We start from the raw sequence: 142,962 nt of genomic DNA, 5'->3' as shown, positions 1-142,962 counted from the left end.
TTTTTCAATAGCTTCCAGGTCTTTGGACCGATTGACTCGAAATCGCTCCCAAATCTGGTCCTATACTGGCTGAACGAGACACAGCAGTTCCCATTGGATTCCAGTGGAATTTGTATTTTTGGTGAATATTTTAGTGAAAAGTCTTCATTTTTCATGAAAACGTTGGCCGATTTTTTCAATAGCTTCCAGCTCTTTGGACCGATTGACTCGAAATCGCTCCCAAATGTGGTCCTATACTGGCTGAACGAGACACAGCAGTTCCCATTGGATTCCGGTGGAATTTGTATTTTTGGTGAATATTTTAGTGAAAAGTTGCCATTTTTCATGAAAACCTCGGCCGATTTTTTCAATAGCTTCCAGGTCTTTGGACCGATTGACTCGAAACCGCTCCCAAATGTGGTCCTATACTGTCTGAAAGAGACACAGCAGTTCCCATTGGATTCCGGTGGAATTTGTATTTTTGGTGAATATTTTAGTGAAAAGTCTTCATTTTTCATGAAAACGTTGGCAGATTTTTTCAATAGCTTCCAGGTCTTTGGACCGATTGACTCGAAATCGCTCCCAAATGTGGTCCTATACTGGCTGAACGAGACACAGCAGTTCCCATTGGATTCCGGTGGAATTTGTATTTTTGGTGAATATTTTAGTGAAAAGTTGCCATTTTTCATGAAAACCTCGGCCGATTTTTTCAATAGCTTCCAGGTCTTTGGACCGATTGACTCGAAACCGCTACCAAATGTGGTCCTATACTGGCTGAACAAGACACAGCAGTTCCCATTGGATTCCGGTGGAATTTGTATTTTTGGTGAATATTTTAGTGAAAAGTCGCCATTTTTCATGAGAATGTTGGACGATTTTTTCAATAGCTTCCAGGTCTTTGGACCGATTGACTCGAAATCGCTCCCAAATCTGGTCCTATACTGGCTGAACGAGACACAGCAGTTCCCATTGGATTCCGGTGGAATTTGTATTTTTGGTGAATATTTGAAAGAAAAGTCTGCATTTTTCATGAAAACGTTGGACGATTTTTTCAATAGCTTCCAGGTCTTTGGACCAATTGACTTGAAATCGTTCCCAAATGTGGTCCTATACTGGCTGAACGAGACACAGCAGTTCCCATTGGATTCCGGTGGAATTTGTATTTTTGGTGAATATTTTAGTGAAAAGTCGCCATTTTTCATGAGAACGTTGGACGATTTTTTCAATAGCTTCCAGGTCTTTGGACCGATTGACTCGAAATCGCTCCCAAATCTGGTCCTATACTGGCTGAACGAGACACACCAGGTCCCATTGGATTCCGGTGGAATTTGTATTTTTGGTGAATATTTGAAAGAAAAGTCTGCATTTTTCATGAAAACGTTGGACGATTTTTTCAATAGCTTCCAGGTCTTTGGACCGATTGACTCGAAATCGCTCCCAAATGTGGTCCTATACTGGCTGAACGAGACACAGCAGTTCCCATTGGATTCCGGTGGAATTTGTATTTTTGGTGAATATTTTAGTGAAAAGTCGCCATTTTTCAGGAGAACGTTGGACGATTTTTTCAATAGCTTCCAGGTCTTTGGACCGATTGACTCGAAATCGCTCCCAAATCTGGTCCTATACTGGCTGAACGAGACACAGCAGTTCCCATTGGATTCCAGTGGAATTTGTATTTTTGGTGAATATTTGAAAGAAAAGTCGGCATTTTTCATGAAAACGTTGGACGATTTTTTCAATAGCTTCCAGGTCTTTGGACCAATTGACTTGAAATCGCTTCCAAATGTGGTCCTATACTGTCTGAACGAGACACAGCAGTTCACATTGGATTCCGGTGGAATTTGTATTTTTGGTGAATATTTTAGTGAAAAGTCTTCATTTTTCATGAAAACGTTGGCCGATTTTTTCAATAGCTTCCAGCTCTTTGGACCGATTGACTCGAAATCGCTCCCAAATGTGGTCCTATACTGGCTGAACGAGACACAGCAGTTCCCATTGGATTCCGGTGGAATTTGTATTTTTGGTGAATATTTTAGTGAAAAGTTGCCATTTTTCATGAAAACCTCGGCCGATTTTTTCAATAGCTTCCAGGTCTTTGGACCGATTGACTCGAAACCGCTCCCAAATGTGGTCCTATACTGGCTGAACGAGACACAGCAGTTCCCATTGGATTCCGGTGGAATTTGTATTTTTGGTGAATATTTTAGTGAAAAGTCGCCATTTTTCAGGAGAACGTTGGACGATTTTTTCAATAGCTTCCAGGTCTTTGGACCGATTGACTCGAAATCGCTCCCAAATCTGGTCCTATACTGGCTGAACGAGACACAGCAGTTCCCATTGGATTCCAGTGGAATTTGTATTTTTGGTGAATATTTGAAAGAAAAGTCGGCATTTTTCATGAAAACGTTGGACGATTTTTTCAATAGCTTCCAGGTCTTTGGACCAATTGACTTGAAATCGCTTCCAAATGTGGTCCTATACTGTCTGAACGAGACACAGCAGTTCACATTGGATTCCGGTGGAATTTCTATTTTTGGTGAATATTTTAGTGAAAAGTCTTCATTTTTCATGAAAACGTTGGCCGATTTTTTCAATAGCTTCCAGCTCTTTGGACCGATTGACTCGAAATCGCTCCCAAATGTGGTCCTATACTGGCTGAACGAGACACAGCAGTTCCCATTGGATTCCGGTGGAATTTGTATTTTTGGTGAATATTTTAGTGAAAAGTTGCCATTTTTCATGAAAACCTCGGCCGATTTTTTCAATAGCTTCCAGGTCTTTGGACCGATTGACTCGAAACCGCTCCCAAATGTGGTCCTATACTGGCTGAACGAGACACAGCAGTTCCCATTGGATTCCGGTGGAATTTGTATTTTTGGTGAATATTTTAGTGAAAGGTCTTCATTTTTCATGAAAACGTCAGCCGATTTTTTCAATAGCTTCCAGGTCTTTGGACCAATTGACTTGAAATCGCTCCCAAATGTGGTCCTATACTGTCTGAAAGAGACACAGCAGTTCCCATTGGATTCCGGTGGAATTTGTATTTTTGGTGAATATTTTAGTGAAAGGTCTTCATTTTTCATGAAAACGTCAGCCGATTTTTTCAATAGCTTCCAGGTCTTTGGACCGATTGACTCGAAATCGCTCCCAAATCTGGTCCTATACTGGCTGAACGAGACACAGCAGTTCCCATTGGATTCCAGTGGAATTTGTATTTTTGGTGAATATTTGAAAGAAAAGTCGGCATTTTTCATGAAAACGTTGGACGATTTTTTCAATAGCTTCCAGGTCTTTGGACCAATTGACTTGAAATCGCTTCCAAATGTGGTCCTATACTGTCTGAACGAGACACAGCAGTTCACATTGGATTCCGGTGGAATTTCTATTTTTGGTGAATATTTTAGTGAAAAGTCTTCATTTTTCATGAAAACGTTGGCCGATTTTTTCAATAGCTTCCAGCTCTTTGGACCGATTGACTCGAAATCGCTCCCAAATGTGGTCCTATACTGGCTGAACGAGACACAGCAGTTCCCATTGGATTCCGGTGGAATTTGTATTTTTGGTGAATATTTTAGTGAAAAGTTGCCATTTTTCATGAAAACCTCGGCCGATTTTTTCAATAGCTTCCAGGTCTTTGGACCGATTGACTCGAAACCGCTCCCAAATGTGGTCCTATACTGGCTGAACGAGACACAGCAGTTCCCATTGGATTCCGGTGGAATTTGTATTTTTGGTGAATATTTTAGTGAAAGGTCTTCATTTTTCATGAAAACGTCAGCCGATTTTTTCAATAGCTTCCAGGTCTTTGGACCAATTGACTTGAAATCGCTCCCAAATGTGGTCCTATACTGTCTGAAAGAGACACAGCAGTTCCCATTGGATTCCGGTGGAATTTGTATTTTTGGTGAATATTTTAGTGAAAAGTTGCCATTTTTCATGAAAACCTCAGCCGATTTTTTCAATAGCTTCCAGGTCTTTGGACCGATTGACTCGAAATCGCTCCCAAATGTGGTCCTATACTGGCTGAACGAGACACAGCAGTTCCCATTGGATTCCGGTGGAATTTGTATTTTTGGTGAATATTTTAGTGAAAAGTTGCCATTTTTCATGAAAACCTCGGCCGAATTTTTCAATAGCTTCCAGGTCTTTGGACCGATTGACTCGAAACCGCTCCCAAATGTGGTCCTATACTGGCTGAACAAGACACAGCAGTTCCCATTGGATTCCGGTGGAATTTGTATTTTTGGTGAATATTTTAGTGAAAAGTCGCCATTTTTCATGAGAACGTTGGACGATTTTTTCAATAGCTTCCAGGTCTTTGGACCGATTGACTCGAAATCGCTCCCAAATCTGGTCCTATACTGGCTGAACGAGACACAGCAGTTCCCATTGGATTCCGGTGGAATTTGTATTTTTGGTGAATATTTGAAAGAAAAGTCTGCATTTTTCATGAAAACGTTGGACGATTTTTTCAATAGCTTCCAGGTCTTTGGACCGATTGACTCGAAATCGCTCCCAAATGTGGTCCTATACTGACTGAACGAGACACAGCAGTTCCCATTGGATTCCGGTGGAATTTGTATTTTTGGTGAATATTTTAGTGAAAAGTTGCCATTTTTCATGAAAACCTCGGCCGATTTTTTCAATAGCTTCCAGGTCTTTGGACCGATTGACTCGAAACCGCTCCCAAATGTGGTCCTATACTGGCTGAACGAGACACAGCAGTTCCCATTGGATTCCGGTGGAATTTGTATTTTTGGTGAATATTTTAGTGAAAGGTCTTCATTTTTCATGAAAACGTCAGCCGATTTTTTCAATAGCTTCCAGGTCTTTGGACCAATTGACTTGAAATCGCTCCCAAATGTGGTCCTATACTGTCTGAAAGAGACACAGCAGTTCACATTGGATTCCGGTGGAATTTGTATTTTTGGTGAATATTTTAGTGAAAAGTCTTCATTTTTCATGAAAACGTTGGCAGATTTTTTCAATAGCTTCCAGGTCTTTGGACCGATTGACTCGAAATCGCTCCCAAATGTGGTCCTATACTGGCTGAACGAGACACAGCAGTTCCCATTGGATTCCGGTGGAATTTGTATTTTTGGTGAATATTTTAGTGAAAAGTTGCCATTTTTCATGAAAACCTCGGCCGATTTTTTCAATAGCTTCCAGGTCTTTGGACCGATTGACTCGAAACCGCTACCAAATGTGGTCCTATACTGGCTGAACAAGACACAGCAGTTCCCATTGGATTCCGGTGGAATTTGTATTTTTGGTGAATATTTTAGTGAAAAGTCGCCATTTTTCATGAGAACGTTGGACGATTTTTTCAATAGCTTCCAGGTCTTTGGACCGATTGACTCGAAATCGCTCCCAAATCTGGTCCTATACTGGCTGAACGAGACACAGCAGTTCCCATTGGATTCCGGTGGAATTTGTATTTTTGGTGAATATTTGAAAGAAAAGTCTGCATTTTTCATGAAAACGTTGGACGATTTTTTCAATAGCTTCCAGGTCTTTGGACCGATTGACTCGAAATCGCTCCCAAATGTGGTCCTATACTGACTGAACGAGACACAGCAGTTCCCATTGGATTCCGGTGGAATTTGTATTTTTGGTGAATATTTTAGTGAAAAGTTGCCATTTTTCATGAAAACCTCGGCCGATTTTTTCCATAGCTTCCAGGTCTTTGGACCGATTGACTCGAAACCGCTCCCAAATGTGGTCCTATACTGGCTGAACGAGACACAGCAGTTCCCATTGGATTCCGGTGGAATTTGTATTTTTGGTGAATATTTTAGTGAAAAGTCTTCATTTTTCATGAAAACCTCAGCCGATTTTTTCAATAGCTTCCAGGTCTTTGGACCGATTGACTCGAAATCGCTCCCAAATGTGGTCCTATACTGGCTGAACGAGACACAGCAGTTCCCATTGGATTCCGGTGGAATTTGTATTTTTGGTGAATATTTTAGTGAAAAGTTGCCATTTTTCATGAAAACCTCGGCCGATTTTTTCAATAGCTTCCAGGTCTTTCGATCGATTGACTCGAAACCGCTACCAAATGTGGTCCTATACTGGCTGAACAAGACACAGCAGTTCCCATTGGATTCCGGTGGAATTTGTATTTTTGGTGAATATTTTAGTGAAAAATCGCCATTTTTCATGAGAACGTTGGACGATTTTTTCAATAGCTTCCAGGTCTTTGGACCGATTGACTCGAAATCGCTCCCAAATCTGGTCCTATACTGGCTGAACGAGACACACGAGGTTCCATTGGATTCCGGTGGAATTTGTATTTTTGGTGAATATTTGAAAGAAAAGTCTGCATTTTTCATGAAAACGTTGGACGATTTTTTCAATAGCTTCCAGGTCTTTGGACCGATTGACTCGAAATCGCTCCCAAATGTGGTCCTATACTGACTGAACGAGACACAGCAGTTCCCATTGGATTCCGGTGGAATTTGTATTTTTGGTGAATATTTTAGTGAAAAGTTGCCATTTTTCATGAAAACCTCGGCCGATTTTTTCAATAGCTTCCAGGTCTTTGGACCGATTGACTCGAAACCGCTCCCAAATGTGGTCCTATACTGGCTGAACGAGACACAGCAGTTCCCATTGGATTCCGGTGGAATTTGTATTTTTGGTGAATATTTTAGTGAAAGGTCTTCATTTTTCATGAAAACGTCAGCCGATTTTTTCAATAGCTTCCAGGTCTTTGGACCAATTGACTTGAAATCGCTCCCAAATGTGGTCCTATACTGTCTGAAAGAGACACAGCAGTTCACATTGGATTCCGGTGGAATTTGTATTTTTGGTGAATATTTTAGTGAAAAGTCTTCATTTTTCATGAAAACGTTGGCAGATTTTTTCAATAGCTTCCAGGTCTTTGGACCGATTGACTCGAAATCGCTCCCAAATGTGGTCCTATACTGGCTGAACGAGACACAGCAGTTCCCATTGGATTCCGGTGGAATTTGTATTTTTGGTGAACATTTTAGTGAAAAGTTGCCATTTTTCATGAAAACCTCGGCCGATTTTTTCAATAGCTTCCAGGTCTTTGGACCGATTGACTCGAAACCGCTACCAAATGTGGTCCTATACTGGCTGAACAAGACACAGCAGTTCCCATTGGATTCCGGTGGAATTTGTATTTTTGGTGAATATTTTAGTGAAAAGTCGCCATTTTTCATGAGAACGTTGGACGATTTTTTCAATAGCTTCCAGGTCTTTGGACCGATTGACTCGAAATCGCTCCCAAATCTGGTCCTATACTGGCTGAACGAGACACACGAGGTTCCATTGGATTCCGGTGGAATTTGTATTTTTGGTGAATATTTGAAAGAAAAGTCTGCATTTTTCATGAAAACGTTGGACGATTTTTTCAATAGCTTCCAGGTCTTTGGACCAATTGACTTGAAATCGCTCCCAAATGTGGTCCTATACTGGCTGAACGAGACACAGCAGTTCCCATTGGATTCCGGTGGAATTTGTATTTTTGGTGAATATTTTAGTGAAAAGTCTTCATTTTTCATGAAAACCTCAGCCGATTTTTTCAATAGCTTCCAGGTCTTTGGACCGATTGACTCGTAATCGCTCCCAAATGTGGTCCTGTACTGGCTGAACGAGACACAGCAGTTCCCATTGGATTCCAGTGGAATTTGTATTTTTGGTGAATATTTTAGTGAAAAGTCTTCATTTTTCATGAAAACGTTGGCCGATTTTTTCAATAGCTTCCAGGTCTTTGGACCGATTGACTCGAAATCGCTCCCAAATGTGGTCCTATACTGTCTGAACGAGACACAGCAGTTCCCATTGGATTCCAGTGGAATTTGTATTTTTGGTGAATATTTTAGTGAAAAGTCTTCATTTTTCATGAAAACGTTGGCCGATTTTTTCAATAGCTTCCAGGTCTTTCGACCGATTGACTCGAAATCGCTCCCAAATGTGGTCCTATACTGGCTGAACGAGACACAGCAGTTCCCATTGGATTCCGGTGGAATTTGTATTTTTGGTGAATATTTTAGTGAAAAGTCTTCATTTTTCATGAAAACCTCAGCCGATTTTTTCAATAGCTTCCAGGTCTTTGGACCGATTGACTCGAAATCGCTCCCAAATGTGGTCCTATACTGTCTGAACGAGACACAGCAGTTCCCATTGGATTCCGGTGGAATTTGTATTTTTGGTGAATATTTTAGTGAAAAGTTGCCATTTTTCATGAAAACCTCGGCCGATTTTTTCAATAGCTTCCAGGTCTTAGGACCGATTGACTCGAAACCGCTCCCAAATGTGGTCCTATACTGGCTGAACGAGACACAGCAGTTCCCATTGGATTCCGGTGGAATTTGTATTTTTGGTGAATATTTTAGTGAAAGGTCTTCATTTTTCATGAAAACGTCAGCCGATTTTTTCAATAGCTTCCAGGTCTTTGGACCGATTGACTTGAAATCGCTCCCAAATGTGGTCCTATACTGTCTGAAAGAGACACAGCAGTTCCCATTGGATTCCGGTGGAATTTGTATTTTTGGTGAATATTTTAGTGAAAAGTCTTCATTTTTCATGAAAACGTTGGCCGATTTTTTCAATAGCTTCCAGGTCTTTGGACCGATTGACTCGAAATCGCTCCCAAATCTGGTCCTATACTGGCTGAACGAGACACAGCAGTTCCCATTGGATTCCGGTGGAATTTGTATTTTTGGTGAATATTTGAAAGAAAAGTCTGCATTTTTCATGAAAACGTTGGACGATTTTTTCAATAGCTTCCAGGTCTTTGGACCGATTGACTCGAAATCGCTCCCAAATCTGGTCCTATACTGGCTGAACGAGACACAGCAGTTCCCATTGGATTCCAGTGGAATTTGTATTTTTGGTGAATATTTGAAAGAAAAGTCGGCATTTTTCATTTTTTTCAATAGCTTCCAGGTCTTTGGACCGATTGACTCGAAATCGCTCCCAAATGTGGTCCTATACTGTCTGAACGAGACACAGCAGTTCCCATTGGATTCCGGTGGAATTTGTATTTTTGGTGAATATTTTAGTGAAAAGTTGCCATTTTTCATGAAAACCTCGGCCGATTTTTTCAATAGCTTCCAGGTCTTTGGACCGATTGAGTCGAAATCACTCCCAAATGTGGTCCTATACTGGCTGAACGAGACACAGCAGTTCCCATTGGATTCTGGTGAAATTTGTATTTTTGGTGAATATTTTAGTGAAAGGTCTTCATTTTTCATGAAAACCTCAGCCGATTTTTTCAATAGCTTCCAGGTCTTTGGACCAATTGACTTGACATCGCTCCCAAATGTGGTCCTATACTGGCTGAACGAGACACAGCAGTTCCCATTGGATTCCGGTGGAATTTGTATTTTTGGTGAATATTTTAGTGAAAAGTCTTCATTTTTCATGAAAACCTCAGCCGATTTTTTCAATAGCTTCCAGGTCTTTTGACCGATTGACTCGAAACCGCTCCTAAATGTGGTCCTATACTGGCTGAACGAGACACAGCAGTTCCCATTGGATTCCGGTGGAATTTGTATTTTTGGTGAATATTTTAGTGAAAAGTCGCCATTTTTCATGAGAACGTTGGACGATTTTTTCAATAGCTTCCAGGTCTTTGGACCGATTGACTCGAAACCGCTCCTAAATGTGGTCCTATACTGGCTGAACGAGACACAGCAGTTCCCATTGGATTCCGGTGGAATTTGTATTTTTGGTGAATATTTTAGTGAAAAGTCGCCATTTTTCATGAGAACGTTGGACGATTTTTTCAATAGCTTCCAGGTCTTTGGACCGATTGACTCGAAATCGCTCCCAAATCTGGTCCTATACTGGCTGAACGAGACACAGCAGTTCCCATTGGATTCCAGTGGAATTTGTATTTTTGGTGAATATTTGAAAGAAAAGTCGGCATTTTTCATTTTTTTCAATAGCTTCCAGGTCTTTGGACCAATTGACTTGAAATCGTTCCCAAATGTGGTCCTATACTGGCTGAACGAGACACAGCAGTTCCCATTGGATTCCGGTGGAATTTGTATTTTTGGTGAATATTTTAGTGAAAAGTCCCCATTTTTCATGAGAACATCGGCCGATTTTTTCAATAGCTTCCAGGTCTTTGGACCGATTGACTCGAAATCGCTCCCAAATGTGGTCCTATACTGGCTGAACGAGACACAGCAGTTCCCATTGGATTCCGGTGGAATTTGTATTTTTGGTGAATATTTTAGTGAAAAGTCTTCATTTTTCATGAAAACCTCAGCCGATTTTTTCAATAGCTTCCAGGTCTTTGGACCGATTGACTCGAAATCGCTCCCAAATGTGGTCCTATACTGTCTGAACGAGACACAGCAGTTCCCATTGGATTCCGGTGGAATTTGTATTTTTGGTGAATATTTTAGTGAAAAGTTGCCATTTTTCATGAAAACCTCGGCCGATTTTTTCAATAGCTTCCAGGTCTTAGGACCGATTGACTCGAAACCGCTCCCAAATGTGGTCCTATACTGGCTGAACGAGACACAGCAGTTCCCATTGGATTCCGGTGGAATTTGTATTTTTGGTGAATATTTTAGTGAAAGGTCTTCATTTTTCATGAAAACGTCAGCCGATTTTTTCAATAGCTTCCAGGTCTATGGACCAATTGACTTGAAATCGCTCCCAAATGTGGTCCTATACTGTCTGAAAGAGAAACAGCAGTTCCCATTGGATTCCGGTGGAATTTGTATTTTTGGTGAATATTTTAGTGAAAAGTCTTCATTTTTCATGAAAACGTTGGCCGATTTTTTCAATAGCTTCCAGGTCTTTGGACCGATTGACTCGAAATCGCTCCCAAATGTGGTCCTATACTGGCTGAACGAGACACAGCAGTTCCCATTGGATTCCGGTGGAATTTGTATTTTTGGTGAATATTTTAGTGAAAAGTCGCCATTTTTCATGAGAACGTTGGACGATTTTTTCAATAGCTTCCAGGTCTTTGGACCGATTGACTCGAAACCGCTCCTAAATGTGGTCCTATACTGGCTGAACGAGACACAGCAGTTCCCATTGGATTCCGGTGGAATTTGTATTTTTGGTGAATATTTTAGTGAAAAGTCGCCATTTTTCATGAGAACGTTGGACGATTTTTTCAATAGCTTCCAGGTCTTTGGACCGATTGACTCGAAATCGCTCCCAAATCTGGTCCTATACTGGCTGAACGAGACACAGCAGTTCCCATTGGATTCCAGTGGAATTTGTATTTTTGGTGAATATTTGAAAGAAAAGTCGGCATTTTTCATTTTTTTCAATAGCTTCCAGGTCTTTGGACCAATTGACTTGAAATCGTTCCCAAATGTGGTCCTATACTGGCTGAACGAGACACAGCAGTTCCCATTGGATTCCGGTGGAATTTGTATTTTTGGTGAATATTTTAGTGAAAAGTCCCCATTTTTCATGAGAACATCGGCCGATTTTTTCAATAGCTTCCAGGTCTTTGGACCGATTGACTCGAAATCGCTCCCAAATGTGGTCCTATACTGGCTGAACGAGACACAGCAGTTCCCATTGGATTCCGGTGGAATTTGTATTTTTGGTGAATATTTTAGTGAAAAGTCTTCATTTTTCATGAAAACCTCAGCCGATTTTTTCAATAGCTTCCAGGTCTTTGGACCGATTGACTCGAAATCGCTCCCAAATGTGGTCCTATACTGTCTGAACGAGACACAGCAGTTCCCATTGGATTCCGGTGGAATTTGTATTTTTGGTGAATATTTTAGTGAAAAGTTGCCATTTTTCATGAAAACCTCGGCCGATTTTTTCAATAGCTTCCAGGTCTTAGGACCGATTGACTCGAAACCGCTCCCAAATGTGGTCCTATACTGGCTGAACGAGACACAGCAGTTCCCATTGGATTCCGGTGGAATTTGTATTTTTGGTGAATATTTGAAAGAAAAGTCTTCATTTTTCATGAAAACCTCAGCCGATTTTTTCAATAGCTTCCAGGTCTTTGGACCGATTGACTCGAAATCGCTCCCAAATGTGGTCCTATACTGTCTGAACGAGACACAGCAGTTCCCATTGGATTCCGGTGGAATTTGTATTTTTGGTGAATATTTTAGTGAAAAGTTGCCATTTTTCATGAAAACCTCGGCCGATTTTTTCAATAGCTTCCAGGTCTTAGGACCGATTGACTCGAAACCGCTCCCAAATGTGGTCCTATACTGGCTGAACGAGACACAGCAGTTCCCATTGGATTCCGGTGGAATTTGTATTTTTGGTGAATATTTTAGTGAAAGGTCTTCATTTTTCATGAAAACGTCAGCCGATTTTTTCAATAGCTTCCAGGTCTATGGACCAATTGACTTGAAATCGCTCCCAAATGTGGTCCTATACTGTCTGAAAGAGAAACAGCAGTTCCCATTGGATTCCGGTGGAATTTGTATTTTTGGTGAATATTTTAGTGAAAAGTCTTCATTTTTCATGAAAACGTTGGCCGATTTTTTCAATAGCTTCCAGGTCTTTGGACCGATTGACTCGAAATCGCTCCCAAATGTGGTCCTATACTGGCTGAACGAGACACAGCAGTTCCCATTGGATTCCGGTGGAATTTGTATTTTTGGTGAATATTTTAGTGAAAAGTCTTCATTTTTCATGAAAACCTCAGCCGATTTTTTCAATAGCTTCCAGGTCTTTGGACCGATTGACTCGAAATCGCTCCCAAATGTGGTCCTATACTGGCTGAACAAGACACAGCAGTTCCGATTGGATTCCGGTGGAATTTGTATTTTTGGTGAATATTTTAGTGAAAAGTCGCCATTTTTCATGAGAACGTTGGACGATTTTTTCAATAGCTTCCAGGTCTTTGGACCGATTGACTCGAAATCGCTCCCAAATCTGGTCCTATACTGGCTGAACGAGACACAGCAGTTCCCATTGGATTCCGGTGGAATTTGTATTTTTGGTGAATATTTGAAAGAAAAGTCTGCATTTTTCATGAAAACGTTGGACGATTTTTTCAATAGCTTCCAGGTCTTTGGACCGATTGACTCGAAATCGCTCCCAAATCTGGTCCTATACTGGCTGAACGAGACACAGCAGTTCCCATTGGATTCCAGTGGAATTTGTATTTTTGGTGAATATTTGAAAGAAAAGTCGGCATTTTTCATTTTTTTCAATAGCTTCCAGGTCTTTGGACCAATTGACTTGAAATCGTTCCCAAATGTGGTCCTATACTGGCTGAACGAGACACAGCAGTTCCCATTGGATTCCGGTGGAATTTGTATTTTTGGTGAATATTTTAGTGAAAAGTCCCCATTTTTCATGAGAACGTCGGCCGATTTTTTCAATAGCTTCCAGGTCTTTGGACCGATTGACTCGAAATCGCTCCCAAATGTGGTCCTATACTGGCTGAACGAGACACAGCAGTTCCCATTGGATTCCGGTGGAATTTGTATTTTTGGTGAATATTTTAGTGAAAAGTCTTCATTTTTCATGAAAACCTCAGCCGATTTTTTCAATAGCTTCCAGGTCTTTGGACCGATTGACTCGAAATCGCTCCCAAATGTGGTCCTATACTGTCTGAACGAGACACAGCAGTTCCCATTGGATTCCGGTGGAATTTGTATTTTTGGTGAATATTTTAGTGAAAAGTCGCCATTTTTCATGAGAACGTTGGACGATTTTTTCAATAGCTTCCAGGTCTTTGGACCGATTGACTCGAAATCGCTCCCAAATCTGGTCCTATACTGGCTGAACGAGACACAGCAGTTCCCATTGGATTCCGGTGGAATTTGTATTTTTGGTGAATATTTTAGTGAAAAGTCGCCATTTTTCATGAGAACGTTGGACGATTTTTTCAATAGCTTCCAGGTCTTTGGACCGATTGACTCGAAATCGCTCCCAAATCTGGTCCTATACTGGCTGAACGAGACACAGCAGTTCCCATTGGATTCCAGTGGAATTTGTATTTTTGGTGAATATTTGAAAGAAAAGTCGGCATTTTTCATTTTTTTCAATAGCTTCCAGGTCTTTGGACCAATTGACTTGAAATCGTTCCCAAATGTGGTCCTATACTGGCTGAACGAGACACAGCAGTTCCCATTGGATTCCGGTGGAATTTGTATTTTTGGTGAATATTTTAGTGAAAAGTCCCCATTTTTCATGAGAACATCGGCCGATTTTTTCAATAGCTTCCAGGTCTTTGGACCGATTGACTCGAAATCGCTCCCAAATGTGGTCCTATACTGGCTGAACGAGACACAGCAGTTCCCATTGGATTCCGGTGGAATTTGTATTTTTGGTGAATATTTTAGTGAAAAGTCTTCATTTTTCATGAAAACCTCAGCCGATTTTTTCAATAGCTTCCAGGTCTTTGGACCGATTGACTCGAAATCGCTCCCAAATGTGGTCCTATACTGTCTGAACGAGACACAGCAGTTCCCATTGGATTCCGGTGGAATTTGTATTTTTGGTGAATATTTTAGTGAAAAGTTGCCATTTTTCATGAAAACCTCGGCCGATTTTTTCAATAGCTTCCAGGTCTTAGGACCGATTGACTCGAAACCGCTCCCAAATGTGGTCCTATACTGGCTGAACGAGACACAGCAGTTCCCATTGGATTCCGGTGGAATTTGTATTTTTGGTGAATATTTTAGTGAAAGGTCTTCATTTTTCATGAAAACGTCAGCCGATTTTTTCAATAGCTTCCAGGTCTATGGACCAATTGACTTGAAATCGCTCCCAAATGTGGTCCTATACTGTCTGAAAGAGAAACAGCAGTTCCCATTGGATTCCGGTGGAATTTGTATTTTTGGTGAATATTTTAGTGAAAAGTCTTCATTTTTCATGAAAACGTTGGCCGATTTTTTCAATAGCTTCCAGGTCTTTGGACCGATTGACTCGAAATCGCTCCCAAATGTGGTCCTATACTGGCTGAACGAGACACAGCAGTTCCCATTGGATTCCGGTGGAATTTGTATTTTTGGTGAATATTTTAGTGAAAAGTCTTCATTTTTCATGAAAACCTCAGCCGATTTTTTCAATAGCTTCCAGGTCTTTGGACCGATTGACTCGAAATCGCTCCCAAATGTGGTCCTATACTGGCTGAACAAGACACAGCAGTTCCCATTGGATTCCGGTGGAATTTGTATTTTTGGTGAATATTTTAGTGAAAAGTCGCCATTTTTCATGAGAACGTTGGACGATTTTTTCAATAGCTTCCAGGTCTTTGGACCGATTGACTCGAAATCGCTCCCAAATCTGGTCCTATACTGGCTGAACGAGACACAGCAGTTCCCATTGGATTCCGGTGGAATTTGTATTTTTGGTGAATATTTGAAAGAAAAGTCTGCATTTTTCATGAAAACGTTGGACGATTTTTTCAATAGCTTCCAGGTCTTTGGACCGATTGACTCGAAATCGCTCCCAAATCTGGTCCTATACTGGCTGAACGAGACACAGCAGTTCCCATTGGATTCCAGTGGAATTTGTATTTTTGGTGAATATTTGAAAGAAAAGTCGGCATTTTTCATTTTTTTCAATAGCTTCCAGGTCTTTGGACCAATTGACTTGAAATCGTTCCCAAATGTGGTCCTATACTGGCTGAACGAGACACAGCAGTTCCCATTGGATTCCGGTGGAATTTGTATTTTTGGTGAATATTTTAGTGAAAAGTCCCCATTTTTCATGAGAACGTCGGCCGATTTTTTCAATAGCTTCCAGGTCTTTGGACCGATTGACTCGAAATCGCTCCCAAATGTGGTCCTATACTGGCTGAACGAGACACAGCAGTTCCCATTGGATTCCGGTGGAATTTGTATTTTTGGTGAATATTTTAGTGAAAAGTCTTCATTTTTCATGAAAACCTCAGCCGATTTTTTCAATAGCTTCCAGGTCTTTGGACCGATTGACTCGAAATCGCTCCCAAATGTGGTCCTATACTGTCTGAACGAGACACAGCAGTTCCCATTGGATTCCGGTGGAATTTGTATTTTTGGTGAATATTTTAGTGAAAAGTCGCCATTTTTCATGAGAACGTTGGACGATTTTTTCAATAGCTTCCAGGTCTTTGGACCGATTGACTCGAAATCGCTCCCAAATCTGGTCCTATACTGGCTGAACGAGACACAGCAGTTCCCATTGGATTCCGGTGGAATTTGTATTTTTGGTGAATATTTGAAAGAAAAGTCTGCATTTTTCATGAAAACGTTGGACGATTTTTTCAATAGCTTCCAGGTCTTTGGACCGATTGACTCGAAATCGCTCCCAAATCTGGTCCTATACTGGCTGAACGAGACACAGCAGTTCCCATTGGATTCCAGTGGAATTTGTATTTTTGGTGAATATTTGAAAGAAAAGTCGGCATTTTTCATTTTTTTCAATAGCTTCCAGGTCTTTGGACCAATTGACTTGAAATCGTTCCCAAATGTGGTCCTATACTGGCTGAACGAGACACAGCAGTTCCCATTGGATTCCGGTGGAATTTGTATTTTTGGTGAATATTTTAGTGAAAAGTCCCCATTTTTCATGAGAACGTCGGCCGATTTTTTCAATAGCTTCCAGGTCTTTGGACCGATTGACTCGAAATCGCTCCCAAATGTGGTCCTATACTGGCTGAACGAGACACAGCAGTTCCCATTGGATTCCGGTGGAATTTGTATTTTTGGTGAATATTTTAGTGAAAAGTCTTCATTTTTCATGAAAACCTCAGCCGATTTTTTCAGTAGCTTCCAGGTCTTTGGACCGATTGACTCGAAATCGCTCCCAAATGTGGTCCTATACTGTCTGAACGAGACACAGCAGTTCCCATTGGATTCCGGTGGAATTTGTATTTTTGGTGAATATTTTAGTGAAAAGTTGCCATTTTTCATGAAAACCTCGGCCGATTTTTTCAATAGCTTCCAGGTCTTAGGACCGATTGACTCGAAACCGCTCCCAAATGTGGTCCTATACTGGCTGAACGAGACACAGCAGTTCCCATTGGATTCCGGTGGAATTTGTATTTTTGGTGAATATTTTAGTGAAAGGTCTTCATTTTTCATGAAAACGTCAGCCGATTTTTTCAGTAGCTTCCAGGTCTTTGGACCGATTGACTCGAAATCGCTCCCAAATGTGGTCCTATACTGTCTGAAAGAGACACAGCAGTTCCCATTGGATTCCGGTGGAATTTGTATTTTTGGTGAATATTTTAGTGAAAAGTCTTCATTTTTCATGAAAACGTTGGCCGATTTTTTCAATAGCTTCCAGGTCTTTGGACCGATTGACTCGAAATCGCTCCCAAATCTGGTCCTATACTGGCTGAACGAGACACAGCAGTTCCCATTGGATTCCGGTGGAATTTGTATTTTTGGTGAATATTTGAAAGAAAAGTCTGCATTTTTCATGAAAACGTTGGACGATTTTTTCAATAGCTTCCAGGTCTTTGGACCGATTGACTCGAAATCGCTCCCAAATCTGGTCCTATACTGGCAGAACGAGACACAGCAGTTCCCATTGGATTCCAGTGGAATTTGTATTTTTGGTGAATATTTGAAAGAAAAGTCGGCATTTTTCATTTTTTTCAATAGCTTCCAGGTCTTTGGACCAATTGACTTGAAATCGTTCCCAAATGTGGTCCTATACTGGCTGAACGAGACACAGCAGTTCCCATTGGATTCCGGTGGAATTTGTATTTTTGGTGAATATTTTAGTGAAAAGTCCCCATTTTTCATGAGAACGTCGGCCGATTTTTTCAATAGCTTCCAGGTCTTTGGACCGATTGACTCGAAATCGCTCCCAAATGTGGTCCTATACTGTCTGAACGAGACACAGCAGTTCCCATTGGATTCCGGTGGAATTTGTATTTTTGGTGAATATTTTAGTGAAAAGTTGCCATTTTTCATGAAAACCTCGGCCGATTTTTTCAATAGCTTCCAGGTCTTAGGACCGATTGACTCGAAACCGCTCCCAAATGTGGTCCTATACTGGCTGAACGAGACACAGCAGTTCCCATTGGATTCCGGTGGAATTTGTATTTTTGGTGAATATTTTAGTGAAAGGTCTTCATTTTTCATGAAAACGTCAGCCGATTTTTTCAATAGCTTCCAGGTCTTTGGACCGATTGACTTGAAATCGCTCCCAAATGTGGTCCTATACTGTCTGAAAGAGACACAGCAGTTCCCATTGTATTCCGGTGGAATTTTTTTACTTGGTGAATATTTTAGTGAAAAGTCTTCATTTTTCATGAAAACCTCAGCCGATTTTTTCAATAGCTTCCAAGTCTTTGGACCGATTGACTCGAAATCGCTCCCAAATGTGGTCCTATACTGGCTGAACGAGACACAGCAGTTCCCATTGGATTCCGGTGGAATTTGTATTTTTGGTGAATATTTTAGTGAAAAGTCTTCATTTTTCATGAAAACCTCAGCCGATTTTTTCAATAGCTTCCAGGTCTTTGGACCGATTGACTCGAAATCGCTCCCAAATGTGGTCCTATACTGGCTGAACAAGACACAGCAGTTCCCATTGGATTCCGGTGGAATTTGTATTTTTGGTGAATATTTTAGTGAAAAGTCGCCATTTTTCATGAGAACGTTGGACGATTTTTTCAATAGCTTCCAGGTCTTTGGACCGATTGACTCGAAATCGCTCCCAAATGTGGTCCTATACTGGCTAAACGAGACACAGCAGTTCCCATTGGATTCCGGTGGAATTTGTATTTTTGGTGAATATTTTAGTGAAAAGTTGCCATTTTTCATGAAAACCTCGGCCGATTTTTTCAATAGCTTCCAGGTCTTAGGACCGATTGACTCGAAACCGCTCCCAAATGTGGTCCTATACTGGCTGAACGAGACACAGCAGTTCCCATTGGATTCCGGTGGAATTTGTATTTTTGGTGAATATTTTAGTGAAAGGTCTTCATTTTTCATGAAAACGTCAGCCGATTTTTTCAGTAGCTTCCAGGTCTTTGGACCGATTGACTCGAAATCGCTCCCAAATGTGGTCCTATACTGTCTGAAAGAGACACAGCAGTTCCCATTGGATTCCGGTGGAATTTGTATTTTTGGTGAATATTTTAGTGAAAAGTCTTCATTTTTCATGAAAACGTTGGCCGATTTTTTCAATAGCTTCCAGGTCTTTGGACCGATTGACTCGAAATCGCTCCCAAATCTGGTCCTATACTGGCTGAACGAGACACAGCAGTTCCCATTGGATTCCGGTGGAATTTGTATTTTTGGTGAATATTTGAAAGAAAAGTCTGCATTTTTCATGAAAACGTTGGACGATTTTTTCAATAGCTTCCAGGTCTTTGGACCGATTGACTCGAAATCGCTCCCAAATCTGGTCCTATACTGGCAGAACGAGACACAGCAGTTCCCATTGGATTCCAGTGGAATTTGTATTTTTGGTGAATATTTGAAAGAAAAGTCGGCATTTTTCATTTTTTTCAATAGCTTCCAGGTCTTTGGACCAATTGACTTGAAATCGTTCCCAAATGTGGTCCTATACTGGCTGAACGAGACACAGCAGTTCCCATTGGATTCCGGTGGAATTTGTATTTTTGGTGAATATTTTAGTGAAAAGTCCCCATTTTTCATGAGAACGTCGGCCGATTTTTTCAATAGCTTCCAGGTCTTTGGACCGATTGACTCGAAATCGCTCCCAAATGTGGTCCTATACTGTCTGAACGAGACACAGCAGTTCCCATTGGATTCCGGTGGAATTTGTATTTTTGGTGAATATTTTAGTGAAAAGTTGCCATTTTTCATGAAAACCTCGGCCGATTTTTTCAATAGCTTCCAGGTCTTAGGACCGATTGACTCGAAACCGCTCCCAAATGTGGTCCTATACTGGCTGAACGAGACACAGCAGTTCCCATTGGATTCCGGTGGAATTTGTATTTTTGGTGAATATTTTAGTGAAAGGTCTTCATTTTTCATGAAAACGTCAGCCGATTTTTTCAATAGCTTCCAGGTCTTTGGACCGATTGACTTGAAATCGCTCCCAAATGTGGTCCTATACTGTCTGAAAGAGACACAGCAGTTCCCATTGTATTCCGGTGGAATTTTTTTACTTGGTGAATATTTTAGTGAAAAGTCTTCATTTTTCATGAAAACCTCAGCCGATTTTTTCAATAGCTTCCAAGTCTTTGGACCGATTGACTCGAAATCGCTCCCAAATGTGGTCCTATACTGGCTGAACGAGACACAGCAGTTCCCATTGGATTCCGGTGGAATTTGTATTTTTGGTGAATATTTTAGTGAAAACTCTTCATTTTTCATGAAAACGTTTGCCGATTTTTTCAATAGCTTCCAGGTCTTTGGACCGATTGACTCGAAATCGCTCCCAAATGTGGTCCTATACTGGCTAAACGAGACACAGCAGTTCCCATTGGATTCCGGTGGAATTTGTATTTTTGGTGAATATTTTAGTGAAAAGTCTTCATTTTTCATGAAAACCTCAGCCGATTTTTTCAATAGCTTCCAGGTCTTTGGACCGATTGACTCGAAATCGCTCCCAAATGTGGTCCTATACTGGCTGAACAAGACACAGCAGTTCCCATTGGATTCCGGTGGAATTTGTATTTTTGGTGAATATTTTAGTGAAAAGTCGCCATTTTTCATGAGAACGTTGGACGATTTTTTCAATAGCTTCCAGGTCTTTGGACCGATTGACTCGAAATCGCTCCCAAATCTGGTCCTATACTGGCTGAACGAGACACAGCAGTTCCCATTGGATTCCGGTGGAATTTGTATTTTTGGTGAATATTTGAAAGAAAAGTCTGCATTTTTCATGAAAACGTTGGACGATTTTTTCAATAGCTTCCAGGTCTTTGGACCAATTGACTTGAAATCGTTCCCAAATGTGGTCCTATACTGGCTGAACGAGACACAGCAGTTCCCATTGGATTCCGGTGGAATTTGTATTTTTGGTGAATATTTGAAAGAAAAGTCGGCATTTTTCATGAAAACGTTGGACGATTTTTTCAAAAGCTTCCAGGTCTTTGGACCAATTGACTTGAAATCGTTCCAAATGTGGTCCTATACTGGCTGAACGAGACACAGCAGTTCCCATTGGATTCTGGTGGAATTTGTATTTTTGGTGAATATTTTAGTGAAAAGTCTTCATTTTTCATGAAAACGTTGGCCGATTTTTTCAATAGCTTCCAGGTCTTTGGACCGATTGACTCGAAATCGCTCCCAAATGTGGTCCTATACTGGCTGAACGAGACACAGCAGTTCCCATTGGATTCCGGTGGAATTTGTATTTTTGGTGAATATTTTAGTGAAAAGTTGCCATTTTTCATGAAAACCTCGGCCGATTTTTTCAATAGCTTCCAGGTCTTTGGACCGATTGACTCGAAACCGCTCCCAAATGTGGTCCTATACTGGCTGAACGAGACACAGCAGTTCCCATTGGATTCCGGTGGAATTTGTATTTTTGGTGAATATTTTAGTGAAAGGTCTTCAGTTTTTCATGAAAACCTCAGCCGATTTTTTCAATAGCTTCCAGGTCTTTCGACCGATTGACTTGAAATCGCTCCCAAATGTGGTCCTATACTGGCTGAACGAGACACAGCAGTTCCCATTGGATTCCGGTGGAATTTGTATTTTTGGTGAATATTTTAGTGAAAAGTCTTCATTTTTCATGAAAACGTTGGCCGATGTTTTCAATAGCTTCCAGGTCTTTGGACCGATTGACTCGAAATCGCTCCCAAATGTGGTCCTATACTGGCTGAACGAGACACAGCAGTTCCCATTGGATTCCGGTGGAATTTGTATTTTTGGTGAATATTTTAGTGAAAAGTTGCCATTTTTCATGAAAACCTCGGCCGATTTTTTCAATAGCTTCCAGGTCTTTGGACCGATTGACTCGAAACCGCTCCCAAATGTGGTCCTATACTGGCTGAACGAGACACAGCAGTTCCCATTGGATTCCGGTGGAATTTGTATTTTTGGTGAATATTTTAGTGAAAAGTCGCCATTTTTCATGAGAACGTTCGCCGATTTTTTCAATAGCTTCCAGGTCTTTGTACCGATTGAGTCGAAATCACTCCCAAATGTGGTCCTATACTGGCTGAACGAGACACAGCAGTTTCCATTGAATTCTGGTGAAATTTGTATTTTTGGTGAATATTTTAGTGAAAGGTCTTCATTTTTCATGAAAACCTCAGCCGATTTTTTCAATAGCTTCCAGGTCTTTGGACCAATTGACTTGAAATCGCTCCCAAATGTGGTCCTATACTGGCTGAACGAGACACAGCAGTTCCCATTGGATTCCGGTGGAATTTGTATTTTTGGTGAATATTTGAAAGAAAAGTCGGCGTTTTTCATGAAAACGTTGGACGATTTTTTCAATAGCTTCCAGGTCTTTGGACCAATTGACTTGAAATCGCTCCCAAATGTGGTCCTATACTGTCTGAACGAGACACAGCAGTTCCCATTGGATTCCGGTGGAATTTGTATTTTTGGTGAATATTTTAGTGAAAAGTCGCCATTTTTCATGAAAACGTTGGCCGATTTTTTCAATAGCTTCCAGGTCTTTGGACCGATTGACTCGAAATCGCTCCCAAATGTGGTCCTATACTGGCTGAACGAGACACAGCAGTTCCCATTGGATTCCGGTGGAATTTGTATTTTTGGTGAATATTTTAGTGAAAAGTTGCCATTTTTCATGAAAACCTCGGCCGATTTTTTCTATAGCTTCCAGGTCTTTGGACCGATTGACTCGAAATCGCTCCCAAATCTGGTCCTATACTGGCTGAACGAGACACAGCAGTTCCCATTGGATTCCGGTGGAATTTGTATTTTTGGTGAATATTTTAGTGAAAAGTCTTCATTTTTCATGAAAACCTCAGCCGATTTTTTCAATAGCTTCCAGGTCTTTAGACCGATTGACTCGAAATCGCTCCCAAATGTGGTCCTATACTGGCTGAACGAGACACAGCAGGTCCCATTGGATTCCGGTGGAATTTGTATTTTTGGTGAATATTTTAGTGAAAGGTCTTCATTTTTCATGAAAACCTCAGCCGATTTTTTCAATAGCTTCCAGGTCTTTGGACCGATTGACTCGAAATCGCTCCCAAATGTGGTCCTATACTGGCTGAACGAGACACAGCAGTTCCCATTGGATTCCGGTGGAATTTGTATTTTTGGTGAATATTTTAGTGAAAAGTCTTCATTTTTCATGAAAACGTTGACCGATTTTTTCAATAGCTTCCAGGTCTTTGGACCAATTGACTCGAAATCACTCCCAAATGTGGTCCTATACTGGCTGAACGAGACACAGCAGTTCCCATTGGATTCCGGTGGAATTTGTATTTTTGGTGAATATTTTAGTGAAAGGTCTTCATTTTTCATGAAAACCTCAGCCGATTTTCCCATTGGATTCCGGTGGAATTTGTATTTTTGGTGAATATTTTAGTGAAAAGTCTTCATTTTTCATGAAAACCTCAGCCGATTTTTTCAATAGCTTCCAGGTCTTTGGACCGATTCACTCGAAACTGTTCCCAAATGTGGTCATGTACTGGCTGAACGAGACACAGCAGTTCCCATTGGATTCGGGTGGAATTTGTATTTTTGGTGAATATTTTAGTGAAAAGTCGCCATTTTTCATGAAAACGTTGGCCTATTTTTTCAATAGCTTCCAGGTCTTTGGACCGATTGACTCGAAATCGCTCCCAAATGTGGTCCTATACTGGCTGAACGAGACACAGCAGTTCCCTTTGGATTCCGGTGGAATTTGTATTTTTGGTGAATATTCTAGTGAAAAGTCTTCATTTTTCATGAAAACGTTCGCCGATTTTTTCAATAGCTTCCAGGTCTTTGTACCGATTGACTCGAAATCGCTCCCAAATGTGGTCCTATACTGGTTGAACGAGACACAGCAGTTCCCATTGGATTCCGGTGGAATTTGTATTTTTGGTGAATATTCTAGTGAAAAGCCTTCATTTTTCATGAAAACGTTCGCCGATTTTTTCAATAGCTTCCAGGTCTTTGTACCGATTGACTCGAAATCGCTCCCAAATGTGGTCCTATACTGGCTGAACGAGACACAGCAGTTCCCATTGGATTCCGGTGGAATTTGTATTTTTGGTGAATATTTTAGTGAAAACTCTTCATTTTTCATGAAAACGTTGGCCGATTTTTTCAATAGCTTCCAGGTCTTTCGACCGATTGACTTGAAATCGCTCCCAAATGTGGTCATGTACTGGCTGAAAGAGACACAGTAGTTCCCATTTGATTCGGGTGGAATTTGTATTTTTGGTGAATATTTTAGTCAAAAGTCTTCATTTTTCATGAAAATGTTGGCCGATTTTTTCAATGGCTTCCAGGTCTTTGGACCGATTGACTCGAAATCGCTCCCAAATGTGGTCCTATTCTGGCGGAACGAGACACAGCAGTTCCCATTGGATTCCGGTGGAATTTGTATTTTTGGTGAATATTTTAGTGAAAGGTCTTCATTTTTCATGAAAACCTCAGCCGATTTTCCCATTGGATTCCGGTGGAATTTGTATTTTTGGTGAATATTTTAGTGAAAAGTCTTCATTTTTCATGAAAACCTCAGCCGATTTTTTCAATAGCTTCCAGGTCTTTGGACCGATTCACTCGAAACTGTTCCCAAATGTGGTCATGTACTGGCTGAACGAGACACAGCAGTTCCCATTGGATTCCGGTGGAATTTGTGTTTTTGGTGAATATTTTAGTGAAAACTCTTCATTTTTCATGAAAACGTTGGCCGATTTTTTCAATAGCTTCCAGGTCTTTGGACCGATTGACTCGAAATCGCTCCCAAATGTGGTCCTATACTGGCTGAACGAGACACAGCAGTTCCCATTGGATTCGGGTGGAATTTGTATTTTTGGTGAATATTTTAGTGAAAAGTCGCCATTTTTCATGAAAACGTTGGCCGATTTTTTCAATAGCTTCCAGGTCTTTGGACCGATTGACTCGAAATCGCTCCCAAATGTGGTCCTATACTGGCTGAACGAGACACAGCAGTTCCCTTTGGATTCCGGTGGAATTTGTATTTTTGGTGAATATTCTAGTGAAAAGTCTTCATTTTTCATGAAAACGTTCGCCGATTTTTTCAATAGCTTCCAGGTCTTTGTACCGATTGACTCGAAATCGCTCCCAAATGTGGTCCTATACTGGCTGAACGAGACACAGCAGTTCCCATTGGATTCCGGTGGAATTTGTATTTTTGGTGAATATTCTAGTGAAAAGCCTTCATTTTTCATGAAAACGTTCGCCGATTTTTTCAATAGCTTCCAGGTCTTTGTACCGATTGACTCGAAATCGCTCCCAAATGTGGTCCTATACTGGCTGAACGAGACACAGCAGTTCCCATTGGATTCCGGTGGAATTTGTATTTTTGGTGAATATTTTAGTGAAAAGTCTTCATTTTTCATGAAAACGTTGGCCGATTTTTTCAATAGCTTCCAGGTCTTTCGACCGATTGACTTGAAATCGCTCCCAAATGTGGTCATGTACTGGCTGAACGAGACACAGTAGTTCCCATTTGATTCGGGTGGAATTTGTATTTTTGGTGAATATTTTAGTCAAAAGTCTTCATTTTTCATGAAAATGTTGGCCGATTTTTTCAATGGCTTCCAGGTCTTTGGACCGATTGACTCGAAATCGCTCCCAAATGTGGTCCTATACTGGCTGAATGAGACACAGCAGTTCCCATTGGATTCCGGTGGAATTTGTATTTTTGGTGAATATTTTAGTGAAAGGTCTTCATATTTCATGAAAACCTCAGCCGATTTTTTCAATAGCTTCCAGGTCTTTCGACCGATTGACTCGAAATCGCTCCCAAATGTGGTCATGTACTGGCTGAACAAGACACAGCAGTTCCCATTGGATTCGGGTGGAATTTCTATTTTTGGTGAATATTTTAGTGAAAAGTTGCCATTTTTCATGAAAACCTCGGCCGATTTTTTCAATAGCTTCCAGGTCTTTGGACTGATTGACTCGAAACCGCTCCCAAATGTGGTCCTATACTGGCTGAACGAGACACAGCAGTTCCCATTGGATTCCGGTGGAATTTGTATTTTTGGTGAATATTTTAGTGAAAAGTCTTCATTTTTCATGAGAACGTTCGCCGATTTTTTCAATAGCTTCCAGGTCTTTGGACCGATTGAGTCGAAATCGCTCCCAAATGTGGTCCTATACTGGCTGAACGAGACACAGCAGTTCCCATTGGATTCCGGTGGAATTTGTATTTTTGGTGAATATTTTAGTGAAAGGTCTTCATTTTTCATGAAAACCTCAGCCGATTTTCCCATTGGATTCCGGTGGAATTTGTATTTTTGGTGAATATTTTAGTGAAAAGTCTTCATTTTTCATGAAAACCTCAGCCGATTTTTTCAATAGCTTCCAGGTCTTTGGACCGATTCACTCGAAACTGTTCCCAAATGTGGTCATGTACTGGCTGAACGAGACACAGCAGTTCCCATTGGATTCCGGTGGAATTTGTGTTTTTGGTGAATATTTTAGTGAAAACTCTTCATTTTTCATGAAAACGTTGGCCGATTTTTTCAATAGCTTCCAGGTCTTTGGACCGATTGACTCGAAATCGCTCCCAAATGTGGTCCTATACTGGCTGAACGAGACACAGCAGTTCCCATTGGATTCGGGTGGAATTTGTATTTTTGGTGAATATTTTAGTGAAAAGTCGCCATTTTTCATGAAAACGTTGGCCGATTTTTTCAATAGCTTCCAGGTCTTTGGACCGATTGACTCGAAATCGCTCCCAAATGTGGTCCTATACTGGCTGAACGAGACACAGCAGTTCCCTTTGGATTCCGGTGGAATTTGTATTTTTGGTGAATATTCTAGTGAAAAGTCTTCATTTTTCATGAAAACGTTCGCCGATTTTTTCAATAGCTTCCAGGTCTTTGTACCGATTGACTCGAAATCGCTCCCAAATGTGGTCCTATACTGGCTGAACGAGACACAGCAGTTCCCATTGGATTCCGGTGGAATTTGTATTTTTGGTGAATATTCTAGTGAAAAGCCTTCATTTTTCATGAAAACGTTCGCCGATTTTTTCAATAGCTTCCAGGTCTTTGTACCGATTGACTCGAAATCGCTCCCAAATGTGGTCCTATACTGGCTGAACGAGACACAGCAGTTCCCATTGGATTCCGGTGGAATTTGTATTTTTGGTGAATATTTTAGTGAAAAGTCTTCATTTTTCATGAAAACGTTGGCCGATTTTTTCAATAGCTTCCAGGTCTTTCGACCGATTGACTTGAAATCGCTCCCAAATGTGGTCATGTACTGGCTGAACGAGACACAGTAGTTCCCATTTGATTCGGGTGGAATTTGTATTTTTGGTGAATATTTTAGTCAAAAGTCTTCATTTTTCATGAAAATGTTGGCCGATTTTTTCAATGGCTTCCAGGTCTTTGGACCGATTGACTCGAAATCGCTCCCAAATGTGGTCCTATACTGGCTGAATGAGACACAGCAGTTCCCATTGGATTCCGGTGGAATTTGTATTTTTGGTGAATATTTTAGTGAAAGGTCTTCATATTTCATGAAAACCTCAGCCGATTTTTTCAATAGCTTCCAGGTCTTTCGACCGATTGACTCGAAATCGCTCCCAAATGTGGTCATGTACTGGCTGAACAAGACACAGCAGTTCCCATTGGATTCGGGTGGAATTTCTATTTTTGGTGAATATTTTAGTGAAAAGTTGCCATTTTTCATGAAAACCTCGGCCGATTTTTTCAATAGCTTCCAGGTCTTTGGACCGATTGACTCGAAACCGCTCCCAAATGTGGTCCTATACTGGCTGAACGAGACACAGCAGTTCCCATTGGATTCCGGTGGAATTTGTATTTTTGGTGAATATTTTAGTGAAAAGTCTTCATTTTTCATGAGAACGTTCGCCGATTTTTTCAATAGCTTCCAGGTCTTTGGACCGATTGAGTCGAAATCGCTCCCAAATGTGGTCCTATACTGGCTGAACGAGACACAGCAGTTCCCATTGGATTCCGGTGGAATTTGTATTTTTGGTGAATATTTTAGTGAAAAGTCACCATTTTTCATGAAAACCTCAGTCGATTTTTTCAATAGCTTCCAGGTCTTTGGACCGATTGACTCGAAATTGCTCCCAAATGTGGTCATGTACTGTGTGAGCGAGACACAGCAGTTCCCATTGGATTCGGGTGGAATTTGTATTTTTGGTGAATATTTTAGTGAAAAGTTGCCATTTTTCATGAAAACGTTGGCCGATTTTTTCAATAGCTTCCAGGTCTTTGGACCGATTGACTCGAAATCGCTCCCAAATGTGGTCCTATACTGGCTGAACGAGACACAGCAGTTCCCATTGGATTCCGGTGGAATTTGTATTTTTGGTGAATATTTTAGTGAAAAGTCTTCATTTTTCATGAGAACGTTGGCCGATTTTTTCAATAGCTTTCAGGTCTTTGGACCGATTGACTCGAAATTGCTGCCAAATGTGGTCATGTACTGTCTGAACGAGACACAGCAGTTCCCATTGGATTCCGGTGGAATTTGTATTTTTGGTGAATATTTTAGTGAAAAGTCTTCATTTTTCATGAAAACCTCAGTCGATTTTTTCAATAGCTTCCAGGTCTTTGGACCGATTGACTCGAAATTGCTCCCAAATGTGGTCATGTACTGTCTGAGCGAGACACAGCAGTTCCCATTGGATTCCGGTGGAATTTGTATTTTTGGTGAATATTTTAGTGAAAAGTCTTCATTTTTCATGAGAATGTTGGCCGATTTTTTCAATAGCTTCCAGGTCTTTGGACCGATTGACTCGAAATTGCTGCCAAATGTGGTCATGTACTGTCTGAGCGAGACACAGCAGTTCCCATTGGATTCCGGTGGAATTTGTATTTTTGGTGAATATTTTAGTGAAAAGTTGCCATTTTTCATGAAAACCTTGGCCGTTTTTTTCAATAGCTTCCAGGTGTTTGGACCGATTGACTCGAAATCGCTCCCAAATGTGGTCCTATACTGGCTGAACGAGACACAGCAGTTCCCATTGGATTCGGGTGGAATTTGTATTTTTGGTGAATATTTTAGTGAAAAGTTGCCATTTTTCATGAAAACGTTGGCCGATTTTTTCAATAGCTTCCAGGTCTTTGGACCGATTGACTCGAAATTGCTGCCAAATGTGGTCCTATACTGGCTGAATGAGACACAGCAGTTCCCATTGGATTCTGGTGGAATTTGTATTTTTGGTGAATATTTTAGTGAAAAGTCTTCATTTTTCATGAACACGTTGGCCGATTTTTTCAATAGCTTCCAGGTCTTTGGACCGATTGACTCGAAACTGCTCCCAAATGTGGTCCTATACTGGCTAAACGAGACACAGCAGTTCCCATTGGATTCCGGTGGAATTTGTATTTTTGGTGAATATTTTAGTGAAAACTCTTCATTTTTCATGAAAACGTTGGCCGATTTTTTCAATAGCTTCCAGGTCTTTGGACCGATTGACTCGAAATTGCTGCCAAATGTGGTCATGTACTGTCTGAGCGAGACACAGCAGTTCCCATTGGATTCCGGTGGAATTTGTATTTTTGGTGAATATTTTAGTGAAAAGTCTTCATTTTTCATGAGAATGTTGGCCGATTTTTTCAATAGCTTCCAGGTCTTTGGACCGATTGACTCGAAATTGCTGCCAAATGTGGTCATGTACTGTCTGAGCGAGACACAGCAGTTCCCATTGGATTCCGGTGGAATTTGTATTTTTGGTGAATATTTTAGTGAAAAGTTGCCATTTTTCATGAAAACCTTGGCCGTTTTTTTCAATAGCTTCCAGGTGTTTGGACCGATTGACTCGAAATCGCTCCCAAATGTGGTCCTATACTGGCTGAACGAGACACAGCAGTTCCCATTGGATTCGGGTGGAATTTGTATTTTTGGTGAATATTTTAGTGAAAAGTTGCCATTTTTCATGAAAACGTTGGCCGATTTTTTCAATAGCTTCCAGGTCTTTGGACCGATTGACTCGAAATTGCTGCCAAATGTGGTCCTATACTGGCTGAATGAGACACAGCAGTTCCCATTGGATTCTGGTGGAATTTGTATTTTTGGTGAATATTTTAGTGAAAAGTCTTCATTTTTCATGAACACGTTGGCCGATTTTTTCAATAGCTTCCAGTTCTTTGGACCGATTGACTCGAAACTGCTCCCAAATGTGGTCCTATACTGGCTGAACGAGACACAGCAGTTCCCATTGGATTCCGGTGGAATTTGTATTTTTGGTGAATATTTTAGTGAAAACTCTTCATTTTTCATGAAAACGTTGGCCGATTTTTTCAATAGCTTCCAGGTCTTTGGACCGATTGACTCGAAATTGCTGCCAAATGTGGTCATGTACTGTCTGAGCGAGACACAGCAGTTCCCATTGGATTCCGGTGGAATTTGTATTTTTGGTGAATATTTTAGTGAAAAGTTGCCATTTTTCATGAAAACCTTGGCCGATTTTTTCAATAGCTTCCAGGTCTTTGGACCGATTGACTCGAAATCGCTCCCAAATGTGGTCCTATACTGGCTGAACGAGACACAGCAGTTCACATTGGATTCGGGTGGAATTTGTATTTTTGGTGAATATTTTAGTGAAAAGTTGCCATTTTTCATGAAAACCTCGGCCGATTTTTTCAATAGCTTCCAGGTCTTTGGACCGATTGACTCGAAATCGCTTCCAAATGTGGTCCTATACTGGCTGAACGAGACACAGCAGTTCCCATTGGATTCCGGTGGAATTTGTATTTTTGGTGAATATTTTAGTGAAAAGTTGCCATTTTTCATGAAAACGTTGGCCGATTTTTTCAATAGCTTCCAGGTCTTTGGACCGATTGACTCGAAATTGCTGCCAAATGTGGTCATGTACTGGCTGAACGAGACACAGCAGTTCCCATTGGATTCCGGTGGAATTTGTATTTTTGGTGAATATTTTAGTGAAAAGTCTTCATTTTTCATGAAAACCTCGGCCGATTTTTTCAATAGCTTCCAGGTCTTTGGACCGATTGACTCGAAACTGCTCCCAAATGTGGTCCTATACTGGCTGAACGAGACACAGCAGTTCCCATTGGATTCCGGTGGAATTTGTATTTTTGGTGAATATTTTAGTGAAAAGTTGCCATTTTTCATGAAAACCTTGGCCGATTTTTTCAATAGCTTCCAGGTCTTTGGACCGATTGACTCGAAATCGCTCCCAAATGTGGTCCTATACTGGCTGAACGAGACACAGCAGTTCACATTGGATTCGGGTGGAATTTGTATTTTTGGTGAATATTTTAGTGAAAAGTTGCCATTTTTCATGAAAACCTCGGCCGATTTTTTCAATAGCTTCCAGGTCTTTGGACCGATTGACTCGAAATCGCTCCCAAATGTGGTCCTATACTGGCTGAACGAGACACAGCAGTTCCCATTGGATTCCGGTGGAATTTGTATTTTTGGTGAATATTTTAGTGAAAAGTCTTCATTTTTCATGAAAACCTCAGTCGATTTTTTCAATAGCTTCCAGGTCTTTGGACCGATTGACTCGAAATTGCTCCCAAATGTGGTCATGTACTGTCTGAGCGAGACACAGCAGTTCCCATTGGATTCCGGTGGAATTTGTATTTTTGGTGAATATTTTAGTGAAAAGTCTTCATTTTTCATGAGAATGTTGGCCGATTTTTTCAATAGCTTCCAGGTCTTTGGACCGATTGACTCGAAATTGCTGCCAAATGTGGTCATGTACTGTCTGAGCGAGACACAGCAGTCCCCATCGGATTCCGGTGGAATTTGTATTTTTGGTGAATATTTTAGTGAAAAGTTGCCATTTTTCATGAAAACCTTGGCCGTTTTTTTCAATAGCTTCCAGGTGTTTGGACCGATTGACTCGAAATCGCTCCCAAATGTGGTCCTATACTGGCTGAACGAGACACAGCAGTTCCCATTGGATTCCGGTGGAATTTGTATTTTTGGTGAATATTTTAGTGAAAAGTTGCCATTTTTCATGAAAACGTTGGCCGATTTTTTCAATAGCTTCCAGGTCTTTGGACCGATTGACTCGAAATTGCTGCCAAATGTGGTCCTATACTGGCTGAATGAGACACAGCAGTTCCCATTGGATTCTGGTGGAATTTGTATTTTTGGTGAATATTTTAGTGAAAAGTCTTCATTTTTCATGAAAACGTTGGCCGATTTTTTCAATAGCTTCCAGGTCTTTGGACCGATTGACTCGAAACTGCTCCCAAATGTGGTCCTATACTGGCTGAACGAGACACAGCAGTTCCCATTGGATTCCGGTGGAATTTGTATTTTTGGTGAATATTTTAGTGAAAACTCTTCATTTTTCATGAAAACGTTGGCCGATTTTTTCAATAGCTTCCAGGTCTTTGGACCGATTGACTCGAAATTGCTGCCAAATGTGGTCATGTACTGTCTGAGCGAGACACAGCAGTTCCCATTGGATTCCGGTGGAATTTGTATTTTTGGTGAATATTTTAGTGAAAAGTTGCCATTTTTCATGAAAACCTTGGCCGTTTTTTTCAATAGCTTCCAGGTGTTTAGACCGATTGACTCGAAATCGCTCCCAAATGTGGTCCTATACTGGCTGAACGAGACACAGCAGTTCCCATTGGATTCCGGTGGAATTTGTATTTTTGGTGAATATTTTAGTGAAAAGTTGCCATTTTTCATGAAAACTTTGGCCGATTTTTTCAATAGCTTCCAGGTCTTTGGACCGATTGACTCGAAATTGCTGCCAAATGTGGTCATGTACTGGCTGAACGAGACACAGCAGTTCCCATTGGATTCCGGTGGAATTTGTATTTTTGGTGAATATTTTAGTGAAAAGTCTTCATTTTTCATGAAAACCTCGGCCGATTTTTTCAATAGCTTCCAGGTCTTTGGACCGATTGACTCGAAACTGCTCCCAAATGTGGTCCTATACTGGCTGAACGAGACACAGCAGTTCCCATTGGATTCCGGTGGAATTTGTATTTTTGGTGAATATTTTAGTGAAAACTCTTCATTTTTCATGAAAACGTTTGCCGATTTTTTCAATAGCTTCCAGGTCTTTGGACCGATTGACTCGAAATCGCTCCCAAATGTGGTCCTATACTGGCTAAACGAGACACAGCAGTTCCCATTGGATTCCGGTGGAATTTGTATTTTTGGTGAATATTTTAGTGAAAAGTTGCCATTTTTCATGAAAACGTTGGCCGATTTTTTCAATAGCTTCCAGGTCTTTGGACCGATTGACTCGAAATCGCTCCCAAATGTGGTCCTATACTGGCTGAACGAGACACAGCAGTTCCCATTGGATTCCGGTGGAATTTGTATTTTTGGTGAATATTTTAATGGAAAGTCGCTATTTTTAATGAAAACCTCCGCCGATTTTTTCAGTAGTTAACACTTCATTTGAGCCATCGACTCAAAATCACTGGCCAAATGTCTTGTTATACTGGTAGAATGAGACACAGCAGTTTTCATTGGATTTTAGTGGAATTTCTATTTTTCATGAATATTTTAATCAAAAATCACCATTTTTGGCGAATACACCATCCGATTTTTTCAATAGCTCCCAGGTCATTTGAGCCATCGACTCAAAATCAATGCGGACATGTCTTGTTATACTGGTAGAATGAGACACAGCAGTTTTTATTGTTTTTTAGTGGAATTTCTATTTTTCATGAATATTTTAATGAAAAATCACCATTTTTGGTGAATACACTGCCCAAGTTTTTTCAATAGCTCCCAGGTCATTTGAGCCATTGACTCTAAATCAATGGCCAAATGTCTTGTTATACTGGAAACATAAGACACAGCAGTTTTTATTTGATTTCAGTGGAATTTCTATTTTTCATGAATATTTTAATGAAAAATCACCATTTTTGGCGAATACACCATCCGATTTTTTCAATAGCTCCCAGGTCATTTGATTCATCGACTCGAAATCACTGGCCAAATGTCTTGTTATACTGGTATAATGAGACACAGCAGTTTTTATTTGATTTTAGTGGAATTTCTATTTTTCATGAATATTTTAATGAAAAATCACCATTTTTGCCGAATACACCGCCCGATTTATTCAATAGCTCCCAGGTCATTTGAGCCATGGACTCGAAATCAATGCCGACATGTCTTGTTAAACTGGTAGAATGAGACACAGCAGTTTTTATTGGATTTTAGTGGAATTTCTATTTTTCATGAATATTTTAATGAAACATCACCTTTTTTGGCGAATACACCGCCCGATTTTTTCAATAGTTCCCAGGTCATTTGAGCCATCGACTCAAAATCAATGGCCAAATGTCTTGTTATACTGGTAGAATGAAACACAGCAGTTTTTATTGGCTTTTAGTTGAATTTCTTTTTTTTTCATGAATATTTTTTTTTAAAAGTCCTTATTTTTCACGAAAACATCGTCCGTTTTTTTGTTTCAATAGCTTCCAGGTCGTTTGACCCATTGACTCAAAATCAATGCCAAAATGTCTCCCTATAATAGTTGATTGAGACACACTTGTTTTTATTTTGTAGTTTGTTGAATCACTCATTTACGCACAATTGCTGATTGAAGAGTGTGAAGATGCGAAATGGAAGAGAGTGAAGTGTTGTCTCTAATACAGCGACACAGATATGTGATGTTTGCAATGAGCAAACCTTATTCTTTATTGTGAGGAAGTGGCTCTCACATGAGTCCATTAGCTTGCTTACCACCATGTTTTGCTCACACATTTGGCTTGAGTGCTTTTTAATTTGAGAATGATCAGTCTGGCCTATTTTTTCTGTTGGTTACAAAAGGTCTTCTGAGGATTAGATGAATGGTAGATGGGTGGATGCGTCTCCTGTAAATCACTTTGATAAGATGGATGTGTTAAAAATATGTTCACCGATGCTTGGGTTATGATGAAAGCCTGAACAGTTTTAGAGCACACCATGTTCGTGGCTGCGAGGTGGAATGCAGGACAGACACAAGTGATCAGAGCAGTTCCTGCTTTGCCATGTTTGACCCAGTTCCTGTGATTTGAACAGGAAGTTGAACAGCCTTGTTCTGGGATTCGTAAATCTGATTTTCACCCTTTGAGAGAAACAACATTTAAGCCTGTGAGTTGCTAAAAACCTCAGGAAGCTGTCAAACCAACAGATCAAATGCAAGGTAAAACAGAGCTGTTTATCCCAACACAGAACCCATTCTCAATTCTATAACCTAATTAAAAGGAGGAAATATAACCCCTGTTCATTCCTCCATCTCATTTACTCAATTTCACCCTGATTCTTTACATGAATTATTTTTTTCTATCAATACCCTGCCAAAGTTGAGACACAGAGACAAAAGGTTAATTAATGCTTTATTTATACGGACATATGTAGGACTATGATGACAAATGAGGACAGGTTGTACGGTACATTTCTTTATAATTACACAGGTAAGAATCTGAATGAATTGGCTGACACAAGGGTTTTACAAGAAAATAGACTAAATATGTTCAATAAAAGAGTCTGACATATTGATGAATCTCTGAGAAACTCACTACAACTTTACATATTTGAGAAGGAACATTCGATATTGACCTTAAAAAAAGTAGTTTGATAAAAATCATTTTAAGTTCCAAACAACCAAAATTACTTTTTATCAACTTACACTTTGTATTTAATTAAATTTCAACCATCTTACCACCAGTTAAGCTCCATAATAAGGTCATGTAATAACAGCTGAATGAACTCACTGAGACTCTGGGATGTGGTGGAAAGCTTCCAAAACAATCATGAGTTAAATTTGTATATACATAGATTCACCTGCTGAACAGTTTAATAATTAAGTTTGTAATGAAATGAAGGATTAAGTGATACATACCATAGCCACATTCTGAGTAATGAGCTGAAGAATACATGAAGCTTTAAAAGAAATGAGATCAGCATGTTTCTGCTCTCAGTATTTTAAGAATCACCATCTAATGAAGCTGAAATTGGAGACGGTAGATTCTTAAGTTTCCTCCATGATCTTCAAAGTTGTGGCGGTCCCTCTGAAAGGTGACAAAACATGTCAAAATAACAGGAAATTGTGAGTGTAATCTGTTTACTATACATTGGTTGAGGGGGACACAGGTTTTGACGTATAAAACATGTATTTGGCAAACCTGGTGCCTCTGTGTTCCCCAGCAGACGCTGAATGATCTCCTGCAGTGCTACACCATACTCCTCATAGTCCTCTTCTGTCATGGTGACGCCAATTTCAAAGGGGGCGCTTATCTGCTTAGAGGAGAGGAAGACCATGAAGTAAGAGGGATGGTTATTAAGGGTGGTGGTTGTGTGCTGTAGCCGTAAGTGTGATTTCCACTCACTGTGATGTGTTTGTCCTCAGTGGGTTGATGAGGCTCCTGCATGACTTGGCGGCCAACCCTGGAAGACTTTCCCCTGTTCTACAGAGAAATGTCATGATTGTAACCAGTTCAGCTTTACATTAGAAGTTCAGAGTCAGTGATTAACATACTTCTTAGATCTTGAATTAGGTATAGTAAACAATGCTATCACTGTATTTGAATTTCTTACTATGATTGCATTCATCTGATGTGGTATGTAAACAAATGTCCCTCTTTTTACTGCTCCAAAGACTGACAAAAAAAAGACTGACAAAAAAAAAGACTGACAAAAAAAAAAGCAAAGACTGACAAGGCCAAGACTGACAAAAAAAAAAGCATAAAGAGGCCACTCAGATGCAATAAAGGATGTAATTATTATATATGCAAAAGAAGTCTAAAATGTGACAAAAAATGCCAGGAATTGAAAATCAGGCTCATTGGGACGGCAGGAGCTTAAATAATCTGGTGATTCTCTAACGAGGACGAAGAAACATGAGGCATTAGATAACAAACACACAACCAACTCCTTGTTAACTTAACAAAACTCAGTCTTCCTTGTGTTGAAAGTGATGATATGGCTTCATATTCAGAACACCAGGATATAAAGGGAACTGCTTTATTAGTGAGTGATCAAACAGACTGAAATATCACCATTCAATTCTTATATTTTATATTCAAGAGTTAAAGCATTAATTCACATGTGTTAAAAGACAGGGAAGCTCCTTACCTGAGGTTTTTGTGAGGGGCTGAGGAAGCTCGAGCCTGCACTGGTTGACTTGCACCACAAAGTCAGAGAACAGAATAAAAACACCAGCAAACATGTGTTTCTTTTCAAAAACATGGTGGAATAAAAATGTAAAATGCGCGATCCACTGCCAACAATATGACACCAACCTATGTTCAGCTTCCAACTTCATACCTTTATATAGCTTCCATTCTCTTTTATTTTGGTTTAAAAATACATTCATTATAATAGTAACAGGTGCTTGTGCTGTCATATCTTGTTTGCGTCAGACTGTTCAAATGTTTAAATTGATAACAGAGTAGGCATTTCTCTGTTACAACCTGCTGATCATCTTATCTGTTCAGTGTGGTAATGAAAGTAATGTAGGTAATAATATTGCTGTCATAGAGACGCTGATAATGGGAACTAATTCAGCCTATTATGCATGTATGTCTCCAGCAGCATACCAATGTTGAGTTAATATACCCAGGAATAGTGCAATGTCAAATATTGAGGTTGATATTTGACAATCACAATGCTGAACACAATAGAGCTCCTTTTAAAATGAGTCTTATCTGGAGAATTTGACAAACTCCACACCAATAAATGTTTTTTTATGTGGTAAAAATTTTCAACAGATCTTGAAGTTTTCCTTTTTTTTTGTTTTAGCTAGGCAAAATCAGAGGACAAACGTATTTAAACTAAGCTGAACTAAATCAGAGCAATCTGACTGATCCAGAGTCAGAGATCAGCTGGTCTCCACTCAGTCCTCCTTATACAGTGACCATAAACCGCCTCTTATTGAGATGAGAATGTGTGCAATAAGTAGGTAATTGCTTTGTTTATTTTATTTTTAAGGGTTAGAATACATCTAAATCCATACACCGTCCATATGAAACACTTTTAATGTTCAGAGCTTCTATTCACACAGAGTTTACTCTAACAAAAGCTCATTGCACAGCCAACAGAGAAACCTTGTTTGACAGACACTGTGTTTACATAACAAACGCCACTAGTTGGCGGTAAAGCGACAGTTTTTCTCGCGAGAGCTGCACCACCAACGAAGAAGTCGAGGACCGCAGCAGCACAGAGATTATGTCGTAGAAAGATAACTATTAAACATGGAAAAAAAGAAGAAACCCTTCGATGTGACTGCTTCATCGGTGAGTTACATAAAAAAACAGCCTACAAACACTTTATTGATATTCTGTGTGGCTCTGGGACGTTTAATTAAATGATTATAACAGCTAACGTTAGCTAACCTGCTGTCAGGCTATATTGCTAGCAAACGCAGTTAAAGTTGTTTTAGTGGCTAAAGAATAAACATAAACAGTTTACTGCTGATTTATGTTTCGATGATACCGTCTTTGTTACAGCTAGTGGACCTTAAAGCTGAACTTTACAGAAAGCAGGAACAGTTCAAACAGGATAAACTTGGGCGAGAAAACTCTGGTGCTGGATTCACATCACAATCCAAAGTCAAGGTACAGTATGTGTTATTTAGAAAGATATTTTTATCTGCTTGTATGACAACAGATTGAGATATCTAATCGTGTCCTGTCTTCATGCTCTTGTGTAGAAACCTAATGTTTGGAGCAAACAAAATGCTGGTGTTTCAGCAAGAGCTGAGAAAGATGCAGAGCAGCTGGCTGAGGAGCAGAACAGCCTTGATACAGCAAAGTCAGTTCAACACATCATACAGCAGACTTATTGTCATAATAAAATAGTGACCACAACCTCTGACTCCTCATTTATCTGCCTATAACAGACGCAGGTTGGAGGAGAAGGCCAAACTCTATGAGCAGATGACAAAAGGAGACTTTCCAGGTTGGTGAAGCGTAAATTACATCTTTCTGATATTTTGTTGTATGACAATGTGTGTTTAGTTTGTAATAAATTTGTCTTGTAATTTGTCAGATGAAGAGACAGAAGGACTGTTCCTGGTTGACTTCACCCAGAAGATTATTGACAAAAGGAGAGAAACACTTGCACACAAAGAAAGGGATGATGAAGAAAGAGACATCTCATCTCCTGTCCCTCCTCCTCAAAACCCAGATGAGGAATGGTAATGTCTGATTCGTTCATTATCAACGGTTTAGAAATATGTAGCTTAGTTAGTATGGTGTTAAATAGTATATATATTATCTATACAAATTAACAAATCCCTAGGACTACCCCCACCACCACTTCTAATCTCAAGTATGCAAGTTAAAATGAAAACAGTACAAATGAAAAAGGAATTCATAATGTATATGTGATGATATTCGACAGTTTGAAACCTGTAATTGTTAACTGTTCTCCTTCACATTGTTTCTCTGTAGGGTGGATTATGTTGACGCTTTGGGCCGATCTCGAAGATGCATGAAGAAAGACCTGCCAGGTTTTAAGAAACTGGATGAAGACCTTAAAGGAAAAGGGTAAATATTCTACAAGTGATGGGTTCATAAAGTTGGAGACTGGATATTGGTGTCATCTTGGGAACTTAAACATTTTTTGATATGACTTTTCTATGTAGAAAAGCCTCAGCTGACAAGACCTTACTCTCAGAGGACATGCGGCGAGAGCTGCAGAGGCAGGAGTGGGAGAGGGAGGAAGAGGAGGCTATGAAGAGGCCTGTTGGGCCGATCCACTACGAGGATATCAGGGGACAAGGTTACTGTTAAAGCATTTCTAAAACGTTTCTGGAAAAAAGTTTCTGTACACATGTGAAATGAAGTAAGTCGTGCAGTAAAAAGCATTTTGTTTGTTTGTTCATCTCAGAGGCTCGGGAGCTCGGTGTCGGTTACTTTTCGTTCTCTCAGGATGCAGAGCACCGCAGGAAGCAGAGAGAAACTCTGGATATGCTCAGAGACCAGGTGAGCTGCTGATCTCTGGATGGATATGAACACAGACATATTTATTTAAAATGTGTGCATTCAAATTATCTCACACTACAAGCAAACTCCACTAGGCCTGTGACAGTAATTATCTTATCGACATATTGTAAACATTTTATCAACTTATCGATGTATGTTCATGGCCTCAATCAGTTTTACTGACCTCGATATTGCCGATGTGTTTCATTGCAGCTTTTGTTAAGTTAATTTTGTTGGTATGAAAGAGGGTAAAAAATTACAATAGTATTATTTATTGCAATTATTTCTAGGACAGTACAGCGTCCAGTAAAAGTAGTTATCGTGACAGGCTTTACTCTCACATGTAGGTACATTAAACACGTATTTAAAGAATAAAAGCGATTTTGAGTCTAAACTGATGACAAAAGCATCGCTTTTTTCTCTTTTTCAATTTTCTTGTCCTTCAGACAACAGAGCAGCGCACCAAAAGGGAACACCTAAAGGAGAAGAGGCAGGCCATTCTGCAGGCCCGACTGGCCAAGGTGAGGCAGAGGAAGATGAAGAAGGCCAAGCTGGATGGCACTGAGGACGAGCAGAAAGAGGAAGAGAATGAAGGTTAGAATCCACACACACTTTTTGTCAAATGCAGCTGTGACTCTATTGCTGATATTAGCGAATTTTGATCACATGAATGTTAATGAGGGATTGTGTTGAATCTTTCCTCCTAGGAGAGGAAGGGGAAGGTGAAGTAACAGGACCCTCGCCTCCACCGGAAGACTTCCCAGAGATCAGCACAGTGAAGAAGGTGGAAGTAGAGATTCAGGAAAGGAGGGACACTAAACCAGGAGTTCCTCATGTGAGAGAATGGGACAGAGGCAAAGGTAAGCCTCCTCATGTAAAGTTCCATGTTAAAAATGAATCTCCTTATATCATAACTTCAGTTAAGACATGAGGCTGTAAGGTGTCATGTATGCATAATTTATTTTCTTTGTTATGGAGCTGTGCTTAGATAACTATGATAGAATTTTTCATGAGTGAGACAAGAATTCAAACTGAATTATGAATTAAGTTACTGCCATCATATCATTTACTTTTTTAACATTGACTCTTTACTTCTTCTTCCAGAGTTTATGTTTAGTGAGTGGAAAAGTCGATGTCGTGACGAGCGAGATTCAGAATTTGCACCTCCCACTGCGTACTTTACTGAGGACAAGAGACAAAAACCAGTGAAGGGTAAATCTCAGGAGAATAAATTTAAGACGTCCTTCAAGTGGACCAAAGGCCCAGGAGTAGTCTCTGACAGCAAAGAGGAATCACAATCTAAAACTGCTCCCTCACCTCCTCAACCTCAACAAAGTCCTCCACCTCCTCCACAACCACAGACCTCGTCACAGTCAACACCTTCCGATCACCCAGCAGCTTCAGCTCCAGCTCCAGCTCCAGTGTCTGCTCTGCCATGTAATTCCCAGTATCCTCCTGCTGCATTTTGTCCTACATTTCCTCCTCCCACTCCCCAGTTTGCTGGACCGCCTCACCTGGTCCCTCCGTTTACCCCACAGTACCCAAACCAGTACCCACCCCAGTACCCACCCCAGTACCCACCCCAGTACCCACCCCAGTATCCCCCTCAGTATCCCCCTCAGTTTCCCCCTCAGCAGCCCCCTCAGTATCCCCCTCAGCCTGCAGGCAGTAGCAAGGCTCAGCAGCCTGCACAGAGTCTAGACGACATGCTGTCCTTCTACAGGAATCTCTAAAATGTCATGTTTCACACTGTGAGTGTAAATACTGATGTTTCCTTTTTTGAAGAATCCACAGAAAACAACAGAACGTAATGCCTAAGCTCTGTGGAATTTTAGCATTTAATAAATATCAGGAATTTAACTTTACACTATTCTGACTTTTTTGTTGTTGTTTTTTTTGTTGGGGGGGCATTGGGGAATAACACTTTTAGTTTTAGTAAAGCTCTTTCAGCCTATGAGTCATTTTTGTCATGACAAGGGGGCATGAAATAATCTGGTTACGAGTTGCTGTATAGAAACTTCCACCAGATGGTACTGTACACCTTCATATCGAGAGAGTCTGCAAGTGATCAGACTGATTGTTGACCACTGTGATTTTTCTGAACTGGTAAAGGAAATCATTCTGGAGCTGCTGTTATTTTCATTATCGATTCATCTGTTGATTACTTTCCCCCTTTAAATTATTAATTATGTCTGTAAAATGTTGAAAAAAATCCATCCCTGTTTTCAAGAATCCAAAGATAACGTCTTTAGATGTCTTGAGTCGTAGAACTGTCCCAAGTTCCCCGTTTATTATCAATAACAGAAAGAAAAGCAGAAAATCCTCACAACTGAGTAAGTGGAACTAGGGAATGTTTTCCCCAAAGACCTGACTTTAAACCAAATAGATGACGATTATTATGTCAATTGACTAAATATTTAAAGCTCTAGTGTTTGAATCACAATGCAGATGCTTTTGTCATTTTTTTATCTCATAAAATATACTGCCTCTCATTTCTAAAAACTTAGTTAAGTCCTGACAGCTGGAGAAAGACGGCAGTTGAAGTTGTGAGAGCACTTATTTTAATATTTATGGTTGGAGACTTTTGAAATGTAAAGCAGTTAGTAACCTGAAGTAAACCTCTTTGTTGCTGCTCTCTGGAGCTCAACTGAACACATCCTGGTGGTCTGCATCTGTGCCAGTCCCACACCTGGTTCAGTTTGTTACACAGATTATTTTAATGTTCCCTTTGTCAGAAGTTGTGGATCGTACCTACTGAAAAACACTTCTCTGACCATTTTTTCGGCACAAACAGCACAATTGTGGCAAGTAGGGGGGAACTCTACAGTGTCATTTGTGCAGAGTTGAGAGAGTTGAATTTCTTGGTCATTTATCATGGGTTTTTGTTCAAACCGCTATTTTTTAGTTTAGATTTAGTCACTTTTCCTTATGGAAGTGTTTGTAGTACACATTTCTGTTTTTACAGTTTCTGGCTATGATAAATGGTGTCATTTTGGTGGTTTGAATGAATCATTTTTAGTTCTTTCTCACATGCTCCTCACAGTGTAATCAGAGTAATATCCAAATGATGTTAGGTAGATAATCGATGCTTGAGAGAAACACTGGTGATAATATTGTCATGCTGTTGGTGAAAGTTATTAAATGGGTATTGTGTAATCTAACAGTAGGAGATGATTTAGGAACTTCTCTGACTACCCACAGCAGTGAGTGAGACTGACTGTAAAAGTGGATTAAACTATGTGATCTTATTCAGAAGGTTGAATGTCACTGGTTTTATAGCACTACTACTACTGTCAGGCAGAGCATCTTGAGTCCTGTATCTCATAGAAGGATCAATTGAACCAATACAGTAAACTCAAACATGTAGTCTTAAAAAACAAAGGACAAGATTTCTACCGCATGTTGAAATGTGACATAGACACAGTCAATTGTCTGACTCTGACCTCCGCCTCTGCCCTGGTCCGCAGAAAGCGTGTGAGACTTGAATAAAGGTCAGGAAACTCTTTCATAGGAGTTGATCATCGCCAGTAGTTTGATTTATGAGAGCTGGAATTAAAACTTGATCACAGATCAAAGAGCAGATCAGCCCATTAACCTCTTAATTAGATATTTGGCTTGATTTCTGGCTCCCTTGTTTCCTCTCTCAGGCAGGAGAATAGGTAGTTTGGCACTTGGTGTGTTTTGCTGATCTCCTGTATGAAGAGGTGGTTCTCTTCCTGGTGTGGTGGATTGTTAACCCCACTGTGACCTCAAACACTGTTTCTTCCCCTATTTGTTCCTGCAGCCGCAGTCTAAGCAGAGTGGGAAATACACGCTCAGACAGCTTAAGCATTGTCCGCATAGTCCATGTGGGTGTATATACGTGTGTGTTCATATACAGTATGTGTTAAGGGTTAACTTATGTGCTTTTGTTTGAATTGTTGAAGCCAATTTGCTGCCTGAGTAAATCTGCTGCCTAGGAGGTGAGATGATGGTCATACAGTAACAAGACCTCACAGAGTGATCGTCCTACAGGGATTTAAATACGCTCTTATACGCATACATTATGCTGTACAGACTGCAATATTCATATCAATAAAGAAAAGCTCTTTTAATGAGGTTTCCAGCAGAATCATCAAGTAATAATAAGAGTACACAGAGGCAGCTGCATTTAGTTTGTGCCTTTCTTTTTAGCCATGGCAATGTCAGTCTGTTGGTCCATTGCTTTGGCCCAGACTGAAATATCTCAACATCTACTGGATGGATTGTCCAGTCCATGGTCGCCTTGTTGAAAATTGTGGTTTTGATTAAAATGTCTCATCAATTATTCGATGGATTTGGGTTTCTGACCAAAAACCAGCATAGCTAATGTTTTTCCCAGCATCAACCTCAGCTGTGTGTTTCTGCTAATCTGCTAATTACCAAATGTTAACCAAGCTAAGATGGGGACTATAGTAAAAATCATACCAACTAAACATCAACATGTTAGCATTGTTATTGTGAGCATGTTAGCATGCTGATGTTAGTATTTAGCACATAGCACTGCTGTGCATGAGTACATTACAGCCCTTACAGAAGTGCTAGCATGGCTGCAGACTCGTCTTGCTAAAACAAATGTGATGTGTTACTCATCCATTCAACCATACAGTCAACCAAAATGAATAAAATACGAGAAATTTACACTGACCCACTGAAAGATAACCAGCTACAGATGTGCAAAAACAGAAGGAATCCAAATGCTATGGCAAATGCTAATGCTAAAGTAATGCTGCTTTCAAGTCGGTGTCGCAGCTCAGAATTTTCTTCTGAAATTTCAAACTTCCGACCTCCCAGCGTTCCAGGTGCATGATGCCAAAAGTGATCAAAAAACTTGTCTGAGCGTAATAAAATTATGTCTCTTCAGAAAGTGTACACAGTGAACCCTCAACATTGTGGCCTCTTTGCATATATAAATCAAATAAAGGAGGAAAAACGACACATGAAGTAACAGACGCCACGATACATTTTATTTTTACAGCACTTTCATACTCCACTAGGAAATCTAAATATTCCATTCACTAGCTAGCCAAACACAAATACAATAGATTTGCCCAGAGTTCACAGAATGATTGGCGTTCCATCGTAGCTACTTTTTCTAAGGACATCTGAAACGTTCAATTTCCTAGTTGTCTGGATCGCAGCATTGGATGGTGAACATGGTAAGCAGTAGGCTACACAGCTTGAGCATTCTACAATTATCATGATAGCATCTGGGTTAAAGCACTGCAGAACTGCTGGCACGGCCGTAGACTCTGTATGTATTTGCCCTCAGAGCAGCTTCTTTTGTTATTTGTTAACCGTCCCTCCCACACTGAGCAGAGCAGGAAGGCATCCTGACACCTCTTCTAGAATTACAGCAGCACAATTAAAATGAATAATAAGAAAAATGTGCATCTTCTCAGCTTAATTTTACTTGCTGACTCGCCGCTTTGATGGGTCTAATCACTTATAAGGGACATGCGGGTGTGTCTCATTGACAGATCCGCCCTCCTCTCAGCGACCGGCTGCTCTGAGAAATGATCTCTGCATTAAGTTGTGGCAGTTTAATCCTGCTGTGGCTGAGGAAAACGGCAACCTGCTGTTTTCATAACAGGAAATAAATTACTTTCAGCACAGGGAAACAGCTTCAGATCTAATGTAGTATAGCAGCTTATAGTTTTATTGATATTTTTTGCAAAGCATTATCTGTTTAACCAGCAGTCACTTATGCACAGTTCAGACACACGGTCACACTCACAATGTAGGAGTCAGTTTACTGAGTGCAGCTGTAAAGCTACTGTAGCACGGGAGCTAATGGCCTCTTTATGAGGAAGGATATGAGGTGAAGGTGGTGTCTGACACTTGTTCCTCAGTAATCCTGTCTTAGACTGAAGCCAGCAATCAATGTTGTCTTTATGACACTGCAGGTCCCTGATCCAGAGAGGGAAGGAGGGAGGGGCAGGTCTGGCCCCTTGTTAATGCAGTTTGACTGGGATAAAAGGAAACCAAGGCATGGCCTGGACAATACGCTGCAATGTTAACCCCTTCTACTAGCAAAGACATGGTGAGATCAAATGCACCCCTTTACAGACTTGAGAGGTGTTAAGATGTATTTAGGTACACTAGTGTCATGCAGAGGTTTTGTGTTATTAGTGTGGATCTGCCCTCGATTGTGTCTTTATTGATCCTCATCTGTAAAATTTCAGTCTAACACAAAAGGATTGGTAAAGGAGACTAAACTTATCATGAATAGAACTTCATTACTTTGTCTATCAAGATAGATAGATAGATAGATAGATCTGTACAGAAAATAACGTATAAAAACAGCAATTTGCCATTTTTCCTGACTATTTTTCAGCTTTTTGCTTTTCAGCTTCACCCTTTTCTGGAGTCTCTTTGCTTTGCTCGTACTGTAACATCACATAGGTCTTCCCCAGAAGCTGCACACAGTTTATTATTGGCGTAACTCCAATGAGACCCAGATGCGGTACAAGCTCGGATAAGGCACTCGTCTAGAAGAGGTTTTTAATTCTTCGGGCTCAGAGTTTCAATGAGCCAACTGGGGACTGAAGTCACAAACTGGAAGAGGGAATCAAACTCATAAATTGTCGATCCCAAGGTAGATGCTGTAACTACAAGTTCACTGAGCTGGATGAATCTTTGATATTGGAAGGATTACTCAACAAAAGAGCACTGCAATTTTGCGGACTCAAAATAGCCCAAAAGAGACAAGATTTTGAGCTTTTAGGATCAGTTCAGGATCCTTCTTTAAATTGCCTACATTAACATAAAAACAAGTGAAGGGAATACTACTGGCTCCATTAGGTATAATAGGCCATTAAGACTCGATCAGTAAAATCAAGCATATTGAGCCAACAAACAAATTTAGAAAACTACTACAGGATAATGAGACGTTTATAAAAATGTTAAAACAACACTCTTAAGAGAGACTTCAGTTTTCTTACCTATATTTTCTCCTTAAACTTTATTTAAATTTCAATGTCAGTAACACTGAACATCAAACAGTGTTAAATAGTCCATGACAGAGGTTTTTCATTCTCTTTTTTTCTTTCTAAGAGCATCCGTTTACATTTTAACATTTAGACATTTTAGTGCAGCAAAACTGGAGTAGAAAAATGCATTTTCATTTGTAGTTTTGCTGTCATGTATTACATTATATAGACTTCTTTCAGTCTTGAGTCCATTGAATCTGCATCAGCAAAAGCGCTTTCCTCCAATTTTTATTATGATTTTTCTTGCAGTATACAAAGTGTCTTTTCCTGTTACATTTTAGGGTGGTACAAGTAAAAACAACACAGGATCCACTGGGATGACATTTTTTTCATTATTTTTCCAATCTCCTCTTTTATATATTACCATTATCCCTGCAATACTGGACAGTCCCAGAAAATATGTGAATAATCTCCCATCATCCATCTAATCCTCCAACACAGAGGTGAACCTATATTAAACATTGAAATTACCATTGGAGTCCTTCCATTCAAATTCCTTCCATTGATGACTGTTGTGTGGTGGCCCTGCTGTGCAAATCAGCAAAGCCAAAACATAACTGTAAACCACAGAACACAACGCATTACTTCTACTGGGGGGTTAATATCATTGAGCTTACTGCTTTTGCGGTTGTGTTTTTTCGTATTTGCTGTTGTGATTTGCACTTCAGGGCCACCGTACTGTTGATACCTTTGTGGCTATTACACACTATAAATTGCTCCAAAACGATTTATGAGCCCTGAACACCAATGCAAAAGTGTTATTTTTGTATTAACTCCAGAACTCAGACAGATTTTTCAAAAGCAAGACAAGATGTTGAAACACTTTATACCAGTGGACATTTAAACTCACATAATGAGAGAGTTGTTCAGGATAGAAGGTGAACATTTTGTGAGTAATAGTACTTATGTTTTGGTAGCATTTTTGACAGGAGATTTTGTGTCATAAATCATGTAGAACATGAAGAATACTGGTAAAATAAAGACACACACTGGTTTAAGAGCACATTGATAGAAAACTGCCAGACAAGTAGTAAAGTAACTTTGAGATGAGTGTTTTTTAGTGGGGTCATAAAACAATAGGGGGGCTTTTCGTGAGGTCCAGGAAGACTGAAAGAGAGACAACGTGGAAACGTAGCATTCATTAGAGCTTATTACATTTCATTTCTGATACGTAAGCAGGTTTATCCATCTAAATTAATTTCACCTTCTGTACTGTACCACCTGAGATGGACAGCTGGTTGATTTAATTTCCTTCTCGCTTTGGGATGTAAGTTGTTCTTCTGTGTGCTTATCTCAGCTGTGGAGCGCTGCAGGAGTTTAACTTGTTATCTGTTGTCAGAGTGCTCCTAGAAATGCCACACGTTATGAACTAAATGAAAGCTGAAATATAGATACAAAGAGAAGAAGCGAAGAAGAGCCTGTTTCACACTTATGACAAACTCATCACAGGAAAGTACATTTTTCACAATTTTGAGGACAAGATCTGCAAAGAAAAGTAGAATATTAAGACAAATCAGACTTATTTGACCAAATGCTTCCAAATCCAATCAGTGTCCACAGGCCAGACAATTAAAACCCATTAATGCCTCAACATCCCACACTGCTCAGCGAGAGCACTGTTTTGCTGCTGTAGGCTTCTTTAATGGTCCATCAGTGAATAGCATCTTCCACCGCCGTGCATCGCCACCTCCACACTGTGAGACGATGTGCTTCAGATGGAGGCCTGGGTCCCTCTGTCAGCATCACCCCACGGTGAGCTGTAATGAGTTGGTGTGTGCTGTAATGAGAGCTAATGCTGCCACAGCTATTGAGCCGCTCTTGCCACCAGGCCATAATGCCACTCCTGCTGTGTTGTGTCAAACAGCCACATGCAAAACAGACTGGTGCCAGTGAGCTTGATGGCAGGCCTGCTGCAGCGTCTCTCCCAGCAGCAGATGGATCACAGAGAGAGGGACAAAGGCCCCGTGGAGTCTCAAATAACAGCGTTTGGCTGCAGTTCAGCTCACAACGTGTGGCGGCTGAACTGATGTTGTAAATAACACCTTTGCTCTCTGTTGACCATGTTTACATCAGGGCTGGGTATCATTTGAATATTTTCATCTCTGGTGGCGATACAATGCCTGAGATTTGGTCTCGATACTGATGCTTAAATACAAACATGCTTTCTATAAAAACCCTGCAAAACTAACAAAAGTAGCCAGCACTCTAAGATATTGAAAGATTGGCGGTGTGCTACAGTGTAAATGTTAGTAAATCCCGTGAGATGACCTAAAGCAACAGATGATCCTTCTACAGTAAGTGCCTTTGTACCTCTATACGTCTATTCAGGGTCAAGACCCATCCTCCAACCAAGTTTCATGGAAATCTGTCCAGTAGTTTTTGTGAAATCCTGCTGACAAACCAACCAACCAGCAAGCAAACAGGTGAAAACACAACCTCCTTGGTGGGGGTAATTAAAAGTAAAGAAGTATCAAAAGTAAAAGTGCTCATTACATAGAAAAATAGCCTCGATGACATTATATGTATATGAAATTATTAGACAGTTAATACTGATGCTGCAATGCAGTTAGGAGGTTTGACCCAGTGGTTCCCAACCTGGGGCTCAGGCACACTCTGAAGGGTCACAAGATAAATCTGAGGGCTCATGAGATGATTAACATGGTTAATGAAGTTCTTATGAACAAATTTGTATGATTTTTTTGTACTTTTTTTTCATGAAATTTACATCTGAAACATGAAAAGGGGCCACAACTAGGCACTGCTTTTATATAAAGAACCACAAGTGAAAAAGGCTGAAAAACACTGCTCTGTGTATACATCCACAGCTGAAAATAGTCCCATAAAAACACTGTTTACTCCTGTAAAACTATATCCATGTGACATACCAAGATATGTCATCAGAGAAAGCGATGGGCTTGAGACTGAAAGCCACAGACAGGGTTAGGGAGGTCAGAAAGGATTAGTGACAGACTAATGCACTGTTCTTTTTGATACTCTCATGAAATTTGTTGACAATAAGAAGTTTTAAAAAACAACAGATTTGTCCTTTTAACAAACAGCTGTACAAGAACTTTACCTGAATAAAACAGGTTAACAGGTAAAAATGTGATTAAAATCGGGAAACAAAATTTTAAATCTATCCAGAAATTCGATGCCAGGGTTTAGTACTACCAGCTAATTTGTTTAAAAAGCTGAGGCATGTTAAATGTCTGAAGTGTTTACGTGTGTGTTGAGCTGAACCGTGAGCTGGGGGGGCAGTTTGTCTCCTGGGCGGTGTATGTGTTGTCTGACAGGTCCCCAGCTCCTCACGCTGCTGAATAAAGATATTAGCTGGCCACTGTTGACACTGCATGCACACCCGTAATGGCCTCATAAATTCTGCTTGTGTGAAAGAGAAAAAGGGAGTGAAAAAGGCAGAGAAGGGACTGTGGTCTCATTGGCAGTCCACTCTCACTCTCTGGCTGCTCCAAACCACCCAGCATGCTCCCTACCTGCAGTTAACTCTGGGGATGCTTCATATTATGGTTATATACAGTAAACACTGATTAATGATGAGATTTTACTCAGCCAGTGATTGCAATCCTTTGAATATAACTGGTAGTGTCACAGTGATTAAAAAAGTGTCATATTATGGAGATTTTATGGACAAAGTGACATGTTCCCCCGAGTACCTTCATATAAATCTATCATGTGCCAACCACCACCTCCTCGACTGTATGAAGGTGCAATCTTTCAGAACAAGGTGTTTGGTGTCGTACTACATGTTGTCATTTCAGCTGAAAATGCCAAATTGTACATTTCTTTGAAGCATCTACCTCTACAAGTGGAGCTACAAACTGGTTGTTATTTTCTGCTAAAGTTAGAACTTTTTTGGTTATTTCATTTTAGCACTCATTTGAAGTTTTTACGTGGGCGTGGCTGGAAAAAATGTGACGTCACACAATTTCAACAGCAATTGTGTGGCTGTCTGCTTCTCGACAGCCACAGTCCTGACGTGAACTCATAAATATGTATTTCCATAACTGAATAAACAAGCCATCCTTGTCCTTGGGTCCAGCAAATATAACAAAATAATTATCAGTTGTATTAATTAAAATCAATCAATGAAAATGAAAATGAAAATCTTCTGATTCCCAAATGTTTCCAACAATTTTCAAACCCAGAAAAATCTGTAATTTTATTCCAGGTAACAGTAAATACCAATTGCCCTGACACCATTCGCGTAAAGATTGGTTCCCTTTAAACGTCGCTTTCACCATGCTATTCATTCTGCCACCAGGCTGGAGTTTTTGTGCAAAAAGAAAAAGGTGTCAATATGGCACAAAGGAAGTGTGTCTGCCATTAGGCAACCAAAACAGGAAGCAGCATTGTTTTCCCAGGCCGCTATCCCCAGGTAATGGTAGAACAACTGGAATAATGTGGAAACTCTACACTACAAAAGAGAAAGAAGATCACCGATAGAGGAGGCAGAGAAGGTGAAGATGGACAGTGAACGGAGGTAAAACAAGAGTGAACAGACGGGCCTTCACTTTTCACTTTAACAATGAAGATAACAACTCCCATCATGCCAGTTACTCATGGAGACCCCTCGTAGCAGAAATTACATAGTATGTGTTTAATAGTTGGATGTTGCTTGGACATTATACATCTAACGAAACATTTGCAGATACAAACCTGAGTTCAACAGTGGTCGAGAAGCTTATAAGGAGCTGAAGTTGTTTAGATCATGTTGAGACCTTTAGTTAGTGTGGATGTATATGTGTTGTTGATATGTGACATTATCAGCCTGAATGATGTGATTTTTTTCACTGTTTATTGTTCTTTCCTGACACCAAACTTCTCCTGGTGATCGTTCTTTTTCAAGTAAAACTGAATTCTTGAGACTGGAGCAAAGCCTCCGTCGCTTTTTGGAAAATAACCCTACCCTTACATGTGTTAAATATCCATGGATCTCCTGTTTTTATCTCTATTTCAAGTTACAACTTGCTCTATATAAAGGGTACAACACTGAGTTCTGTGTTTACAACATCTTCATCAATTAAACTTTATTTGGGGTAGATTTGTGAGTCTTGAAACCAGCACATGAGGAAAAGCCAGGAGCTGAAGGATAAATAAGAGTTTAAACTGTGCTCAGTGTTGTCAGATCAGGTCACTGATGGTAAAATGTGACTGTCAGTGACTTTGCTTGGATTAGACACTTTAAAAGAGAGCAGGAGAAGGCAATGTTTCTTGGCAGCACCGATGTCACTCTCGCTCGCTCCAGTGTCACATGGTCAGTATTGATTGTTAGATGCAGGGGCTGTTAAGAGGCTACTTGCATCTCAATGCAGTAGAAGATTAATGTCGCCTCTAAAAAACACAGACTCTCTCCCTCCTGCATTTCTCTTCATTAATAATTAAACTTAAACGGCAGTTTGCCAAACTAAAGTAAACATCTGATTTTAAACACACAGTAGAACAAGCACAACAAACTAATAGAAGGATAGACAGTATCATTGTGTAAACAACAACTATATAGAAATATATATCTGTAAAACAAACAATTAAAGGAATAGTCTGACATTTTGTAAATTGGCATTCTTGTATTAAATCCGTCTTGTCCACTGCATACAAACACACACTGACAGTTATTGAAGACACACACGACACTCATGACAGAGGGTCAGTCCAGGTTAATCCAGTGTGGTTTTATGGAGATGTGCGATCTGTGCTCACATTAATATGGACATTAGACTTATTGCTTCCTGTGACAACAACCTGATGGATGCTCAGTTTCAGTTAATAGCTGCCACTTAAATCAACAGTGATTAATCTGCTGAAAGTCAAAGCCAATGAATAAATCTCAGCAAGTGCACATTATAAAACTGAATTCCTTCAGCATAGAAAATGTTAAAACCAGTGTGCTTAGAAGTAGATCTGTTATTGGTCAAAGGAGCCTGGAAAAAGATTAGTATGCCGAGTGTAGTAGGTAAATAGACTTCTGTATTATCTACGACTCTGATGCTAAAAAAATACATACTATCAAGGGTAAACAGTCACTCTTTCATAACATCTGTAAAGGGCAGAATTAGCCGCTGTGATGACAGTACAATAAAGGCAATTTAAGGGTGTACTAATACTGAATGTACATGTAGCCTTTGTTTGTGTTAAACATTGCTAATCAGGATTAAACTATGATACAGACACTACTGGCTTACTCATGTTGTCTTTGATTATTTTAGTGAGTCAAAGTTGCAGCGAATCTCCTCAGAAGTTTCAAGAAAAGCACGTTTAGTCACTTTCCTTTTCTGATATCTGTTTGATAATGTTCTCAGACCACATGGCTTATTATTGGTTTATCAAGCTAGCCTTCCCTGCAGTGATTCTGTGTGTGGTGAAAAAAAGTTCCCTGGTTCTGCTTCATGAATTTTTATCTTTTGTTTAAAACCTGTTTAAACACTGTTACAGGAGCGCAACGTCAGTAAAATGAAATAAAATAAATAAATCTCTGTCATTAGTTCCTATGACAGTAAATATTTGTCATACACAAGTTTGTACTTTGAAGCACATCCAGGTAAAGGAAATGTCTACAAACACATGATATTACAAAAGACAGTTACAGTTGATACATTTAAAAAAAAAAAAAAAAAAAGATTAAATGATTTTGTTTCTATAGCTGTGTGATAGATGTGATAAATCTTATTTTTCCAGCTCTCCTTTGTCAGAACTTTTCCCTTTGTTCACTTGTCAGAAAGTTCTCATAGAAGAACAAAAACAACCCTCCAGCTGTGTTTTCTTCCTTGTTGTCATGATGTGAAGGGAGACTAAAATTAGACAGCCGTGACACTAGAGTTTGTTCCTGCGTCCTATTGGTCTAATAAACCTGACAGCTTACAGGATTCAGTGTCAACAATACTTTCCAAGGATACACAAATGTCAATTTGTGTTTCTTCTTCTTCTTTATGTTTGCGTTTGTGTTTTATGAAAGTAAGTTGGACTTAAATGAATAGTGACAAGTCCTTTCTTATTGCAAAATAAACCAAAACAGATTAAAAAAAAATAGAGTTTTATTTTATTTAGTATATTCTAATCTTCTGGCATAAACCAAGTAAAAATAAAGTGAGACCAACAATGAGTTAGAAAATGAGATTTTGATGCTTCCTGTGAACTGTAGACACATGAAGTGAAGTGAGCGCTGATTTTTTACAACCTTATAAACCCATGATGATGTCAAAACAGTAGGACAATGAGGCCCAGGTTGAAAATAACTGGAATTATCCTTTAAGTTATGTGACTACGCCCTCCGTGCTCTAGTTTTGCTGAAAGACTTGAAAACAGTCACAGGAAGGAGTATATCAAGATGGAGTTCCTTTTTTAAGCCCCAGTCTTATTGTTCCACCTCAGAGCAGGAGAGAGGAGGAGACACACTCTTTCCTCGCCTGACGCAAACAGGAGACACACAGACAGAGATGGACCTCAGGGTTCACACTGCACATGGCTCGAATTGTTTTTCTAATTTATCACGGAAAACATACTGACACTGTACAATACTGTACACATCCAATACATCATGGCTGTATATGTGTCTGACCTGGATCTCCTTCATCCCAACCCTTATGAGAGAGATCATCATAGATAAAGGACAACTTATTGATTAGGTGTTGAACGCCCAATCGATAAATACACACATTCATTTTGATTCGAAGAGAGGCACAATCCATTGTGGTGTAGAGCAGAAGGTTGAAAGAATCAGTACACACTTGTGACATGAAAACAGTGGAGGTTAAGAGGAAATACTCAAAACATTAAAGGCTATATTTTTTCCTATTGTGAATAAATCCCATTAATAAGACAAAAAGCCAACAATTAATTGATTCTAACAAATATATTTTGTGTAGAAAAAGCCTTTCAGCTTATTCTTATTCTCTGTCCCATTGAGCACCATTTTTGTCCACAAACACATTCGTGAGACATAGTTTCATAGGCGACTTTATTTTAAGTCAGTCCCGGTTGCTCTGTTGGTCATTCTGATGTCTAATGTTCACTCTGTCAGTCATTGAGTCATTTGCTCTGTCAATCGCTCTGTTGGCCGCTCTGTCGGTTGCTCTGTCGGTTGCTCTGTCGGTGGCTCTGTCTGTCGCTCTGTTGGTCATTCTGATGTCTGATGGTCACTCTATCTGTCGCTCACTCTGTCGGTTGCTCGTACGCTCACTCTTACACACTCACGCTTTCACGCTCGCTCCTACGACGCTGTTAAGGTTGCTCTGACTGACGCTCTGAAGGTTGGTCGGACAGTCAGTCCACACAAATTTCCCCATCCATTGGCAGCCACAGTTTTTGCCCTGAGAGGCGGACATTTGGAGGTCAAGTGCGTCATACACACTCACACACCATTTTGCCATATTTATAATTAATCTAATCATATGTCTGCATGTGTCATCGCAGCTTCTCACTTGTTTGAAAATGAAAATATATATTTGATATATATTTATATATCATTTTTGAAGATTTACTACTTCAGCCTGAGAGCCACACACAGGCTGCGGGGAGTCAAAGTATTGATAGAGACCACAGTATTTGCTCTGGACTTAACATCGGATCTGTTGACAATATCAAGATGTTGCCATGTAACCATTTAATTGTGTTTGTGTGGAGACACCCCTCATCCCTAAACATGTATTCGTATTGGCCATGTTTGCCAGAAGATCGGTCATTATTCTCTGGTGCTGCGGACTGCACCTTCCTCCCCTTTATTGACTCATATGAAAACACAATTATTGCACCAACAAAAAGGTGGTCAAAGGTGCAGCCACATAATGTTTTCCAATGAGCCGAACACTCTGCTCATGACTATAGTGTGTTTGGTCTCAAGAGCAGCACACTGAAAGAAATATCAAGGTACCTTTCTGGTTTGGTTTGGGTTTCGAACTGACTCCCTTTTTTTCTTCCTCCTGCTGTACAGACCCCTCAGAGTCACTCAGTGTTTCTACGCTACTGATTGTTGCTACTGGATCTGTGATACACAGCACAGATATTTTTTGGTGTAATAAATCTTCACCAGCTGACCACAATACAGGAGATTAAAATAGCTTGCCTGACTTCATCGCCAGAAGTGAGTCACAGTTAATTCAACCAGGGGTTAAATTTGAGCACAAGGATGTGAAGTTGGGCTGTGCAGGAAACAGGGAGAGCAGTTTCCTGTTATGTAGAAAGAGCCCGTTGTACACCAATCAGACCTTCGGATGGTGTGCAGGGAAACAAAGCTGGTTTATCAATAAAAGATCACAGATACTTTTTTAATGTGGCATGATCAGTAATACTGAGAAAAATGACTTTATGATTATATCATCCAGACACAAGTGGGATCTGAGGATGTAGCGTTTTCACCTCATCATGACTGGATCTCAACACTAAAACAAATTACGTTGTGGGAAACATGAAGGGAAGCTTTGATTTAATGGAAGTTTGGTGTTTTTGAAGGTTTAATATTATTTTGGTACCACCTTCTAATAAGACAACAATTACAGGGGGTTTATAAGTTGTAATAAATGGTTTTGGCAATTGTTATGCCGATAATATGAAGCCATTTTGCTTTCATTGACTTAACAAGAGCAACATTGAAAGCTGGTTTATGGTCCATCAATAAACACAGACAAGGAGAAGAAGAAGAAGAAGAAGAAGAAGAAGAAGAAGAAGAAGAAGAAGAAGAAGAAGAAGAGCCAAACATACTGTCGTCTGTCTGTTTTCAGGGGAGAGGAGGGAAAAGTCTATGAGTTTTAACACAACAAATCTTATTAGAGCTGTGAAATATTAAATCACTCATCTTTGCTACATATAAGCCTGTCTAAGGCTCAGGTGTGTATCGACAACACGTTATAAACTTATTTTTAAAATACAAAACCGGTGAAATTATCGGTTATCTTGTCGGTATCGCCTGACAATATCCCTTACCATAGTCAAACACTCTTCACAACACTTTTCATAACCTGGCAACCCAAAAAGTCTTATTAAAGCCTTATGATTTATAAAGCATAAGTACATGGTTTATCTACCAGTAGGCTAATTAAACAACAAGACCAGGCAAATCCTTTTTTAAAGTGCCTTATTATCAAGTGGTAGCATTTTTTCTATTATTTTCTGTCACCAAAAGTTATTTTCACGTGTCGTTTGGTTTATAATCAAGAAAGGTTCATATTTAAAGATGTACTATAGATCTTCAACTCACTTTAACTTCACATCGCATCCTACGCAGCCTTAACATTTTGCTCTTATGACTAGTGACGTGTATTAAAACTACTAATCAGCCTTTTAAATTCAGTTTTAGGCTGATATCATCATTGCCAACGCTTGACTTGGATCTGCTGCTGCTCACTAAAGGGGATCCTGCTGTCGTGGTTCAGGCTTTTCTCTCCATTTGGTTTCCAGTCGCGTCCTGCGCGCCGGAGGACGCACAAACGATCAGCTGAGCAGCGTCTCCCTCCCAGAGGAAGATAGAGACAGAGCTGTGTTCAGTCGCACTCACTCTCTCTCTCTCTCTATTTGGACACTTCAACTGAGTTTGGCTCCGTTTTTTTTTTTCCTTTCATGTTTTATTTGAAATAGTGAGAATCCAAGCTGCTTCCGTGGAGGAGATGTTGGAGATGGTCGCTTCGCCAAAATGAACACAGGTGAGGGGATTTGTTTTAAAGGACATGGGTGGTTTTGAACGGTGGTTTTATATTTCTTATATTAAAGCGCGTATTTCGGTTTGTGGTGGATATTTAGTTTGTTTTTAGAAAGTAGCATGAAGCCTGAAGCAAAACAAGTAATATTTGACTTTGTACATTTCTGTGAATTAATGGTGAGTCCAGCGGTAGCAACAGGATGTGAAGCAAACCAAAGTGTGTTTAATGCAGTGTTTCTTGATATCAGAGCAGAGGGCAGTGTAACGTTGGTAAATAATTCATGTTTTACCTTTCTGATCGAAAAAAAAGTGATTTAAACGTGATTTAGCAGCAATGGAGCTTTTTGAATCCAGAGCCAGCCTTGTAGTCACCCACAGGTTTAACACCCATTATTTTTAAAAAACATAAGGATTTTCTGATCTAGTTTATGAGTAGATATTAACACATGATGCTAAAATCTTGAGTGGATTGTTATTTTCAAGGAAAGTGGAATAATGAGCTGATTTTATCAAACCTCTGAAAATGACCATGTGTTTTGCATGCGTTAATAAATATTCATGAATTACATGTGTTGCCTTTTTGTCGCTGTCCTTTGCTGCATTAAAAATTTTTATTCTCAAAGCGGTGAAGGCAGCCTGAGAGGGGTTTCTCTTGAATCACAGGAAGTGATTCAGGGAAATCCCTTACATTATTTTGTACTCTTTCTCAAAGGATGTAAAGGCAAACATTAGTTGTCCTTTTAGAGCCATTTTTTAGTTTGAAAAGTATGAGGAAAGTTGATTTTTTAGGTTGCTAAATTATTTCTTTAGCAAATATTGTACACATTTTGTGACCACATGACAACATCTCGAATCTATGAGCAGTTTTAGGTCACACGGACACAATACAAATGACCTGTAAGCTATTTTAAAGCACATAATCTTACAGTTTCCTTTTCCTGTTGTTCTTTCAGACTGCACCAAGCCTTCTGTTGCTCCAAAGCCAAGATTTGTTTGTCACGCCAGTCTGAAGCTGCCCTCCCCTCTCATGTCTGCAGCCAGGGGTCCCAAACCCTCAATAGCCCCGAAACCTCAAGTCAAACCAGAGCTTAATGGGATCCAGGGAGGAGGCATTAATGGCGGCTTAGTGCCTTCAGATGGAGAGGTTGATGAAGAGCATGAGGCAGAGAACGGCCTAAACAAAGTGGTTGCAGTCAGGTTGCCTGTAGAGAAACAATTTAACGCCTACATCCTCAAATCACCACAAAAAAATGTTCAGAATGTGGAGGACGAACAGGAAGAGGAAGAAGACGTGATTCAGAAGATAGACGATGACTGGAGGTTAACTGACAGTGCTCGAACAGAGGAGGTGGACTCCCTGGAGAAACTGTGGGTCAGCGATGGTGGACTCACAGCAGACTCAGAGGAGGTGGTGGAGATGGTGGACTCGGACATGACGGAGGAGATGGATGCTGAAGGTTGTGATGCGGGCGAGGCACTGGCTGACACGGATGGCCTCTCAATGGGAGACATTTCTGTCAATAGCATTGATGAGGATGCAGGCTGCTGTTCTGCTGAAGTGAAGAAGGAGCAGGAAAAGCTCCAAATGAAGGACGATGAAACAGGAGATGATTTAACTGAGTCTCTCACAGATGAACCCAGTCTCCCCATCAACGACACCAATACAGTTTCTCAAACAGATAGAGGGGAGAAAGATGAGGAATCTGCTCCTGATTATGGCATCACATGTAACATCCTGAAGTTTAGGTGTGGCCTCAAAGAGAAGGAAAAGGAAGAAAACCTACAGAACATTACTTTTTATGACTTTGACCAGAAACAGGTCAACGATACAAGTAAGAGACATGTTGCCAAAGTGGTTGATCCAACTCATGAGCCTTATTACGTCTCTTCGGAGGACATTATTAACAGAGAGATGATGCCAAGGAGTCCAGTCACACCACACAAACTTTTGTCTGTCAACAGTGGACTATCAGTTGGGAAATATGCGGAAACCACAGAAAATGGACAATCCTCTGAGGATTACGTGGAGGTTGTTAACAATGGGAACAGCTGCCACAACATTGATGAAAACAAGGTAAGATCGTATCAGAAATGGGCGAATGTCAAAGCTCAGGCAGCGGAGGCCTTTCTGAATCATCTGGACTGCCAGCCAAGGTTCAGGCTGGTGTCCATCTCAGTGCCAACGGACACGGACACATCGCTGACATCTTCCCTCTCAGACAGCCAGCTGCTCTCCCCGAATGACTCCGATGTCTCCAGAGATGATCTGGAGGACCTGGATGGTCACATAGTGCCGTTTCTGGATGACACCACGGACACGGAGCAGGACATCAGTGATGAGCACGTTTACGAAGAGCCAGGCCACAGTTCAGAGGGTGAAAATGTTTTTCCTTTTGATAAGAGGTCAGCAGAGAAGCGGTCACGCTCCCTGTCGCAACACAATAATAATAATGTGGCTGAGATGGGAGTGCAGTTCGTTCAGAGGCCTTACATGAGTGGATTCGGACAACCTGCAATGAGCAGCAGCCCCATGTTAAGCTCAATGCTGCACAAGAGCTACACCAAGCCCCACTATTTGTCCCTGTACCCCCGCTCCCTCTCCATGGAGGGACAGGACACGTCTCCGGGTGCCTACAGCTACCGGGAAGGATCCCCAAGACAGGGAGGTGCCATTTGTTCATCTGGAAGCTTCTCCCGCTGCTCACCTCTGTCATCCAGTGGCCTGTCCACTCCGACATCTGTAGTGGATATCCCTCCTCCGTTTGAGCTGGCCTACATCACCAAGAGGCCCATCACAAAGAGTTCCCCCTCGCTTTTCATCGAAGGAGACTCATCTGAGAAAAACAGGAAGAAGAAATCCTCCATTAAGCGCTTCCTGATGCTTAAATTTAGACGGAAAACAGACAGCAAGCCTGTGGTGGATGTCAACCCATCTTCCTTTAAGGCCTCAGCAGAGTCCAGCCACCACATACCCAGCAGACTGCTGAATCCGGATAGACACAGCATAAGTAGCTCTCCACGACTCAACTCACGATCTGTTGGTACACCTCATGTCTCACCTGAGCCGGCTTCCAAATTCTTGTTCTACACAGACAGCAAAACAAAAGGGAGCTCTGTGGCCTTTCTCAATCGCAGCGTCGTCCGGGTGGAGTCCTTTGAGGATCGCTCTCGTGTGCCTTTCACACCTCTTCCCCTTACCAAGCCACGCTCCATCTCCTTCCCCAACACGGATACCTCGGACTACGAGAATGTTCCTGCCATCAGCTCGGATTACGAGAATGTTCAGGTGCCACAGCGGAGGCCTGTTCGACAGCCGCCGTTCGCAGACTTCTTTGGCCGTCCGTGTCGAGTGCTGTCCTCTGCCAATGACACTGACGGTTATGTGGACATGAGCAGCCTCCCTGGGTTCAAGAGTAAAACTCAGTCGCCTGAAGAGGAAACAGAAAGGTATGTAAACAAGACAACAAGAATCTACAGCCATGCTAGCAGCTCTATGATGTTGTACAAAAAAGTTGTGAAACTGTGTAAAACATAAAAACAGAACACAATCTTTTGCAAACAACCGACAACAGTTTTACGAGTATTCCTGAGCCCATGTGTCCTTTATACAATCATGTTTTCACAAAGTGGTTGGAAAGAACGACATATAAAAGTGCACTGGAACGGTCATCCAAGTTGAGATTGTTGAGAAAGGTGGTGTAGCAACTGTCGTGGCTATCTTTAGGCTTCGCTACTTTCATCTTTGTCTTAAGTTTCTTCTTATTATAATGTGGACGACATGAGACTGCTTTTTTAAATGACGAGGAACAACCGCGTTGCTCCGCCGTCCACTAGTTTATTCACACACACACAAATTACACTTCATGTTAATCTTAACAATACATATATCTGTTTGCTGCAAGCATCCATGTTTTCCTGAGCAAATGCACTGGGACATGAAGTTGGTAAACCAGACAGACCAGAAATTATTGACTTCTGACTTGCAGTTGATTGCAGCGTAAGGCGAGTGGGGATGTCATTACTTTTGCAGGTGTTTATGTCATGAAACAAAGTATGGGACAAATTCATATTTGATATTTGATGGTGATGCTCGAGAAAATGTCCAGGTGTCACCAAAGTCTGGAGGATCCCTCTTCTGGAACACCTGTTCAAAATGTCACAGCTATCAATGGAATAGTTGTTGAACTATGTCAGTTTGAACCAACATGATGGACCGACATTGCCGTAGAGCCATGCTTCTAGTCATTGTGTGACTGTGTGTTCATGTAGATTGATGCTGCTGGACATAATATTAGTGATCTTTGCCATCTTTTACGCTGAGCACAAGTCTTTTTTATTACTGCTCGGCCACTGTGAGGGTTTAACAATGCCACTGGGGAGGAAGATTTATAACTATTTATTATGTTGAGTCCCCTGATGCTGTGGTCACAGCAGACATGGTTGTGGTGATGAGAGTTACAGTAGAGAGGACAGCGGAGTAGCTTCCCTTTTGCTATGCAGTGAGATGTAGTGAGCTGTGATGTGTCTGTGTGCTGTTGAGGCATGTTGGGTGGTAGAGAAGGAAATGCTGGAGGTGGAGGTAGAGGTGGTCTCTTCAGATCTAAGTGAAAACAGGCTGGTTTCATTCATAAATCATCTCTTGAGGGGTAAAAACAGGTTCCTGTGTTGATGCTGAAGGTAGAGCCTCTGGTGTCCCTGCTGTGGTGATATTTGTTGCTATGATCAGCCATGCTGTGCTAACATTAACCCATCCCCCCAGCATTCCTGTTGGCTGTGCCCATATCATACCGGCCGCTCAGGATGATTAATAGTCAGAGCATTGTAGAGTCATTGCTCTTCTCTATCCAGTCAGGAACAACGGGCTGAGATAAAATCTCAGGATGTTCTGTAGTCAGCAGTTGTACACTGCAGTGGTTCCTCCTCATCACTGGGGTTGTTGTGTGTGCATGAAAAACTGTACAACTGAGGCTCTGAAATATCTAGATTTGTGAAATGGTGGGCAAAGATTTGGCTTGACATTAAAACTTAATGTTTTGTATTTCCTAAAATACACATGATACACCCACTTTTCATTGTATCCCCTACTTCACTCTGCTGGTGCCTCCATCCTGTGGCTTCAGTCACAACAACATGATGACTAATTCCCCCATCAGTCTTTTTCTCAAATGAGTGAGTTTAAACGTTTGTTTATTGTTTGCACGCATCAAGTGATCCAGAATATAAATATCAGCCTGTGTAGACTCTCAGGGTTCACAATGAGCGTAATTGTACTGGTAGTTTCAGATTTCCGCATTTGGTCACATAGTTGTTTGTAATTTTTAGAAGGTTTTGTCTGTGTGTGTTTTTCTGCAAAATGCCAAACATTTAACTCAATCACCACAACAAATGTTAGCTAAGTACATTTCTGCAAAACCACAGATAAGTTCAAACTGAACGTTTCTTTATGTTATGCTATTATGTTATTATGTTACTTCACTCTTGTAACAATGCTGTGCTATTGCTCCGGTTAGGTATTACACACAAAAAAACACTTGGTTAGGGTTAGAAATGAAAAATTGTTATGTGAATGTGATATGCCATGTTTGGTACAAATGTCAACCTTTGAGGTATCTGTGGCGACTGGGCTGAAACATTTGTTTTTCCATCTTCACAATTGTGAGGATTCTTCCACATTTCTGTGTTTTGTCTCACAGCACACAATGAGAGCATGCAATTCTGGAAAAAAGGAAATTGCAATTGGCTTTTTCCACAATTTTCAGGCATTATGGACCAAATGATGAATTAATTAATCAGAAAATAATGGGAAGACTTGTCCCCAGGTCCCTGTTTCTGAATAATTAATGTCTGATAAAAATAATTTTGTTATTCCAGTCAGGTAAGACAAAAGTTATATGTAAACAGCTGCCCTCTTGAACAATGATAAAGGAGACCTATTATGCTTTTTCATTTTTTTTATTTCCTACAGTATAATTTTTTCTTGTGCATGTAAAAGATCTTGAAAGGCAAAAAGGTCAAAGTCCGCACCAACAGAAGCTCCTCTCTCTTACAGAAAACACTGCTCCTTAAACGTCTCGTCAGTAGTCCCGCCTTTAATTCAGTGACTTTGTGACATCACACTACGTCACTATGTCATACATTTGCATAATTATGCCTAGCAGCTAGTTTGCTAGTAAGAATTAATTAAGCACAGCTGCTCTGTGGTTGTTAATGGTGCTGGCTCAGGCGAGTGTGAGCTGACCAATCAGAGCAGTCTGGGTATTCAGAAGGGATGCCCTAAAGAGACGAGAGCTGAAACAGAGTGTTTCAGACAGAGTGTTTGTTGAGCATTAAAGCATGTAAACCTATTCTAGTAGTAACCAAAAAATAAAATTATTAAGATGAACATGATCATAATATGTCTCCATTAAATTAACTTTAACAGGTTCCATGTTATGTCATTATTCTTTTATTACATATCTTATTTGTACCCCTTCCCATACAGCCATGGCCTTGACTCAACACATTTTTAAAATAAACCTGAAAAACACATGTCTCTGAACAATGACAAGTCAGACTTCACAGTTTAGTAAAAACATTGGATGCTTCATTTAGCACTAGGTTTTATCTCTTTCTCTCTTTCTCTTTTTCATATCATTGCTTCGCCACTGTGAAATACACAATTTTAATAACAACTGTTTAAAAACAGCAGTGTGATTGTCATTTTCCACACACTTTGAGCTTCCAGTGAAAACAGTAATCACAGCAAAGCAATATCTGGATGGACAGTGGAGTCAGTGGTTGAGGCTGTTAGTTTTACAGTACCCTGAAGGGACAATATTGGCACATCATAGTTTGGAGATCATTGGCGTCTTTGCCCCATCACTGCTATCACCGGAACAAATAGGCTCACCAATGAACCTGAGGCGAAAAGAAAATTACTATTTCTTATCTGCTCCTGTAATTCATCTCCATAGATTTTGCCTTGAGCCTTCGTACAACAGAGCAGGACTGTGAGAAGAGGCAGAGGCAGTTTATGTGGAGTGATATAAAAGCCTAATATAGAAACTGTTCATGTAGTTTGAGGTTCAAACACCCCCCTCCCTGGTATCTCATCCAAAGTTTGATCCCCTGAGCAGTAATGGGCCATGCAGCTCTAATGTGTGTGGTGCAGAGATCTGAACTGCTCACATATGTTGTTCATAATTTGCATCTCAGTGGGGTTAAATCCACTGGTGCTTGGAGTAAAACATGGCAGGAACATTGGCAAGGCAATTGGTCACATAGAGGACTAATGCATCACTACTGTAACTTAAGGATGTGTTTGTATTTGCATATCTTACACTCCCCGCTGAGCTGCAGCCATTAGCATATTCATTTGTGCTCCCTGCAGAAGAGAATCTCGTAGCATAAAACACTGACATGCGTCCCTGGTCGGGTACAGTTGTCACCGCAGGCACCTCAGGATCACTTTATTGGTTCTCCAGACCTGCAATGTTTTATCTATTCACATTTGCTTCTAACGCTGAATATGTTTATTATAGCGATATTTCAATGCAGACCACCATAAAGGACCATAAAGATGGTTTGGATGGTTAAATGAAATTCATCTGATTTATTCTCAAATGATGGAGGTTTGAGGACTGAACACAGTTCACATTATGTAACCACTGCGTCAAAGTTGTGGTAAAAACCCTGTAGTGAATGGTAAAAAGTGCTACTTTAAAGACTTGGCCATTTGTTTCCCACCTTGGCGTCAGGACCCCATCAAGGCGTCAAAGATGATTAAGGTATAAGAATGAAGAACATTTATTCCTCTCTCCAAAATGTTGCTGATTATAGGTTTGTCTTGAGAAATACTGAAAACCTTCACATAGGTGCCTCAAATAGTAAGTAAATAGTAGTAAATAAGTAGTAGGGATTTGGGGAAATACACTTATATAAGTTTTTGGCATACGCTGGTTAGCTTAGCTTAGCAAGACTGGAAACGGGGCACAGCTATCATGGCTCTGCCCAAAGCTAACAAAATCTGTCTACCAGCGTTAAGCTTAAAACCATATCTTGCGAATGATTTCTTAGCCTGTGACAGTTGCCTCGCTATCACCAGTGACTCCAGGAAGTGATTGCTCCCAGCCAAACAATATATAAAAAGTTAATCAGTCAGAAATCAATCAAGCAGCTTTAGAGGTGCTGGTAGGCAGATTATGTACTGATTTTTATATACTTTTTGTTTAGCTTAGCTAACTGCTCCCAGCTACATGTTTATTGTAAGACACGAGAAAGAGAAAAAAGATAAGAGGGTGAACAAAGTATTCCCAAAATGTTTAAAATTAAACAATCGTAGCAGGAATTAATTACTATGTTGAGGAACTGCTCAGTAATCATATCTTCAACAAGGCGATAATCGCGATTGGGGGGCTAAATTAGACTTTTCTTCATTTTAGGGGGCACAAGCTAAAAAAGATTGGAAACCACTTGAGTAGAACAGATATTGTTATTGTTATGTTTACGGAGTGACTAGTTACATGTTACGTAATTAATTTACAAAATAGATGTGAAAATGTTGAAAAAATGCCCTACATCGCAATGTCAAAGAGAGTGAGAAAGAAATTCCTGGATCTCTCCCTTTATCAGGATCTGCAACAAAGTTAATGGGGTCTATTCTGGGCCAAGACCCATCCTCCATCCAAGTTTCATGAAAATCTACTCAGTCGTATATGTGACACGGGTGAAAACATAACCTCCTTGGTGGAGGTAATTGTTGGTTAAAAGCTTATATGTAGAATATAATATTCAGTCAGTTGCTTTGAATCATTCGCTGTACAAGAACGCCTACGTTTGGCTCATTTCCCGACCACGCGTGTCAGCCGAAGCTAAAGACTTGTCAGCTTTATTGCCCAGTTTTTCATTTGTTCAAAAGAAATCCAAAAGTTAAAAAAAAATAAAAAGTTACATTACTTTGACAAAGTAATTAGAATAGTTAAATCACTTAATACATTTTTAACATTGTAACTAGTAATCTGTGATCTATTACATTTCAAAAGTAACCTTCCTCACACTTGTAATGCAGCTATTTGAAGTTTAAGATGGCAGTTTGATTTTGTTTGTCAGGAATCAGTTATCCGTTTATTGAGCCCCTTCTTTCTCACCAGTGCCTACACAGAAGCCTACAATGTGTGTTCAGTGGCAGTCGCTCCACAGACTGTTTTAGTGGGTGATGTCAGGGGAGAGATGGCGGGTGAGGAAGACCAAGGACGTACCTCAGAGGAGGAGGAAGGAGGCATAGACAGCAACTATGACAGACAGGTAAGTTCTGATAAATGTCTGTTGCATTTGTGTAAAGATGGAAAAAAGCAATTTATTTCTATACCAATGTGGGAATTTTAGATTCCTATTGTGAATTTTTAGATGTTCTTTATAGATTTTATGAAAATTAAACTTGTTTTGTTTTGTGCCACCATGGTCGGCAGATATAATGACATATTTGAAGAACAGAACAAAATAAAACAAAGTGAAATGTTTTTCTCTTTGGGCAATGCAAAATTGCCCTCACAAGCCACGATTTTAATGCGGGTTAATGGAGGTTAATGGGCTACTACACGGCTGTCCTCATTATTTAGAATTTGATTGTCGCTTGGAGACGATGTGGAGAGAGGAGCCAGCGATATTTGTTGAACTGCTGCCAAAATGCTTTAGCTCTTCCCAACCCTGGGCTTATTACAAGTAAATACTATGATTGTTTACAGCCTGACGGACGATCCAGGGCCTTTTACATCGCCAAAGAGCTGGTGGATACGGAGAGATTGTAAGTTGCTAATTTCCCTTATCGGTCATCTCTGCATATCGGTCCAAATTAATCAGGTTCCTGTTTAATCGTGTATTTATATGTCTGTCCACAGACATGTGAAAGCCCTCAAGCTCCTGCAGGAGGTAAGTTATCAATATGCTCCTTCAATTTACTATAGCAATATAACTCTCATGTATGTAACTAGATATTATCTATGTGAGGGAATTACAGTAGCTTCTAAAATAGGCCGATCTGCTGGCCCCTGAGCAGAACCACTGGGTCAGTTAGGGCTTTATGCTTTGCTCAAGGGCACCTCAGCAGTGATAATGAGGGAGGAACAAGTGCTTCCCTTTCACTTCCCTTCCCAGATGTTATCCCTCTGGTGTTGGGATTAAATTAGTGAACCAGACCTCCACTGCTCCGGCGTTCTTATCAATGATGATGTCTCTTGATATAATAGCTCATGTACTCCCTGCTGTCAGATATGATCTTTTTATACTATTACAGAAGAATGGAAGGAAAAGCATCTGAGAAAAGCAGACTGTGGTGAAATGTTAAGTTTAGTTAGATTTTAATGTAAACTATGAAATATAATCGTCTCTCCACACTCGCCTGTGCACCAGGACTTTCGGGAAGCAGTGGGGGCAGCAGTCGGAGACGAGGGGGAAGCTGTGTTGGATGAAGAGAGGCTTCGAGAGATTCTCAATGAGCTGCCTGATGTTTACACGCTGCATCGCAGAATCCTCAACGAGCTGGAGAATCGAATCCGAAACTGGTGAGACTTCTTCTTCCCTTTTCTTCCACAGAATTCAACATTAAAGCAGCTCGGAAAGCATTTTACATGTAAAGACTGTTGCATGCTGCTTCCCTTCCATCTCACCTCTGTTTTTCCATCCAGGGAGGAAAGCCAGAGGATTGCAGACATCTTCTTATCCAGAAAAGCAGAGTTCTTGGTTTTCACCACTTATATCGGCCACTACGACCGAAGCATGAACCTGCTGGAGGACAGCTGCAGAACTTCACCTGCCTTTGCAGCCATTGTTCACCAGTTTGAGGTCAGTGCTACCGTCCTTCTCTGTTACAGTTTTACACAAACATTTGCATGTATATGCGGGTTGTTTAAATGTAGGTAGACCCGCTAAATGCCAATAGACGAGTTTGCCTTTCTGTTTTTTTCTGGTGTGTCACATTCGATGTTACAATGTCAGCAGCTTGGAGGCCGGTGACAATATTATGGTGGTTAATTTTTTCTATCTTTCACTTCATTCTCTTTCAAACTCAACACTGACTGAACGATGTTCAGTGGAAACATATTTAAGTGCCAACATCCGGAACTTCGAAAATGGGGTGAATGAAACAAGACACCTGGGCTTGTTCACCCAGGTGTCTTGTTTCATTCACAGTTGATTGAAGCTGGAGCCAATCATTACACGTAACTACTGCGGATTCATTTGACGCGTTGATGAAGCCAGATGTTAGTGGGTGTTGATTTTATGTTCAGTGTAAAAGGGGTTTAACTCTAAACTCAAAACATGTAACGCGACATATAATACAGTCTATAAAAATTAGTGTTAAACCCTGTCAAAATTGTGATTTAGATTAAGATTTTAGTCACACATAACACGATATGAATAGATCTCTCTAAAAGGTCAAATCAGAGGGCCTCTGTGCTTTCATGAGCGGTTTCATGAGAAAGCACAGAGCTATGACAAATATCTTTACTTACCATCAGGCCAAGCTCGTACTTCTGTATTTGTATTCTGGTATGCAAATTAAAAAACAAAACACAGTTGGGTACATCAAGTGTATTTTATATATATGACGTTTAATACTCTCACTGGCTCTTCAGCGAGAGAAATCTATGTGCTCTTTGTCCTCCTCTTCCCTAACTGATGTGTCATACGAAGGTTTTGCCGTTTGGAATAACTGAAAACTTCAATATAACTTCACACATTTGATTGTTATCAAGAGTCTCCCTTATCTTCACATCATCTCTTATCAGCAGAGTTCAGTATGAGAGAGTCCCTTGTGACTAAAAGTAAAAGATGCAAACCTTTAACAGGTTCAAGCAAAAGGCCAACAGCTAAGTGAATAAAAGCAGTAATTTAATTTAAAGCATCACCTACACAATGTTCTTGGCTGTTAATAGACACTGTCATGACACCCGGAGGAAAAACAGACTGTATGTTAAGATGTTAAGAATAGATGATGGTATGAGCCACTCAGAACAACAATTAAACACTGAATGTGTCTTTGAAAACAGGGGAATCTTAAATTTTACGTAGGATGTGTTTCCCAGCAGCTTTTCTGAGCTCCACAACACATCCAGACGATGCACTTTAGTGAGGAGTTTTAATTAAATCAATTAAATGACCAGACACAAGACAGCATTTTTCAAACAATCCAGCTATTAAGTTGATAAGTTTGGAAGATGAAACTGTTGAACAACACTGTTGAATAGAAAATGATACGATAGTATGCTTGGAAGTTCAAGAGGGAGATTGCAGCATGTGTTCACTATCCACTAATTTACAATCAGGTATTATCCAGCCATGGACAGTTTTCATTATTTTTCCCTTCGGTTTATAGAGCACGGAGGAGAAGTCTTTGCAGAGGTGGACAGTTTTCTCTGTCTGATTTAAGAGCATTCATTTTTAAAAGTCCTGAGATTCTCTTAAGCCTGTTGTGTTTTAATATCAGTGCAGTAAGCTCTTTCACATTATTTTCTTTAATTAGTTTTATTGATTATTAGTTTTCACAGGAAACAGCTGACAGAATAGTTTCCTACACTTTTGAATTCAACCAAGGACCAAAAAACTAAAGCTCTCAGTTTAATATTACTAAAGACGCACAACCAGTTAATTGAGGACAGCTGGTGCAAATTGTTCCCCAATTGGAAAATAGCTGATTTTTAGGTCACTTGTAAAGGCTATGGTAAGGGTTCGCTAGTGGTGGTTATGGATAGGATAAGTCTTCTGGATATTAATGTAAGTCAACATCCACTTTTATACAGAGATTCCGCAATAGCGCCGCAACAAGGGCTCACTTCTACACCTTTCGTTTGAGTTTTTTTATTTATTACAAATGAGAATTATTCTACATTCACAATAGTTTGCAACATAGACATTCACATACTACCAAACAAAACAAAGCAAACAAATGACAGAAAAGCAAACAAACTATAATATTAACTGCAACTAGAGTAACACATGAGCAAAAGTGGTCCTTCAAAGAGAAGGGTATGCCCTTTAAAGCAGGCCTATTCAACTACTTTTTTAGAAGGGCAGGATTTGAAAAACGTAAAGTGCCAAGGGGCCGGACTTATCTGACCTATAAGACAACATGTAAAACAACCAATGTTTTTAATTTTTCTTTACTTTATTACTTTTCACAACTGAAATATGATCATTATATAAAAGAGCAGGACAAAAATTCCCTCTGCTTAAACTGATCACTAGATCAGTAAGTAACAAAACCTGCCTACTAACAAATAATGTTGATTTTGAACTGTCTAAAGTCTCGGTGGTAAGAGGAAACACCATAGAGTGAATGCCCATCTGTCCACAGTTATTCCAGTTGTTCCACTGTTACCTGGGAATAGCAACCTGGGAAAACAATTCTTACTGTTTTGGTTGCCCAATGGCAGATGCACTTTTTTGTGCCGTAATGCTGCCTTCATTTTTTTGTGGGAAAAATACTCAGATGGTGCCATTTTTCTAGAGCTATTACACCGTGCAATCAATTTTTACTTCAGAATGATCAGTAAAAGCCAAATTGCCAATTTAAAGTATGTAGAGGTGTGAGCATGGCTGTCTTTGCAGATTCACACATACAAACAAGCGTACACACACTTGTTTTCTTGTAAGGTGCTGTGCTGACCAGCAGTCTGTGTTATTGGCCCTTGTTCACACTTAAAATATGAGTATTGCTGCTACTCAAGGGTCCAGTGATGTTTTATAATTTGCTTCTCAGCACAACTTTCACTTTCCTTGCCAAAGTTTTTCTTTTTTTACACATTCAGATATCTGTCAATTGTTTTAATCAATATTACATTGGCCAGAGTTCATGTGGGTTATTTCAGTAAATCTGTTTCTTAATGAGTAGCAGTGATACAGTGAAAATGCTGAATTTGGTTGATTTGTCTCAGCAGCAGAGCCCAGCCGGGGAGAACGTGTCTCTAAAACATCAGCTCCTGCAGGTCATTGTTCGTGTGGCTCAATACCGCATGCTCCTCACCGGTGAGTCATGTGTAAAGGATGAATCAAGGAAAAACATATTTTACTCATAGTGGTTGCATTCATTCTCTTACTCCTTTCACAGATTATCTGAACAACCTCTCCCCTGATTCCAAGGAATATGAAGACACCCAAGGTACCATAAACAAACAGCAGAGCCAGTGTGGACAGAGCGGCTCACAGGAGAGCCTCTGTGTTTGTAGCTCTGTTCACAGCAAATGTATTTGTTCACATTTGGCATGGAGAGATGGCCGTGAGAGAGCCAATGTAGCTCTTTTTGTTTTGGTAACCCTCCAGACAGTCATTTCATGTGTAATTCATGAGAAGACCCGTGTCAGAGACAATATCTTTTATCTCCGATAAGGGAGCCAACCCAGTCCAGGCTTGTTGACACGGCCGGGCTCCTCACTCATTTTGAGTTTTAAATTTGGTGACTTTCTACACAGAGACAAAGAACAAAGAAACATCTCAGAAATTATGAATATTTAAGGTGAATATTTACACTTCTTCTCATTAAGTGTCTTTCCTGATTCCTTCTCTCTGTGTTTGACTCATACAGCTGCTGTGGCAGTAGTGTCTGACATTGCAGATCAAGCAAACGACAGCTTAAAGCATGGGGTGAGTATCATGTGTAGGCGCATGTAAACAAACATTTGCATCCAGAACAACATATCTTATTTTCAACCTAAACCTCTGTACAGAGCACACAGACATTAAGACACACATCAGTGGCATCCCTCACATTAGTAATTCTAACAATATGGGCTGTGTCTGTGTGACAAAAGTCTCTGGTTTGAAAAAGAGTCCAAATCTCTTCATTTATAAACAGCTCGACCCCTTACAACTATAAGTTCTTCCCTGTCCAGTCATCCACCTAAAGTTTGGCTCCCAAACAGATTACTCGTTACGGAAAGTTAACTGCTCTCTGAGTAAATGTAGCGTCACTTTTCACAGTACAGATTTGACTAAGTGTAAACAGAAGAAGAAATATGAGCAAATTATCAAAATGATATCACTAAAACCAGTCTCCTATCTCTAATGTTACCATATAGATATAAATCACAGGTTTTACGCACAAAAATGTGAAGACGTCCATAAAATTTGACCTTTTTTTGACACTAATTCGATCTTTAATGTTAAAACTGGATGACAATTTACTTAATAAGGGATATTTTGACATTTGACATTAATCTTCAAGGTAACAGGGAACTAAAGACTCATATAAATGCTGAAAAAAGTAATAGTTTCCTCTGAATTTTGTGGAGTAGAAGTGTAAAATAGCAGAATATATCTACAAAATGCCTAAAAATTGTACTTAAATCAGTACTTGACTAATTGTACTTAGTAACTTTTCACCACTCACAGTCACTTTACCAGCTAAACACCAGCAAGTTAGCATTGTCATTTTTGAGCATGTTAGCATGTTGAGGTGGCATTTAGCTCAAAGCATAACTGTTCCTAAATCTCAACGAGCCACTTTGCATGGCTCTCATTTGTGGTGGCTAGTAACACAGCAGTTATAGAGTCTCATGTCAAATTATGACATTTTTGAGCCGTCTGGCTCGTTCTGAAGAGAACAATATCTGACATGCCAGCCTGATCCAGGTGATAACAAACAAAAGGAGTCGTGAAAATAGTCAAGCAGAAGAAAATTGTTTGGGGTTTCTGGTACTGCTTATTCACTATTTCTTTTATTTCAACGTCTCTCTGTTCTTTACTCTCTTCGTGTCTCAGGAGAACTTGTTGCGTCTGGTCAACATAGAGTACAGCGTCCGTGGCCAGCGGGACCTGCTGCAGCCTGGCAGGGTATGACTCTGATAACAGCATTGTTTCTGTCTGTTGATTGCCAGCCCGCCCTGTCTGCCCTGCACCACCCCTGTGTTGCCCTTTACACAATCATTCAGCTGGGAATCCCCAGCCGGCCTGGGTTTAACAACAACATTAATTACTGCAGATGCCCTCCATGTGTCATGGCTCGTGAAGTTTATGTGTACTTTTTTATATCAGGTCTTTGTGAAGGAGGGCACCCTGATGAAGGTCAGCAGGAAGAATCGACAGCCCCGCCATCTGTTTCTGGTAAACGCTGCTCCCTGTTTGTTGTACATAAGCTACTAGACACATGTGGTTAAACTTTGCCATATTTTTTATTATCATCATGTAACCACGGTGAGTTTTTAAGTCATCTCTGTCTAAACTTTTGGCATTTTCTGTCTGGTCTGTTTCTGCGTCCAGACTGAGCTATTAAGAGCAGGGTTTCCTGGCAGGATGTTTCTGAATGCTGACTTCCTGAGCCAGTTCTTTACTGACAGCACAGGGAAGGTCAACACCAGCTCCTTATGAACTGAAGGATCCATGTACACCTGTGACCTTTTATAATCCTGTCTGCTAAATATTAGTCTGATGTATCTGCAGCACCTATAATGTGGGCAGTGTTTTCAGATGAGTTAGATAAAAGTAACTAAAGTAAACCGCAAGAGGGATGTGATTAATGAAGTTTTATGTTTAAACTAATAACTTTTATATTTCATACCAAGAAAGAGAAAGTTGAAAAAGAGTGAATAAAACAGACTGAGGACACACTCAACTCAACATGCAGTTTGTAACATCATAATGAGAGATGGGATAGCCCTGAAATGTTTTAATCAAGAGAGATTAGAAAATTACACGCCTTCGCAAATTATCCATAGAGCATCATCAAACAAGCTGCTTTTCCCTCCTGTGGCTTTTTCAAAATTTGTGGTCTGGGCTCGACACTAAAAAAGCTCGTAAAACGTCTCTTCTGGAGGAATGTTGCTAATCCTCGCTGCATAACTTTTATCCTGCCTGTTTAACCACCCAGAAGGTGATCACGAGTTATCAGCTATTATTAATGTTGGAGACAACACAATAAAACAAGTCTGCAGGAGCTGACAGCCTCAAACGAAAGTACTAAAACACACAGGGGCAGTGAGTAAAATGAGTCACTGGAAAAATAATACAAAGGTTAATGATCCAGTTTGATATCATCTTTGATATCTGTTCCCACTCGTGTATGATCATAAAAATTCACAGTATTGGGTTTTAAATTTATAGATCCCCTCCAAGACATGTTTTAAGACATGAACAAATACTCATAGTGTTAAAATTCTGCCAATTTATCCATTACTTCTCCCTCATTGAAAAAAAATCTAGAATTGATGAACATGCAAATGTCTGTTCAGCATGGACAGCACAATGTGTGCAAGCGAAATAGTCACATCAGGGGACACGTAATGTCAAATAAGACAAATTAACTCTAGCTCTTTCACATGTTAGATGTGTTTTAGTGTTTTTGGTGCATTCAAACTGAACGTTAAAGTTGTAGCATTTGATAAATCTTAAAAATGTTGCTACTCATAGTCTCTCTCCACTCAGTGGTTGTAAATGATATTGACATTAATGTGACATCACATGCAAAGCCTCTATTGAACTATTTTAATTATCTGGTGAAATTTCCTCTCTTTTTCACAACACAATATATACAGCAGAAAACCAAAATATTGCCAGCTTTTGCCCAAATCCTGCATATATTTTTCTTTCATTACTGGACACAAGATGTCGCTGAAAAGTAAATTCTCAGTGTACGAGCACTGCAGGTTTTCACATCACACTTAAAGTCTTATGTTGGACCATAAGGCCTCCAAACTAGTTGTGATGTCACAAAGTCATGCTTGTCCATACCTGTCTTAAACTCAGATTTAAGTGATAACAGCCTTCTAGAGTCAAATTCTGCACATACTTTTTGTCCTTCTGTGGAGTGAAACATCCAAGTGAAGCAACAATAAGCACATTGCATATGGAAGTTGAGTTTGTGTTTAATATTTGAGGTCTAAGTTAAGCAGTAGAGATCTGTACTGTGTGGAGTGGACGATGGTGGAGGTGATGATGAGGTTGGTTCCCTTCAGGGGGAGATTGAGTGTGCATGTGTGTGTTTGTGCATGTGTGTGTGTGTGTGTGTGTTGAGCTGGTAGACTTGCAGCATGTTGTGATTATGTCAACACTGTGCCAAAAATGAGAGGAAAACTACATTGAGTTTGGTGTGAGGTGTGACCCATCACTGAATCAACTGTGTGAAATCACATAGTAGAGGTTGAGTTTTATATAAGCTTGTAGTGCCACCTACTGGAGAATTCCTGCACCTGCATGAATAATGACGTCTGGGCAGCTGAGTGTTCAGACTGTTTTACTTTTTTATGGTATCTTTTCATGTATTTGTGTGTTCTGCAGATTTACTGTGAGTAACAAGTGTTATTTCTTTCTGTTACTAGATGAATGATGTGCTGCTGTACACCTACCCTCAGCAGGACGGGAAATACAGGCTGAAGAATACTCTGCCACTCACTGGGTTGAAGGTCAGGGCCTTTTTGTTCTCTCTTTAATTGTTTAACCATGTTTTCACTTCAATCCCACATAAGTTGATGTACAATTAAAACAAGAAATAAAAACAGTCATGAAAGCATTAAAAGAAATGGATTTTTAACTAAGTGATTTACTCGTTTGCAGTAAAGAGAGAATGTGAGAATAGAAAAATATGTTTTTCTCAAACTGTCAGACTGTAAATGTTTGCCCTTTAGTTCTCTCTCTGTCTTTCTGTTCTGATTTATGATTTTTACTGATTCCCAGGTCAGTAAACCCATCATAGAAAATGTCCAAAATGCACTGAGGATTGAAGGAATGGACATATCCATCACTTTGTCTGCAAGGTGGGTCAAACTTTACTGGGTCCTGTTTGAATAATGGATAATATCTGTATTTAAAATATGTAAATTGTGTAAAATGTTTACTACAGCAGACGATGTTGTCCATATTTGGTGTTAATAACTTTTATATGGCTTCACCTACTGAATTATTTCAGTAATAACAGTGTTGTGTGTTTCTGTGTATTTTTTGCAGTTCCTTCATTGAAAGAGAGGACTGGTTTTACACTCTGAGCCGCACTGTGACCGAACACACTCGGGGATCTGTAGCATTCAACAGCTGCTCAGGAGAAGTGAGCAAACTCTTCTTCTCTGTATTGATCTGTTGAGTCATTGTAACATTTTCTTGTTATAAGTTATCATTGTCAATATCTATGTGATACAGCAGGTTTTTTCTCTGTGTTTGTTCCAGGGCAGGGATCGTCTGCGTCTGTCTCTGGGAGAGAAAGCTCCCACACTTGTTCCAGTCTCACAAGTGATGATGTGCATGAACTGCACATCAGATTTCAGCCTCACTCTTCGGAGACACCATTGCCACGGCTGCGGAAGAGTGAGTCACACACACAAATCAAACACAGTGCTCCTTTAACACTTCAATATCTGTGAGACAGGATGCAATAAATATTGTCCCTTTAACCAGTGTTTATTGTGCTGCATGCACTCACAGTTTCCTGAGCGTTTTAATGTGTATTTGATATAATCTGTGGTGAATTTATGTTGTTTAATGCAGATTGTTTGTCGGAGCTGCTCCAGGAACAGATACCCACTGAAATACATGAAAGACCGCATGGCCAAAGTGTGTGATCACTGTTACAACGAGCTGAAGAAAAGAGGTGGGAATACATTTTTGGAATTCATCATCAATTTGATTTGTCAGTCTGCTCGTCAGCCCACAACTTTTAGTATCGCTGTTCTTCCTGCAACCATGAGAAGCAATTTGGTTATCCCTAACATCACTAATTGTAATCAGTGGGGGACCCACTATCATACTTGCCAACCTTGACACCTCAGAAATAGGATTTCAAAACCAAAGTGCAAGTCTGTGGTCATCCCCCCTGTTTTTCTGCATTCTGGTGACTTTTAAAGAATGAAAACAACAACATAATAAGTACAACAGCATTTTTATATAATTTTAATTTTACTTTTAATTCCCAGTAAACTTTAAGTAATACATTTTCAATCATTTTTTTGCCCCTGACCCTTAGAGAGTCTGTGTAGGTCTGTTTCTCCAGGACTTCTAGAATTTGCTTGAGTATTTCTTTCTCTTGTCCATTTGTCTGTGCGTCTCTCGCTCAATGAGGAGGACGAGGCGTATATTAGGCTAGACCACAGACAGTGCCAGAAACAGGTTATGATAACTAAAAGGGGGAAATGGTGTGAAAATCAGGAGAAATACAGGAGAATTGTGACTCCAGGAGGAAACTGAGAAGGAGAAGTTGATCTGAAATCAGACAGAGTTGGCAGATGTTTTACAGGAAGCATGTTCATAAAACAGAGAGGGTGGTACATTTGGAGGCTAGTGGAAATAGAGGAAAAATTACATTAGATACATCAGTACCAGTTGCACCAGTATATAATAAGCTGTTATAGGTTCAAAGGACACTGGGTATTGTATGAAGATCATGTAAAATGTATAAACAAATGATGATTAGTGTGTTTCATACTTCGGTAGTGAGCTCACACTCAAGTTTATTTAATCTGTGTGTAAGTTTCAATGAATTTTCATCAGTAAAGGAAAACCTCTTCTCTTTTTTCCTTTCCTTCTTTCCAAAATCATATTTCACATTTGTGGAAAACAAGTTACCATATTGGAAGAGTAACCGTGGTCACTTATCCATACCCTCACTATGACTCAACACAGAAGGATATAGCCTCTGCTGCGGTATAGTTCAGACACAGAGGTTGTGCAACGACCGTCTATGTTTCTTAGTTGGTCAGTGTGGTGTTATAGTCTGGTCCCTGTCCTCTGTTGTAAAAGGCATGTGTATATTTCTGCAGGTGGAGACGTGTCTGCAGGTAAGAACAGCCCTCGTCCAAACCGCTCCAGTCGTCCTCTCTCTGCTGTGTTCCAAAACATGCATCCTCCCAACATCTGGAGACATCGGAAAGGCACCGTCTCCTTCAACCAGGTACACCTGCAACATGTCCGTTTCTCTCTCTGCAGAGAGGTTCACTGCACAGTGCTTATGTGGATGTCAGCAATGCCATGTTTTTTAAGTAACATTGCCAATTATCAATCCTTTCCTGCTCCTACGTTGTGCAGGCGACCGTGTCCGAGGAGGGCTCCATTAGTGGCAATCTGCAGCGCAGCAAGAAGAGCAAGAGGAGCTGGAAAAGACTGTGGTTCCTCCTAAAAGACAAGGTGCTTTACACCTATCGAGGTCAAGAGGTGAGGGGAAACATGCACTCCCCTTTAACCTGAACAGCATATATTCACACTTAAATAGATAGTGAAAGCCGTCAGATGTCTGAAAATAACTAAAAGTGTTAAAATGCCCTCAGTTACATTACTGTACTTTAATCCATTCATGTTCTGCTAATGAATTTTGTGTCTGCAGGAGAAAGTAGCATCGGAGAGTTTACCTCTGCTGGGCTTCACAGTGAAGCTACCGGACAAGCAGGAGGGAGAGGAGGAGGAGGCCAACATCTTCCAGCTTTACCACAAAAACACTTTGTACTACACCTTTAAGGCTGTGGACAACCACACAGCCCAGAGGTGAGCAGCCATTGACAGCTGTTTGAAAATTTTCTTATATCAACAATTACAAGATTTAGTCTGACTTCACTGTGCAAATATAACTTACTGTAGTATGAAAGTCCTGTCTTGCTGACTTAAGCTAAAACAGACTCACCATAAGCTGATGTGTTTGCTAGTGTGAATGACTCACAGGGCTGCTTTTGATAAGTTGTTGCTATCTGGGAGAAAACTTAGAAAAACAGTCAAATGTATAACTCTCAGTTGCTCAGTGGGTTCCAACAGATTTATATTTTGTTCTTCTTGACCAAATAACGGCCATGTCATCCTTGACCAGTGTTGGTGAAGCTACTTTGCAAGCTACCAATTATTTCTTACTGGAAGAAGCTGAACCACAGAAAAGCTGCCAGAAAGAAAGTTTGGTTAACTACTTTATTTTTTTTTAAAAATTGTACATTGGATATGAAAATAAAGAGGTGGAAAGTACTGAAGTAAAAATACTTTTTTTGCTGTACTTAAGTAGATTTTTCAGGTGTCTGTTCTTTACTTGAGTATTTATTTTTCTGACAACCTTTACCTTTAGTCCCTACAATGTCTGTTCCTCAGGTTCAGTTAGCTTTACACAGAAATGACCAGTAGGAAAAGGGACACTTTTTACTTTTATACTTAGCCTGTACTTTCTTACTTAAACTTGAGTAAATACGTTGAATCAGTACTTCTACTTTTACCAGTCTTTGTTTTACTTTTGCCACCTCTGTGAAATTATAATAAAATATAATACAAAAAAGTCACATGCCAGCAAAAAATGCTACTTAATTGAGTTTACTGCAAAATTGCCCACTTTTTTACAGGTCATAAATAAATAAATAAAATACCCCACTTTTCATGGGAAAGTGCAAGAAATGTCAGCTTTGGTTTTATACCTGACTTCCACAAACTAGTGTTCAGGTGCAGGAGGTATTGCACCAGGAAGGATTACTCAGTTAGCCAGGTAACTTTTAAAATAGCATGTAACAACTTCTCTGAACATTTGTTAGATAAATCAATAAAATAACTGATACCTAATATATTCATGTTTTCTGTTCCATTTATGGCCCAAAATTGTTTGTTTTTTCAGTAGTAAAACTTGAATGAATGTAGGTGAACTACCAGCAAGCTACTGCACAATGTAGTTAAACATATAGTTTGATTACATGTAGTTAACTACTCCCCAACACTGCTGATTACATGGTCTGAAGTGGAAATATGAGCTTCACTAAGTGTTTGTTTGAGTGTTTTCTCTGAGCAGCAACAATGTGTGCAATGAGTTGTGTGCACGGAAACAGCAAAGTTAATAAAACTCACTCCTCAAGGCAAAATACTATACATTTTCAAATTCAGAAGCGAGCTATAAAATTAGCTCAATTAATAATGTAGCTGTCTGTCATGCCGCCAAGCACATAGCTGAAAGTTTGAAGTAGACGGAAATTACTCTTTCAGCACAACTGCAGCTCATGTTGTTCTTCCCTAATGTGGAATCCTCTTCTCATACAGGTGGGTTAATGCCATGGAGGAAGCCACAGTTTTATAGGGCCGGCCACATCTGGACGGCCTCGTCCTCTGCTCGGAAACAGACTGTGACACCAAGAAGGGAACACAGAATAAAACACAATATTTGATTATGTCTGCAAGTTTTAACTTGCCTGGCTGGACTGAATAAAAGAAGACATGGTGTTCTTTGAGAGGGGACACGATTACCTACTTTGTCAACCTCCAGTGTCCCCTGCCTGCTGCTACAGCAGGTGTGATGCTGAGAGCAGCGAGAGGCGTTGGCCCAGATACCTGCCTGTGTGGAACATTACATTGATGTGTCCTGTATTTCCCTCAGCAGCTGGTCAGCCGCATTCTTCCAAATCATTGGGAGGATCGTAGATCGTAGAGACGAAAGATATTCTAGGATTTTTCCAATGCATCTATTATTTCAGAACATGAGCAAATCATTTGAATAACTGAACACACACTTTAACCACAGTAATTTTACTGTCTTTCCATAGAGGCTGAATGCAACCTCATTCAAAAATGCAAATGCTGAATGGCCTTCAACTAAAAATGATTTAGTTTGCTTTCATTTCAACATGTGTTCTTCCACTGGATTCAAAGCATCTCTATGACTAATACCTTGAAGCACAGGCTGTATCAGAGAATGAGTAATTTTATATGTAAAGATGTGTCTGTAGCTTTGCCATGTACTGTATTGTTGGAGATGGTCCTGCCAGTGGATAAATATGCTTTTTTGCACTGATATAAAAAGGAATGAAACTTAAAGAGGAATATGAGTGTACCTTCATCATAGAGGCCAACTGTACTTCACGTAATGGACATGCTTTTTGAGAAAAACGGTGGCAATTCCATCCAAGACAAGCATAATGTAAATTCTTATCTGTATAAAAACTCCAGATCCAGATGTGTGCAGATTGTTTTGCCCTGAATCAATGATTTCACTGATCTACATCAGTGTCATGGACTTTGTACTGTACTTTGATGATGATTATTTAGTTTAAATTTCTAACAATGTTATTTTAAAATCAAGTAAAAGAGGCTATAATGATGGAAACAGCCTGTGTCTGTGTTTTCTCTTTATTCACTTCCTGTCCTCTAGATGGCAAGTGGGTTAAACATTAAAGCACAACCGGCTGTCATTGACTTCCTGTCACTGTGTCCTCACTGATGGAGCTCTGTAAATATGTCAAAAATGGAAACATTGCACTTGCAGCACCCCCTATATGAGCGTATCCTGTGTGCGCTGACATGTAGTGGATGTGTGGCCTTTTCTGACGAAGCTGGCGACTGCATCAGATCACACTTGGGAAGACACCGGGGATTGAGTGACACACAGACCAGTGTGCTATGCGGCCAAAGAAAGGCCAGGCCTGCTCTGCTTCTCGTCTCCCCCTGAGGCTTCCTGACCCAGAATAATATCAGGCACAAAGTTTGCTTTCTGGGGCTCCTGAAAAGTTGCAGACACCTCGTCCTATATAGAGGACAGATCATTCATCACTCTGCTCTCCCTCTCTAGCCCCAATTCTGTTTTCTCCCTCCTCTGTTGCCTCACTTTTCTCAAATCTTTGTAGTGTTTCCTCTCTTTTTGTTAACGTTGGTTAAGACACAAAACACAATTTCCTTACAAGTGACAGATTTTACAAGAATTACCACCCCACACCTACACCTGTTCCTTCTCACTGAATCCTTCAATAAGTACTCTTAATTTGCTGTGATGAAAAGTGTGCTTGATTTCATCTTTACGCAACAGAGCACAAATCAGTCGAAATATCTTTTTTTTTACCTGAATACAGAAGTGTTATATGTCAGGTTCCGTACGTTAAACACAGCTTTCCTGTTTGTATTTTAACCATCCTTTTGCTTATGATTTTCCTGTCAGAGCAAAGCAGCAAGAAACAGGAAATCGTTGACTTGAGCTGGTTGAAAGGTAGACGAGACAAAAATTGGAGTAGACAGTTGATTCTGAATGTGCTGATTCATTTAATAAAGTGATGAAAGTTTTCTGTGGGACTGATGGTGGAAAAGATAGGCTTTTTCTTTACAGCAGGGCAGCAACAGTGTCATAATCCAAGCTTACTTCCATATTGCTGCAGGCAGGAGCAATGCAGAGAGAAGCAAATAATCAATCATACACACACAGCCTACTCAATAAGGTCGGATGCATTCAGCTCAGTTATATGTGCTCAGCCTCGGAAATCATTAACAACTGATGCCAAAAAAGCTGAAATATTCATCTGAGCTAATCATTTTATTAACAACTGAGTTGTGTGAACTCTACAAACTTTCCGGTCTTTTTCAGCCTCAGTCTGAGAAGGCAATGCAGTGTTTGTGTTGATGTCGTGAGTTACAACAGCATGCTTTCTCATCGCTCATAATGTTGTGTGGGCAGCAAAGCCTCAGGGGAAAAGAAAAGATTTTATTACATAATAGACGCAGAATTAAATAAAAAAGACCAAGAAATAGGACACAGGGGGACAAAAGCTGCATCCACTTGACATTGGCTTGACATTTCTAGGTTTGCACCTTGTCTTGTGTCTCTCGGCACCCTTTCGGAGACGGGGAGAGGGAGAGAGAAAAATATTATGTTGGAGATGCTGGAAGAATAGAGGGACGCACTCTTATGTCCCACTTTGCAAACTCTTTGCAGCCTACACTGCCAAGTCAATGTTACACCTATTCCACCTCCCCTAAAGCTTTAAATAGCCCACTCTCCCTGTGCAGGACAAACAGAGAGAAAAACACACAGCCTTCAGCACACTCTGCACCTCTGACTGAACATTTATTATCCCTGTTGCCTAAACATAGAGTCGACATCATGCTCTCCATTCTCTCGTGACCATTCTGTCCTCAGCAACTATCTGCAGAGAGAGCAGTATAAACACATATCAGCGGGGCCGGCAGCTGTCACTAAGAAATGTCAAATCTCTCCGGAGCCTTTCAGCCAACACAAAGATAGTCAGATTGTACATTTTTTCTTTAATATTGAAATTAATAGTTTGACATCTTGGGTTATAGCTTTTAGCTTTTAAGCTGAGAATTGGATGAGAAGATTGATACCACACTCTGTCCGTTCAATATGAAGCAAGCGTCAGCAGCTGGTTAACGTAGTTTAGCAAAAAGTCTGGAGACAGTAAGAGAAAGTTGCTAACAAAACACACCCTAGAACTGAAGCTCAGGGACAGTTGCTAGCAGAGACTCCAGGAGGTCAGTGCTCCGGTCTAAGAAATACTCCATCAGAAAACGCGTGCAAAACGAATTGTGTTTTTCACATATTCAATTTCATTTGGATTAAACAATCCAGATATGACTTGCTAGGTGGATTTTGGACATTTGGACAGAGCCTGGCTGGCTGTTTCCCCTTGATGCTAAGCTACGCTAGCTTCACATATAACAAACAAATGACGTTGATCATGTCAGCCAACTCTCTGCTGGAAAGAAACTCAGTCTCTTCAATCTGCGTACAAAAAGCCCAACTTTGCAAACGCCAAAATCCAATTTTCCGTGAAGGTGATTCATCAATCCTTCCCTATAAACGTCTGTGGGGAGCAGATGTGACGAGTGGTTAACGTTGAGAAACAGTGGCAGTTTGGCTCGGTTTAGGCACCAAAACTACTTGGTTACAGTAAAATTAGAAAAGATCATGGTTTCGGTTAAAATAATATGTGACGTTGCCAGGAGACAGGTTTAGTTTTGCTTTAGCTTATTATTAAGAAGTATATTTTGTTTTATTGTACAGTTTATGGGCTATAGAATAATTAATGACACAACTGGTTCCTATAAACATTGCTTTTATTCTGCAATTTTGTTGCCACTGAACACAAAACCTCCCAGAAAAATGAAAGCTGACCAGCTGGGATCCAGTCAGGCTGGCAGCCTGGCACCATTTCCTTTCACATCTCCATTACAGACTTAATGCTGCTGTCAGCATTATTGTTGTTTTGGCTAACCTCCTGTCTGTTTTGCAGTTCGCAATCCACTCCCTTCTGTTTACATCATCACACTTACATGACTTGTTTCTTTTTTTCGGGGCGGCTCTCTTTGGCTCTTTCTTTTCTTCAAGCTTTTTTAAGCACTCGGCCTGTGTGGTATAAGCCGTTACCCCGAGCACTGAATTCGGTAGCTTTCCACTTTTCCCTAACACAAGTTAGAAGAAGTCACCATTGACTTTTGTTCTCATACAGGACTCAAAAACTAGTCTCCTAGATAAAAGTCTTGTGTTTGTTTGACCCATCTATCTATCCCAGCCTCCACCTTATGTGGACTTTCTCTTTATAATATGTCACCTGGCATCTTGTTTCTCTATGACCTTTGCACATAAAATGCCACACAAAACGCTCAATGTGGATGCCATTAAATGACACGTGAAAAGCAAAACAAGTGTTGTGATAAGACACAAAATGACTTAACAATTGCTGTGCTAATCATACGCCATTTGATGATACCAGTCTGAATTAAGTGTGATTCCCAAAATGCCAAATTGTTTCTTTAAGTCTTATCATTAAAAACAACACAGTATAATTTAAAGAAACTGTGGACTCATTATGCTGTAATAGCGTTATTGCCAAAGAGATTAACCTACTGACATGGCTACATGCCTACTTAAATTAGAGTATTATTAGAGTATTGGCTCTGCAATTACCTCTGAAACACTGGAGCTTTTTCTAATTTTTTACCATCAAAATCACTTTTGGTTTACTACCCTTAAAACATATAAGGAGATGCTTTTGCTAACCTTGCCAGAGTTGATGTATTATTCTTTCTTGAGCCTGTCCATTGATCAACTGATTAATTCTGATCAACTTTTAAATCAGTGGTTACCAGGGTGGATGAGGTATAAACAGTTTTACATTTTTTATTTGTGTAATAATTGCTCTCAATGTATATAACCTTGAATAAGAAATATCTGAAATCAGTGGTTCTCAACCTTTTTGACTTTTGATGTGTACTCTTGTGATCCTGAATTATGGGTTGTGATCTTTGTGTTGACATAACTGGTAAGCAGTTTAATCGCATGGTTTGATTTAAATGACTTTTAGGTTGCTGATGGTGAAAAGTATCCAGTATTCATAAAAACAATCATCCTATGAGATTTATCTTGGGTACTGGCTGGGATACATATAAATGATGCAATTTTCTCCTGACTTTACATATAGCTATATGTGTCAACTCCATATAGGGGGTTTCTATGTGGCTCTTCATCTGGCTCTCTTTAAGCTCTGTATGATAAATTTAACAACCGCCTGTTCTACAGCCTATATACATCCCACGGGTGGATCATGACTGTGACTATACGGATGTGTGTGTGTGTGTTTGCGAGAGGAAGAACAGAAGGAGAGGGTTCCTCAAGCTTTGAACGTGCATCTGTCAGAGCCAGAGAAGAGCAGCTGAGCAGTGTCTCTCGTCTTAAGTGCACACACCTAGTCTCCACTGTAGACTTCCTGTGTCTACCGTGAGTCACAATCTGTCTGTTATGTAAGTTCTGAGAGGAGAGAAGGGAACACTGACACACCTGTGCCCTGTCAGCCTGAACCGAGCAGGTTTCACTATACAGTCACTTTGCACTACAGCAGTTTATTCAGTCTCATAAACTGCACCTGAACATTTAATTATTACTCACTGTGCAGGAATTTATCTACTGCATTTCCTCATTTATGTCCTCACTTCAGCTAGTTTTTCATTAGTGTCATCAGATGAGAATAGCTGCCCCTGCTCATTTGTGCACACATATATTTAGATGTGTGTGCGTGTGTGTGTGAGGGGGTGAAGGCAGGCGTGAGATAAATGCAGGATACAGATAATTTGGAGTGTTTGTGTGAGTTTAGGACAAGAAAAGATGCTTTGGCTGCGAGAGCCAAATCTGCCACCTCCTCCTCACCACCAAAAAACCTTGCTCAAACCTCAAAACTACCCCCGCAGCCTACAGCACCACGTGACCCCATCCCCTGCCACACAAGCACCTTAAATGAACACAAAAACATCTCTTCCCCCTCATTCTAGGCTATGCTACAGTAATCTAGGGCACACTCACCAGCAATGCAAATCTTTATCTTTAGTGATACTTGCCTGGGCAAGTTTTTGCTTTCCAGCTCAGATGATCAACAAGTCTGCACCATCATGTTATAATCAACCCAGGGGGGCTTTAATGGATAATTACATGGGAACTGGTGATATTTAGATGTGTGTAAATAATCCAAATCATGTGGAAAGCGCATTATAGTAGGTAAAATAAAAGGACTTGTATTCAAAATAGGGCAACTGGCTGTGTGTGTGTGTGTGAGAGAGAGAGAGAGAGAGAGAGAGAGAGAGAGAGAGAGAGAGTGTGTGTGTGTGGTGTGTGTGTGTGTGCGTGCGCGCATAGCAGGCAAACGTCACAGCTTGCCGAGAAAGCCTCTGCGAGCGCGCGCAACACTTCCTCAATCGACGGAATCACGGAGCGAAAAAACCGAGAGGAAGAGAAAGATCAACTTTCGTCGCGCTGCGGTGAAGAAGAAACAGCACCGAGTTCGCAGGGCGAGGTGAGAGTGCTCTTTCAATTGTTTTTAGTCGAGTTTTTCCCCGAAGAGTCCGGGTTTGTAGCGTCTGGAGTTTGCAGAAAGTTGCTCAAAGAACAAGATAAACGTCGCCCTCGCTTCTTCTTCTTCTTCTTTTATGCTTTTATCTGTGGGGAAACTAACTCGTTCAACCGTGACCGATGGCGCTAACGATAGCTAACTAATTCTTTACAGTTTGACAGCTTTAACTCTCATGTCTACGCCTCGTCTGTGGCCACTAAAAAAAAAAAAAAAACACCACTTAGCGAGCTGTTCTGATTGAAATAACTTTTTCGAGGAGTTTTGCCTCGTTTTTAAACACATTTTAACTTAAATGCTGCGACGGAATCTGTGGCCTGTCAGATTTTTACGGCGTTACGGAGCCAACTACGGGAAGAAAAAAAAAAAGACTGATTGGTTGATCAAACATTGACAGGTGAGGTGCTGGGCGAAGGCTCAAAGTGACCTTGCCACCATCACTTCGTGCTGTGACAGCTACCAACACTCAGCCGGGTCGCTGATAAGGCGGTGGTAGCCATAGCAACATTTGGAATTCGAGTTCAGGTCACAGATTCTCACGGGTCACAAAATATGTTGTAACGCTCGGAGGACTGCGGGCAGGTCCGGACAGCAAAGATAGAGATATCTTATTTTGAAATAAAACCGCGGCATGTGTTTGTCGTAAAGACACTGTGGTTGCAAACTGAGTCAGATGCAAGGTTATGTCTGCTTTCAGCCAACTGACAATCAACCACATCCTTCAGAGACAATTGCAAAAATAAATTGAAATGCACTGACTGATTCTCGTTTGATGCCTTTTCTCACCAGATTGCATGCTCACAGTTTCATTGTAAACTACTGAAACAGATACCTTGGTTTTAGGTTTGGGATTTCATATGCAGGATTCAGAACCAGATGTTCATGGCTGTCAGCACGTGTGTGTTGGAATGTGTGTGTGTGTGTGTGTGTGTGTGTGTGTGTGTGTGTGTGTGTGTGTGTGTGTGTGTGTCTGTGAGGCACAGAGAGGTACATGCAACAACTTGTTAGGTTTGGTTTAGTGCTGCAGCCTGCTGATTTGATTATGAGGTGCTCCAAAATAGTTTCAAGTTGTAACTACATCCATATAACAGATTACTGTACAAACTCACTGTCTTTTTATGTAGTTCACTTAACTCATTTGTCCTGTCAGAGTGTAGGGATGTTAATGATTAATTGATTAATCGCTCTTAAGAATTTAACCGATTTAAAAAAGGAATTAACTGACAATCAAGATGGGCACAAATACATCAAATGTATCTTGTTACAGTTTACAAAATGCAAAAAGACATTTAGTACTAACTGATATAATTACATTTTAGTCAATTGGTAGCTTCAATATGTGTTGGATTTTGTTGGGCCAGTTGTTGAATAGTGCCAGACAGGAGCTCCATAATTAAAATTAGGTCATTATTTTGTGTTATTTAATCACTCAAGTAACTTAGTTTTGACTTACATCTGTTGATTTTGCATCGGACATATCAATAATCGATTGTTAAGGCAGCCAACTATCAATTAATGAAACTGCTTAAAGGTGCTATCTGTAAAAAAAAAAGTTGCTTTCTGAGTCTCATTCCCAACTCGTCAGAAACGGAGGCTTTGGGGCTTAATGTAATGTTTGTATCAGGTTCAGTCTCCAGCACTCAGAGAAGCTGCTTATGCTACAACTGTTTTATACACTATGCACCCAATACCAGTATTATAGTATATATTATCTTGTATTTTTAGGTGTTCAAACACAAGCATACATGCACAAGTGTGATTATAAAGCCTTTAAATCCAGATTCTTGGTGTTATGATATACTAAATTAATTTATTCTCAGTAAAAGTATTGCTACTCCTGCTAACAAACACATTTGTGGTGGTCATAATAACTATACAATGAAATAAATATTAATTAGGCTGAAGTTTACAAGTTACAGTTTACTGGTGCATGGGACATAACTACTGAATTTAACAGATGGGACAAATCGAAACTGCACATGAACAGTTTGCTAGGTAATCAATCACCACCGCCCTCAATCACACAGTGTGCTTGGTATTGACTAACTCCAAAAACCCTGACATCACAGCCCACAGCAGCAGCGAATGAGCATGTGAGTGAGCGAACATGGTCGTTCATCACCCTCCCTTTTCAGTGCTTACTGTTGTTTCTCTGTGTCTTACTTTTCTGGTCTCAGTGTGGGCGGTTATGGGTTTAGGATTGCGAATACCAGCAAGGCCTACTGTGGTGCGCTGCATGCTTGTATTTGGATTAGCGACATGTTGAGGCTCGCTCTGCCTTTGTAGTTTAGGCAAACACCTCCACTGTTGCAGCTGCAACTTTTTAGGAACTACAAGGCCAAAAAAACACTGTGACATAGAACCTGAACGAGTGACTGAGGCGCAAATGATGCCATCACATGTGACATTGTGGTTGAATTTTACACAGAGAGGTGTGGAATTAACATAGTAGGCAAGTAAGACAGCATGGGTGTGACTGAAGTGCCTGGGCGTCACCTTTTGCATTGCACTTACAGAAACCTGTGTCATAGAGCTGCTACTGCTATATTTCAGCATGTAGGGAGATATCGATCTTTCAGTAGTTTGTCACTATCAACATTTATTTCACCTTTAATGCACAAGGGCTGAAACTAGTTTTCATCATCTTTAAATGTATTGATTTAGAAGAAAACTCAGATATAATAATTGTAAAAATGAAAAGAAAAATCTTTTTTTTTCAACAGCCAGCTGTGAAGTCAGCTACTAAAAACCTGATGATCCCCCACAGAGAAAAAAAGGTGTTGCTGACGGAGGTGTAAAGGTCTTTTGTGTCCCTTCTCCATGTCAGGGTGACTGTGTAGAAATGTCTCAAATTGAGAAAGAAGCACAGGAGGTAAATAAAAAGTGGTGGTGCAGTCAGGGCCAGAATTTTTCCCCCCCCATTTCTTTGAATTTCACTGTGGTTCAACAGAAGTCACTTTGTCTTTGCAGACACAGCCGTATACTGTTTTTGTGTGCAAGTGCAGATGTCTGACAGGGTATCAGGAATATGTTTAAAATATATTTCTGAGACGTCAATTAAAGGAGCCCCATCTTATCTTTATTTTCTGATAACGTTGGTCTCACGGTGTACATAGAAATTATGCAGTTTTTCAATTATACAGCACTTATCTTAATGCTTCAATGTGAGCCGGCAGTAATGCTGCATGAGAATATGCAACTTTGGGTATATAAGTGGATGTGATTTTGAAGTGTAGCTGTGTGTGTAACTAACATGTCATTATAGATAAATGTCACCAGGGTAACACTGTGTTTGTCCATCTCTTAGAGTGGGTGACCTTGGTACTCGTCACCATGGCTCCTTTCTTGAGGATCGCCTTTAATTCGTATGACTTGGGCGTCCTGCCTCCTCTGGCCGACCCGCCCTTCTGTGCAATCAAGATGAAGGAGGCCTTGACAACTGGTGAGAAACTCTTTGATAGCCTACACCACCGTCTTCTACAGAAGTTGTCCCCTCTGTAAAAAAGCTGTTACTCCCTTCTTGTTTCCTGCACTTCAGAACTTAACAAGATTTTTTTTCTCTTTTTATCTCTGTTCCTTTTTCTAGAACGAGGCAAGACCCTTGTTCAGCGGAAACCCACCATGTACCCGGCTTGGAAGGCCTGTTTTGATGCGCACATCTATGAGGGTCGTGTGCTCGAGGTTCTGCTGATGAAGACAGCGGAAGAGCCACTAGCTGAGGTCACTGTTGGAGTGTCTGTCCTTGCTGAGCGCTGCAAGAAAGCCAATGGGCGCGCTGAGTTCTGGGTAGGACATTACAGACTGTCCTCTGTCCTTGTAGGGCTATAACTCAGGCTGTCTGTGTGTAACTGTGTGTGTAACTGTGTGTTCAGGTGGATCTCCATCCTTCTGGGAAAGTGATGATGGCAGTGCAGTATTTTCTGGAGGGAGGGGATACAGGTAAAGGAAAAAACACCCTCCTTTGTTCTTGGCCCTTTTTAGGACTTGACTGTCTGGTTGCTTTGTTTTCTCTGGTTTGTCATTGTGCCACTTAAGCTCCTGTAATCTTGCCTTCCAATCTTTCGTATTTCTGTGTAAACAGTAAATATGTCCTAAAGAGCACGTCATTGATAGGGCCCTATAACTCTACAGAGATATGGGAGATCACCGTTTTTCCTAACGGAGACCTACACACTTGAAACCAGAGCAGAGACAAGAAGACAAATGCAGAAATCACTCACATGAAATAACAATAACTGCTCTAACTTTGTCAGAAAATGTTGTGTTCACTGTCATAGTAAGAGGCTGATTAGAATAGGGAAGAGCAGGAGTGAGGGTGAATAGTATGAAAGTGGGGAAGAATCATTTCTCTATATGTCTCTTACCTTTAGCATTAATGCAATATCCACATACCATTTTGGTACAACTTAAATCAGTTGCTCCACAACCAGACTGATTACAAAATCGGTAATTTTTGTATTCCTTTCAATTCAACCCCCCTACCCAAACCCCATATATACACATAGATTACCATTAAGACTATCAATTGTGACATTCACATAATGACCTTTGTTGTACAATGCAGTGTTGTGAAATGACTGATCTGTGTTTCTCTGGCCTTCTGAAAGAGAGTAAGCAGGCTGCGAAGGAGGAAGAAGCTCCAACTCTGAACCGTAGACGAGGGGCCATTAAGCAAGCCAAGATCCACTTCATAAAGAACCATGAGTTCATCGCCACATTCTTCAGACAGCCCACTTTCTGCTCTGTGTGCAGAGAATTTGTCTGGTCAGTCCGGCCTATGTTTCAGCCCTATAAACAAACCTTCAAGGCAGCTAAAGGGGAACTCATAAACTAGCAATCAGATAAACAAACTAAAACACCAGACATGGGTGGATTAAAAACAGCTTTCAGGCACTTCCTGATATTTCTCAGCATTTCTGTCAAAGTGAGTTAGACGACCTGTTTTCTTGTGAATATGATAAAACAAAACGCCAACCTTCCTATTTAGTTGTACTGTCTGTAGAAATAATTATGTTAGTCATCCTTTGATGGCCACAGACCTCCACTAATTTACTTGTTTTTTTGGTCTCACTGAAGAGGAAGTTTGTAGAAAAAGGAAACTTGATAAACAAATCAGCAGGAGTGTACTGTGGTTGTGCATTATGACTAACAAGTGTTCAATCAGCAAAATATTCACATGATCAAAGAACGATACAAACTGACCTATTTGTGTCACCTCTTCTCCCACAGGGGACTCAACAAGCAAGGCTATAAATGCAGACGTAAGTGTACAGTAAAACGAATCCTGTGTTTTGTGCAGTACTTGAAATTGAAGCACAATGCATAGATGGTATACAGTATATTACAAAATGTGATTTTGACCATGAATAAAAATAGTTAGGGTAAGAGTTACATTTTGTAAGAATTTTGTCAGCATTCAGTTGTGGCCAGTGTACAGGATGTGCTGAGATAGTTGATCAAAGTATAAAAATGTTGTTTTATCTTCCCTTTTATCAGAATGCAATGCAGCCATCCACAAGAAATGCATAGACAAAATCATCGGCAGATGTACTGGTACGGCTGCCAACAGTCGGGATACTGTGGTACGTTTCACATATTTCTGCAGTACACCATGTACTATGAGCATTCTCCATATGTTTCAAAATTTCACATGAGTGTGGGCTTTTCTCACTCTGGTTTTTGCTGTTGTAGAAAAGTGTCCGTCCTCATCAGTATGAACAATGATGGTAATATCATCGAACTGGCAGATGTTTCTGGGTCAGAGTTTAATACAAAGGCACATACTACATATACTGTACTAGTCAGGGTCCACGTCCAATAAGATGCTCTATTCACCAAGCATCAGTATAGGTGGATAAAGATGATCAAAGACCAACTAATCAAGAGAATGGCTCCACTCATGGTGTGTGGTTTTAGAGAGGCACTTTAAATCACAGTTGAGGGAGTTCTGGGAGTTTTTACCCAGCAGTGTGGTCACTTCTGACTGTATAAACTCAGATATGTGTATATCTGTATAAGCAGAAGACAACGTCAAAAAGAAAAAAGATGAGGCAGGTGCACAGGCCTATGAAGTGCCAAAGGCCTTCATGGACATAACAAATCCTTTGTCCCCACAGTTCCAGAAGGAGCGCTTTAAAATTGACATGCCACACCGTTTCAAGACCAACAACTACATGAGTCCCACCTTCTGCGACCACTGTGGAAGTCTTCTGTGGGGTTTAGTCAAACAAGGCCTCAAGTGTGAAGGTACAGTGCGGATATGATTGACTAATTGTTGGAAGTGTTCTTTTGTCCTTAACAGACTTTGTTTGTTTGTAGATTGTGCCATGAATGTCCATCACAAGTGTCAAGATAAAGTAGCCAACCTATGTGGTATCAACCAGAAACTACTAGCTGAAGCACTTACACAAGTTAGCCAGGTGAGTTCATGGAACTGGTCACAAGTCTTTCAATACGTGGTCAAATCAAGTGTCTTAAAGTATTTAGGTCGCAGTCAATGTAAAGTCTTAAGAATTTAGAAAAGTACACGTCTGACTCAAGTATCGTACCGCCCAATTAAATCATAGCATGGCTCTTTTAGACATTACAGATATATCTGATTACATTATCTTTTACTTATCTATTAGTCTCCTGAAGGGGGTTTAATGGAAATTGATGAAGACAATTTTCAGACAAACGCTCGATACATTTCAATGCCCAGCCCCAGGCAGTAATCATTTGTACTTTTGTACATTTGTTTTCATAAACATTGACACACATTTGTACTCACAAAAACAGCATTGTTATTAGAGTCTGGAGTCTGGAGTAAGCTTGGTAACACTTTATTTGGATGTTGTTCCAAGTCTGAGGGTGTTACTGATTAACTGTTAAAACATAACAACAATTAACCTTATAATTTTACCCTCTTAATAATAAAGTGGTGTTAAATGGAAAACATCAAAACATCCTGAGAACTATGTTTATATCGCACATTGGTGACACACAAATTTCCCCATTTGCGGGACTGATAAAGGATTCTGATTCTGATTCTGATTAATTCATCTTACGTTGCATGCAGCTTTTTTGAATAAGGAGGTGCAATGAGTTTCCGTTTTGGTGTGGAAGATGGAAGAAATTGTTAAATATTATCTGTGTTTATTGAGCTTAAAAACAATTCACGCTGGTTGTGCACCACCAACCAAAAGAGTCTGTATTTGATGACATGGGAGTGAGACTCAACAATCAACTATAGTTGAAGGAGTAGGAAGATAGTTGATCGTTGGGTCTCATTCTGACCAAGCTCGGTCCAACTGTCTGCGTTCGTGTCAGTCCAGCCTCTGACTTAACTCAGGAAACACCCCAGACTCTGATTATTTCCCTCCTGACTCTTCTTTCCCCCACTCCTCTCTGTACATTCATGAAGTAATGTTCACTTACCCTCTAGTCAGCGGTCAACAAGGACAAAGAGAGACATAATACAGTACATTACACCCGACAGGGGAGGTCGGCAGCACCTACAGGGCTTGCTGCTGCAGTCAGGTTGAGAAGTGAAAGTGAAGATAAATCCACTTTTTAATCCCGAAAGTAAAAAAAACAAAGAAACTCTGAGCGCTCCTCACACCAGTAAATGGCTCCAGATCAGAGTAGAATGTAGTGTGACTGCAGGTGTTTATTTCTCCAGAGGCTCCAGCTCTGCTCCTGGCTCTACTGGCAGATAAACAGCAGCTCGGTCCCTCCGCTGCGCCTGGTCCACCCACACAACACTCTGCAAAGCCTCTCAATACACAAAACTTTCAATGCAAGTTGAAAATTTACAAGTTGTGTGAATACGTTTTCATTAACTGTGAATGTAATCGCACCGTGTGAGAATTTCGACTCGTGTTTGTTTTGAACATGGGAATTATTTTCAGTGGACATGGTGCCCAAAAAGATCTAAAAATGTCTGACTTCAACAGATTTTCCCAGTGAAAAAATGGTAATCACCAGATAACGGAAACCCTGACAGTGTCAAAAGCAATAACATTTTTTGGTGTATGACTGAGCTCTGTCATTAAAAAGTGTCATTGTTGACTCTAACCATGCTCTTACCCTGGCACATATCCTAGTTGTAACCTTGACCCAATTGTATTCCTAACCCCAGTCCTTATTTGGGCCTATTGCCATCATTAATCCCGACATTAAAACAAATCCTTACCCAGACAGTGCATATCTATCGGGGCTCTGCACAGGAGATTATGACACTCAGACTCTCAAATAAAGTGTAACCTTCAAACTGAGTGTGATTCCAAATTCCCAGCCTCTGTTAACAAATTGTTGAGAACATGACACCTGACCTTGATGGGAACCTGAGCTTCCTGTCCTGGTCTGTTTAAGACTGGCTTGTTGTAGAACCCCCAGTATTCTTGTTGTCTCTTGTTGACCTCTAAATACATGTAGTATATATGGGGGGCAGTTGGAGCACACACTCGTTTCAAGAGAAGAATCAGCCAGAATGTGTTTACATTGGATATCCCGCAGCTAGATGGGTAACCATTGCTGGGAAACTATTTGTCTGTCTGTTTCATGCTTATTTTGGCTTTTACATTTGCTATTCCATCAGAAATCGTCCACCCGCCGGTCAGATCCAAACCTGCCTAATCTGCCTGATATTGGAATCTACGATGAAGTTAACAAGCTTGCTGGACTGGATGTCAATGGTAAGTGAGTGTTACCATTTATCTGCATGTACTTGCATGCGTTCATGTGAGCAGAATAGGCTTTGTACTAGGAATAATGCTTGCAAAATAATATGCCAAAAGTGTTCAATGTTTAAGATTATGATGTGTATAAGTAATTTCTATGTGTGGTACCTTGTCTATCAGATGGATCGCCCTATGGCAGACTGTGGGAGGGGTCCAGCCCACGGTCTCAGTCTCGCATCACCCATTTGACCCGCGTCAATGTGGACAATTTCATCTTCCACAAGGTTTTGGGAAAAGGCAGCTTTGGCAAGGTACAAAGCAACGATGTCAGTGTGAATTCAACTGTGAGACTTCTGTTTCAGAAACCCAATCCAAGCATGAGTGAATCAACAACACTTCAGTCAATACTTGTCAACCGTCATAAACACACTAGCAACATCAGGCCCCATGTTGAAATAATTGTCTGTGTTTGATGAAACTATGCGCTGTAGACAAGGTGTTCAAATGTCTCCTCTCCTCTCCTCAGGTCCTCCTGGCAGAGCTGAAGGGTCGTGGAGAGTACTTTGCAGTGAAGGCTCTGAAGAAAGATGTGGTGCTGATGGATGACGATGTGGAGTGCACTATGGTAGAGAAGAGAGTCTTGGCTTTAGCCTGGGAAAACCCTTTCCTCACACACCTTTACTGCACCTTCCAGACCAAGGTAGGACCAAGGTAGTCCCTTTACACCCCAGTAGTATCTATGCCACTCTTTTTCCTACTCTACATCATACTCAAAGTGAAACTTATCAACAGGAGCATCTGTTCTTTGTGATGGAGTATCTGAATGGAGGCGACTTGATGTTTCATATTCAGGAGAAAGGGCGCTTCGAACTCTACAGAGCCACGTGAGTCACACCTGTCACACTGACATAACAAGATAGAGTTGGTGTAAAAAAAACACACACTACCTGCTGTCATTACTCAGTGTATTTGTGCTCCTGTAGCTGTGTAGAATCTCATGCATACAGAATAAGTAAGGTGATGGAAAGCATATGCTTAAAAAGAAGAGCCGATGTTTACTTTCCCTATTTTACTCCCCTCGTCTCTCTCAGATTATGTTTTTTTTCTTTACATGATTTACTGAATCCTGGGGAGCGGGTGTTGCGCTGGCGTCCATTAGCTACTACTCACTAGCAGACTGGCCTTGTAAGGAGTAAGCAGCTCTTAGTGCCTGTGTATTGTTTGTTTGGAGTGGTATCAGTTACTACCGCCCACCTCTCTACTCATCCCACTGTGGGAATCCCTCCAGAAGAAAACAAGTGGCTCTCTGGTAAAAAAGAGTGTTATGAACCTACGCCGCCACCAACACAAGTCTCACATTTACAAACATAGAGATGGAAGTGAAACATTTCTTCACAAGTGCTGTTAGAAACACAAATCTAGCATTAAATCAATAAATAAAAGATTAATGATTATCTTGTGTTGTTAAACACAGCAACAAATTATTGTCATTTTTGTGAGCACTTTAAGAATAGACAAGTAAGAATGTGAGTAAGGTCTTTTATGGTGTTATGTTCACAAGCTTGTGAGCAAAAACATACAAACTCAGAAGAAATTTACCTTAAAGGTGAAGCAAAGCTAGTTTTATTTAACTCTAGTTATCAGAGGAAAACAAATGCATGCATAATGCATTAACCACTATTTTTTTTTTAACACCAGCATTAATTTTTAAAAAAAAAAGGTTTCACATTATGAAAGCATGATCACTGATTCTAAAATGTGGTCTGCCATTGAAGTTCCTGTAGTTAAACTGGTGGCTGCCTCCTGGACTCATGAGATGACAGGAGTAATTCTCTCCTTTGCAAACACAGACACCTGATCTTGTGTTGGCATCCACTAAAATCCTCCTCACTCAGTGACTGTATTCAGCCTGGATGGAAAATTGACCATCAGTGACTGAGGGGAAAAGAGAGTGGGCCGTATCATTATCTGACAAAGCATTCATTTTTAACTCAACATGAGTTTTCATGTTTGTTTACATTTATGCTTCAAAATACTAAATAAGGTTGTGTGTTGCTGAACAAGTTGTCACAGTGGAATGGAAAGTATCTTCTGGATTTGGTTATGCAGTATTTTTCCTGAGGCAGCAAATGAACTGCAGAGTTTCCGGTGACCTCTTTATCAGCACAAAGGCCCTGTTCTCCCAGTGGCTACTGCTAACCTGTTGACCCGGTGCCGTAGAGATTCTACTCTGGCGTCTCAACGTTCCACACATAGCAGAGCCAACTCACCTACACCTTCTTACCCACATCAAGACTTCATTTTCCATTCTGTTTTGTTTTCTAACTCGTTCTATGAGAGCTACAGTATACAGCATTTGTAAGGGTTTAAGTGAGAATGATCAATGGATAAAACCAGAAAGCCTATTCAGTCCTTGTCAGTCGGTCATTTACAGTGAATGACCAGTTATTGGGTTAGAGCGGAGGCTACTCTATCACCTCTCAGGAATCGTTTCAGCTGACACAGATGACAAGAGAAACAGGTCAGAGATAGGGTAATATTTCGGCTCACAGCGGCTCTCAGGTTTCACATTATGAGAGCGTTATTCACCAGTCTCCTACTCCATACAAATGTCCTCCTCAATAATTCAGCTCTACACTGAAATGTGTCTGCAGTGACACCAGTGTTCAGCTGCCAACTCTGTAGTGAGATAGCTGCAGCGTGGACCTGTAGCTTATCCCCATAGATTAGAAGTTGATATCTGTCTGTCTGTCCTCCCAGGTTCTACTCTGCTGAGATCATTTGTGGCCTGCAGTTCTTACATACCAAAGGGATCATCTACAGGTCAGAGCAAACATATGTATCACATCTGGATGTACAGCACATCAGCACTTACACCTAAATGACCATACTGGTAATTTTTCATGTTTCTGCAGTTAAACTTAAATAAACGTAAATATTCTTAACAACTGAGCATTTTGAAACAATTCCCTGTCTTCCACTTGCTTGATTTCAGTCCAGTTGCAAGTGTGATGTTAAAATGAACTTGAAAATACTCTAAACTTGCCTGGTTAGATAATCCCACGCATTTTGACACTTTTTATTTTTTTGTCAAAGTTTCATTATTGTGTGGTAATGCAGCTGTTTGCAGGGACTGTTAAGAAAACTGTCCCTGTAGGTGCAGTCTGAAAAGTGGAGAAACAACAAATTGTGGATTTTGTGAAGAAAAACAAAACAAAAATCTCAGGAGTTGTGTAACTGCTTGCTATTAATCATGTAACAATAATATAACTTACAAAATGTCTTGTAAATTACGGAAGCCCTAAAGGGCCATGCATTCATACATTTTATTTCCTCCGTTTTCCCGTGATAACGAGTTAATTTCATTTGTTTTCTCGAGATCTCGAGTTATTATCTCGAAATAACAACTGCTGTTGTCCCGAGATAACGGGATAATTTTCTTGAGATCTCGAGATAACGAAACTTTGTTTTCCCGAGATAACGATATAATTAATTTGAGATCTTGAGAAAACAAAACGATAGTGTAGTATATTAAATCATTGCAGGAAACATCATTCGGTGTAGCAATGTCAGAGGAGCAGGAGCATATCGATCACCGCGTCACATATCTTTTCAATCAAGGCCTGACACAGGCTGAAATAGCATTATGCCTTGCTATTACAGATAATATACACATTAGTGTGCGTAATCTAAAAAGACGGTTAGCAAGGCTTCAGCTGTATCGGCGGTGCAATCTAAGTGAGCCTGATGTTGTCGTTAACTACATAGCTGACCAGCTACGTGGTCCTGGGCGTCTCCATAATCTCAGGCCTATCATATCACAGTCATTATCTCGAGATCTTGAATTAATTATATCGTTATCTCGGGAAAACAAAGTTTCGTTATCTCGAGATCTCGAGAAAATTATCCCGTTATCTCGGGAAAACGGCAGTTGTTATTTCGAGATAATAACTCGAGATCTCGAGAAAACAAATGAAATTAACTCGTTATCACGGGAAAACGGAGGAAATAAAATGTATGAATGCATGGCCCTTTAGGGCTTCCGTAGTAAATCAACACACAACAGTGGACTAAATATTCTTTTTGATGGATTACCCATCCATAGGCAAGTTTCAGGTCCAGGTAAGATTGAGATAGTGAATGAACTAAAACAAGTGGCTGCCTCGAAATAAACAAATGTAAGGTATTCTTTCGTAAAAATGGTCAGCAATATGACATTAAGTAAATGCAAGGTATAATTACAGCATAAAACATGCAAAACCACTGGTATGGTTCTTACATAAAAACATTTTGTAAGACATCAGTTATAAGGTTCTTTCTGGCTTGAGTGCTCTTCTAAGGCAGTAAGCATTCAAGATTTCCCAGTCCAGCTGCCACTTTTCTATCACATATTTAACCCTCTAAGAGTTGATTTAAAACATTAATTTAAACAAAAGAATCATCAAATCAAAAAAATATAATTGAAAACTCACAATCCTGCTGCTGCGGTTGTTTTGTTTTTTCCAGAGATCTGAAGTTAGATAATGTGATGCTGGATCATGAGGGACACATAAAGATCGCTGACTTTGGCATGTGCAAAGAGAACTTGTTCGGAGAGAATCGTGCTACAACTTTCTGTGGTACTCCCGATTATATTGCTCCAGAGGTGAAGTGTTTCATACTTACAGACATACTCTTGTTCTGAAATATTCAATTCTGCAACTGATAAGCTTTTGTCATTCTGCATGTAAACAAGTGTCAATGTCTGTCTAGAATGATTCTTATTTATGATATTGTGTTTCAACTCAGATCCTGCTGGGACAGAAATACTCCTTTTCTGTTGACTGGTGGTCATACGGGGTGTTGCTGTATGAAATGATGGTTGGTCAGTCACCTTTCCATGGAGATGATGAGGATGAGTTGTTTGAGTCCATCCGCATGGATACGCCCCACTATCCTCGCTGGATCAACAAGGAAGCCAAGGACCTGCTTGAGCGGGTCTGTACCATACTTTACAAAATACATCTGTTACAGTGCACCATTGGACCTTTGCGAAAATCTAGTCTTTCCATGTTTCAAAGCTTAATGCTCCTGTATAGGATGACAGAATTCTATAACTCTTGGGTTTACGAAATCTATTCAGATTAAATTAATTGAGCTGTTTTTGACATGTATTGGTGCACATTCCTTACTTGTTCTGTCAAACTTTGTTTTCCTACAGTTGTTCGAGAGGGACCCCACACGCAGGCTAGGAATCGTGGGCAATATCCGTTTACATCCTTTCTTCAAGGTCATTAACTGGCAGGCTCTGGAGAAGAGAGAGGTTGATCCCCCCTTCAAACCCAAAGTGGTATGCCCATCTCATAAATGTTACCTAAGATTAAATTATGAAGAAATATGGATCATGTGCTGTGTTTACATTATGTCTATAATCTGTGATGATTGCTGCACTGAGATAAGTTTGTTGTCATTTACAGAAAGCACCAAATGATTGCAGCAACTTTGATCGGGAGTTCCTGAGTGAGAAGCCTCGTCTCTCCCACAGCGATAAGAACTTCATAGACTCCATGGACCAGACGGCGTTCTCTGGCTTCTCATTCATCAACCCTAAGATGGAGCACCTTTTAGAAAAGTGACTGCCATAACGACAGTCTGACCTGGGTTACATCCCTACTGTGCCTGGACAGTTCTCTTATTCCGTCACATTGTGAAACCTGCAAATGAGTGAGCTGTTCAACAATCAGTATTTTTGTGACCTTGTTTTAAGCACAAAATTTTCTCATTGGGTACATGTAGAAATGAGTAAAAACGGGCCCATGTACTGTATATATTGATGTAATTGTGCTTGTGTGCATGCTTGTTATTTGTCTAGGTTGTGAAGGCCTTTATGAGTAATAATATTAGGGCGGGAGGTTGAAAATCCTTACATTCCACTTGACGTCACTGCTACCATCCGCAGCCATTTTGTGTCCCATTTCGTAACAAACAATGAAAAATTAGGAGGCGGGAAAGAAATTATGCTGTATACTTAAAATATAGATGTGTGAATGAGATGGCTGCATGTATAGAGAACAGACTGACAAAAATCTTTAAATATAGATCAATAATGAATGTTAACTGTCTTTGGAACATCTGAATTCTTGGATAAATCATGTCTTGCTGACAAAGAAGAACTCGTGTGATTGACTCAACTGTGCCATGTAAAGAACAAATCTAATCAGAGTAGCTGATCTCAGCTGTATTGAAAGGTCCTGTCTGTGGATGGGGGCGGATTTGATGCATTCAAGTGCAAAAAGTTCAGTAAAGGTACTTGACTTTAAACAATGAGTTGAGAGTTACTGTAATGCTGTATATAGACAATGTATATTTATATTGTTGTAACATGTATATTGGTTCGCTAAGGATGTACTTTTTTTTTACTGTCTCCATCTTTTACATCCAATTAAAAAACATCAACTCCCAAGTCTGATTTGCTATTTTTAAAACTTACAGTTCACGTTATCCTCAATTTATGAATAATTAAATTATCAAAAACAAGGACATTTCATTGGAATCTTGGAATTGGAAGCTTACCTTTGATAAAAGGTTACAGGTTACAAATGAAGGTTTGTTGTATTTTAGTGTTTCGATATGAACATTAATTTTGGGGTGAGTTTGTACTAATGTATTTTGGGTTTCAAAGATTCCTATTGTCTGTTTTTTATGCATGTTGTCAGTCTGAACCATGTTTAAAATACTGTTCTCAATCTAATATATCCATTCATATATTAACTGAATTTTGTGAATCTGTAAGTCAACCAAAAAATAAATAGAAAAATCAATATCCTCTCTTGCAGTAAAATCAATAAAACCTCCAGTAGACAGTTTTGCACTTCCTGTTTGGGTAGGATGTTCTTTGATACCTCCTCAGGAACATCACTCTTATTGTGCCCCTATAAACTATATTAATGAAAAGTTCTTACAGTGACGTTGAAGTGCTTCTAGGTGGCATGAAATTTTCAGATCAACAAAATGCAGATATATATAGGCTGTCAGGGAATGGTATAAACATTTTTGGCTAAATATACATGATAGAAAAACTAAGGAAGGAGGGCTTTTAGATCAAATTGAAAAGTGTGAATTTTAATAGATTTCATCATCTTGTACTTAAATAATAGTTGTAAACATAGACTTTTAGATCTGTTTCACAAAAGTATACATATAAATGGGCTTTTTCTCAGAAGAATTCATTGTGCACATGCAGAATTTACACCAATAGTCAAGAAACATTAAGTGATGACACAGAAATAGAAATTAGCAATACAAGAGCCATATTAACTGGTCTGTGAGCCAGACACTCCTCTAACAGTGAGATCAGAGGGGTGGGTACGCCCTCTAGCGACAGCGCGGTGGACATGACGTGCTCTGACGTCACCGCGTAAAGCCCTTCCGTACACTGTGTACGGAAGTGTAACCGGTACTGCTAGCTTCCAGTGCTGCTCCACAAGTGAAATATCACACTTGCTCTTTAGCAATTAGGCGCTTTTCTTATCGGGTTTTCGGCAGCTACAGTGGCAGTTTTTACAGTATGACTGTATTATGACGTTCCTCCAGAGAAAACATCAGATAGGTTGTGAAATTAACACTTGACGAAGACTTTCAGCGAAGTCCAAGATGAGTTCTCAGGACGTACTGAAGAATGCGTCCACTCTGGCGTCGTATAATGTGTTGCTACAGGTAGATGAACACACACAGCTGAGCTATAACACCACGCCAGCCCCTTGTTTTAAAGTTTAGTCAACTAATACCTCTGTTTTGGCTGTTTAATAATGAATATGTTTTACTGTTTTGTTTTGGGTTTTTTTTTTTTTTTTTTTTATCTCAGGTGATGTTCCGTGTCCTCACCTTCTTGCTAAATGCATTCACACTGCGGTTTGTGTCCAAAGAGCTGATTGGGGTTGTCAATGTCAGGTAAAGACGATTTTTTTCTTTCAGTCTTTATCTTACTAGGAATATTCCCACTAAGATTTGAGTCCTGGCCAAGACAGAAGCATAACAAATGTTCACATTAAGGAACAAGCAACAACTTAAAACAAAAAACATAAACATGGTCCAGGTAAAATAAACAAGAGACTGACTTAATCATATATAACCATATCTATTAAAATCTTCCATACTTATCAATAATCAAGTTTAAGGTGTCCAAGATGAAGGCAAGCCAAGATAACACAAAGCACAATTATTTAACATATTTCACTACACCAGCTCCTGTAACATGTATGTGTGTGTCTATATCATGCAGGCTCACACTGCTGTACTCCACATTAGTATTTTTATCCAGAGAAGCTTTCCGGAGAGCCTGCCTGAGTGGGGTATCCGGCACAAACCACAGCTGGAGACAAGTGATCAACCTGCTGTGGCTGACGTGAGCTGATTTTACAAAATGATTCAAGTGTGAAGTGTTTAATCTTGTGTACTCAGCTTGGATTTTTGTCTTTCTTAACTCTCAGGTTGCCTCTGGGTGTGTTATGGGCAGCCCTGCTAGCCTGTGTGTGGCTGTGGCTCCTGGAGATCCCAGACCCCCACACTGTCCCTTACTACAGCCCTGCTGTGGTGTTGTTCGCCTTGTCAGGAGTGCAGGAGCTCCTGGCCGAGCCCCTCTGGGTGCTGGCTCAGGCACACATGTTTGTCCGACTGAAGGTGGTCGCTGAAAGCCTCGCGATGATTGCTAAGTGCAGTGTAACTGTGGTGCTTGTGGTGTTTGCCCGTGAATGGGGCCTTTACATCTTCTCTGCTGCTCATGTAAGTTGCTCTGTATTATTTCTGTGATAACTTGCTCGGTATGAAATGATGTTAAACTATGGGTTTTTCTTTAGTTGGTTTACACAGGTTTCCTGGTGTTGTGCTATGCTGTTTACTTCATACGTTTCCTGGGCTCTAAAGAGGCCGCCAAGGAGAGCTTTCCTCTTTGCCGTGTTGGAGATCTCTTGCCCTGCAGAGCTGATGGAGAGGTAGAAGTGCAAGACTATATTTTGCCATTTATTATATAAGATCTATCTACAAAATCAAACTGATCAGTTACAAGAGTAACTCACACCATACAGGACTGATAATCCGCATCTATTGTTTTTTAGCCGTTGGTTGATTGGACTCTGGCGCGGCTCACATGGAGCTTCTTCAAGCAGTCCTTCCTGAAGCAGATCCTGACAGAGGGTGAGCGCTACGTCATGACCTTCTTGAACGTCCTAAGCTTTGGAGACCAGGGAGTTTATGATATCATCAACAATCTGGGCTCCATGGTGGCTCGCTTCATCTTCTTGCCCATCGAGGAAAGTTTCTACATCTTCTTTGCTAAAGTGCTTGATCGCGGTCGTGATGTTAAAAGTCAGAAACAGGTGAGAGTCTTGGATGTGATCACAAACACTTGGTCTGTTTTTCTGAATGGCTAACAATGAATCGTTTCTGGTTTTACTTCATGTTGTGGGTTTTGTTTTCAGGAAGATGTTGCCATTGCAGCTGAGGTCCTGGAGTGTTTGCTGAAGCTGGTGCTGGTGATCGGTCTGATTATCACGGTTTTTGGCTACGCCTACTCTCACCTGGCTCTGGACATTTATGGTGGCTCACTACTAAGCAGCGGGGCAGGTAAGTGAGCTACAACCCACTGGTCATATTGGGTATGTGTGACAAATTCTGCTGTACTTGGTATTTGTTGTCACCGCTCAAATGTTTTTTTTTTTTTTCTGTTAAAGGGCCCAATTTGCTGCGATGCTACAGCTGCTATGTTCTCTTGCTTGCTGTGAATGGTGTAACGGAGTGTTTTGTGTTTGCTGCCATGAGCCAAGGGGAGGTTGACAAGTAAGAATGCGGAAATTTAAAACATAAGTATTTAAAATAATAATCAATAAAAACTAAAGTAAAACAAGAAATATACACAGACATTTACATTTAGTTAATACACATCATATAACCTGTGAGTTAACATTGTGCTTGTGTTTTGTCCTCAGGTATAACCTGGTGATGCTGGCTCTGTCTGTGTCTTTCCTCTTCCTGTCCTACGTGCTGACGTGGTGGGCCGGCGCTGTGGGCTTCATAATGGCAAACTGCCTCAACATGGGCCTTCGCATCCTGCATAGCCTGCTTTACATACACCACTACTTCCAGTCCAGTCAATGGAAACCTCTGCGAGGCCTGTTGCCCTCTCCGCTTCTGCTGCTGGCACTGGGCATCAGTGCTGTTGTCACAGCTCTGTCCGAGGTACAAAAGAATCAAGTCTTTTTGTTTATTTTATCTCTAAATACTGACCATTACAGCAGTTTTAATCTGTATTGAATCTTGCACAGATCAGCTTGAGCTTCTTTATTCTTTGTTTCAGGGTATGTTCTGCTGTGACAGCGGCTGGTTGCTGAGGATGGTCCATATCTGCGTAGGAGCAGCGTGTCTGCTGGTTGTGTTTGTTGCTGTTCTTCTCACAGAGACTCAGCTTGTTCAGTTTGTGAGGACTCAGCTCCTGCCCCAATACACAAAGAAACGCACTTAAATGTACCAAAATTAAGTGGGTGGACTGGACCAGAGGGAAGCTTCTGTGGTGCTACAAAAAGTTTAAACAGGAGCTACTGACTGACGGTTACTGACTGTGTGAAAGCAACGAGGGAACAACTTTTCTCAAGAGACCTCGCGCACGTGTGTGTGTGTGTGTGTGTGTGTGTGTGTGTGTGTGTGTGGGTGGGTGTTCACTGGATCATTCCTGTGTTGGCACTTACAAGTGTGAACAAACATGTCGTTACCGTTTTGGGATCTAATTGTGGGTAATAAAAAAAAAGAATGTATTTTAAGAAAACAACTTGTTACAGGAATAGATGTTCCTACGCAATAAAACAAGGAAACCTAATTTATATATGTTGTCTTATAATTAATTTAATAATAAAATATAGGAATGTATAAACTGTTTTTTGAATGTAGTCCAGGTGTTTTTAATGCTATTTAGTAAAAAACTGAATATACGGTTATATTCACAACATAGCATAACATAACATGACTTAAAACTATAAATACTCATTTACTTAAAGCTGTTTAAATAACTTTAAATTTGACACATTCAAATTTACGGTGACAGGACAATCAAGGTCTTGTGTTGCAGTTTGTTCATGAAAACAAGTTTACATTTTTTCACCACTATTTTGTGTATGTACTATGTCTTCTGATCTAATGTTTATTTTAGGAATTCAGTCAACTCATAAAATGTCTGATCACATAACCTTTGTTTTTGACAAGGTAAAGTAGCAGGAATGATATTTGTTTTACACCACAAAGAACAGTGGCACATCTCCACTCCACTGATGTTTGTCATTTATATTTTGTATGATCTAAAATGTTGATGACTTCAGTGCTGTAGATGTGTACTGTGTACACACTTTCTAGAGCAGAGGTTCCCAACCTTTTTCCCTTGGGGTGCCAAAACAAAGTTAATGGTGGACCACGGGCCAAGAGCATGCACATATTGTATTGGACTGAATACACATTTATATGCCAAATGTTTTCAGTGCGGAAGTCCTGAGAGGCAAAAATTCTGTAAGACGTAAAAAAAAAATACTGGTTATCCAAGTCTGACCTAAAGTGTTCTCTCTCGTGTGTTTATGCTTAAGAACAAGTAAAACAACAACAAAGAAACTCTTTCATTTTGAATTGTATGATTTTAACTTTATTGGTCATCTGGCAGGCTGAATCATACCATATGGGAGGCCAACTTGTTTGTCATATTTTTCTTTACTTTAAGTAGATTTGAGTTCAGTCATTATTTGACATGTTGCTTGGAGACATGTTATTTTTTAACTTCCTCTGTAATGATTACCACTGAATTCAGGGTCCCTTAGGGCTGAATAATGATGTAATTGTGGAAAATGAGCAGGAAGGGGTGGGGACAGCATTCTTTTAAAGCAGGGCAATGCTCACTCTCCTCTCTGCTCCCTCTTGTTCACGTATACTTTTGATTGTGAGTCAGACATGGTCTAAAGTTTGTTGGGAAGTTTCAAGCTGTAAGACTGACAACTACTTATCTAGTAGTCATATCTTTTGAACTTTGACTCCAATTTGTTGTCACAAAGTTTGGGTTTGGCTGCAGGAGTGAGGGAGAGAACACAGGGAGACATCTGTCCGATTTTTGCACCTCTGGGATTTATTAAGAGTAGTGTTACGGCAGAAGTTGTAGCAGTGATCTCAACATGATCTAATGAGGCAGCAGAGAGGACAGCCGACTATGAGAAAAACCAGATGCAGAGAGACAGAAAAGAGGAGGAGCAGATACGCTCATTACGTCATTTTATAGTCTCAAGAACAGATTTATTGTCCACCAGGGGAATCACTGCTAGGTTGTGTATATATGTGAGTGCATGTTGGACTGGACTCAGAAGAGAATAAGGAGAGTTTCCTAGCAGCATCTCTTCAACTGCTCGACCAACATGTCTCAGGTAAGACCTCTGTTTATAACAGAGATGTTCTCATACTGTAGAGAGGACACGGACAGCCAGAAATCACAGATGAGTGCGGTCATATTTCTTCCTTTTTACTCTCCTTCAGCCCGGCCAGGAAGAAGATGAACAAATGCAGCGTCCTGAGGTGAGGGAAGAGGACCTGACTGACGCAAAGGACAAACTGGGGACAAGTGGGCCAGCAAAGAGCAAGACACTTCAAGTCATGGAGGAGTGCGGTGAGGACACGTGGAAATATGATTTGACACTAGTGTTACAAATGAAACAGAAAGGAAACAGTCTTTTGTTTCTGGATCTGGTTAAGCTGAGATCACATCATGGCAGTGAGTTTATGTGAGGGGAGTTTCTCATCAAGTTTCCACTCCATATACAGACAGGAAGGGAGGGAGATGCCTGCCAGAAGAAAAATGAAGTGTGTGTTTATAAAGGTCATGTCCACAATATTACATAACCCGTCTTACTGTCTCATTCATCAGTAAAGCATTTTGGTTGTCGTTTCGTCTTCTTTGCAGAGAAAGTGGGTAAAGCTGCTCCCTCTGTGTTCAGTAGAGCGAGGTCAGGAGGGGAGACGGTTTTGAACACACGTTCAGGTCAACCAATCCGGAAGTAGCAGTGGACCTCCTGACCAGGAATGGACAACACCTGTTCCGTGTTAGGGGTTTTGGATCTGTACTTCAATCTTTAAAAAGTTTCTGTGTTCTTTGTGAAAGTCACTTGTTTTTGCACTGTACTGTTGTGTAATTGCACTATTATAAGGCTAATAATTCACTTTTTAAAATATTAAACAATTTCTATTGAATGGTAAATCAGACTCAACAGGATTCTGTTCATTTTTCTACTGTTTGTTAAACTAGGATCAACTCCCAATGTGTCTAATAATGAACACAAAAGCTGCATTTTTTGCAATTCTGTAATTTATACATTTGAACATTCAAAAGAAGAGCCTGAGATAAGTTTGCATAACAATATAAAATCCTAATGTCTGCACAGCTGTGCCTGTGCTGTGATGTTTTGTCAAAATTATTGCAATAAAAAACCTCTTGGAACTACGCAAATTCTGTCTCATCCATCCTGTTTCATAGCAAGACGTGCCACCAATGTAGCAAAATAGGCAACAGCCCAATCCAAAAACAATTTTAAAAAGTGAGTCAATTTGTGTTTTTTCTTTTTTTATTCAAAAATTATCTTCATCAACAAAAAGAAAGAATAAAACTTTACATTTATTAGAACAAAACTACTATAGTAAATGAGGGCACTAGAATGAGCCATGGTGTGGAGAGTGTGAAGATGGGAAAATACAAAGAAACAAAGGGTCAAGGGTGGAGAATCAACATGAACCCTGTAACAACTGGCTGAGAACAGCAGCCCTGCGAGTCGTAAAAGAAAAAGTAGAAATAAAGTTCTTATTTCATAAACTTGTGATGTTGATCTTGGAGGATTTTGGCAGAAGACTTGGCGTCGTAGAAAAGCTCGTTGATTTCTTCTACCTGCTCCCTCTCAACGTTCTCTTTTCCCTGAACACGGCCTAGCAGGCTGGCCGGTGTCAGCAGCTGTACAGCGTACCTGAGAGAAATAAAAGCCACTTAGTATAATCACACATACACATATGCAGTATACTTTAGTACTATTTTTCTATATATGTAACTCTTGAGTAATATTCAGGTTATGTTACTAATTTTTTGGTCAAAGAACTGCTTTCAGTCCTTCTTCTTTATTTGATAATTGTGTTCCTTCTATAGAAAAGGCTGGTCTACAGTGGATGCTCGAAGTAAAGCTTCTCCTTTCTTCAGTCTATTCAGTGATCTGCAGCGCACATCCTTACCTGAGGGTGGTCTTGGTGCCGATCTCTGCCAGGTGTGTAAGAGCGTCCTCGCTGATATTTATCCCCTCGGTCTGAGCGCGGATCTTGATGATCTACGAAACACAGCATCGTTAGTGACACGCGTACAGATGCAGGTGTCAAAAACCCATGTTGATATCTGATTCTCACCTGCTTCATTTCCTGCGTTGTGTACAACATGGTGCGGATTATCATGACTCTGTCCAGCAGGTCCAGAGGAATCCCGTGTGGAGAGCTGATGTCCTCCGTCCCCCTGGTGAGAAACAAATGATTGTTTATGCTACAAATCTTCCATCTTAGCACAAGAAATGTTCTTTTCTGTTGAATCTTCACAAGATCCCCAACCTGATTAAACAGTTTCCTCTGTTAGAGGCGAAAACGACGATGGGGGCGATGGTGCTCTCGAGTGCTCTGTGGAGGTACGTGAAGCATTCGATGTCGAGCATGTGCACCTCGTCCACAAACAGCACGCCAGGTACGAGCTCTGCCACGCCTTGGTCGATGTAGCGGTTCACCACCTTGTTGATCTCAGCACGCAGCTTATCTAAAATGAGAAAAAGAGAAAATGTAATGAATACAGAGTAAAAGTCAACTAGTGGAGAAGCCAGATGGTTATCTGTCAGGGCGCTACCTGTGATTTCTGTCTTTTTGGGCTTCATCAGCTGTCCCATCATGGAGAGAATGTCCTGGCCTCCCTGAGATCAAATAAAGTAAAATAAGATAGAGCTTCATTGATTCTGGAGAAAGTTCTTTTGCGAGAGATTACTCAAAATAACAGTAACATAAGGGTAAAAACAAATGCATATTATACTGATATTAAATAATGAGCAATTCTTTAGAAAATATAGGGGTTGGTGCATCAAACTGGCAGTGAATTTTGTGAGATATAAACAGCTGCACTGATATTAACAAACAGCAATCTGCAAAAACATACCTGGGGTCTGGCATTTGCAACATCCAGGTCGTGCAGTGTGACATCTTGGACTATCTCCTTCTTTTTGTGGACGTCACCTTTGGGCAGCGGGACGTACTCCTCTGCCTCCAGGTCAAACTCTGTAGCAAAAGTGTCACAGCGACCTTGTCTCTGCAAAGACACAGTCAGAGAGGAATGTGTCAGTAATAACAATTTACAAAAATGAACGTCTCACATCGCTCTGGACAACAGTCAAACAAAAGACAGCAGAGGGGAACAGGTGTGTGATTGAAGCCAGTGCCAGCCCATTGCAGAGAGGAGGGCATGTGGCTGAGGGATGAAAGAGCCTCAGAGGGCAGCTCGTGATACGGCTGTCAACAGTAACAAATGTGTCGTCCAGCCCTCCTCCTCTGGCCTCCGACTAGAGCCGACCTGCGCCCCCTCGGCCCACCTGCACCGATTAAAGGAACCGTCATCGCGGCCTGTCAACGTAGGCCACAAGCCCCCGCTGCTGGAAAAGAGGCATTGTGGGAGATGGAGAGATAAAGGGAGCATGAAGAGCTGCAGGAATGAGAGAGGCTCATTCCAGAGTACAGTAGAAATGCAGTGGAGCTTTCATGCAGAGCTGAAGGAGATGAAAGAACGCCACCATGAAGGACTGGAGAGGACGTGCAGGACAGAAAACGCTAAACTTCTGTTTAATAAAACATTTATCATTTTCGATGTGAAATATTTCAGTTGTGAGTTTCTGAATAAAACAAACTGGCAAATTAAACTCGTCTGTTTTTTCCGAAATTTGTGAGTTGTGAGCAGCAGTGGAAGAAGCATCAGAACCTTACTTAAGTAAAATGATGTAGGTATCATCAGCAGAACTTACTAAAAGAATCAATAGTAAAAGTAAGGTTGAGCTTATTTTAACTAATTGGTACACTGTTGGGTAATTAAATCATACCTACAGTTGTATATCATACTTGATAACATCATCATATATTGGTAGTTTTGCTGTCCTGTGAGAAACATACATCTTGAAAAAGTCAACTTTCATGAGCTCAGAAAAACAGCCTGTTTTCAGCTTTGTGAGGATGCCAGCTAATCTAAGCGGGTTTTTAAATACTTTAGCTGAAGATATAGGAGAATTTTCTCAAACCGTAAAGGAATACTTCATCCTCCACTTTATCACAAACATTCAAAATTTGGAAATACATGGTTTTCACTGTACAGGGTGGGTATGACAAATTGTAATCTGAAAAGCACCTAGTAACTAAAGCGGTCGGACAAATGTAGTGAAGAAAGAAGTACAATTTCTTCCTCTGAGATGTAGTGAATAGAAGGACAAAGCTGCATAGAATGGAAACACTCACGGCAAGTACAAGTACATTGAATTTGTACTTTAATTTGTACCAGTACTGCATTCTGTTAATCCATTAAGCACTTCTTGGCTAACTACCTGACTATCTCTCATGTCTTCTTGGCTATAAATCATGATCATACTGCAGAATGTCTCAAGACTCTTAAGTTAATATACTAGTCACATTCTGATAATATGAGGGATAAACACATGAAAGCAATGTAGCGATACCTTGACAGCTCCACTGTTGGCTTCGATGTAGATGACATCTCCCACTTCAACACGCTCTTTCTGAAGGCTCTCATAAATACTGGGGTCCAGCTAAGGAAACAAGACAAGAGGCTTAAAGTAAAACACAGGTTCTAACCTTGTTCATCAGTGTTATTACAGCACATTAAACGTTAATTCTGAACATTAAGTTAATCTTCCAAAGAAGCACTGAATCTCTTTATTAAGATGGTCCAAACAATTTGTCGGTGACATTTTAAAAACATATCAAAATAAGGAACCACATAATTATCTTAGAACCACATAAAGATTCTAGCTCTCAGTCTGACCTTGAGCTGCTTCGTGCCTTTGCCGGTCTTCAGACCGATGATGACGTGGCTGATGGTTTTTCCGTAGCCGCCCATTGGATTCTCAGTCTCACAGGGGGTCAGCTCAGTCACCTCTCCTTCATACACCTCTTTTGTTTCTTTGATGCGCAGCCCTGAATGTGGGCGACATCACAGTACAGAGTGAGGACTCAATCAGGCCTTTATGTTCCTGTATCAACTAAGCCGCCACATCCTTCAGTCTACCGAACAGTGCATTTTATTACAGAGACTGAACGTGTGTGCGTGTGCCCATGAAATGTCGGGGCATCATCTCGTGTAACATGATCACTCTCTTGTCCCTCTTTCATGTGGCCTGTGGCACTGAGTAGGAGCAGCACGCAGGTGGCTGATCCATGGTGGTGAGGGTCAGAAAGCAGTGCTTAAAGCAGGGACTGTCTGTCACAGTGCTCTTATCGACAGAGTGATGACAACTTCAAAATGAAACCCCCTTCACTCCCCTGTGGATCCTGTTCTAGGGGAGGGGCAAATGGGCTGATGACCACCTCTCCCTCTACCTAAGCTCCGATTTCCTTCCCTGCGACAGGTACCATCAGCAGCCCCTTCCCCCTCTCCGGCCTTCCTTCCTTCTCAACACCATTCTCATAAATCCTCTGTCAAGTGTTGCATTTCAGCTCATGAGAACAGTGTGAGCAGGACACCTTGTTCTTCCTGCCCAAGGACTCCTTACTGAGGGAATGAGTTGAACTTATAAGGTCTTTTTGCACCAAGCGATAATCAAAGTAGAGTACGAGTACAGTTTTGGTTTTATGTGCTGAGTTATGACACAGCTTTCTCCCTCTCTTATGTTGCCCTAACCGAAAGCAATAAATGAGGATGGAATTTGTTTGAATGTTTTTTAATCAACCGACCTCTAAAAGCCTATCAAAAACAACATCCTAAGTAACATTGACTTGTTTTGACAGATGGTAGGAAATAAATCATATTTAAGCGACACTCACCGATGGCCCTCCTGAAATTCTCCATCAGGACTTCTGTTTTTTTGATCTCAGATGAGTAGACCTCACTGCCAACCATCGGGCAGAAAGGGACCTTATTTCCCAACTCCTGTGCTACAGCCAAGGCGAGGGCAGTCTGAAGCAGAACAATAATCTAAACGTCACAATCTGCAGCAACAAAAGTAGCTGGATTCAATGAAGCTTTGCTGCTGTCTTTCTTGTGAATCAGCACAGCACACTTACCTTCCCTGTACCTGGTGGCCCTGCCAATAACACTGCTCTTCCTGCCATTTTCTTTGAACGGATCAGCTCAACAATGATGCCGCAAGCCTGGAGAGTGAAAAAAGTACCGTTATACATTCGGAACATGTTAACAGGACACAACTGCTATACAGTTAGCTGGCTGTGGGATACCAACCTGAGTTGAGTGCTATAAATTGACTTCAAAGCAGGTGTGTGTTGGATTACTGCCAAGCACATAAGTCAACACATTTACTGTACCTTGTTGTCGTTACACCTGCCCTATTGTCCATACCATTAAAGTAAATTCAATACAGAGCCATGGAAGCTGCATGTCACACCAGGTTTATATTTTCACACACTGAAATCAAGCAGTGATAGTAGCTCCTGTAAATTCAAATTTCTGCAAAGTTTCAATTCTATATTGTAACCCCTAGCCTATCTGTCCATATGTGTCACTATATTGTCTATATATCATATTTAAATAAAATCAACATGGGTGCTGTTAGTGTCTATACAGCAGATCCATTGGCTTCTACATTCAACAATACATTAATTATCTTTGCTGGTGGGCGGCGGCGAAGACCAGTTAAAACAAAAAAAATCAAACTTTTAACATAGCATATTAAGACAAGAGAGATTATGAATGAATATTACTTCCATTTAGGGTGCACTTCTTTTTCTAACCCCTGACCTGACTATGAAACAGCGACACCACAGTGCTAACGCAACCCAGCTAGCTTGTTGGTGCACCTTACCGACCGCAGTGAGGGAAAATCATCCATACATTAATCCCTCAGCTCTTGAGGTCGTTCCTACATATAATACAAGTATAACGTAGGTGCAGTGAAACATGAATATTACCTCTCTTGCAGCCTCCTGGCCGACGAGACCACATGCCGACTGTTTAGCATTCCCGGCCTCGTCTAGCCCGAGTCCTTTGACATGACTGTGAGAGGCGATCCGCTGAGTTTTTGTGGTGCTTTTTACCTCCTCGATCTTCATAGTTACTGTTAATTTGCAAATATGGGATGTAAAAACTTCAAGGCAGGTTTATGGTGAAGAAAAAGCCTCCTGTGCCTCAGATTATTTCTCACCGCCACAATCGGCGCGGAAACTCAAAACACAGGGAAATCGGTTTCCATGTGGGTAACTAGGGAAAATCAGCGGAAGTGATACCTTGAAGTACCGCCCATTTGGACTTTCTAGAAAGACTATTGGACCGTGTCGATTCATACGACACGGCCATTGGCTAAAATCACTGTCATTAATTTCATCCACTCAAAACCCCGCCCTTCACAGTTTTTACTTCCGGTTGTGCTTCAGTAGATTTGTCGTAGTAGAAACTGCTAGAAACTTGTCAAAGTGTGATTGAGAGTGTCAAATGAATGCAGAATTTAAAATATAGAGAGGTTTTCGTCAACCCGTCGACGTTTTACATTTAAGAGTTAATCACAGAGCCAATATGGCAGGTCAGTTTTCCCTCGTTTTATTTATTGTTAGCTTAAACGCCGTTCCGCTTTAGCATGTTTTTCTGAGGATGGAGTGCATTGTCACCAGGGAAGTCGTTTCTCTCAACTGTTTACACGCTGAAGTAACGCAAAAGTCGTACTTATAGCTATCTATGTTTTGTAAACCCCAAACAAATTGAAACAGCTTGTTATTGAATGTTGTTGAATGTGCTAATGAGTGGATGCCAACGAAGGAAAAGTAACGCCGTGTAATGTTTCTGTTGGAGCTGAGTTCAAGGTCCAGCTCAGAGTAGAGGAAAAATACACACGCTAGTCAACATTACATCACACCGGTGTCAAAATGTCAGAGTCTGCTGACAGTCGCACCAAGACGTTAAATTTCAACATCGGGGTCCTCGGGCATGTCGACAGCGGGAAGACATCGCTCGCCAGGGCGCTGAGCAGCACCGCCTCCACGGCTGCCTTCGACAAGAACCCGCAGTCCCGTGAGAGAGGCATCACGCTGGACCTCGGTTTCTCCTCCTTCACGGTGGATCTTCCGGATCATCTGCGGGACAGCGAGGGCCAGAAGCAGTATGACAGCCTGCAGTTCACCCTGGTGGATTGTCCGGGTCACGCCTCTCTTATTCGGACTATCATCGGAGGTGAGCTCTCCAAAGTTTTGCTGCTAGATGTCACAGGTGACAGTACATGAAAAGGTGGTAAACGGCAGCCCATACCTTTCTAACTACACTTAATTGGCACTTTATTAGGTACACATATGCACATCAGCCCTGAAATATTCTACCTTTGTGTCCACCTCATTCATATCAATGATGGTAGATAAATATTAGAAACACCTCTCACTACACTGAGCAGTATAACCTTCATGGAGCTGGGATTAATTGAAGGACTGGTAATTTTGACTGCATAGTTTGAGTTAATTGTAGGTAATAAACTGGCAACTGAGTTTGTATCCTAGGGGTAGACCAATAAACCCATTTAAAAATGTGCTACTTTGGCTCTGATACAACATCCTCTCACACAATTTCCCGCAAAATAATATCTGAATTGTAACGAGTCACGATTTATAGCCTATAAACACTGAGTAATCTGAATCTGCAAAGTAATTAGTAACTAAATTCAGCAAATTAATGTAGTGAAGAGGAGATATAAAGTAGTAGAAAAAGGAAATACTCAAGTAGTTGATTTGTTCTGTTTTTTTCATATTGGTTTTTTAGTCTCCTTGATCGGTATTGGCCCTGTAAAAGCCATATTGGCTGACCCCTAATCTATACAACTAAGATGAAAACATGCCTCTTAAATAGGCCTTTTTCACAGCTGACATTCTGACTTGTCATAGCAGGAAAAGCACAGGTGTTACCAATAACATTAACAATGGCTCAGTTCCATTGAAGTGTCTCAGTTGGCTGTAATAGTGTGACAGCAAACCAGCATACAGCCAAAGTACCTGTAGCCTTTTAACCTTATTTACAGGCACACATCACCCCAGACGTAAAAAAAACACAGCCATAAACTGGAAAATGGTTTGACTGCAAACTAAAAAAAAAACCCAGAACAGTCAATTGAGCATCTGACTTTAAATTTGAAGGGATTATGTCCATAATTAACACAAACATTGATCCTACTTGGTGTCATTGTTTTTCAATAACGATATCAAAAGATAACGTACTGCGATATTAGCACCAGTGTGTCAGTAACACATCACAATACAACATGAGATGATAGATTATTACATGTGTCATTATATGTTCTTGACAAAAACTGGTTATCGAAATGGCACAGTCATGGTCACTGGAGGATGCTGCCTTCACTACATCCTCACTGTTATCACGCACAAATTTGACCTTCTCCAGCAGAGGGCGCCATATCTCTGATCATGTCATATTGACTTGTATGGTTGGGAATATGAGGAGAAATAACTAAAGGGGGGCAGCTGTCCAGAGATAATGAGGGACACTCTTTTACTTGCTTTCTCTCTTAGTCAATCTTGTGTCAACCAAGATCCAACATTTTGAAGCTCAAATAGTGTAACACAATGCAAATTTGGTAGAAGTTATGGTTTTGGTATCAAAGCAGACTTGAGGCACTCGAACACTGAATGCTGCTGAGCCGTGTAACCGACATACTAAATGAAGCCTATGAGCCAGTGGGGTGGCACATGCTGTAGATTAGGGAGGAAGGAAAGTATGGTGATCGGGGTACGTATTTAACTTCCCCTCCTGTCCCATGTGGGGAGAGCACAGGAAAGAGAGGGAGCCAGATAGAATGAGAGAAAAGAGGGGAGCACAGGAAAGAGAGACTGCCAAAGTCAGGAAAAGAAAAGAGCAAAAGGAAAGACAACCAAGTGAGCTGCAGCTCTAGTTTCAACCCTCTAGCCTTTTACTCTGTCTTTGCCTTTGTGCACCCCTCCCCTAATTTCTCAGCTTGTTCTACTGTTATTTTTGGGTATCTGTGTTCCTGTTTGTATTGCTATTGTCGGCTTAATAGTCTCTTTACAGTCCATACTCACAGCTTTTACATCTTTGTTTAGATACACACCAAAAAAGCTAGGATGTCTTTAACAGCAAATTACTGTGTTGCTGTTGTTGTTCTGTTTCAGCTTGCTGCTTTTCACCATCTTCCTTATTGTTTGAATTTTCTTCCTTCTGTAGGTGCCCAAATCATTGACCTGATGATGCTGGTGGTGGACGTGGTGAAAGGGGTGCAGACTCAGACAGCAGAGTGTCTGCTGATAGGCGAGCTGACCTGCCCTTGCATGGTAGTCGTCCTGAACAAAATTGACCTGCTGCCACCCAATAAGAGACAAAGTGCCATTGAGAAAATGACCAAGCGACTTCACAAAACACTGGAGAACACCAGGTCTGTATTAAATACAAGTCCAAGAGTGAATCGGGATGTGTTTAGAGGTAGTGGCTGTGAATTGTGGGTTAGGGCATCTCATGTAGTCCCCAATGGCCTGGGATTGAATCTCTTGTCAAACTTCTTCATTCATTAAACATTCTGTCTCCCTGTCTGCATTCCAGCGGTCAGTCTGTCAGGCCCACTTGTTTTTTTATTTGAAGTAACTTTAATCATTACCTCAACATCAAAGCATGAAGTAGTTCCAATATTTTTTCTGTTGGCCAGATTTAAGGAATGTCCAGTGATTGCTGTGGCAGCGAAGCCTGGGGGCCCGGAGGCTCCTGACACAGAGGAGCCACATGGAGTGCCAGAGTTAATAGAGGTAAAGTCCGGAAACACGCGGGTCCCCCTCCATTGTTACTAATTTAGCTCAAAAGAGCACATAAGTTCTCACTTATGAATACTGCACTTTAAGTGAGTTGATATTGTTCAAGTGGTGGTATAAAAGTAAAGCAAGTGCTCGGCTGTGTTTACTTATTCTACAATTTAAACTAACAACGATGCTTTCTTTGCTCAGTCAACGAAGTATACTTGACCAACTGAAAAGGATGTTGACGTTATGTGTTAATTACTTTATAAAGTGAAATAGTAAACGAACGTTAGATATCAGATAGAAACATATTATGTAGGGCCATGTCCCCCGCAACATTCAGGCTGTACTGATGTCAAGCTCTCTCAACAAACTGGGAAGTGAATCAAAACTTCAAGTACGGCTGGCGGTACCCAACACAGTATGCTGCAGTTGAAAAGATGATATCCTTTTACCTTGGCTGTGAATTACAGCACTATGACTCACAGTTTATGGTCAAATCAGCACTTAAAACACAAGAGACAATGTGTATCAGGCACACCAAAGTCAAGCCAAGACAAAGTCAGACTTAGCACTGATGAGTTATGGATCTAATTATCTGGTTTTTATGTATGTGTGACCCTGCAGTATTATGACAGCAGTTGTCTTTTGGGTTATTTGGGTAAATGCGTCTCTCTTCTTGCCCTTTTTTCCGTCTGTCTCAGCTTTTGAAGAAACAGACATACCTCCCTCAGAGAGACCCCGGGGGTGACCTTCTGATGGCTGTGGATCACTGCTTCTCCATCCGTGGTCAGGGAACAGTCATGACTGGAACCATCCTGCAGGGGTCGTTGGCCATCAATGACACTGTGGAAATCCCAGCACTAAAGGTATGCTCCAAAAAAATGGTCATGAATTCTGAACGTCTGATATTTACAAGCAAGTAACAGAGCAGAGCTCTGGAAATTCTTAAGTAGAAACCACAGAGTTTTCGGAAGTTCAGAAGTTGACTGGAAGTGGGCAGACAGAGGGAGGGATGGCCGAGTGGGTTCAGAGGATGTGTCAGTTTAATGTGAGGGAAGGATGAGGGGACTGGGGGGTGGACTGGCAGCACAGGAGTTGGGTAATTTAGACCAGATGCACACGTCAGCTCCGCATAGCAGTTTGGTCTGCAGTTTTTATGTTCACCTCTTGGTGGCAGCAAATGGCTAAATTAACAGTTTGTTACAGAACCTTGATTTGTGCCACTGCTGTTGATTTGGTCAGTGTTTGTAACTAACTAACAAAAACAACCACAGAAACAGGGGGGTATGCCAGATCCCAAAACCATAGATGGGTCGATAGATAGGTATCTTTTAGTTGTTTATTTGTATACTTATGATTTGTTTGGAGATGTGTAGTTTGAACCAAACAAAGCACATCATCAGCTATAATTAAGTTTTTACCAAAGCCTGATAGTATCTAAATACATATTCCAGTCAGGAACAACACAGAATGTTACTTTGTGAGGCCCGAGTGGCAGGAAAAGGACGGGCAATCCTTAGTGATGTATCACACCCTCTCTGTCGTGAATATGAGTTGTTATCATCTGATTGCAGGTACAGGGTACAGCCTTTGCGCACCTCCCTTGCCCCAGAGATCCTTTATATCTCCCAGAATAGCTCTGTTAAACAAATCCTTGTGATATGGGATGTGTGTCACTTACATTTTGGTATATTTACATTCCTTGTCTGTCTTTGATTGTGATCGTTGTAATGTTGTGGTTCTGTATTACAATTGCCACAGACCCAAAAAGAATTTCTGAAAGGATGATAAACAAAACTAACTAATAGGATTTTCCACCAAAAGTGTAAAAAAAAACTTGTAAAAAGCCTCAGTATATATATATATGTATATATATATATATATATATATATAAGTATATTATATTTAATTTGACAGTCTTTGTCATTAATTGTCAAAATTAAGATTGTGAAAAATGGCTATCTTACCTTATTAAAAAATAAGAAGCATAAACTGCAAGTTGTGCATATTGAATAGGCTGTTTACTTACATATGTGAATACTTTACTGACAGAAAATCTTAATCCGCTATAGTCCCTTTTGCTTTAAATATGTTAAAAAAAACATCCCAGTACTGTGGAGATAAAAAATGTTTTGATGATTTTTTTCCCTGTATTTAATCTCATGCTGTATACTATGTTTAATAGCTCATTTTTACATGCAACATTAAAATTTGACCTGATGAAATTGTTAAATAGATTAAATATGAAACTAATGTGAGATATTGACATATCTATGCTTTTTGACATCAGGTGACCAAGAAGATAAAGTCGGTGCAGATGTTTCGGAAGCCAGTGTCTGGGGCAATGCAGGGGGATCGTGTGGGTGTGTGTGTGACACAGTTTGACCCTAAACTGTTAGAGCGGGGCGTGGTGTGCACCCCGGGGTCCCTGCGCACCCTCTATGCAGCTGTTATCTCCGTGAGGAAGATAGGCTACTTTAAGGGATCTCTTGCCACTCGTGCCAAGTTCCACATCACCGTGGGTCACGAGACAGTCATGGCGAAGGTGACCTTCTTTGGCCTGCCTCCTGTGGGTGCCTCAGAGCCCCCCTCAGACACTAAACCACCTCCGCCACAGCCCTGCTCACTGGAAACACCCTTCACCTTCGACAGGGAGTACTTCTACCAGGATGAATATATGACCAGTCAGGGTGAGGCAAGTTCAGGACCTGACCCAGACCAATGGGCTTTGTTGGAGTTTGAGCGGCCAGTCACGTGTCCCTCACTCTGCCTGGTGATTGGTTCCAAGTTGGACACAGACATCCACGCCAATGCATGCCGGTTGGCCTTCCAAGGCCGTCTGCTGCAGGGGTTTGAAGATAAAGGCTATGCTGAGACTTCCCTGCCCCGTCTGCGCATCTACAAGACGAAACACAAGGAGGGACAGGTGGAAAGGGTGAGTGGATCCTACAGAGTTTATTTAAAATGTCTTTTTCATGACTGTCATTTTCTCTGATTACCCTTGAGTGTTGCCCTTGCTCTTCTGCCCTCTCTGTCACCTTGTGCTCCTTCTTCTGGCTCTGGTTCTTCTTTGAATGTTTCTCATTGCTGGTGGCACTGGAGCGTGCCTCTCAGACAGAGCCCCCATTGTGTATTTGTAAACAGACACGTACACACAAACAAGAATGCATATTCAGTCCTGCGAGCAGCGTGAGGCACGGATGGGTGCGCATGCATGCCTTAGCATGTGCTGTGACATTGAGGTGTGCGTGGGTGGCCGCCTGACGCCACTAGGCCTGTCTAGCTGTCAGAGGCTGGCAGTGTTTGGACACACCTGAGTGGCACAGGAATACCCACATGACTCACCTTCACTTCTCTCTGCCTCAGCATCTTTCTCTCTCACACACATATTTGGATTTTTCTTCTTGGTGTGATTTCTGTTATGTTCTATCCTAAATCCTGAGTTCAACTTCTCACCAATCTGATCTCATCTTCTCTAATTCTGTTGTTGTCTTATTGACTTAAACATCTGATCTTACAATTTTTCAAAAACTCAACAGTTCATCTGTAGACGCACTGAAGATGTTATGGTCTTTTCTTTCTGCGCTGTACAGTTAAGTTTCTCTGTGTGCAGCCTCGTGCAGGGTCAGATTTAGGTCAGGGGTCAAGTGTGTGAACTAGTTTCCTGCTGTTAGCACCTCAGGCTGTTGACAGCTCCAGTCAGTGACTCAGGAGCAGAACAGCATGCGCGGGAGGTCAGACAGTGGTCACATGACGTTACATTTGTCGCTCGTCTGTCTCCCTGAAAGAGACAGTAATGTTTCAAGACTTGAAAATTCCTTTTTCGCAAAAGAACACATTGCTGGCATTGTTGAGATATGACTGCCTCGTCCAGTCACAATTCATACGGTCTGTCAGACGTGTACAGCAATTGTACAGCAACTTTTTTAAATCAGCGCATCAGTCACGGTTGAGGGACGTCAGGGTCAAATGTTCAGGAATGAATGAGGGTTTAGGCAGAAGAGAGAGGAAGAGCTAGCTGTGGGGGGTGAGTCAGAGACAGAGTGGTGCCCTCCTGTTATCAGATTAGTGGCGGGTTAGTGATGGATGATAAGAAAGAAATACAAACAAATATAACATAAAATGTGCAGGAGGATGAAAGAGTGAAAGCGAGACAGCCAGGCGGCGAGCCTCGAAGAATGTGACTGACTCTCAGTGAGTGTTGCAGCCGATGAGGGCCCAAGGCAGAGGATCAGCTCCTCTTCCTCACACTGTCATGATGATGAGTGAAATCAAGGAAACCACAAGATTGTGAGACCAGAGAAAGGACATCTTGACATTCTCACCATAATAATTAGATCACATGCTCACACACCATTTAACAAGTACTTCTAATCATGTTTGTCACATTTTGAGCTTATATATCTGTCTCATAAGGCTCTCACCCTCTCTCTTGTGCTCAGGTGACTGACGATTACACTGTGATCGGCCGCAGCCTGTTCAAGAAGGAGACAAACCTTCAGCTCTTTGTGGGGTTGAAGGTCACGCTGTCAACGGGCGAGACCGGCGTTATCGAGGGCGGGTTCGGACAAAGCGGCAAGTTCAAGATCAGGGTACAAGGTAAGGATTAGGGCTGCAACTAATGATTATTTTCATTATAGATTAATCTGCTGATTGTTTTTACAAGTCATCAGCTAATAGTTTGGTCTAACTTGGTGCCCCAGTAGCCCACTTGGTAGAGCATGTGCTCCATATAGAGAGGTTGTGTCCTCAATGCAGCAGCCTGGGATGAATCCCAACCTGGCTGCTTTCTTTTTCGCTCTTCGTCTCTCCTGTCAAATAAATCCATAAGATGTCAAAAAAAAAAAGTTGTTTAAAATGCTCATCACAATTTCCCAGAGCCCAAAGTGACATCTTCAAATTGCTCCTTTTGTGCAACAGACAGACCAAAACTTTTCATTTACTTTCATTAATGGCAAATAAAAGCAGCAAATCCAAATATTTAAAAAGTTGGAATCAGCACATTTCTGACATTTCTGCTTGAAAAACTACTAAAACACTTAAACGAATAAAAAAAAAAGTTGGCATTTCCAATTTCTTAATCAACTAATTGGTTAATTAAAGATTAGCTGAATTGAAGCATTAATTATATGTTCTACAGATTATCACCTCTGTTGCACTAGTAGTCAAACCAACGATGCTGTTTATTGCAGTGTCTGTCACGCGTATCATCATTGTGTTAGCTTAGTTTGACATCGGTCAGCACAGACAAGTCTCCCTCTTCATCAATACACACACCCAAAGCACTTTCTCCTCAGATTTTGGGGCTCGGCGGACAGTTTTCAGGATGCGGTAAGAGCGGTAGGCCCGACATCCTGAGCCACATTCCCAGAATTCCTCTGGGGATTGCCTGTGTTCCGGGGGAAGTCTGCTCCATGTTTATTTTACCTTCTGTTGCTCCGAGCCCACTGCTCCACACCGGGGGGGAAGAGAAAACAAAAACATGTAGAAAGAGAACCTCACCTACATCCTCTTCACTGCCTCACACTCGCATATGTTCAAAAGCCTCAGACACACTGACACACACATCTTCATGCATGAACCTAATGTAGACATCCAGTGTGGTGTTCATGTGAGACTCCCTGCAGGCATTAGGATAAAGATTCCACTATTCTGCTGATAAGGGGTAGGTCAAATCATTGATACAGACCTATATCGGTTCACAGTCTGTTACAGTACTTGATCAATCGGTTTAACTGTATTTAGCCTTTAGCCTGCTGACCTTCTAACTCTGAAGATTTCCTTTATGGCAGTGAGGACTTTCCAAGCTTTCCATGCATGATGCAACTCTCTGAAGTAGTTTTATTCCAGTTGTACATAAAACTGAAAATACTTCATAATGCAGTGAGAGTCTGTTTTTTTTTTTTTTGGTAATACGTGACTTGTTGCTTTTTGTCAGTATTCATAATCTGTCTTTTCATGCATACAATGACGAGAATGCAGAAGTCACAGGTCATTGCTTTTCTGTTGTTCATAACTACAGCTCATACCTACAAGGCTGCAACTGACGATTACTTTCATCTTTTCAATCTGCTCACTGCTTTCTCTAATATTCAGTTAATTCTGTGGTACATAATATGTCAAAAACTGTTCAGAACAGTTTTCCTGAAGCCTTAGTCAAATTGCTTGTTTTATTTTTTATAACAGTCCAAACCGATACCTACCAACACTACAGATTTTCACCAGTCTCCGTATAATTCGTAACGATTTTGTGTTTCTCCCTTTTAGAGCCTGATTCAACATGAGTATGTTTTGGATGATGTTGTCACTTTCAAAATATGTGAATGAGGAAATGCATTGTAGTTTGTTAATGAACATTAGAGTCAAGGTATTAATCTCCAATTAAAACCAATGTCTTAAGCTCTTGAATGGTCACTATCTCAAGTTTCTATCTGCTCCAGAGGCTGAGAAACAAAGGTTTTAGTGAACTTTGACAAGTTTTTCCAAACAATGCATTAGGTGTTAGAATACATTTTCAATGGGGGTCCTAGGTTTTAATGGATTAGTGATACAAATGTTGTGGTACCTGGCAACCCAACCCAGAGGCTTGAGCATGTGCAACGTGTGACTTGTGTCACTCGTCATTTGTTTTGCTGCTGTAAATGGATGAAACAGGTGCCAAGAAGAAGAAATATGCTTCCAACTTTCATTGAACTTAGAGCAAGACTTTCCCCTTTATTGCCATTTGCCCTCTGTCTCACTTCCCCCTCCTCTTGCTTCCACTCTGCAGACTGATGTCATGCATCAATTTGTTCTCCCTCTTAAGCAATGTTGGCTTGTCACACACTTTCTCACAATGTCTTAATTTGCTGTGATATTTTATTAGATTTTAGATGTTGACCTCATTGTACATTTTTTTTACAGGTTTTATTTAAGTTATTTTACAGTTACATCCTTGTATTTATTCTATTAGTCTGTTGTGTCGGGTTATGGGGTTATATGCTGATATCCCAGAAAATCTCCCTCTCTTTCACTGCCTAATGTTGGCAGGTATGCAAACCCCCAACATTCATTTGACTAAAACATACAGACAAATGCAGCAAATCTAAACATTTAAAGCCTTGAATTAAGGTACAGTCCTGCTCACCATTATTGGCACCCATGAAGTTTAAGTACATAATGTGGAATATCTTCTGAAAAAAATGAATCAAGTGAAACATTTTTTTTCTATAGAGAACTCGTGTTTGATACAAAAGAGCAAATGATAAACAACAATTTAAAACAATAAACAATGGGAGGAAAAAATAGAAAAACTTAAAGCTTGCTGTGTCACTGGTATTGGCACCCTTTGTTGTAAATCAGTATGGAAACACATTGTGACTCACCTGTGGTAAATCACAAATGAGAATCATCTGTGATAAATTGTCTGTGCCCATGTGACATGAATTAGCCAATGAATGATGACTTCCCTGTTTTAAAAAGCCATCTGTTATCCCCTGTTCCTTTGTCACAATGGTGAAGACAAAGGAGCTGTCTGAGGACATCAGAAGTGCGATAATTGGCAAACACAAGACCTCCAAAGGGTATAAGGCCATCTCCAAAGACCTTGGTGTCCCTGTTTCAACAGTGCGTAATGTTATTAAGAAGTTTGCCAAGCATGGAACTGTCAAGAACCTCCCTGGGCGTGGGGGGAAGAGAAAAATTGATGAGAGAAGTCTTCGAAAGTTGGTGCGAATGGTGGAAAAAACACCACGTCAAACATCCAAAGACCTGAAGGCCAACCTGGAACAGTCTGGAGTCATGGTTTCAACAAGTACCATACGCCGCACACTAAACCAAACAGGGCTTCATGGGCGAAGGCCAAGGAAGACATCACTGCTGAGGAAAAGACATAAAAAGGAACAACTAATCTTTGCCAAAGAGTACCTGGACAAACCACAATCCTTCTGGGAAAATGTTCTGTGGACAGATGAAACAAAAATAGAGCTTTTTGGCAATGCACACCCACAGTTTTTTTATAGACTACACAATGAAGCCTACAAGGAAAAGAACACCCTACCAACAGTTAAGCATGGTGGAGGATCCATAATGCTGTGGGGCTGCTTTGCTGCATCTGGTACTGGAGGCCTTGACCGTATCACAGGAATCATGAAATCAGAGAATTATCAAGAGATTTTAGAGCGAAATGTCCTACCCAGTGTAAGAAAACTTGGTTTGAGTCGAAGATCATGGGTCCTCCAGCAAGACAAAGACCCAAAGCACACATCCAAAAGCACGCAGGAATGGTTGAAAAGGAAAAAATGGACTGTTTTAAAATGGCCAGCCATGAGTCCTGATCTCAATCCGATTGAAAATCTTTGGTATGAGCTGAAATCTGCCATTGGGGAAAAGAAACCTGCAAACGTTCAAGAGCTTGAACAATTTGCAAAGACAGAGTGGGAGAAAATACCAGCTGAGAAGTGCAAGAAGCTTATAGAAGCGTATAAGAAACGTTTGGAGGCTGTCATCACTGCCAAAGGGTGTGCAACCAGATATTAAAGAGGGGTGCCATTATTGCTGCACATGCTGTTTTTTCTGTTTCTTCTTTGAAATTGCAATATGTAAGTTGAAAAAACAATTTTCTTTGTTAAATTACTTTGGACCTCCGATTAAAAGATCCTGATGATATAAATTTGGTACATTTCCATTTATTTCTGACGATACTGTAGAGGTTATGCAAATGAAGGGGTGCCAATAATGGTGAGCAGGACTGTATGTTTGTGGCAGGTTTCTGTCGAACAGCTTAGGGAGACAACGAGATAAACATTCCTCCATATTGTTATAATACAGTAGTTTAAACCTCGTGTTATGTTGCTTCTCCACTGATCCTGATTTATTTGTCCACCGAAGCCAATTTACCCATAATTGGTGCTTATTAGGTTTTGATTTTTGACCCTCTCTGGTGAGTTTGCTACTCATGATGTCTGTGTTTCACATGCACTTATCTTTATTCTAATGCTTCCATATCAGTCCCGTTTCCCTTCAAGTCTGTGCAGTAGTTTTTCTACACATGTCTTTTAAAAATACTTAGAAATGTATTTGAGGACAAAGTGCAATTTCTACGCGTCACTTGTATGTGAACACAAATCATTTAAGTTTGGGTGTGTGAGTGTGTTTTGTGGTGGCTAGTGGACATTTTCAGCTGATCATAGATAACAAGAAGAGATTTCTGGCTGCGCTGCAATCATAACAACCCTCACATTGGCATAACGATAACAAGAAGAATGCTGGCGCCGTTTTGTACGTGAGGTCAGACAGCCTGCGTGTAAAGCAGTGAACCCAGAACATTTCTTACCATCCGTGTGCAAAACAGCAAGCACACAGCCAGTTTCTATCCTCGAAAACACACACACACACACACTCACACACATAAAGAAAGATATCGAATGACGGATATCGAATTTGTGGTGCATGCATAAGCAGCGTCGAACAGCACCTCTGCATTCACAGGAAGAAGCCCCAGTGAAGGAGGAGTTAAGTATGAGCAGATAGGGGAGACTAACCCAGAGACTCGAGCAGCAGCTGAGATCTGGCTCTGTGCACATTTTCATCAGTTACATCAGGAGGATGAAGGCGTCAGTTGATCTCGAGGTCAGCACACAGAAGCACTGATACAGCACCTACTGCACACATAACAGGGGAGAAAAGATCTGTATCAGCTATCAGATATACAGTACCTACACTGAGATGATTAATTTGACCTGAGTACTGTAGGACATGCTGGAGGACAGTATGATCAAGATTAATTACACAAAGGGGATATATTTATATAATGTTTCTTGATAATCACCTTGTTTACTTTTTACCTTGACCTGCCTGTTTGTTTTCTTCAGAGGGTCTTTGCCCAGAAACCAAGCAGTTGTTATCCTCCACTACTAAGAAGAAAGGGAAGGGTGGAGGCAAAGGTGGACCAGCAAACGAAGAGGAGCCCAAAACAGATTCGCAGCCTGTTAGCATTAATTTACATTTCAAGCGGTATGTCTTTGATCCTCATAAAAAGATGGTTCAGTCTTGACACTGTGTCACAGTGCTTCAGACAGGCAGTTTCAGGGGTCCTGTAGAGGTGAGGAGAACACTGGCCTCTGTATCGGGGGGTGTGATAACCTTCTTCTATCTGCCTCTTTTTCTGGGGATGGAGACAGTCTGCTGAGATGCAATGATTGTGGGAATGCTGAACGCATGTGAAACAATGATTGTTTTATCTCCCTTTTATGGAGATGGACTTTAATCCAGTTTGCATCATCACATGGGTGGAAGCTGCTCCTCTGCTGTTGATGCATTTGAGTTGTTTTATATAAATCAGTACTTTTGATCTTCTGAATCAATTCTTTTGACTTGCAGCAAAACCTTTTTTAGTATGTTTTCCCGTTCAGCTGAGCCTTGATTGGCATACACATTTTACAAATACTGAACTGAGGTTTCCACAGGCTTGTGCTAGGCTGCAACTAACAATATTTTTTTATCGATTAATCTGCCTATTATTTACACGATCAAATCATGCAGTCTGCAAAATGTAAAAAAATTGTGAAAAATGCTCATCACAACTTCCCTGAGCCCAAAGTGATGTCTTCAAATTGCTTCTTATGTTAATCCATCAGTCCAAAACCCAAAGAAAGGACATTTACTGTCATAAATGACAAAGAAAAGCAGCATTTAAGAAGCTGGAACCAGCTAATGTTAGACATTTTTGTTTGAAAAATGACTGAAATGATAAATTGGTTATCAGGATAGTTCTTTTGACTGCCTAATCGTTTAATTGACCAATTGTTGCAGCTCTAGTTCACTCAGATCTCTGTACTCACTGTCTGCTGGGATAAAGGCCATGTTATGTTTCAACCTTGGATTAATTTAGGGGTTGCTTTGTGATTTCAAAAGTATTTGTTTATATTTTAGTGTTTTCATTTCATTACTTTCATGGGAGTTTGTAGCATTGCATTTTACCCCGAGTAGCAATTACCCCAGATATTGCTTGAATTAAGTTGAATATTGACATTTTCAGAAAGAAAAAATAAATCAAACTTATGCTGAAACTCTGCCATTTTCTGTGTGATCATTGCTAATGCCCTTGATGAATTTATGAGTAGTTATGTTTTAACAAACAGCAATGTGAAGTACTGCTATCTGCAGTTTGTATGTGCTCACTGCTGCATGTGTGCAATAGCCAGAAGAGATTATCCAGATATTTAATGACAGCTCATACACACTGAACCCTAAATATCAACCTGCAGTTCTCTGTGGTTGGTTTGTTCTGCTGTCTTACTTAAGTTCCTAATTTCCTACACTAGTTTTTCTGATGTCACACTGTCCAGAACCAAATCAATACATACAAATGTGCCTACTACTGAAGCATGCAGTATGAAACTGCCAGCCGAATCGTATTACACTGGTCAGCAAAAGCATGACCAATACACAGTGAAAGATGTTAGAGATTTAGAATAAAAATCAGTGTGATTGTTAACTTTTATGTACACTTTTTTTAAAATGAATGCTTTCTGTGTTAAAAATAGCTACATTATCACTTTCAACATGAGATCATGATTTTTAAAGTCTTCCTCCTTTTAATGTAAACATTCCCACCCTTGAATGAGTAAACGATGAAAAACAAATAGTAAGAAAAATGTAACAATGATTATCAATGTTGTAGGTGATTGATCAGCTGATCATTGAGGATTGCACAGGTTGGAAACGACCATGTCTCTGTGTCTATATGTGTGTGTCCGTCCTGTCAAAGAAGTGTCGTGGGGCGGGGCAGTGAGAGTGCAGGACACTCAGTATGTAGCGGATGATGTCAGCAAACTGTCCCTGTGAACAGCGACTCTATCTCAGCAGGAATCTGTGGAAATTGGAGAGAGAGAGGGAGGAGGAGGAGCTGCAGGAGCAAGAGGGGACACTGGAAGGATTGTTCCTCTGAGTGACAGTCCTTTTAGTCTTATCTCCTCTCGTTCCTCTTATAGAAAACCAGACAGGGAAAAAAAAAAATCTCTTGTGTCTCTCCAATGCCTCTTTCTCGCTCCACCCCCTCTTTCATTCTCCATCCATTCTAGTTTTTTATTGAAAAGCTTTTTCTCTGTCCATTACCAGTCTGATGTCTCGTCATGAGACAGTAATGGGAATCATCTTTTAGGGGTCCGAAATATTTCCCTTAAAGACATATGTAAGATTTTTGCATTCAAATGTCTAAAGATTACTGCACTTTTGTTATGTAATTTGTTGATTTGTGTACATAAGTCCAAATGTTTCAGACAAAATCAAATCCCAGAGAAATCCATACTTTTACTCAAGGTAACGGTGCGTTTCAGTTGGTCGCCTGCCGCTGTTACTTCAGGGAGAGAGTCAGGGAGAGAGTCAGAGAGTGAGGAGGGACTTCGCTGAGCGTGATGAAACATAATGTGAATAAAACTTGACATAGACGTCACATAGGTAGATTTTAATTGGCAATGGTGGTTGTTTAACAATAAAGACAACAACTCCCATGATCCCTTGCTTCTTACATCATTTGTTTTGTTTTCATTCAAAGACCAATAGCAGCAGATATTAGATACTGTGCCTTTAATGTCTTAATTTCACAGGTGGTCTGTGACAATTGCTGCAATATTGTAATATGGAAATGGCTGTTAGCATTTTTTTTTATCTAAAAGCTAGCATTCAGATTAGTCAAATCCATATCTAATATCTAATCTGTATCTTTATCTTAATGGTCTTTATATTAAAAAAAAGCATGCACACTAATGTATGAATTAGCCAATTAGCTGTCTTCAATTACAACTTGATTAAAAAATAAAATGCATTAATACGCCCTAATATAACCGTAAACACTGAATCAATTTGCCAGTGCATCTTGTTTGAAGATGTATTTTCATCCTCCTTGTCTTGATAAAGATCCTCCTGCGAGTGCACCGTGTTTCCCCCCACTATGATTTAACACGCATGCTAATCCTGTTGTGTGTGTGTGTGTGTGAGAAAGACACTACCGTCTTTTTCTGAGCTTAGGTGAGGAGATTTTGGGCGAACTATATAATCCGCTTTCAGAGCCGTAGCTGATTGCGGCAGGAGGACACAGACTGGGAGACTATGGGACTTCAGCTGGCAGTGTGTTCTCGCCCCAGACCAAGCCAGGACAAGAGATGGACACTTGACATGGGAAAGTTATCACGCCCACTGTCCTTCCTGTTCATTTGACCTGTATTTAGGGCCCACTGCTCTTATTCTTCACTCCAATTTCCCCTATATTTTTTCTCTATTTAAATCTCTCCTTTGCCTCCTGAGAGATAACACAGCAGCCATGATGATTTCCCCTCAATACCCCCGTTCTTTTTTTGCCAGTGACCTGCAGGTCAGCCAGGAGTCGAGGGTCAACGTCTGAGCTCCTGAATGTTTATAGATGAGAAACAGTCAGCGATGAACAGAGATAACAGGCAGCTGCTTTAGAGAAAGAAACAGAGGGGAGGCTGTGGTGGCTGGATTATTGACAAGGCAGCGGAGGAGGGCAAGAAAAGAGTTTAAAATGTGGTTCAAGGCAGAAGAGATTGAAAAGACTAATTAGCAGCCATTTGACTGATTAATGGGCGCCACATTAATTAACAATTTCACCAGTAGGGAGGTGGTTAGGCTGCTGACGTGCTCTCTTGTGCTCACATATATTCCTTGCTTCCTGCAGACTGTTATATTCCTGTCTTAATTGTCTCACTGTCTTTGCTCAAAAGCAGCTCCAGAAGCCTTTTTCCCCACATTTCTCTGTGGTTAAACAGCTCCATTTACGTCCTGGTCTTTACCACCCTGTCGTATATAATCACTGTTTTTTATAACAGTATCACCCTCCTCTGATAGAGACGATGTTTATTGCTGATTATTTGATGACAGGAGCTGTATGAGACAGCTCCACCGCACTAATGAGCAGGGACACAGATAGAATCACCCTCAGCCCCCTCACTCCTCTAGACCCTCGCCTGCAAATATAATTAGCTATGATTAAAATGGGCATTGTTTAATTAATACCACCGCAGCCTCTTTCAGTCGACTTCTCCATTTCCGGTGCTGCTTATCTCCCACCCCCCCACCCCCATCAGCTGTGGAAGCCTGTCTAGTTGTTTGCCTACTTATGCCTGTGTGAGCCTATATCATTATGCTATATGGTTAGAATTTCAATCTGTGCTACTGAAACAGATTGAATTTAAGGTTAAGATCGCCGCGATGCAAAAATACTTATAAGCAAGTCTCGTGCAGCTGAATTAAAAGTACAGAATCATTGCAGCAAAATAATATCTCTAATTATAAAGAATGTTCTATTTTCAGAGTTCATTAAAATGATACTGATTTTTTTTGTCATTATTGGTGCATTAATGTAAGCAGTATTTCAGTGTAGTGGCTGGTCCAGGTGGTGCTTAACTTCTGTATAAAGTTGGGTAGGTTAATCTGCAGCAATACGTCATTATTTTATGATCTTAGCATGTTTTTTGTGAAAAATCTGTGCAAAGTAGCAACTCAGCTGTCCCATGAAAACCTGGCTTCTCCTCCTCTGCATGGCCATTGTAAACATTTCTTAATGAACATAATTAGAATTTTTGACACTTGGAGTTTGAGTGGACTTTTAAATGTTGTTGTTTGTAGGAACATTCTGCAAACAGTTTCTAAAACCAAATTCTCTATTTCCTTTGCGTATTAAAGAGGCTCATTGTAAGCTCATATGTCCACAAAATTGTTGCAGGGAGTAAACAGTACACCCTGATGAAAGAAACGCCCTTAAGACCACCATTGTTTTCCCATCACCACTGAAGTGTTTGCATATCTATTCCTGTCTCGTTCACACATGGCAGACAGAAAAAAACAACATGCAAATTAGTGCTGGCACCTCTATAATGCAACGTATTGATATACTGCTTCGATACCTTCACACACGCACACACAACACAGCTCTCTGTTTTTATTGCCGCTGTCATCCTCTCGTCTCCCTCCTCATCACCTGAGGACGAGCGGACAGTCAGTAAAAGGCAGAGGCTGACGGACGAAGAATAACAGTCGATCATTATAGCTGAGCTCAGCAGAGTCCAGTCGTCAGGGTCAGAGGTCGCCTGCAGCGTCACCTTGAAAAATGCCAGCCTGCAGTCCGTGCGCCTGCTAATGTCACGTTGTCTTCTGCCTTACTTCACATATAGAGGAGGATGGGCTGCAGAGGCATATGCAAACACGATCTCTATTTGCAGTTGTGATCCTCCTTGCACACCTGTTAATCCCATAACTGTCCACTCTGTGGTTCACACATTTACCACAAACAAAAGCAAAGAAAGTAAGCCGTTTGTTTAAAGAGGTTCTATGTAACAATTGTGGCAATGTAGCAATTTACATGTATTAATCACTTTTTAATTTTTCATACGTGAGTGGATTGTAATGTGAAAAATAATACCATCCCTGTCTCTTTCCGTCGCCTATAATAGCCTGCAGATGATTTGTTTAAGTTGTTTAATGCTGCTAGACTGTAGATTTCTTTGTGAAGGACTCGGGTTGTATTTTCTACAACATTCCAAAAGATGTTCCTCCTCATAGTCTCTCCGCTCTGCTAACAGAGAGCAACAGTAGCTAACGATAGTTAAGAAGCATAAACTAACGACAGGCTTCTAGCACTATAGAGAAGCTCCACAGCGCCTTCAAACTTTATTGTAACTTTACCGATATATGAAGAATTGAAATTACACATCATGCTGGTGTATTTATTTTGTTGTTTCATGTTTGAGATAAGTTAAAAATGAACGGCTGACCCATAAATTGGCCATTATAAACTCATTACAGATATTTTTGTTTTTGGCTGGTAAATAACAAGTAATGCCGAAGACATTTTTAGAAACAGTGACCATTACATGCAGATTGTGTACCCGAGAGCACTAACAAATATGTTTTGCAAGTTAAGTTAAGGGATCAAAAATTATATAACGGAATGGAAACAAAATTGAGGATATAACAATATCAGACTTTTAAAATGAAAATATATGTTTGGTATTTTATTTGGCATTTTATTTAAAGTTAAGTGTCAGTCAGGCTCAAGCCAGTATATCCATTTATTGGAGTTACTAAAAAAGTAACCATAAGGAACGATTTAAATAGAAAACTAGAATGGCACTAAGTAGAGCGCATACCTCGTTAAGGCCCAACAGTCCCCTTTTGTACTCATAGCTACCAGCCACCTAAATAAGCCTGATTTTTTTCCTTCAAGATCCATGTATTATTTACTGAGAAGTTAATGAAACTGTTTAAAAACACCCTATCTCGCAATGTTAAAGAAAGTGAAAAAAAAAATACCCGGATCCGTCCCTTTATCCAGATCCATACCAAAAAATCAACCAACAAACAAACAAACAAACAAACAAACAAACAACAAAACAAAAAAAACGGACACATAATCTCCTTGGTGGAGGTAATAAGCAAAACAATAGATCCCAGACAACATACTAAAAGGCAAAATTATGTTTTTTCTGAAACAATTTTACATTCTGTGCAACACAGCAGGATTCCAGTGTGACCTTACTTTTCTCAAGTCTCAAGCTCTCAGCCTTAACTATTATTAAACAGGATTTTGGTTTGAGGTCATGTATAGGCACAAAAATGTTCCCAATAATTATGTTTAACTAACATCATAATGAATTTGAAGGAAAGGCCTGCAGCTATTCCCTTTCGAGCATTGTGTTACTGCTGAGAGGACTTCAGGCTGCAGGGAGGAGCATTTAAAACTGGGGCTCCAGTTCAACTGAAACTGCTGCTGGTGGTGGGGTCATGTGATGTGTAGGGTCATGTGAAAAGTCACTTCCACTCTGGATAACCTTGTAAAAGATGTCAAAGAGATGTCAACTATTCTTGGATTTTCATGCTTGTTTTACAATCTAATGAAATGTCTTCAGGGAGCCTTGGGGAGTCTCTTTGGTCTGCTGCAACCCAGAGGTAGATGTTATGTTTAGATTAGTCACCAAACATGATAAACAAAGAAACCAGTCCTAACTCATCCCTTATGAGTCAGGCAGTCCGTGACGTTAGGTTTCTGTGGCCAACGAGCCGAAAATATGTTTATAGAATTATTTTTCTATCAGTCATGCAAATGCCATCATGTTTTCAATGAGTTTAACATAAAAATCTGAATTTTACAATCTCTCAGAAAAAGAAAAGGAGTTATTAACAGCACTGAGAAAAATGGTAAACTCACGTTTTATTTTGGCTGTTCAAGTTAAAGCTCATGACTAGAATGGCCAATGACACATACTGTAGTTGGTCAGTGGACTTTTCACTTGAGTAAAAGCGGTGACTCTTTGCTGTAAAAAAATACTCCATTACACGTTGTAATGAGAATGTAATTTAAGTATTAAAGTATTAGTATCAAAACTGAAAGTACTAAATGCAGAAACTACTGATCAGAGCAGTGAGGGTGAAACCAAAACAGTACAGTTACAGGCCAGAAAACCAAAACAAGGAACTGAAAGATGCTAAAATACTTCATAGAGATTACAGGAATTGCAGACTTGATTCATAATTATCTGTGGGTTAAGCGACCCTTTCAGATACGTGTATTTAGTTCTCTCATTGTGAATATAAAAGCATTGGTTGTAGCAGCTTTTGATTGTTAAAATAGGATAAAAACCTTCACTAATGCACAAGTGGTCTGACAACGGTTTTATCCTTCGGGACTTAATAACTTTGCTGCTATTGTTATGACTGTGGATACATTTTTTAAAATGTATTCTGATGGGACAGCTGCTGCAGTGCCATGCAGAGGTTTTGGTGCCACAGAAAACCAAAAGCACACTTAAGAACCTCACGATCTCAGCTTTAGGAAACCACAAATGTTTTTTTAATTATCAGAGAAAAAAACGTTTACAGATTTAAATGATCTTCACAGAGTAATATTCTAACATACAATTTCAAACCCACAAAACCCTCTAAATAACTTTCTTTTTCAAGCAAACACTAGGTTATCAGATTAAAGCATATTTATTGTGCCCTGAGGTCTCTGCTGTGTGTACTGTAATGGCCCAGTGTGTATACAGAGTTAATCCTGGACTGACAGGCAGGGACAGTGGGGTTCTGACGGGCTGGTGGGGCTCGGTGTCTCCCAAACATGGCTCTGGTTCTGTCTGGGAGCCGTCTGAAAGCCCGGCACTGTCAGGCTGGCCCAAACACTGCCTGATGGGGCTTTTAGAAGAGCAGAGTGAGTGACGGAGGTTTAGAGGAGATCTGACACTGCAGCCTGTGGTGCTGCTGTTTATGTATGTATGCTAGCCCTCCAAAAACTGTGTTTATGAAAACAGTGGCCCGCTGCCCATCAGATACGAACTCTGGGGCTGGGACAGGGACAGCTCCTCTGAGAGAACTAAAAGACAGACAAAGACAGAGAGAAAACGACAAGAAAAAGGGGAAAGTTAGACAAACGGAACATATAAAAACAGGGCGGGGGGGTTCATTTGATGCAAATGTGGTCTGAAATAACTTCCAAATCAGTTTTTGGCAAAAAAAACCCTTCATCTTCCTCCTTCCACGCTCCACTTTGTCTCGTCCTCTTTCTTTCCAAATGTGAAACTCTAGAAAAAGTAGAAAGTACTTTGCCTCTCTCACTAATCCCCCCCTCTGCCTTTAATTTGATTTCTTCCCTCTGTTTTGCCCCTTCGGTTGTCTTCCTCCTTAATTAGCTCATATCCCTCTGGTTTGCCAGATTGAGGGTGTTGACACGCACACGGCACAGCCTCGAATCAAATATATATATGTTGCCCTCCCAACCGCTTACATCACACACTTTATTACTTCTTCTACTTCTTTCGAGGAGCCTAAAGTGCATTTTTGTGCCCCTTATGTATTTTGTTTCTTGCCCACTGGCTTGTTGTTTTCTGTTTGAAGTGGCAGATGTAAAGTGTAGAATTTTAATAACCTTATATGATAATTACGTTGTCATTTCTATATGAAATGAAGTTTACATTTGGTGTATTTCGCTGAGACAATTGTGAGAGTTCGTCATGTAAACCCACTGAAAACACTTCTATACATTTTGCCGTCAACGCATTGCAGTGACAGTGTCTGCAGTACAGAGGCTCACACAGCTTTTGCTCTAAGTTTATTTCACCCGTCCTTGATCATTTTAGTGTTATCAAAGCAAAAGCGGAGGGAAAACTGCTCCTCAAAGTTCACATTTCAAATATTTTAATTGTTTTATGCAGCTTTCATTTATTTTTCTAATAATCCCCTGAGGCGGCTGGAAGACTGTTTACTGTCTTTGATTTGCAGTCCTGTAGCTTTTACTTCAAGCGTTAATTAACCTTCAAATGGAGAAATTATAGCAGGCACAAAAAGTATGCTCGCATGCTCGACAGCCACACACACCAACACACAGTCTCCAACAATGGAGGAGAGTTTTTTTTTTTCTCTTTGCTTTTCATCTGAGATCTCCCTTCCTGCTTCTTTCTCTCTCAGATGCACACACACACACGCAGCAGACTCACAACATGCAAGTCGACATTTTATTCTCTCTCGTTCCTTTTGTGCACCAAAGTCGGACTCAATCTCGGCCTCCGGATTCTTTGAACTTCTGTCGGCGCAGAAATAACATTACAGGTTCAAAGACAACAGATATCTGTTTTCTGCTCAGAACCAGTTAATCTCCCTGCCTTTCACTCCATTTGTTCCTCTCTCCAGCTCCTTTTCGTCCTATATGTCATCATCTGTCTTTTTTTGTGTTCACTTCTCACATAGCTGGTAAAACATTCTATTATTTTGATATAGGCTCTCATTAGCTGTTCAGTCTAATTAAAAGAGCTCATTCATATGAAAATGGGACGCTGATAGTGATTTCCTTCCCTGGCAACAATCGCTAACCTTGCACAGCAACTCTTAATTAGAAACTGTCTTGATTGACATTGAGTACGCTCTACACACACATATACACACATGCATACATAAGCATTCTGTAAAACAATATACCTCTGACTTGTGTAATATCTGGAATACTACGTATAATCCTGGAAATATATACAGTACACTCTGAAAAAAGCTCTATTTATACCATAGTATGTTCCCTCTCCTCATTTGTTCCCTGGTCACGCCTCATGTTGCCAGCGCTCTGATAGGTTAATTCATGCAGTGTTTACTGTCCCGAAAAGATTCCCATCAGGCCTTTTCTCCCCTCTGTTTTTCTTCTGCCCATCGCTCCTCTTTTCCCTGCTTTCATCGCTGCATATTAATCATCAGGTGTGTGTACATAACATCATTGCGAGGAGGCACACAGCGGCGTGGAGACGACAGAGGAGCAGAGGCCATTCGAGGGTGACACTGAACGGCAGATACCGTGGCTGATAACAAAATATTCAGATCTCCCTTTTCTTCATCTGATTCCACATCTGCGTCTCATTGTAGGATCAAATGTGCTCTTTAATTATGTTACGACTTACTATAGGATCAGTGCACACAAGTTGTATGACACACTGGGAGAAATTTTCATGCATTTAAATATTTGTACCTATCACTTTTTGTGATGATTATCATTAACTTTTAAAACCCCTTTTTAGCATTTATAAGCAATATATTAACACTTAAGGAGCAAGTTTGAAAGGTTGGAGACCCGAGTGTGTAGAGATAATATTGCAGAAACTTGATTTTCAAAAAAAAATATATACAAACAGTATAAACAGTCAAACAGTGACTTCTGGAGTTGTTTTTGTGAGAGAATTTTGCTTCCGCATGTTAAAAAAAAGGTAAACTGGAAGTAGCATAAGATAAGAGAGACTGGTCAACTTTAACAATAAGAAATGAATGTGTCTAAATGCTATTTTTGAGACTTAAGTGTTTGTAAATTAATATTCAAATGCATATGATGGACTAATTATGAGCCAAGTGTTTATAACACACTATAATGTAGTTGGAAACAGATATATGGACATTTTCTTTCTATATATATATAAATGTGTTGAAAACTGATGTAGAGCTTGATTTCATTCTTATATATAACCTACAATACAATAATATAATTGTAACTTTAGCTCAAAATCCACTTTCTAGATTTCTTCCAAAGCTTTCAGCTACATGTCGTTTGCTCAGTTGTCACAGAGAGAAAACAAAAATACTTTGAAATAAGTGTTGAGACTGTGCATTTAATTGATGAATACAATTAACATTATTTTATAACCATCATTAATAAATGGTAAATTTATAGTCAATTTAATTTAAATTAATAGTTATTTCACTGCTTACAAACAACAAAATGCTTTATAAACAATTTATTAAGCAATTGTAAAGGCCATCCAAATAATGTTTATGGATGAACTACACAGTATTTATTAACCATTTACAAAGTATTTTAAACACCAGTTGTTACTTAACTGCTTGAAGTGCCTAAAAAATGTTTAGCAATCATTTATTTATTTGTTAAAAAATAAATTAACTATTAACTAAAGTTTGATTTAACTATAAATTAACCATTTATTAATGATGGTTATTATAAAGTGTTACCCACTTAACAAATATAATAAATAGCCTTAATAAATAACGCGACATATTCACAACTGTGTCATATTATGCTGTCAGTCATTCATTATTCATTATTCATTATCACACATTATACATTATATCATGTGTAGTTGTTATAGATTCTTCTCAGATTGTTGTTGTTGACATAAAGGACATAAATGACCACTTATCACTGCTTACAACTACACTATAGTGTGTTGTAAACAGTTTATTCACATTAGATAGTGTTAAAGCGTTAATGATTTGGGTTATTTTTTCAAGTTCATAACGAGTCAAGTTTGTTTGTACAGTCGCGTCTCACATGTACAATGTCTCAGTGGACTTTAAGCCCAAAGAAAATCAGCTTCTGAAGATAATATAATGAGATAACGTAATCAGATCTTTCATCACACAGTTTGTAAAATCAGATTATCGAGGGTGTTTGTTTTGAAATACAGCAATATATTCCTCAGTAATCAGTAAGTTTTGGAAATTGTGTCATGCATTCTTTCTCCTACATTTTTTATCATTTCAAAAATATGACACAGATTCACAGTGTTAAGATCTGTTCCATGGAGCTGAATCAGCCCTCGTGCTCTCCAGAGTATGTAAACATGACAATGACTCATTGATTTCAATTTCTCAAAGTATGTTATTTTTCTGGCCTATTATTTTGTATCTATAATTTCAATTATGATCAGTTAACAAACAAACAAGCAAAATGTTTTTAAACTCTTCAATTAAACATTCCAATTAATACCTTAAAATGAGATTCGAAATGAGTTGAGAAAAGTCTACTTTTACTAATAAACCATCGCTTCTACTTCTTATCTCTTTGTATGTTTGAAGCAACTCAGTTTGTGTTCTCTCGCAGTTAATTTGCCCAGACACACAAACAAAGAAAGCATATAAATAACTAATCATGAATGCAGCCTGTTTGGGTCGGTACTCTCACCTGCCCCGCCACCAGCCGGTCCGACTGTCTGCAGAGGAGGACCAAACTGAAAAATCAGATTAGACATACCACCGACTCTTATGCGTGCTGGGAGTGTGTGGGGATGGGAAGATTTAATGGAGGATCAGGGTTGAGGGGTTGTCTCTTTACTGATGTCAGGCCTGAGGCTTCAGGGTAGTGTCCCACGGAAATGAGCCATTAAAATTGAGGATTTATTTATTTTTCTCCTTCCCCTTTTCCTTCTATGCATTTGGCATGGGGTGCAGAAGTCAGGCAGCCTGTTTGGGAACGATTTGGGGGGACGGGACGACTGCCCCCATGGTGGACCGGCTTGTGAGTTAGATTTCATAAGTGGAAATGCTGCTACGATTATCATGGTTTTGCTATTTAATCAGCAATATCTGCGAGGGGGTTGGGTGTCTTGAATGCTTCCGATTTGCTCAGACAGTAGTTCGAGCATGTAACTGGATCTCTTCTTGTCACAGACAGACAGTTAAGTGTGCACTTTCTTACTCGCCCTCTCTTTTTTGCTGTAGTTTTCCACCTTCTGGCACTTTTCTGCAGTTTTGTTTTGTGTTCAGGCCATACAAGTACAGGCTGGTTTCAAGCAGTTAGGGAGATTGCACAGAAGTGAGGGATGTGGTTGAAGTTACGGATGAGGTGTTGCTTTATCAGACAGCATAAGGCCAGGATTGCTGCGCTGAGCAGGCCTTTGATGTGAGTTGCGCGATGAGGGGTGATGAAGAGTGGGGGGCCTTCTTTAGACACAGCTGAGCAGCACAGAGACACCAAAACACACTCAACCCACAATAAGATAATCTGCTGCGATTCACAGCTACAGAAAATCTAGGAAGAAAGGACATTTTCAGATTTTTCTTTGATAATACTTTTCGTCACTGTCCTGTAACCATTAATGATACGTTTTTCACACTGTCTTAAACCATAACATGTTGAGTCAATTAAAAATGGTGGGAATACTATGATACATAATTAACTGATTGGTCGAAAGGACGTAATCACCTCATATTTTTCTAATGTCTTAAAGGAGACCTATTATGATTTTTTGTTTTTTTCCTTTACTTTGGTGTGTTTTATAGGTTCTTGTGCATATAAAAATCTTGAAAGTTAAAAAGGTGATGAGTCTGCACCAACAGAAGCTCCTCTCTCCCACAGAAAACACTGCTCCTGAAACACCTCGTCAGTAGTCCCGCTTTTTTAATTCAGTGACATCACACTACATCACCATGTCACACATTTGCATTATTTATGTCTAGCAGCTAGTTGGCACCTAAGACTTGATTTAGCACAGCTGCTCTGTTGTTTTTAGCGATGCTGGCTCAGGCATGTGTGAGCTGACCAATCAGAGCAGGCTAGGTATTTGGGATGGGGGGGGCCTTAAAGTGACAGGAGCTAAAACAGAGCACTTCGGACAGAGATGCCTTCACCCGGGGCAAGCACAAAATGGCCGCCTTGAGGTCTTTCATTTACAGGTTCGCAAATAGTCACATGATCGGTATAGACCCTTTTTAACTCATCAGCCTCTTCAACAATTCTGAACTAATAGGATCCCCAAAGTGAAGAGCACCAGAAGCACACCGTTTTCCACACTTGAGCAGCACTCCTTGCATGCTGTTTTTTGACTAAGATTTCTTGAACCATTTTGACAAATATTTCATGAGTAATATAGTCATTTGTCAAATTTTATTTTGCTTGAGAAGGTAAAAATAAACATGTACAGAGTGATTAGATAACACTTGTTATAGAGGCTATTTTGCATGGATTTGAATACCAATGTGTCTTGAGATTTTGGCTTACCCTTTAAGTTTGAAAACC

General features: G+C 40.4%; 8 protein-coding genes across 10 annotated transcripts; 6 read left to right on the top strand and 2 right to left on the bottom strand.

The window, feature by feature from the left end:
- Positions 1–35,883: 35,883 nt before the first annotated feature.
- Positions 35,884–37,100, bottom strand: ghrl (ghrelin/obestatin prepropeptide). The gene is made up of 4 exons (XM_073467691.1): positions 36,987–37,100; positions 36,242–36,319; positions 35,986–36,152; positions 35,884–35,923 (listed from the first exon to the last, which is right to left on the bottom strand). Exons 1-4 carry the CDS (start codon positions 37,098–37,100, stop codon positions 35,884–35,886), a joined length of 399 nt encoding a protein of 132 aa, XP_073323792.1.
- Positions 37,101–38,051: 951 nt separating this feature from the next.
- ccdc174 (coiled-coil domain containing 174) lies at positions 38,052–41,703 on the top strand. Its single transcript, XM_073468214.1, has 11 exons — positions 38,052–38,146; positions 38,360–38,467; positions 38,563–38,663; positions 38,752–38,810; positions 38,901–39,048; positions 39,305–39,400; positions 39,499–39,635; positions 39,744–39,838; positions 40,285–40,432; positions 40,546–40,698; positions 40,943–41,703. Exons 1-11 carry the CDS (start codon positions 38,105–38,107, stop codon positions 41,569–41,571), a joined length of 1,716 nt encoding a protein of 571 aa, XP_073324315.1. The 5' UTR covers positions 38,052–38,104; the 3' UTR covers positions 41,572–41,703.
- A 15,671-nt stretch (positions 41,704–57,374) lies between these two features.
- fgd5b (FYVE, RhoGEF and PH domain containing 5b) lies at positions 57,375–81,491 on the top strand. 3 transcript variants are annotated; one of them, XM_073468971.1, is made up of 21 exons: positions 57,375–57,494; positions 58,444–60,937; positions 66,619–66,772; positions 67,213–67,271; positions 67,366–67,396; positions 67,877–68,028; positions 68,152–68,308; positions 71,404–71,491; positions 71,574–71,624; positions 72,048–72,106; positions 73,223–73,294; positions 73,496–73,564; positions 75,775–75,858; positions 76,130–76,209; positions 76,400–76,496; positions 76,616–76,753; positions 76,934–77,036; positions 78,202–78,332; positions 78,467–78,592; positions 78,762–78,919; positions 80,432–81,491. In XM_073468971.1, exons 1-21 carry the CDS (start codon positions 57,485–57,487, stop codon positions 80,466–80,468), a joined length of 4,350 nt encoding a protein of 1,449 aa, XP_073325072.1. In that variant the 5' UTR covers positions 57,375–57,484; the 3' UTR covers positions 80,469–81,491. The 3 variants fall into 3 exon arrangements, with proteins under 3 accessions (XP_073325072.1, XP_073325073.1, XP_073325071.1); XM_073468972.1 differs by having other exon boundaries at positions 71,401–71,491; positions 78,467–78,565; XM_073468970.1 differs by having other exon boundaries at positions 71,401–71,491.
- A 5,374-nt stretch (positions 81,492–86,865) lies between these two features.
- prkcda (protein kinase C, delta a) lies at positions 86,866–102,108 on the top strand. The gene is made up of 18 exons (XM_073469063.1): positions 86,866–86,952; positions 90,314–90,448; positions 90,593–90,792; positions 90,879–90,945; positions 91,614–91,770; positions 92,236–92,267; positions 92,503–92,588; positions 93,123–93,252; positions 93,325–93,425; positions 95,585–95,681; positions 95,847–95,977; positions 96,193–96,366; positions 96,459–96,550; positions 98,427–98,489; positions 100,173–100,311; positions 100,455–100,643; positions 100,867–100,995; positions 101,123–102,108. The coding sequence occupies exons 2-18, from the start codon at positions 90,340–90,342 to the stop codon at positions 101,279–101,281; spliced, it is 2,055 nt and encodes a 684-aa protein (XP_073325164.1). The 5' UTR covers positions 86,866–86,952; positions 90,314–90,339; the 3' UTR covers positions 101,282–102,108.
- Positions 102,109–103,116: 1,008 nt separating this feature from the next.
- On the top strand, positions 103,117–106,571 carry rft1 (RFT1 homolog). The gene is made up of 10 exons (XM_073467416.1): positions 103,117–103,361; positions 103,510–103,595; positions 103,927–104,049; positions 104,135–104,426; positions 104,501–104,635; positions 104,759–105,019; positions 105,122–105,266; positions 105,374–105,479; positions 105,629–105,878; positions 105,997–106,571. Exons 1-10 carry the CDS (start codon positions 103,299–103,301, stop codon positions 106,159–106,161), a joined length of 1,626 nt encoding a protein of 541 aa, XP_073323517.1. The 5' UTR covers positions 103,117–103,298; the 3' UTR covers positions 106,162–106,571.
- Positions 106,572–107,654: 1,083 nt separating this feature from the next.
- mustn1a (musculoskeletal, embryonic nuclear protein 1a) lies at positions 107,655–109,164 on the top strand. The gene is made up of 3 exons (XM_073469022.1): positions 107,655–108,088; positions 108,198–108,327; positions 108,622–109,164. The coding sequence occupies exons 1-3, from the start codon at positions 108,080–108,082 to the stop codon at positions 108,717–108,719; spliced, it is 237 nt and encodes a 78-aa protein (XP_073325123.1). The 5' UTR covers positions 107,655–108,079; the 3' UTR covers positions 108,720–109,164.
- A 97-nt stretch (positions 109,165–109,261) lies between these two features.
- Positions 109,262–115,348, bottom strand: ruvbl1 (RuvB-like AAA ATPase 1). Its single transcript, XM_073469021.1, has 11 exons — positions 114,867–115,348; positions 114,006–114,092; positions 113,766–113,898; positions 112,768–112,919; positions 112,442–112,531; positions 110,884–111,033; positions 110,581–110,644; positions 110,295–110,493; positions 110,100–110,202; positions 109,932–110,023; positions 109,262–109,672 (listed from the first exon to the last, which is right to left on the bottom strand). The coding sequence occupies exons 1-11, from the start codon at positions 115,005–115,007 to the stop codon at positions 109,513–109,515; spliced, it is 1,371 nt and encodes a 456-aa protein (XP_073325122.1). The 5' UTR covers positions 115,008–115,348; the 3' UTR covers positions 109,262–109,512.
- On the top strand, positions 115,335–129,739 carry eefsec (eukaryotic elongation factor, selenocysteine-tRNA-specific). The gene is made up of 7 exons (XM_073469020.1): positions 115,335–116,118; positions 118,129–118,336; positions 118,604–118,700; positions 119,393–119,557; positions 120,982–121,626; positions 123,134–123,290; positions 128,543–129,739. The coding sequence occupies exons 1-7, from the start codon at positions 115,815–115,817 to the stop codon at positions 128,722–128,724; spliced, it is 1,758 nt and encodes a 585-aa protein (XP_073325121.1). The 5' UTR covers positions 115,335–115,814; the 3' UTR covers positions 128,725–129,739.
- The last annotated feature ends 13,223 nt before the right edge of the window (positions 129,740–142,962 follow it).

Source organism: Pagrus major, chromosome 6 (assembly GCF_040436345.1).
Source record: "Pagrus major chromosome 6, Pma_NU_1.0".
NCBI lineage: Eukaryota > Metazoa > Chordata > Actinopteri > Spariformes > Sparidae > Pagrus > Pagrus major.
Note: the sequence above shows the minus strand (reverse complement) of the source record. Positions and strands in the feature narration are given on the sequence as shown.

Bases quoted from the DNA above. Each gene is read 5' to 3' on its own strand.
- ghrl (XM_073467691.1), bottom strand. From the start codon at position 37,100: ATGTTTTTGAAAAGAAACACATGTTTGCTGGTGTTTTTATTCTGTTCT. The intron at 36,153-36,241 runs GTGAGTGGAAAT...CTCTCCTCTAAG, and splicing joins CTGAGGACAAACACATCACA to CAGATAAGCGCCCCCTTTGA. The intron at 35,924-35,985 runs GTATAGTAAACA...GTCACCTTTCAG, and splicing joins CTGTGTCCCCCTCAACCAAT to AGGGACCGCCACAACTTTGA.
- ccdc174 (XM_073468214.1), top strand. From the start codon at position 38,105: ATGGAAAAAAAGAAGAAACCCTTCGATGTGACTGCTTCATCG. The intron at 39,401-39,498 runs GTAAATATTCTA...TTTTCTATGTAG, and splicing joins GAAGACCTTAAAGGAAAAGG to AAAAGCCTCAGCTGACAAGA. The intron at 39,636-39,743 runs GTTACTGTTAAA...TGTTCATCTCAG, and splicing joins CGAGGATATCAGGGGACAAG to AGGCTCGGGAGCTCGGTGTC.
- fgd5b (XM_073468970.1), top strand. The intron at 71,492-71,573 runs GTGAGTCATGTG...CTCCTTTCACAG, and splicing joins ATACCGCATGCTCCTCACCG to ATTATCTGAACAACCTCTCC. The intron at 76,497-76,615 runs GTGAGCAAACTC...TGTTTGTTCCAG, and splicing joins TCAACAGCTGCTCAGGAGAA to GGCAGGGATCGTCTGCGTCT.
- prkcda (XM_073469063.1), top strand. From the start codon at position 90,340: ATGGCTCCTTTCTTGAGGATCGCCTTTAATTCGTATGACTTGGGCGTC. The intron at 92,589-93,122 runs GTACGTTTCACA...TTGTCCCCACAG, and splicing joins CCAACAGTCGGGATACTGTG to TTCCAGAAGGAGCGCTTTAA. The intron at 96,367-96,458 runs GTAGGACCAAGG...ACTTATCAACAG, and splicing joins ACTGCACCTTCCAGACCAAG to GAGCATCTGTTCTTTGTGAT.
- rft1 (XM_073467416.1), top strand. From the start codon at position 103,299: ATGAGTTCTCAGGACGTACTGAAGAATGCGTCCACTCTGGCGTCGTAT. The intron at 104,050-104,134 runs GTGAGCTGATTT...CTTAACTCTCAG, and splicing joins ATCAACCTGCTGTGGCTGAC to GTTGCCTCTGGGTGTGTTAT. The intron at 104,427-104,500 runs GTAAGTTGCTCT...GTTTTTCTTTAG, and splicing joins ACATCTTCTCTGCTGCTCAT to TTGGTTTACACAGGTTTCCT.
- mustn1a (XM_073469022.1), top strand. The intron at 108,328-108,621 runs GTGAGGACACGT...TCTTCTTTGCAG, and splicing joins TCAAGTCATGGAGGAGTGCG to AGAAAGTGGGTAAAGCTGCT.
- ruvbl1 (XM_073469021.1), bottom strand. From the start codon at position 115,007: ATGAAGATCGAGGAGGTAAAAAGCACCACAAAAACTCAGCGGATCGCC. The intron at 110,203-110,294 runs GTTGGGGATCTT...GTTTCTCACCAG, and splicing joins AGAGGAAACTGTTTAATCAG to GGGGACGGAGGACATCAGCT. The intron at 109,673-109,931 runs GTAAGGATGTGC...TATTTCTCTCAG, and splicing joins GGCACCAAGACCACCCTCAG to GTACGCTGTACAGCTGCTGA.
- eefsec (XM_073469020.1), top strand. From the start codon at position 115,815: ATGTCAGAGTCTGCTGACAGTCGCACCAAGACGTTAAATTTCAACATC. The intron at 118,337-118,603 runs GTCTGTATTAAA...TCTGTTGGCCAG, and splicing joins AAAACACTGGAGAACACCAG to ATTTAAGGAATGTCCAGTGA. The intron at 119,558-120,981 runs GTATGCTCCAAA...TTTTGACATCAG, and splicing joins TGGAAATCCCAGCACTAAAG to GTGACCAAGAAGATAAAGTC.